We start from the raw sequence: 136,404 nt of genomic DNA on the forward strand, positions 1-136,404 counted from the left end.
CAGGATACAAAATTAATGCACAGAAATCTCTTGCATTCCTATACACTAATTATGAAAAATGTGCAAGTGAAATTAAGAAAACACTTGCATTTATGACTGCAACAAGAATAAAATATCTAGGAATAAACCTACCTAAGGAGACAAAAGACCTGTATGCAAAAAACTATAAGACACTGATGAAAGAAATTAAACATGATACAAATAGATGGAGAGATATACCATGTTCTTGGATTGGAAGAATCAACATTGTGAAAATGACTATACTACCCAAAGCAGTCTACAGATTCAATGCAATCCCTATCAAACTACCACTGGCATTTTTCACAGAACTAGAACAAAAAAAAAAATCTCACAATTTGCATGGAAACACAAAATACCCCGAATAGCCAAAGCAATCTTGAGAAAGAAAACTGGAACTGGAGGAATCAGGCTCCCTGACTTCAGACTATACTACAAAGCTACAGTAATCAAGAAGTATGGTACTGGCACAAAAACAGAAATATAGATCAGTGGAACAGGATAGAAAGCCCAGAGATAAACCCGCGCACATATGGTCACCTTATCTTTGATAAAGAAGGTAGGAATATACAGTGGAGAAAAGACAGCTTCTTCAGTAAGTGGTGCTGGGAAAACTGGACAGCTACACGTAAAAGAATGAAATTAGAACACTCCCTAACACCATACACAAAAATAAACTCAAAATGGATTAAAGACCTAAATGTAAGGCCAGACACTATTAAACTCTTAGAAGAAAACATAGGCAGAACACTCCATGACATAAATCACAGCAAGATCCTCTTTGACCCACCTCCTAGACAAATGGAAATAAAAACAAAAATAAACAAATGGGACCTAATGAAACTTAAAAGCTTCTGCACAGCAAAGGAAACCATAAACAAGACAAAAAGACAACCCTCAGAATGGGAGAAAATATTTACAAATGAAGCAACTGACAAAGGATTAATCTCCAAAATTTACAAGCAGCTCATGCAGCTCAATATCAAAAAAAAACAAACAACCCAATCCAAAGATGGGCAGAAGACCTAAATAGACACTTCTCCAAAGAAGATATACAGATTGCCAACAAACACATGAAAGAATGCTCAACATCATTAATCATTAGAGAAATGCAAATCAAAACTACAATGAGATATCATCTCACACTGGTCAGAAAGGCCATCATCAAAAAATCTAGAAACAATAACTGCTGGAGAGGGTGTGGAGAAAAGGGAACCCTCTTGCACTGTTGGTGGGAATATAAATTGATACAGCCACTATGGAGAACAGTATGGAGGTTCCTTAAAAAACTAAAAATAGAGCTACCATACGACCCAGGAATTCCACTACTGGGCATATACCCGGAGAGAACCAGAATTCAAAAAGAGTCATGTACCATAATGTTCATTGCAGCTCTATTTACAATAGCCAGGACATGGAAGCAACCTAAGTGTCCATCAACAGATGAATGGATAAAGAAGATATGGCACATATATACAATGGAATATTACTCAGCCATAAAAAGAAACGAAACTGAGTTATTTGTAGAGAGGTGGATAGACCTAGAGTCTGTCATACAGAGTGAAGTAAGTCAGTAAGAGAAAAACAAATACCGTATGCTAACACATATATATGGAATCTAAGAAAAAAAATGGTCATGAAGAACCTAGGGGGAAGACGGGAATAAAGACGCAGAACTACTAAAGAATGGACTTGAGAATATGGGGAGGGGGAAGGGTAAGCTGGGACAAAGTGAGAGAGTGGCACGGACATAAATACACTACCAAATGTAAAATAGATAGCTAGTGGGAAGCAGCCACATAGCACTGGGAGATCAGCTCGGTGCTTTGTGACCACCTAGAGGGGTAGGATAGGGAGGGTGGGAGGGAGGGAGACACAAGAGGGAAGAGATATGGGGATATATGTATATGTATAACTGATTCACTTTGTTCTAAAGCAGAAACTAACAAAAAAAATAAATAAAACCATAAATGCTCTTAAATATTACCAAAAGGACTTCCCTGGTGGCGCAGTGGTTAAGAATCCGCCTGCCAATGCAGGGAACACAGGTTCGAGCCCTGGTGCAGGAAAGATCCCACATGCTGTGGAGCAACTAAGCCCGTGCACCACAACTACTGAGCCTTCACCCTAGAGCTCTCGAGCTACAACTACTGAGCCTGTGTGCCACAACTACTGAAGCCCACATGCCTAGAGCCCGTGCTCCACAACAAAGAGTAGCCTCCACTTGCCGCAGCTAGAGAAAGCCCACGCGCAGCAACGAAGACCCAATGCAGCCAAATTAATTAATTAAAAATATATATTACCATAAGAAATCATCTTTTCTTTGAATTTTAGCATAGAATATACTTAAGGTTTCCCTACCTTTGGATAATGTTGGCCCCTTTATACTTACCATATAATTTTCCTTTTAAGTATTCTGCAATTAATGGCACAAGTCAAGTACAGTATACTTTTAATCAAGTATGGAAATATTTTCTGACATACTTCATTTCTATTTCTGTCATGCCCCTCTCCCTCATACTGCCCTCTCCACTTACAATATCAAAGAGAGTCATACAGAGTGAAGTAAGTCAGAAAGAGAAAAACAAATATTGTATATATTAATGCATATATTTGGAATCTAGAGAATTGGTATAGATGACCTTATTTGCAAAGCAGAAATAGAGACACAGAGGTAGAGAACAAATAACAAGGGGGAAAGGGATGGGGTGGGAGGAACTGGGAGATTGGGATTGACACATATGCAGTACTGATACTATGTATAAAGTAGACAATTGAGGGGAACATACTGTATAGCACAGGGAACTCTACTTAATGCACTGTGGTGTCCTAAATGGGAAGGAAATCCAAAAGGGAGGAGATATATGTATAATGTATGGCTGATTCATTTTGCTGTGCAGTAGAAGCTAACACAACATTGTAAAGCAACTATACTCCAATAAAAATTAATTTAAAAAACCCCAATATATGTTAAGTGCACACAACAGGTGACACTCAGCTCCTTATCAGCTCTTCTAGGAGGTGGAGAGGCTAAAATGAATATTGTGATGCTTTGCTACCTGGCAGAGGTTAATTTTGCATATCTATTGGTATATTATTTAATACCAGCAAGAAAAACTTTTTGTATATTATTCTGTAACATGTTTATAAAAAGACATCTTATTTTTAATTATTCAATTTTTAAAACCAATCTGTAATAACTGTCCTGAACTAGCTGTGTAAACCTCAAGGGTTTTAAAAATCAAAGTAAAGTGAATAGAGAGCATAAATTTATGGTGAAAAACATTAGAGAGCTAATGCATAAACAAGACCTAAATCAGGGCACTATCCTACATTACTGCAGTCATAATGAATAGCGACTCTATAAAATGAGAAACTGTCTGCATCATATGAATACTATTAATGACAGGGCTTTTAAAAATTATTAAAATGGCAAGAGCACAAACAGCTTCTACCAGTGGTGTTCCGACTGTAATATCAACATTAAATCAAAGTCTATGGACAGAAACGGCAAGAGATTTAGGAGATTTTAGGGAATAAATAAGGAAACACCACTGAACTTGGTACTCTACATTATAGACAGCTGCCACAGGCAAAAAAATAAATAAATAAAATGGCAATTAAGTTGACTGCAGCATTTTAATATTTTAAAGAAAAACATATTAAAAATACAGACTTTAAAAAAATTTTTACATTCTTGACAGATATAGCGTCACCTACCTTTCTAAAAATAGTAAGGGTGAACAATTGTAGAAAATGTATGTTAATTAGTGGTACAACACTATGTATTTAAAAACCCTGACACACTCGTACTATCTACTGCTTTGGAGTTAGATTATGGCCTAGAGTTAATGTCACGTTGGTTCCAAAATGGAATATGGGGTCCCAGGCCAGTATTGGTAAACTGCACCTATTGTGGCACAACTTGTCCAGCCATGAAAGCATAAATCACAAAGAAAAAATCAGTTTTGTAAAAACACTTTTCCCCCTTTTTATAATCTTCTTTATTTACTCCGGATAGTTAACATAACAGTGTTGAATAGTGAAGTAAGCAGATTTTACACTCACTATTACTGTATGGATAGAAAGAGACATATGCATTTTTGTTTTATATGAGTCATCTCAGATCACTGCGATATGGCACATGAAAACAGAGATTCAGAGGCACAACGTTAATAAATTCATTTAACATTGTCAAGCATTCAAAAGATAAATGCAATCATATAGCAAAAAAAAAATCAGTTTGAAACTTTGACCTCTCCCAAGGATATGAAGAATCTTTTCACGTGTCAGAAATCTCTATAGCAAAGATTCCTATAAGAGAGAAAAAAATTATGTAGATTAATATTTTCAACTCAATGATTTCATGATGAATAAAAAAATGTGTTCTAATATTACTTTGGTAAGACTTAGGATTTTTCCCTCAGCTTCTGTGTAAGAAAACAGATACAATGTATTTTTTCACTCAGTTTTCACAAGCTGTGATACATCCATATCATGGAATACTATGGATTCAACAATAAAAAAGAATGAACTATTGACACACACAACTTGGATGGATCTCCTGGGCACTGTGCTAAGTCTCAAAAACTTACATCCCATGTGTGATTCCATGTATACAACATTCTCAAAAGGATAGAATAATAGAGCTGGAGAAGAAATTAGTGTTTGCTCAGGAATAGGGAGGAGAACGAGAGGACTGTGACCATAAAAGGGTATCATGAAGGAATGAGTTCCTCGGGACTGATGGAACAATTCAGAACATTGACTGTGGTGATGTCATATGTGCTCTGTGTAAAAAAACTGCACACACACACAAGCACGTGTAAAAACTAGTGAAAACTGAATAAGGCCTATAGACTGGTTAATTATGCCAATGTCAGTTTCCTGGCTTGCCATTGGGGAAGCTGGGGGAAGGATATGTGGGACTATCTGTACTATTTTTGCAACTACCTGTGAGACTGCTGTAATGATTTCAAAATAATAAAAAGTAAACCAAAGCAAAACAAAACTGTGTTACAGTCACACAATGGAATATTACTCAGCAGTTAAAAGGAATATCCAATAATATCTGATACATACAACAAGCCGGATAAATCTCAAATATGTAGTGCTGAGTGAAAGTCAGCCACTACAGACTACATAACACATGATTCCATTTATACGACAACTTGAAAAGGCAACACTATAGGAACAAGAAACAGATCAGTGGTTCGGGGAAAGTAAATTAAGTACATTGACTGTTGTCTGGATAATAGGTGGCAGTCAAAGGATACCATTTAAAACTAGCAGCAAAAAGTTAAAAATTAAAAAAAGGGTACTTTAAGGGTACTATCAAATGTATTAATAGAAAGGTAACCATTATAATGAAACACAAAACTTCTTGAATATCAAAAGAAATGTTTACAAGCAAAGAAGAATAATCAAACAGAGTAAATATCACATAGTAAATGTGGTTATCATAACATAAGATGATATGACAGAGTTGAGGCCAAATTTAAGTTATATCAATAATATGAAGGAGCTTAACTCACCTGTTTTAAAAAAATTTCAAAATGATTCATAAAGCAAAACTCAAATCCATACTATATAAAAGTGAGATACTTAAAATGCAGTGATTCAAAAAAGTTAAAAATAAAGTGATGGACCAAGATCTACCAGGCAAATGGAGACAATAAGGAAACAGGAGTTGTAACTCTAATACCAGACAAAGTAGGCATCAAGTCCTTCCTCCTTCCAAAAAAATTAAACGCATCAGAAAATAACACTTCATAAAAGCCACATTCACAATAAAGATATGACAGTTCAGAATATCTATGCCACAAATAAAACAGCAAACCACCTATAGAAAACAAAATTTATAGGAGACATAAGAAATAAAAACATACTAATAATAGGTTTTAAAACACCATTCTTAGTAAAACAAGTGAACAAAAATTAAACGACATTATAAAAGAACTAAATAAAATTAAAAAGGCAAATCTTTTAGCTATATTACACTATACTCTGATAAGAAAGAATGTATCTTCTCAAGTGCACATGAACTGTTCACAAAAATTGATCATGCAGTAAAGTACAAAAAAACATCAGTAGTGTCCATAAAATAGAAATATTACAGACAATAGTCTCTGATCACAATGCAATAACACTCGGAATTAAAAATGAAACCAAAACAAACAAATAAAAAAGCTCTTCTCATCGAAAATTAAAAGATTTTCTATCAAATAGCTCTTGGGTAAAAGTGAAAATACAAACAGAAATTACAGAATTTATGAAAAATAATGATCACAAAAACACTATATCTCAGAATCTATGGGATATATTTAAAGCAGTGATCACAGAAAAATTCATAGCTCTGAATATCTACATCAATAAAAGTGAAAGAATGGTAATAAATGAATTAAATTTCTAACTCAAAACTCTAGGGAAAAAAACCCAACAAAGTAAATGAAAAAGCACAAGGAAGGAAATAATATAAATAAAAAAAGAAATTAATAAGAAAGAAAAACAGATTAAATCAATAAATCAAAATGCTGGTTCTTTGAAGCAATGAACAAAGTAAACAAACCATAGGCTAACGTAATCAACAAAAAAAGGAAGAAACATACATATACAAATAAGAAATGACAAAGGATATAACTATTGATACAGAAGAAATTTTAAAATTTATAAGATATTGCATTGGTTACTTCTGTGCAAATAAATTTGAAAACCTAGATAACTGAAAGCCTAGATAACTTTTAGGCAAATAGAGATAGAAAGCTTAAAAAGACCAATTTCCAAAGAAGCAATAGAGGACTTCCCTGGTGGTGCAGTGGTTAAGAATCCGCCTGTCAATGCAGGGGACACGGGTTTGAGCCCTGGTCCGGGAAGATCCCACATGCCGTGGAGCAACTAAGCCCGTGCACCACAACTACTGAACTTGTGCTCTAGAGCCCACAAGCCACAACTACTGAGCCTGTGTGCCACAACTAGTGAAGCCCACATACCTAGTACACATGCTCTGCAACAAGAGAAGCCACAGCAATGAGAAATCCGCGCACCGCAACAAAGTAGCCCTTTCTCACCACAGCTAGAGAAAGCCTGCGTGCAGCAATGAAGACCCAATGCAGCCAAAAATAAATTAATTACTAAATTAAAAAAAAAAGTCGTGTCAAGGCTTTAAAAAAAAAAGAAGCATAGAAAAAGTTATTAAGGAAGTACACCCCACAAAAAAAAAGAACCAAGGCTACATGGTTTGACATGTAAACTCACCCAAATCTTTAGAGATCAAATAATCCCCAACTATATAACTTGTTTCAAAGCACGGTAAACAAAAAATTTTCAAATTCTTTTTTTGAAACAAATATAACATTTATATCTAAAATTGATAAAAATAGCACAGAGAGAAAATTACAGACCAATATCACTTACGAATATTGATACACAGATCTCAAATAAATGAAATAGTAGTGAACACCAAGAAAATAATATACTATGACCAAGTAGGGGCTATGCCAGAAATTCAAAGATGGTTCAGTACTTGAAAATCTATTAATATAATTCACATATTAATAGTTCTAAAGAGAAAAACCATATCTTCATAGATGATAAAAAGGCCCTTGACAAAAACATCCTTTCCTAATAAAAAGTCTTGAAAAAATGGTAATGAGTAGTATTTCCTTAATATCATAAAACATATAAACCGCAATCCTAAAGCCAGTATCTTACTTAATGGGCAAACCCCACTGGCATTCCCACCACAGGTCAGAATTAAAACAAGAATGTCCACTTCAGTACGCGGGCCTCTCACTGTTGTGGCCTCTCCCGTTGCAGAGCACAGGCTCCGGACGCACAGGCTCAGCAGCCATGGCTCATGGGCCCAGCCGCTCTGTGGCATGTGGGATCTTCCCGGACCGGGGCATGAACCCGTGTCCCCTGCATCGGCAGGTGGACTCTCAACCACTGTGCCACCAGGGAAGCCCCAAGAATGTCCACTTTTGCTACAGCTATTTATCATTATTCTGATGATACTGGCAAATGCAGTCAACTAGAGAATACAATTCAAGAGATACATATAGGAAAAGAAGAAATAAAATTATCTCTTTTTGCAGATGACATGATAGTATATCTGGAAACCCCTAAAGATTCAACTACAAAACTTAATAAAAAAGTAAAAGAATTTAGCAAGATAATGTGATAGAAGAGAGAGAGAGAGGGAGGAACAAGTGCAAGAATGTGAGTGCATGAGACAGCATGTGTTGTCTCATAAACCCAGAAAAAGCAAATGCGGTAAAATTTTAATAATAGTGAGTATGGGTAAAGGGTTGCACAGATGTTCTTTGTATTATTTTATTTTTGTTAACTTCTTGTAACTTTGAAATTATTTCTAAATAAAAATGTTTTAACGAAATTGTGACATACAGGAATATATCTAAAATATTTTCCTCTGAAAAATTAGCCTATTATTTTCCTGAAGTATGTGTATTTTATGGTGCTGTAATAATTAGCCAATATTTTGTCAATGAAAGTATATGAAAAAACTGTATGATGCAGAAAAAAAAGAAAATCAGATTTTAAAAATATAATTTATGTAGACATTAGATAAAATAGACCTTTCTTTAACATTTATATAAAACTAATTATCAAAATACTTTATTTTTATGTCTACATATCTAATTATGTAATGATGTTTAAATAGCACTATTAATGGTAGACTGTTACGGAGTGTTCTTACCCTCTCAGATATTCAGTTTTTATTGCTATATGGTTCCCGAAGAACGGATCCTTAAACCACTTACTCTTCTAATGATCGATCCAGGCCTCGGTCAGGAGATCGGTGGTGAGAACGTTCTGGTGAGTGACATTTTGTATTTGGCTTTATTGTGGAACTCAAATGATAAGCACTACTTGAGTAATTCTGGCGGCGAAGTTCTTGCACAGCTCTTTCCCTAAAGCAAAACAGTGAGACTTTTACTAAACTTTATATCCAGCGACATTATTAACACTGTCGTAGAACTATAGTTCAAATCATGCTTTAAAATCTAAGCATCATGAAATAACCAAAATCTGTGGTTATCCAAGGAACAATGCTTTCCAGGCTGAACGTGGCATAGAGACACACTTACCTTTCAAAGCGCTCTGTCCCTAGTTGTCTCTTGGTAATGTCTAAATCAGCTTCTAACTGCGTTATGACGTTCCTGAACTGGGCCACGTCTCTACTCTGGATGGCCCTGTGTAAAAGAACGTGAGTGACAGTTAATTACAGGTAAAATATGGCTAGGACTCCTAGAGTACATGAAACCATGTTGGCAATGGTTTCTCAGCTGGATCCAAGCAAAATTGTCATTTTCATAGATGTATTAGTGCATCTAAAATATGCCAGCTTTAGATGTAGTAAATGTGCAAGGTAGCCTACTAAAAGCCTACGCTGTCCCAGCCCCATTCAATTAGTTAAACCTTTTCTGTCTCAGTTTCTCTATGTTTAGAGGGGTACTATTATCTATTATCTACCTATATTACTTATTTACTGCAGATCATTTTTACAAGTGTACTTTAAGGTATTAGGTGCATATTCCAGTGCATATAATACTGGAATTCACTAGCACCATGACGAATGTGTGCGTATATATGTACATTTAATTGACCAAATGCCTTACATATACTTGCAATGAAATTTCATGTATCTACTGTTAAAAACAAAATCTCTTCAATTTAACAGGATCTTCCTCAGGGCTAAACACTGCCTCAAAAACCCTGTGATAAGGCACACTACCATGAGGCAGATGACAGAGGTGAATGCTGCTTGCACAGAACATTCTATCCTATCTGTTGGCTTTCAGGACTGCATTACAGACTGCTGGAGTCTAAACTTTAGAGACTAAGAACACACAACTTTATCAAGCTTACTTGATACTACTCACCAGCCAGTCTAAAACAGAATGTACCCCTTAAGGTGGGAGTGTCGGCACATTTCACTGAGGCAATTTCCACCTACGGCTTGAGGAAATGATCCTGCAGAACTGGTTGAAGGTACCCCAAAAGCCCAGCTGCAGTGATTGAAAAGAATGACTCAATCACAGCTGCCAAAACCTAAAATCAGTTTCTGAAGGAAACGGGCCCTGGCTTTGCAGCCTTTGCTTAGTCGGGGCTCCTACAAGTAGCTGATTCCTGAGACCATGATTCCTCTCCTTCCCCACGTCCCCTGCTCGGATGGGAGGGCAGAGTTGAGGCTGGATGAAAAAGTGTTATAGATGGGACAGATAAGAACAGAGGCAAAGGGTCCCCATGAAGTTTTGTGAGAGGTGAGTTTAATAATAAAAGAATAAGTTTAATAATAAAATATTAGTTTAACATTTTAATAATAAAATATTCACTATGCTTAATAATAAAATATTCACTATGCAGGCAGGCATTTCCACCTAATCCTCCAGTCTTGTAAATAAGGTGCTAACGGCATTAGGGATTCTTAAAATAAAAAGTCAAAATCAGGGCTTCCCTGGTGGCGCAGTGGTTGAGAGTCCTCCTGCCGATGCAGGGGACACGGGTTCATGCCCCGGTCTGGGAAGATCCCACATGCCACGGAGCGGCTGGGCCCGTGAGCCATGACTGCTGAGACTGTGCGTCCGGAGGCTGTGCTCCGTAACGGGAGAGGCCACAACAGTGAGAGGCCCACGTACCACAAAAAAAAAAAAAAAAAAAAAAAAAGTCAAAATCAATGCTCTGGGGGAAGTCTTCAGCATTCTGTAAATGCAGTAGTTCTTCCAGGTAACCAGTATACACTTACAGGTACATAGGGAAATATTATGTGGCAAATGGAAAGATGGTAGCACTACCAGGTGGGTCCATAAATAGAAAAATTCTTCTGGTTTCAGAAGTGCTTAATTTCTTCTAATCTGGTTATTTCCTAAAGGCAATATGTTAGATCAATAGGTGTTCATTTATACCCAAACAATCAACAAAGATGGTTAAACTTAAATTTAGATAAATTTAGATAAACATATAATAGAAATAAGTACTAAATCTTAGACAAATCACAATATTTGGGGTCCTCAGTTTAATTAATAGCAAATTATGACACTAAATTGTCTAAACGCCAGCTTTAAAATTCTATTAATCTATAAAGTACCAAAACTTTAGAAATATGACTTTATGTTATCATATTGCTAACCAACTCACATTTTATTTTCTGCCAAACAAAGGTGTTCTTTAAGAAGCTGAATTTCAGATTCTTTTTCTTGAAGTGCTATCTGAGACTGATATTCTTTGTCTCGATTGGACACCAGCAAAGCTTCTAGATTCTGCATGGAGATTCTCTCATTTGTCATCTGACTCCTGAGGAGTTCTATTTCAGAATGAGCAGAATCCAACTCATTCTCCATCTGTACAATAACAGGAAGATACCTATACTTATTCCTATTCGTTCACTTAACTGATGTATTATCAGAGACTCATATAATGTCTGTATTATGTTATAAACTGACAACCACTTTTAATTTCTTGATTAGGAATCGTGTCCTCCTTCTTACCAGATACACACACGCACACACACTGAGTATCACTTTCCCCAACTCTCTGATAATATCAGAAAGTTCATTAAGTAAAGAGTTATTAATCTCAAACTTCAAACAATTTCCATTTCCAGCTTTGATATTTCTTATTTCTGCAAGACTGACATGGTAGTATCTGTAACTACTGCTTTGTCCTGAGTTGGGTGAATTATAAACACCTAATTTCCTGACGGAACATCATCACACTCCATAGTTAAGAAAGATAAGGAGTAATTGCACATTCCCTCTCTTGCATGATCCTGTGGAAAACTTCACTTTTTGAAGGTTATCTTGAGCCTAAAATACGTTCTATAAGCCAAATGCTTCTTCAAAAGGAGAAAAACCAGACATTATTTAGAAAAAAAGTATTCCTTATCTCATAATATATATTATAATAATTTACATATGCATTAAAAAAGTTAAATGTTGGGCTTCCCTGGTGGCGCAGTGGTTGAGAGTCCGCCTGCCGATGCAGGGGACGTGGGTTCATGCCCCGGTCCGGGAAGATCCCACATGACACGGAGCGGCTAGGCCCGTGAGCCATGGCAGCTGGGCCTGTGCATCCGGAGCCTGTGCTCTGCAACGGGAGAGGCCACAACAGTGAGAGGCCCGCGTTCCGTAAAAAAAAAAAAAAAAAAGTTAAATGTAAAAAGATAAAACCCTAAGAAAAAAAAGTTAAATAAAAATGAAATTATTAGGAAAGGGGCGGGCAGGTAGGGGAAGAACTTTTTAGACTAGATACAATTAAAAAATTATGTCTGACTGTAGAAAAAACAAACATATTTATACTCATTATAAAGAAACAAAATTTATGAGGAAAAAAACCAGATGAAAATAAACTCAGTAAATAGTTAATATCTTATTAATATAAGGAAGATGAACAAACTGCGGAGAAATATGAACTAATGATGTTAACAGAAAATGTACAAAATACAGCTAATGAGTAAACATATAGAATAACTTACCCTTACTAATAATCAAAGAAATAGAAATTAAAACAAGACGGTATTTCTAGTCCAGGATTTCTTAACTTTGACACTACTGATCTTTTGGGTTGGACATTTATTTGGTGTAGGGAGTTGCCTATGCATTACAGGATGTTTAGTGGCATCCCTGGCCTCTACTTACCAGAGATCCACAGCATCCCCCAACCCTGGTTGTAACAGTCAAAAATGTCTACAGACATTGCTAAGTGTTTCCTGGGGGGCAAAATCTCTTTCAGGTGAACCAATGTCGTACTTTATCAAACTGGCAAATTTCTTAGTTTTTGTGTTGATTCACATTAAAATGGGCAATGGCAATCTCATATACCTTGCTGGCAGGAATATAAAATAGAGCATCACATTTTTGGTAACAGCTTTATTGGAATATAACTCACATACCATACAACTTGCCCGTTTAAATTGTACAAGTCAATGGTTTTTAGTACATTAACAGAGTTGTATGATCATACCACAATCTCACAACCTATTGTGAGAACTTTTTCATCATCCCAAAATGAAACCCAGCACACATTAGCAGTCATTCCCCCACTCCTACCCCAGCACTAGCCCTAGACAATTCCTAATCTATTTTCTATCTCTATGATCTGCTTTATTTTAAACATTTCATATAAATGGAATCATACAATGTGTGTGTGGTCTTATGGGACTGCCTTCCTTCACTTAGTGTAATGTTTTCAAGAGTCATCCATGTTTTAGCAGGTATCAGTACTTCATTACTTCTATTGCCAAATAATATTCCCTTGCGTAGATGTAGGAATATTTGAGTTATGTACACTTTTTGGTTATTATAAATAATGCTGATAAGAACATTTGTGTATACGTTTTTACATGGACCTATGTTTTCATTCTTCTTTTATAAATAGGAGTGGGATTTCTGGACTTTATGGTAATCCTATTTTTTCACATTTTGAGGAACTGCCAAGATGTTTTCCAAAGAGGCCTATTTTACATTCCCACCAGCAATGTATGAGGGTTCCAAGTTTTCTACATCTTTGCCAACATTTGCTATTGTCTTTTGTAAATTATAGCCATCCTAGTGGTTATGAAATGGTATAGTTTTGTTTTGCGTCTCTCTGATTATTAATGATGTTGAGCATCTTTTCATGTGCTTTTTGCCCATTTATGTGTGTCTACAGAGAAATGTCTATTGAGATCCTTTCCCCATTTTTTGAGTTGGGTTATTACTAAGTTGCAAGAGTCCTTTATATACTCTGGATACAAATCTCTTATTAGATATATGATTTGCAAATGTTTTCCCCATTCTGTGCATTGTCTTTTTACTTTGTTGATATCATTTGCAGCACAAGTTTTTTATTTCGATGAAGTCCTTCTAATCTATTTTTTCTTCTGTTGTACTTTTGATGTGACTCTAAAAAAGCTTCACCTAACCCAAGGTCACACAGATTTATTCGTATGTTCTCTTCTTAAGAGTTTTATAATTTTAACTCTTACATATAGGCCTATAAAACATTTGAAGTTAATTTCTGTATATGGTATGTGATAGGAATCCAACTTCATTCTTCTCCATGTAGATGTTTAGTTGTCCCAGTAGCATTTGTTGAAAAGACTATTCTTCCCCCATTAAATTGTATTGATACCAATTTTTTGGAAATCATTTCACCACAAATGTAAGAGTTTATTTCTGGACTCTCAATTCTGTTCCACTGACTTATATATCTTTCCTTATGCTAGTACTACACTGTCTTGATTACTATAGACAGTTTTGACATTGGGAAGTGCTCTGACTTTGTTCTTCTTTTTCAAGATTGTTTTGGCTATTCTGGGTCACTTGCACTTCCATATTAATTTTATGTCATCTTGTCAGTTTCAATGAGGAAGCCAGCTGGCATTCTAATAGGCATTGTATTGAATTTGTAGACCAATTTGGGGTAGTACTGCCATTTTAACAGTGTTAAGTCTTCTGATCCATGGATGTGGGATGTCTTTCCTTTTATTTGGGTCTTTAATTTCTCTCTCTCTCTCTCTATCTCTATCTCTCTCTCTCTCTCTCCAAACTGGAAATAACAGATGTCCTTCAAAGGATGAATGATTAAACAAACTATGTTACAGGAATGAACCACTAATATATGCAACAACCTGGATGAATCTTCAGAGAATTATGCTGAGTGAAAAAAATCCAATCCCCAAAGTTTACATATCGTATGATTCTATCTATATAACATTCTTGAAGTGACAAAATTTACAAGTGGAGAACAGATTAGCTGTTTGTTTCCAGGGGTTAAGGAGAGGTTGTGGATAGGAGGGCGGTAGATAGTGCTAAAAAACGGCAACATGATGGGTCCTGTGATAGAAATGTTCCATATCTTGCCTGAAACAATGTCAAAAGCCTGGTTGAGATATTATACTATGGTTTTGCAAGATGTTATCAATGCGGGAGGCCAGGTAAAGGAGACACAACATTTCTTTGTATAGTTTCTTATAATTGCATGTGAATCTACAATTATCTCAAAATCAAAAGTTTAACTTAGAAAAATTATTTGACTGTCCCTTATATGCATAGTACAGCTGAAGAAACACAAAGATAAATAAGATAGTTCTTGTACTTGAAATACAGTTTATTATGGGGATAAACATAAATATATAAATAACTAAATTCTAAGGCAAAAAAATTTATGTCAGGAGTATTTAAAAATACTATGAGAATTAGCCTGATGACTTCACACCCATCTGGATAGTTATTAGCAAAAGAGAGAGAGAGGTTGGGGGAAGAATGGAGGGAGGGAGGGGGGTAGAGAGAGAGAGAAAGAAAGAAAGAAAGAAAGAAAGAAAGAGAGAAAGGCTGAAAAACAAGTGTTGGCAAGGATGTAGAGAAATTGGAACACTTGTGCACTGTCAGTGGGAATGTAAAATGGTACAGCTGCTTTGGAAAACAGTATGGAGATTCCTCAAAAAATTAAAAATAGAATTACCATATGATTACCATATGATCCAGAAATCCTAGTCTAATTTAATTTTTTACTTCGTTATTGTTCTCTATCTTTTTTTTTTTTTGCTGCCCCATGTGGCTTGAGGGATCTTGTTCACAAGCCCAGGGTAAGGCTGAAGCTCCTGTGGTGGGAGCTCCGAGTCTGAACCACTGGACTAACAGAGAACCTCAGACCCCAGGGAATATTCATCAGAGTGAGGTCTCACAGAGTTCCTCATCTCAGCACCAAGACCCAGCCTACAAATCCCAGCGTTGGGAGCCTCAGGCCAAATAACCAGTAAGACAGGAACACAATTCCACTCATTAAAAAAAAAAAAATCAGACAGCAAAAGATATGTCACAGATGAAGCAGCAAGGTAAAAACCTACAAGACCAAATAAATGAAGAGGAAATAGGCAATCTACCTGAAAAAGAATTCAGAGTAATGATAGTAAAGATGATCCAGAATCTCAGAAGTAGAATGGAGGCATGGATCGAGAAAATACAAGAAATGTTTAACAAAGATCTAGAAGAACTAAAGAACAAACAAACAGAGATGAACAATACAATAACTGAAATGAAAAATACACTAGAAGGAATCAATAACAGAATAACAGAGGCAGAAGAATGAATAAGTGAGCTGGATGACAAAATGGTAGAAATAACTGCAGAAGGAGCAGAATAAAGAAAAAACAATGAAAAGAATTGAGGACAGTCTCAGAGACCTCTGGGACAACACTAAACACACCAACATTTGAATTATAGGAGTCCCAGAAGAAGAAGACAAAAAGAAAGGGTCTGAGAAAATATTTGAAGAGATTATAGTCGAAAACTTCCCTAACATGGGAAAGGAAATAGTCACCAAAGTCCAGGAAGCACAGAGAGTCCCCTACAGGATAAACCCTAGGAAAAACACACCAAGACACATATTAATCAAACTAACAAAAATTAAATTCAAAGAAAAAATATTAAAAGCAGCAAGGGAAAAACAAAAAATAACATACAAAGGAATCCCCATAAGGTTATCAGCTGATTTTTCAGCAGAAATTCTGCAGGCCAGAAGGGAGTGGCAGGATATATTTAAAGTGATGAAAGAGAAAAACCTACAACCAAGATTACTCTACCCAGCAAGGATCTCATTCAGATTCGATGGAGAAGTCAAAAGCTTTTCAGACAAGCAAAAGCTAAGAGAATTCAGCACCACAAAACCAGCTTTAAAATGAATGCTAAAGAAACTTCTCCAGGCGGAAAACACAAGAGAAGAAAAAAACCCACAAAAAAACAATTAAGAAAATGTTAATAGGAACATACATATCGATGATAACCTTGAATGTAAATGGAATAAATGCCCCAACTAAAAGACACAGACTGGCTGAATGGATACAAAAACAAGACCCATATAGATGCTGTCTACAAGAGACCCACTTCAAACCTAGGGACACATACAGACTGAAAGTAAACACATGGAAAAAGATATTCCATGCAAATGGAAATCAAAAGAAAGCTGGAGTAGCAATACTCATATCAGATAAAGTAGATTTTAAAATAAAGACTGTTACAAGAGATAAGGAGGGGCACTACATAATGATCAAAGGATCAATCCAAGAAGAAGATATAACAATTATAAATGTTTATGCACCCAACATAGGAGCACCTCAATACATAAGGCAAATGCAAACAACCATGAAAGGAGAAATTGACAGTAACACAGTAATAGTAGGGGACATTAACACCCCACTTACACCAATGGACAGATCATCCAAAATGAAAATAAATAAGGAAACACAAGCTTTAAATAACACAATAGCCCAGATAGATCTCACTGATATTTATAGAACATTCCACCCCAAAGTGGCAGAATACACTTTCTTCTCAAGTGCACATGGAACATTCTCCAGGATAGATCACATCTTGGGTCACAAATCAAGCCTCAGAAAATTAAAGAAAACTGAAATTGTTATCAAGCATCTTTTTCTGACCACAACGCTATGAGATTGGAAATCAATTACAGAAAAAAATCTGTAAAAAGACACAAATACATGAGGCTAAACAGTGCGCTACTAAATAACCAAGAGATCACTGAAGAAATCGAAGAAGAAATAAAAAAATACATAGAAACAAATGACAATGAAAACATAACGACCCAAAACCTATGGGATGCAGAAAAGCAATTCTAAAAGGGAAGTTTATAGCAATTCAATCTCACCTCAAGAAACAAGAAAAATCTCAAATAAACAATCTAACCCTACACTTGAAACAACTAGAGAAAAAAGAACAAAGAAAACCCAAATCAGTGGTAGGAAAGAAATCATAAAGATCAGAGCAGAAATAAATGAAATAGAAACAAAAGCAAAGAACAATAAAACTAAAAGCTGGTTCTTTGAGAAGAAAAACAAAATTGATAAACCCTTAGCCAGACACATCAAGAAAAAAAGGGTGAGGACACAAACAGATAAAATTAGAAATGAAAGAGGAGAAATCACAACTGACACTGCAGAAGTACAAAGGATTATAAGAGACTATTACAAACAACTATATGCCAATAAAATGGACAGCCATGAAGAAATGGACAAATTCTTGGACAGGTACAATTTTCCAAGACTGAACCAGGAAGAATTAGAAAACAAAAACAGACCTATCACAAGTAGTGAAATTGAAACTGTGATTAAAAATCTTCCAACAAACAAAAGTCCAGGACCAGGGGGCTTCACAGGCAAATTCTATCAAACATTTAGAGAAGAGCTAAAACCCATCCTTCTCAAACTCTTCCAGAAAATTGCAGAAGGAGAAACACTCCCAAATTCATTCTATGAAGCCACCATCACCCTGATACCAAAACCAGAAAAAGATATCATAAAAAAAGAAAATTATAGACCAATATCACTGATGAACATAGATGCAAAAATCTTGAACAAAATACTAGCAAACAGAATCCAACAGCACATTAAAAGGATCATATACCATGATCAAGTGGGATTTATCCCAGGGATGCAAGGATTCTTCAATATACGCAAATCAATCAATGTGATATACCACAATAACAAATTAAGGAATAAAACCATATGATCATCTCAATAGATGCAGAAAAAGCTTTTGACAAAATTCAACACCCATTTATGATAAAAACTCTCCAGAAAATGGGCATAGAGGGAACCTAGCTCAACATAATAAAGGCCAGATATGACAAACCCACAGCAAGCATCATACTCAACGGTGAAAAACTGAAAGCATTTCCTCTAAGATCAGGAATGAGACAAGGATGTCCACTCTCACTACTCTTATTCAACATAGTTTTGGAAGTCCTAGCTACAGCAATCAGAGAAGAAAAAGAAATAAAAGGAATACAAATTGGAAAAAGAAGAAGTAAAACTGTCACTGTTTGCTGATGATATGAGACTATACATAGAAAATCCTAGAGATGCCACCAGAAAACTACTAGAAGTAATCAATGTATTTGGTAAGGTTGCAGGATACAAAATTAATGCACAGAAATCTCTGGCATTCCTATACACCAACAACGAAAAATCAGAAAGAGAAATTAAGGAAACACTCTCATTTACCATTGCAACAAAAAGAATAAAATACCTAGGAATAAACCTCCCTAAGGAGGTGAAAGACTTGTACTCAGAAAACTGTAAAACACCAATGAAAGGAATCAAAGATAACATAAACAGATGGAGAAATATACCATGTTCTTGGATTGGAAGAATCAATATTGTGAAAATGACTATACTACCCAAAGCAATCTACAGATTCAGTGCAATCCCTATCAAACTACCAATGGCATTCTTCACAGAATTAGAACAAAAAATTTTACAATTCATATGGAAACACAAAAGACCTTGAATAGCCAAAGCAATCTTGAGAAAGAAAAACGGAGTTGGAGGAATCAGGCTCCCCAACTTCAAACTATACCACAAAGCTACAGTAATCAAGACACTATGGTACTGGCACAAAAACAGAAATATAGATCAATGGTACGGGATAGAATGCCCAGAGATAAACCCACGCACATATGGTCACCTAATTTACGACAAAGGAGGCAAGAACATACAATGGAGAAAAGACAGCCTCTTCAATAAGTGGTGCTGGGAAAACTGGACAGCTACATGTAAAAGGATGAAATTAGAACACTCCCTAACACCATACACAAAAATAAACTCCAAATGGATTAAAGACCTAAATGTAAGACCAGACACTATAAAACTCTTAGAGGAAAACATAGGAAAAACATTCTTTGACATAAACCACAGCAAGATCTTTTTTATCCCACCTCCTAGAGTAACAGAAATAAAAACAAAAATAAACAAATGGGACTTAATTAAACTTAAAAGCTTTTGCACAGCAAAGGAAACCGTAAATAAGACAAAAAGACAACCCTCAGAATGGGAGAAAATACTTGCAAATGAAACAACAGACAAAGGATTAATCTCCAAAATATACAAATAGCTCATGCAGCTCAATAACAAAAAAACAAACAATCCAGTTAAAAAATGGGCAGAACAACTAAATAGACATTTCACCAAGGAAAACATACAGATGACCAAGAGGCACATGAAAAGATGCTCAACATCACTAATTATTAGAGAAATGCAAATCAAAACCACTATGAGGTATCTCCTCACATGGGTCAGGATGGCCATTATCAAGAAATCTAGAAACAATAAATGCTGGAAAGGGTGTGGTTAAAAGGGAACCCTCCTGCACTCTTGGTGGGAATGTAAACTGATACAACCACTATGGAGAACAATATGGAGGTTCCTTAAAAAACTAAAAGTAGAACTACCATATGACCCAGCAATCCCACTACCGGGCATATACCCTGAGAAAACCAGAATTCAAAAAGAGTCATGTACCACAATGTTCACTGCAGCTCTATTTACAATAGCCAGGACATGGAACCAGCCTAAGGGTCCATCAACAGATGAATGGATAAAGAAGATGTGACACATATATATAATGGAATATTACTCAGCCATAAAAAGAAATGAAAATGAGTTATTTGTAGTGAGATGGACGGACCTAGAGTCTGTCATACAGAGTGAAGTAAGTCAGAAAGAGAAAAACAAATACCATACGCTAACGCATATATATGGAATCTAAAAAAATAAAATAAAATGGTACTGATGAACCTAGTTTCAGGGAAGGAGAAAAGAGGCAGACATAGAGAATGGACTTGAGGACATGGGGTGGGAGGGCGAAGCTGGGGCAAAGTGAGAGTAGCATCGACATATATACACTACTGAATGTACAATAGTTGGCTGGTGGGAAGCAGCAGCATAGCACAGGGAGATCGGCTTGGTGATTTGCGATGACCTAGAGGGTTGGGATAGGGAGGATGGGAAGGAGGCTCAAGAGGGAGGGTATATGGGGACACGTGTCTGCATATGGCTGATTCGCTTTGCTGTGCAACAGAAACTCACACAGTGTTGTGAAGCAATTATACTGCAATAAAGATCTATTAAAAAAGAAAGAAATTCTGCAATATGCTACAACACAGATGAACCTTAAGGACATTATGCTAAGTGAAATAAGTCAGCCTCCCAAAGACAAATACATTATGATTCCACTTATGTGAGTTACTTAGAGTAGTCAAAATCATCAAGACAGAAAATATAATGGTGGTTGCCAGGGGCTGCAGGGAAGAGAGAATGGGGAGTTATTGTTTAATAGGTATAGAGTTTCAGATTTATAAGATGAAAGAAGTTATGGTCATGGACAGTGGTGATGGATGCAAAACAATGTGAAAACCTCTGAACTTTAAAATGGTTAAGATGGTAAAGGTTATATGTATTTTAACCTTTTAATAATTTTAATAAGAGAAAAAATATTTAAAGACTAGTAAGTAAGCAACAAAACCTGTAGTAAACATCCTTAAAAGATTAAAAAATAAATATAAATCATTATTGATTTTATATTTAGTTCTGCTAAGGGTAATAATTTTAAAGATTACTAATCCTTTTGGTTATGGTGTATTTGTGTATGTGTATCAACATATAACCAAAATGTGTTGATATTTCAATTATACTATGCAACTTGAATACATATCCCTTCAGGATTCAGGCTCCATCTATTTTTCCAGATGCATCTCAGCCACCTGGCCATTGCAAATGACTTACTACTCACTCAAGAGCTTACTTATAACTTCAGACCATTGCCTAAGTGGTTGTCCCCTCTGAATGGGATGCCTCATCACTTCTGAGTTCAGTAGTGTGCCCTTGTGAACTCCTCTCTGACACCCATAGGCCAAAAAGGAATTCCCTCTCTGAAAACTTGAGCATTCCTTACTAGTAAAATATTCACCCCAAATAATTTGTATGTCAATACCAGGAGGCCCTTGAGGGCAGGGGACTGTATCTTTTGAACATTATATTCACAGTGGCAAGCACAATGTCAGGCACATGGTAGACACAGTCAAGTGAATTACAGTTTAAAAGAACTCAGCCAAATAGTAAATTTTGCTTAAAAGGATATCATTAAAGTTATTATTTTGCTAGATAAACCTCAGCCTCATGGTTCTTTGCTGATTGATATGTCAATGTGTTTTATACTTCTTTTGGCTAAAAGTAAATGCAAATTACACACTCAAAGGAAGAGCTTCTGTTATGGTCTTGAGTTGTTTGGAACACAGCATAAATTAATTTCTTGGACTTTAAAAATAAAATCTAAAGTTGAAAGGCATGGCTTGATGTAATATTTTATTAAAAAATAGTTCATTTTTTGAAAATGGTGGTAATTTTATAGTAATATTAAAAGAACCATTTAAAAACATAATACATACCATTTCTATTTCTTGATCTTTAGCAACCAGCTGTCGATTAAGAAGTTCTTTGCCTGAGTCAAGTTTAATGCAAAGTTCCCTTGTGGAAGACAAGTCTGCAAGGGCAGACACTTTTTCAAACTGAACCTTCTGAAGCTCCTCTTCCATCTTTACAACAGACTTATGTAAAGTAGCAATCTGGGACTTGTAAGACCGTTCTGCATTTAAGTGCTGCAAGGACAAAATTATTATATATATGTATTTTTTTAACTTGAAAAAAACCTACAGCATGGAAAACAAAGTGGGTCAAATATTTTAACGATAATACTTTTAGATTATAAGGAACTTTAGATGATATAGGTGGCAATAGTATGCACAAAACATTCTGGGAAAGATAAATTTGGGCTTCAAATTTCTATATATAAAATCCAGGAGTAAAGTGGTCAACTGGTCGTTCTTTTTTTTTTTAAAATAAATTAATTAATTTATTTATTTTTGGCTGCGTTGGGTCTTTGTTGCTGCACACAGGCTTTCTCTAGTTGCGGCGAGAGGGGGCTACTCTTCATTGCAGTGCGCGGGCTTCTCACTGCAGTGGCTTCTCTTGTTGCAGAGCACGGGCTCTAGGCACACGGGCTTCAGTAGTTGCAGCACATCGGCTCAGTAGTTGTGGCACACGGGCTTAGTTGCTCCGCGGCATGTGGGATCTTCCAGGACCAGGGATTGAACCCGTGTCCCCTGTATTGGCAGGCAGATTCTTAACCACTATGCCACCAGAGACGTCCCTGGTCATTCTTTTCAATGTATTTAGAAAACAATTTAAAAGTCTCATCCCCAAAGTGAGTTGAGATATACACGTTTGGCCTGTAGTTCTGTCTATATTTGCCATAGTTCCAATTATTCTACAGTATAAATATTATTATTGTTAAAGACAAAACATTATCTACTGTTTCATTCACAATACCCATTTTCTAATTCTTGAATGGCATGCTGATATGGATCATAATATCATAAAATGAGAGCTGATAACTCTCTAGCACTTACTAATACCTCTGAGGGAAAAAGACTCCGGGCAAGTATAAATCAAGAACACGTCCACATTATGGAAAATAAGAGCATGTCTTTAAAACTGTAATATAAGAGTCAAGTTATATAAATGCTTTCAAATGTTCAAGATAATTCCACACACCGCCCCTTTTTTTTTCAGAAAAATGTCTTATGTAAGTGCACTGCCACCTACAGAGTATTTGCTATTATGTGAGACTAACAGAACTGAGAGACAAATAAAGAAATGTTTCTGCTTTTACAAGCATTTTTACAAGTACAATGCACAAAAAATTGCTCCTGGAATAAGTTATTTGGCCACAATTCACTCCTACTTTTCTGCCTCCCTTCCTTCCTCACTCACTCAATTTCTCACTCATTCTTCAAACAACTTTCTATCCATCCATCCACCCACCTGCCCATCCATTCCATACTTATTGAGTATATTCTATGTTCCAGTCAATGTGCCTTGATGCATATCCAATGATAAGCAAAATGGTCTCTGCTCTCATGAAGTTTCCAGACTATGGGGGAATCATGCATTCATAAAATAATCATACACATGAATATGTAAATATATATTAAGCAAATATTTCTAGAAAACTATAGAACACAGGAAAGTGACCTAGCCTGATGGGATCGGGGAAATCAGGAAAGTCTTCTCTAAGTAAATGACACTTGAACTGAGATCTGAAGAGTGAGTAGATATACAGTGTGTTGGGGGAGGGTGGCTTTTCAAATCAGAGGATGCTAAGTGCAAAGCAAGAGCAGAGAGAAGGCTAGTATGGCTAGAGCTCAGAGACTACAGGGAAGAGTGAGAGGAGGTGCAGTTGAAAAGGTATATAATTTACAAAATAGAGCCTAGTAAGCCATGTAAAATTTAGGTCTTTATTACCTTTATTACAATTGACAGATCTTACAGAGTAGGTTATGTGATCGGTTTTGTGTTTTGAGAAGAATGCTTTGGACGTTTCAGGTTCTAGTAAAATAGCTGATTAAGCTAAGAGGAAAATCTGGATAAAATAGAATAAAAAATTATTTTTGCAGTTCATAGTCGAACTTGCAGGTAAGAAAGAGAAATTCTCACATGCCGCAAACAGAGAAAACAAAACCAGAGCAAGGAGCAAATGAGCAGGTCTGAAGCTAAGAGTTGGGGGTTGGAAGACCCAGTAATGGCAAATGGCTTAACACACTCAAGTAAGACTAGGAGACAAGAATTTAGGACTAATGGAGAGTTGGAATTGAGATCTCCATATAATCTGGGACCCTTGAAAGGAGACTCCAGGAAAAAAAAATCCACTCAACCTCACAGAGAGACAACCAAAAGTTTATCTTGACCTAGTCTCTGGATAAGGAAAAAAAATGTCTTCTGTAAGAAACTGAAAACTTTGGTCTGGCTTCACCCAATTTTGGAGTCTGACTTTACCCTGCCATACGCAATTCTAAACTTTAACATAATGTTTGTTCCATGCCTATGATAACTCAGAGTCCTTTTGTAGAAGCAGATGCACCTCCCTGAAATTCATAGTGAAGCACAACAGGAAAGATGAACGTTTTCTGTCTGTGTTGTGGAGGTCTTGAGAGCTACTCTCTATCACAAAACGATCCTCTAGTCTCCATTCCTGGCAGATTTAGGACTTAAGAGTTCCCAGGAAATCCTTTCTCCCACATGTTCCACTTGTGTTTTTACAATAACTCCTGTTTTCTTGAACTAGCTGGAGTAGATCTCTTTTCCTTACACTTGAACAAGTTTTAATATATAAATGAATTTACTCTGACATGTGAACACATATTAAATGTCTTCAAAAATGTTTTCCTTTTAGAAAAAGTGAAAAATGTATCCTTAGGAAATCCCAAATTTCAGTAACATATATTCTGCTAAGTATATTTTACCAAAGTTCTGCAGAGAACTGGATTTTTAGAATTGGGTTGAGCATGTTTTATACCAAACTCTTGGCCCTGATCACTATTGCCCTTAATATCACCTAAAGTCAACCCTCCTGGATTTGATCACAAGGTTTTAGGATCAAGGATAGCAATATTGTCATATAACAATGACAAAAACAAACAACACTGATATTGAAACAAGCATACCAATTATTTATAAGGTTCTTTGAGCAAGAGTTATTTACAGTGATTAAAGGAGATGATTTTTAATATATTCATGACAAACAAAAGAAGCAACGATGAATAAAGAATTCTGTAAACATATGGGTAGATACAAATAAGGATTGACAAAGAATAAGAACAATAGTAATGATTTATTTTTAAGAATATAAAAACAAGGTGGAACTAAAATAGTACACAACAGTATCATAAAAGATTGGTGTATGTGTGTGTGTGTGAAACAGAAAATAAGAGAGAGGGCACAAGATCTAGTAAGCAGTAGTTTTATGCTCAGTATTCAAATTTTCTCAGGATCATATATTATTGTTTAGGAGGAAGGTTGGAGATACTAACAACAGACTTTGTTAAGTATGCATATTATAATTTTAACTACCAAAAGAAGAGATTGAGAACATATAACTTCCAAACCAATCAGCAGTGGGGTAGGAAGTGTGTAAAGAAAATAAACACATAAAAGACATATAAAAAAAGGATGTTCTTCAGAAATGAGGGTGAAATAAGTACTCTTTAAAACAAACAATACGTGAGAAAATTCAATGCCAATGTACTACAAGAAACGGTTTTTTTTCCCCCTCAGTTGAAAAGAACTTAGCTCTTACCACTTTATTTTATTTTACTTACTTTTTGTTAACTTTTTTTCTATTTGTTACTTTATTTAGAAGAAATGTTTAAAGGAACTTCTTCTAGCAAAAAGGAAATTATAGTAGATGAAAACTTGGATCTCCCCAAAGGAATGAAGAGCATGAGAAATAGTAAATATGTGGGTGAATAAAAAAGTCTTTCATATTTTAATTTCTTTAAAGATAACTATTTAAAGTTAAAATAATAATGTACTGTGGGGTTTACAATATATGTAGAATAAAAATGGAGGAACAGTAGGATAAAGAATGGGAGGGGGAAGTAAAGGGGTACTAAGAAGTAATCTATTATTTGAAGGTAGACTGTGACAATTAAAAGATACATGGTCTATACTCCAGAATAATCAGCAGAAAAAAATAATGATGTACAGCTCATAAGGCCATAATCGAGATAGAATGGAATACTAAAAAAAAATACTCAAAAGAAGGCAGAAAAAGAGTGAAAAGGAAACAAAAAATAAGTGGGACAAACAGAAAACAATAACATGGTAGATTTACACACAACTATATTAATAATTCCATTAAATATAAATGGCCCAAAGACAACTAAAAGACAGATGTAAAACAGGATAAAAAAGCAAGATCCAACCATACGCTGTCTAAAGGAATACTATTTTAAACATAAAGACATAGAAAGATTAAAAACAAAAGCATGGAAAAAGATATACCATACAAACAATAATTAAAAGAAGTCTGAAGTGGCTATATTAATACCTTACAAAGTATACTACAGAATGAGAAGCATTACAATGGATAAAGAGATGAATTCATTAAGAAGTAATATAACACAGATTCAAATACATGAAGTAACATGACAGAACTGAAAGAAAAAATACACAAATATGTTTGGAGATTTCAACACTCTTCTCTCAATAATTGGTAGAACAAGTAAACAGAAACTCAGTAATGATAGGAATTGAAAAACACTATTGATGAACTTGACCCAATAGACATTTATAGAACATTTTACCCAACAACAAAATAATATACGTTATATTCATGTGTACATGGAAAACCCAGAAAGATGACCATATGCTAGCCATACAGTCTCAATAAATGTAAAAGACTGAAAAATCAATAACTAGAAAGGTATTTTTCTTTAAATCTCCAAATACTGAAAATTAAACAATACCACAAAATAATTTAAGGGTAATCAGTAAATTATTTTGACATAAAATAAAATGAAAACATATCAACTGTGTAGAATAAGGTTCCATTTCTGGCACGGCAGTGTGAGCAGCTCCACAGAACCAGTGAAAACTATAAAAAAGCAACCTTAAATGGTCTTTAAATAGTCTCTGGAAATGGTCTTAAGAACATACAGTAAATGAAGAAATACTTTTAAGAAAACCAACTAAAACTGGGAGAAAACAGGAAAAGTCCGTGACATCTGAAGTATGACCCTCTCTCCCCACACCCAGCTCAGCACGATGGAAATTTCACTCCAGGTGGGTGCAGCTAAAAACAATGCTCCCTCTCCCCTCAGTATTCAGTCAAGAACTATAGTGTATTCCCAGGAGAGGGAGGCTATCAGCATTTCTCATGCCACTCCAAAAGCTACTTAGTTCAGAGGCCAAGTTTCTGGCAACACTGTCTGGGAGATGGGGGCTCCCTTCTTCTGACCAGCCTCTCCACATGGGATGGAGGTTCTATCTTGTTTGTGGCATACTGAGAACACTGGCTCTGATTCTCCTTGACACAGGTTATTCATAAGGAAGAGGTTCCATACCTGGAGAGGGACGCTGAGAAGGCCAGAGGCTACAGCCATATACCCACCATTCCCTCCAAGTGCCCAGATCCTAAAGTGGGCACGTCACTCAAAGAGAACTGCACCACTGTCCCCATACCAGCTTTAGAGCCAGGGCTCAGAGATTTTGCCCAGGGAGAGAGAGAGGCCTTAAAGCAGGAAGCTCCTAAATTCTTCCAAAGGAACTTTACTTCATTTACAACTGACTATAGGAAAATTCAAGTCTAAGGCACTCTCAAGAACAATGGAAGGTACAGCGAAAATACTTCGAGGCTATGTTGAAAAGAAATTTAAAAAAGAATGGTAAACTCCTTAAGAGATACAAGCTCCACCACAGGGCAGCTAGTTTACCAGTGAAAATTAGGGGAAGAGACTGCTAAGAAGAATGTTCTTGGGTTCAGAAAAAACTCAAACATTGACCTCAACAGCTATCCCTGTAAAACAACCCAAATTTAATTGAATCAGTCTATGAAGCAATTTGTGCTTGAGGGCACTGTTGAAAACAATAAAGCAAACAGCCAGAGATTAACTGGGCTTAACAGCTCAGTGTAGTAAAGGAAGAGAATCAAAAAAGGCCCTGCCAAAACCACTGTCATTGCAGGGTAACTGTGGATGCATTCAAGGCCGCACCTCTGAGGAGAAACATCAGAGGCTTCACCCTTCAACGGGAAAGGGGAGAAAGAGATTTCACCAAATAATCCAGCCAGTCTCTAATCATATAAACAAGCAGCCTTCCAGTTTCTGTTCCAACATGTAAACAGCTTAGAGATCATCACTCCCATGCTCACAATACGAAAAAAGCAGAAAATACGACAATAAACAACTCCTCTTTGATCTGTCAGAGAATTGAAGACATAAAATGAATCACTGCGCCCAAAATATAGAGGAAGGTAAATACAGAGAATTGCAGCTTACCAGGAGGAGAAACTGCCGTTGGAGCTAGCAACCGGTAGCGACACTTAAAGGGTAATTGACCACCTGCTAGAGACTGAGCATGAACTAGCTTGAGAGATACATCCTCCCGGGCTCCCAGCCTGAGGAGAACCCCACATTTTTATTAGTTTTACCTCCTGCAGCCCACTGGGTTTTCAGGATTAATATCCGAGAAAAATCCCCTCATGCTTCTAGCAGGGGGAGGGGAAAAGTAACCATTTTGAATAATCCCACAGAATTCTGTCCTTCTTGACAAAGGTTTGCCCTCAAAGGAGATGATTTTGTGACAGCGTAACCAACATGGTTGTACCAGAGCCTAACCAATGTGGAGGGATGGTAGTACCTAACGCAGAGCCTCTCAAGCCTTTCTACCTCATCTAAGGGAGAAAAAAACTGAGAAACACTGGTGAAGGTCACATCCCAGGGGCACATGCCCACTAAAAGACTAAGACCTAATCGTAGGATAAGAGAACACATCTCCTCCACCTACACGTCACTACCACATCAACAGGGCTCCTGTATAATAATAGGAGGTCACAGTTGAAAGAACTACAAGGTTCAGACTCTATTTAAGGAGTCTCTTAAGTGAACCCAAAGACAATAGAGGAGACAAAGAAGGACACCAGAAGGAATTTTAGCCTCTCTGACATGCACGGCTACAGTAAACAGTAATCATAGCCTAACTCATAGATAAACACAAAACTTCACAGTAAAGGCCTATTTACCTCAGTAACTTTTACCAAATGCTGCTTGTTGCAGCATTTTATTATAGAAAAAGTGAAGACAGTTAAATGTCCTTTAGTATGGGAATGAATTTTAAAAATAAAATATTTTATTCAATGACTATAGAAGCAACTGTTTAGATGTACACTCTATGTATTAAAATAGATACATTTCAAAATTATAATATTGAGCAAAAAAGGCAAATTGCAAATAGATACCTACAGTATATTATCACTTAAAAAAACTTAAAGCACACAAAACATTATACATCATTTGTGGGTGACAGATATGTAGAAAAAGTACAAACATATGACAAAGAGTTATACAACTGACATGAAAGTTCTACATACCAACCATTAGGGAGGGAGGAGAAGAAAGGATGAGGAGTTGTATCTGCAATGTTTCGTTTTTTTAAATAAAGAGAGACTTTATTTAAATAATAAATATATTCTTTATAAATATGGCAAAATGTTAGCACCCTTCAACTTTGGAGATGGGCATATGTGGGTCTTTTATATTACTTTTGGGGAGGGCACTGTTTTTGTATGCTTGAAATAGTTTCTAATTTTTAAAAATGCTAAAGATTATTCTAGTTGTAGAGTAGGTAAGAGATTAGAGAACCAGAGCGGAGAACAGTTAACAGACTGCAATTCACAGTATATTTAAATAACTTAAGTGTTTGTTTATACACTTAATTTACGGAAAGCCAAACAAAACTCTTTTAAATATGATACAGGATGTACTACAGGCATATTTTACCAAACTTACCTGCTCGACCTCTCTGTTGAGGGCATCTACCTTTTCTTTTAATCTGTTACCCTCTGCCTCAGCAGTGATAAGTTCTAATTTGAGGGTACTGTTATCTGCCTCTGCTTGACGGGACTTATTTTCCCAGTTTTCAGCATCTTCACTGGCTTTTCGGAGTTGGTCCATCATTTGCTGGTTCTCAGATTCCTAAAAAGCAAATCTTAGGTATTACTTTAGGAGAGTAAAATGTTAAACATGTGATGCAAATTAAACATTATTTGCCAGGCCACTGGGAATCTACTTGCCACGATGACCGACTGTACCACAATCTCAAGGACTCCTATCTCTACTCTCAGTTTAGAAAATTGGTCATCCTGTAATTAACAGAAGGGAATGGGAGCAGGATCTGCCCTGGCTGCTGAGTCACACTCACTCATCTAGTAAAGTTTTCACTCTTATCTTCAAGACCTCAATGAACATGTTCTTCTATTTGCTTTTGTTCAAACAAAATCCTCATTGCCTCCACATAGCTGCTTACTGACTACTTGCTGGTCTGGTTTCCGAGCTTCTGCCTCGACCTGACCTTTTGTATCTGTGTAATTCCCTTGTTCCTGAGTGCTCTTCTGGGTTGTACTACGGCTACAGAGCTTCTGCCTGCTTGCATATCTTAAGCGTCAGCTTCTGATAATTCTCTTGGTTTGGCATGTTTCCTATCTGGTTCCTGCCTTTCATTCATAACCCCAGCCTTAATTTCCTCGATCATGGACTGTTCTATAATTCACTTTTGCTCACTGTTCTAATAACTTGCCTGAAGTTGCTCAGAAGTAAAATATGGAACCTATGCCAATAAACACTACTCATAAATATACATTCATGTATATACTGGGCATACAGTATAGAACCACTGTTAGAACCTATCATGATCAAGTTCTATCATGATGGACTGACTAAAGTAGGATCCCATTTCTAAAGGAAAACAATCAGCTCCTCAAATAATATATTATACGGAGTAATAATTATGAAGCTACTTTAAAAAATATTATTTTAGTAGTATGGTATGGCCAACTCGTTCTAAAAAAATCATTCATAATTTTCGTAATTCATTAAAAAGGCACTAGATCTCTTCACCTCCTACCTGTTAATAAACAGTTCAGAAACACTGGAATAAGCAACATCTAATTGTATAAGGCAAATTACAATAAACAACATCGCATTGTATAAAGCTTTCAAATCAGATTTTTCTCATAAATATGATTAATCATGAGACTGGTTGAAATTCAGCTAATATTGCCACCTTGTGGTCTGGCTGTACCTTGACCAATATGAAGGATCTTTGCCAAGTCTGTTGATTAACAAGTTAACATACTAAACTACTGTATTGGCTTTTAAGATTCAGATATTCCAAATGTGCCAGTAGGAATCTGATGTGTGTTTTCTATTATTGTACTAAAAATAACAGTTGTGTACAGAGTATGTACTTGGGAGTTACATGATATAATATACATAAACTGAATTTTACCCACATTAATTTTTACCCTCTTTAACTTTCTGTAGCACTTATTGTGTGTGTCATTCTCTTAAAAGTGCCTTATAGCTTTATGTAGTTAGCTGTGGATGTACCATCTCCCCAGTAACCCCTCAGATTCCTCAAAGATAGGAACCATTTTTATGTTGAATTCAGTTTTCTAAGGTAGGAATCATTTTTATATTAAATTTGGCTTTGTGACTAGTTAATATATGGTTCCAAGTTTAAGCAGTGAAAAAGACTGCATTAAAACATCTCTCTGCCCTCTAACCACTTAGTGCCCTCCCTCCCAGCAGCCGGCAACCACAGTTTACCCTTTTCTGTACCTGCCCAAAGCAGCCAGAGCAGTGTGGGGTGCAAGATGGGCAACATTATAAAGAAAGTGCAACTGATCTTTGGTATTCTCCAGTTCTCTCTTTGCAGATCTCTTTCCCTCTTTCTGGTGCTTCCCCACCAGTTCCCTCTGGTTGACCACTGGGCTCTTTACATCCCTCCACCAGGGCAAAGGCAAAGCTGCTGCCTCAGCTGGAATCCTTTGCACTTCCTGTCTGAATTATGGATACAGCCTCTCCTAACTGCTCTTCCCCCTCTTTTGTTACCCTTCTGATTTATTCTTTTTCCAACATTTCCTGAACAATCTTTCTAAAAGGCAATTCTTCAAATAACTTCTGTGTATGTTGTAATGAAAGCTTCCTAAAAATACAGTTCAGACATATCCTTCTTACCTCTTTATTACCACCCACCTTCACATTCCACTCTAGCTACAGGAGCTACTTTTCCCCCCTCTACTTGTTGTCCCCACTGCCGGGGGTGCCATTCTGTTTCCTCGCAGTTTTTCAACTCTGTCACCTCAGTGCCCAGCATACTGCACACTGAATGGATGGGTGATGAATAAAGGACTCGACAATCCTTAATGGACCTCCCTACCAAAATGGACCCGTGATCCTTTCTCTCGGGGGGTGCCTGGATCCATCCAGCTATGTTGTGAAACGGAGTCTCAAAAAAGAACTCACATGAGGATGCTAAAAGCTGAGAGGAGTTTGATGTGTGATGTCTGAAAATACAATTCCAGAATCTAAAAGCCCCAATCCCTAATGGTGGAATTTCAGGTAATGCGATGGGCTAGGGAGAAAAAGTGTCTAACACTGACTGAAAGCTTACTACGCTAAACGTTGTTCAGATAGTCTTTTATTTATATTCTGCCCTATTCCAGAATAGACTTAGATGGCTCACTGTGCTAGGCGTATCTTACTCACTTGGGTGCTCTTCCCGATTACTGATGGCACACTGAGACTGAGGGAGGTTGAGTGGCCTACAGAAGTCCATGGCATTAGTGAGAGGAAGAGTCAGACCTACCTGACTCCAAAGCTTCTGTCCATTTATGACATTACATCGCTAGCACCTTCAACTCAAGAAGGGTAGGAAATCACCTGATTTGGCAACACGAGGCTGCTGCCTTACTGCCTGAAACCAAGGGTTGCAATTCAGGAGTCCTTAGACTCTCTCACCTCTCAAAGTCCTGTGGTCTTATGTACACCATAAATAAATGCTCAAGATATGTTTATGGACTGAAATTAAATGAAATGTTAAATACAATGAGGAAAACTGTTTGGGGGAGGAATTCTTATTAATGGTTTGATTGTTACGTAAGTAGGTAACACCACACCTATTACGGGAGTCAATCCAACACTATTTTATATAATAGTTTATCAAATGGACATACCTAACATCCTTGGTCTAGCTGTCTCTTTATTCCAGGGTTGTCACACATGTGTCCAAATTTATTGGGAATCATCTGATATCAGACATACCAGTCGACGTGTGTCTAGTCGACTGGTTACTAACAGAGAAATGGAGAAGAGAGCCATCTGCCCTCTGGTCCTGGGAAACAGGTGGCTCCACAACAGAGAGATCAATTCTGACCTGCTACACAGTCAGGTAGAGCCTCTTCTGTCAAAGGTTTGTAACTGTAAACTACCATTTCCACATATAAGTGAGCCCAACTTGATTCTGGCCCCTTGTTCTTCATCCAGTTAGAAGGATTCTGCTTATCTAAGATGGCTAAGTGGCAAATAAAAGGGGTGTATCCTTGAGTTACCCTTCTGGACATTGGTGACATTCTAAATATATAGTTAACACGTAATTGTCAACATCAAAATAGGTTATGCCTTAAAGAAATGCACTTGATTCAGCTGTCCCTATGAGTGCAATCAACCAACAGCTTTAGTGAAAATTCAAGTGTCTTGAGCCAAGGTGGAAATATATATATACGTACTTCGGACTTTAATATATTCTTCAGCTTATTAACCTCCAAATTAGTGTCTTGAACCTTCTGTTTAATGTCACTAAGCTCATTATGAGTATCATTCAGTTTTTTAGACAGTGCCTATAAGAAAAAGACAGTTAGATCTGACTACAGAAAATTAAAAATTGCTCTATGTCAAAACTACCATAAATTTTTAAATATTTACAGTAAATATAAATAAAAATTAATATACCTAATATATAAAGCTCATATAAAGACAGTGAGAAAACACAAGAGTCCAAACAGTAAATGGGCAAAGAACCCAAACACAATTCACAAAAAGGAAGCGTAAGTGGATAATACTTGAAAAAAGTTAAAATTTACTAGTAATCAAAGATATGGTAAGGAATGGGCGTTTCCATGTATTATTAGAGTAAATGTAAATTTGAGAAAAGCAAATCTGTGATCTGCTACCTGGTGATGACATGAGACATTTTTAAAAGCTCATAAAAACAAGAAAGACAAAAATGTTACTTTTTGTTAAAGGTGGGAGATGGATACTTGGGTATTCACGATACCCACGTCCACTTAGAAGGTTTTTTAATTTAAAAAAGAAACCTCATAAGCGTTTGATTCAATTTGAAACTAAATCTATAAAATTTAATGAAAAAGAATGTTTATTAAGGCATTATTTGCTATGTGACAATATTTATTCACATTAGGTGAATGATGCAGTACATAATAGTATCTACATAGTGGTAAAACCACACAGAATACTATGAATTCATGAGAAATGTTTGGAATAATTTTTAATAACAGAGAAAAATGTTAATGTATATTTGAAAAAAATCAGGATAAAACAACTCAATTTGTTTAAAATCGTGGTATTGAGGAAGAAATTTTTTTAAGGTTTCTGCTTTCCAAATCTTTTATGATATGGGTTTTTTTCTTTTTTTTAACATCTTTATTGGAGTACAATTGCTTTACATTGTGTTAGTTTCTGCTGTATAATGAAGTGAATCAGCTATACATATACATATATCCCCATATCCCCTCCCTTTTGCGTCTCCCTCCCACCCTCCCTATCCCACACTTCTCGGTGGTCACAAAGCTCCGAGCTGATCTCCCTGTGCTATGCGGCTGCTTCCCACTAGCTATCTATTTTACATTTGGTAGTGTATATATGTCAATGCTACTCTCTCACTTCGCCCCAGCTTACCCTTCCCCCTCCCTGTGTCCTCAAGTCCATTCTCTACGTCTGCGTCTTGATTCCTGTCCTGCCCCTAGGTTCATCAGAACCATTTTTTTTTAGATTCCATATATGTGTTAGCATACGGTATTTGTTTTTCTCTTTCTTACTTCATTCTGTATGACAGACTCTAGGTCCATCCACCTCACTACAAATAACTCAATTTTGTTTCTTTTTATGGCTGAGTAATATTCCATTGTATATATGTGCCACATCTTCTTTATCCATTCATCTGTCAATGGACACTTAGGTTGCTTCCATCTCCTGGCTATTGTAAATAGAGCTGCAGTGAACATTGTGGTACGTGACTCTTTTTGAATTCTGGTTTTTTCAGGGTATACGCTCAGTAGTGGGATTACTGGGTCATATGGGAGTTCTATTTTCAGTTTTTTAAGGAACGTCCATGCTGTTCTCCATAGTTGGCTGTATCAATTTGCATTCCCACCAACAGTGCAAGAGGGTTTCCTTTTCTCCACACCCTCTCCAGCATTTATTGTTTGTAGATTTTTTGATGATGGCCATTCTGACCAGTGTGAGGTGATACCTCATTGTAGTTCTGATTTGCATTTCTCTAATGATTAGTGATGTTGAGCATCCTTTCATGTGTTTGTTGGCAATATGATATGAGTTTTTAAACAACCTGCAGTCCACAGAGGGATCCATCTTCTACTCTTGGGCCCTCTGACCCAAACAAAGGAAAAAACTATTCTTGAACATTTGTATATTGTTATGATACTAATTTTCTTCTTCTGATTATAAAAGATGTTTATGAAGGTGTAACAAACAACTATGATGTTACAGTAAGCTAATAACTGTTAAAAAATATTTATCTAGTGATTATGTGAAACACTCTACATTCTTGCCAGGCATATTCTCATCTACTCTCCATTTTTACAGTTGATAAACTGAGAGAAGTTAAATGATAGGATCACACAGCCAGGCAGGGGACTTGAACTCATGTGGGTCTTAAACACTCCACTCTATTGTCTTCTCATGTAGAACAAAGCATGATATAAAGTGCTATGTGGTTTTATCCCAGCTACATTAAAAAGTTCATGTAAAAGATAGTATAAAAATTTTTTAAGTACATTGAAAATCAGTAAAAAATACATTAACAGTGGGTAACTCTGGGTGGTAAATATGAGAGTTTTAAATCTAATTTTCATAAATATAAGTTATATTTACCTTTAGCCTATTTGCTTTAGCTATAAATAGAGCACACAAAGTAGATCCTATAAATTCACATCTCTTGTTTTTATTGCTATTAACTTTTAAAAAATAAACTTTCTTTTAAAATAGTTTTAGACTTATAGAAGAGTTATTAAAATAGTATAGACAGTGCCCATATACCCTACACTTAGCTTCCTCTATTATTAACATCTTATATTAGTATGGTAAATTTGTCACAATTCATGAACCAATATTGATACATTATTGACTAAAGTCCATATTTTATTCAGATTTCTTCCATTTTTACATAATGGCCTTTTTCTGTTCCAGGATCCCATTATTCATTAATTTTTGAACAAAGTACTTTAACACCTCAGGCAACTTTTTAATAATTAATCAAGTTTTGCATCTTTATATCTGATTATGTAAATTAAAATATTTAACAGTTTAAAAAATACAGACTTTTATGATGCAAACTGAACACATTGAGAGTGATAGCAAAGCAAGGGAAATTATTTGGACCAAATATTTTAAAGGGGGAAGAAAGTTTCCAAGTAGAATTTTTTTTTTTCTTTTTCTTTTTTTTTTGTGGTACGCGGGCCTCTCACCATTGTGGCCTCTCCCGTTGTGGAGCACAGGCTCTGGACGCGCAGGCTCAGCGGCCATGGCTCACGGGCCCAGCCGCTCCGCGGCACGTGGGATCTTCCCGGACCAGGGCACGAACCTGTGTCCCCTGCATCGGCAGGCAGACTCTCAACCACTGCGCCACCAGGGAAGCCCCAAGTAGAATTTTTTAATGTTAAAATTAAAAGTGATATTGGTAATGAGAGCTCTGGATAAAGCTGAACTGTACTGGCTTAGAGAGGAAGTAATTAAAAGAGAAATTTTCCTAAAAAGAATCACAGTGCTAAAGAGGACCGAATAATGTATCATGGTCTGTATACTCATATTCAAACGGAGTAACAGTCCATCAGATAAATCTATGCTTTTCTTAAAAATTTCGGAAGGTTATCTTCATTTGTTGATTTATTCAAATATTTATCCTTCACTAAGGAAGTATTTCCTAAGGTTTAATGCAATTCTATTATACCCCCGTTCCCTCTTTTCTCTGATATTTAAACTATATGTCTGAAAATTTCACTTAGAAATTATGTGGCATATTCTGTGTAATAAAGGTAAAAAATGGCTAGTTCCAAAGCCTGAGCTTTTCTACAAAATGAAATGAGGGCTATGTCTCAGAAGAAATACCTATTTTTCTTGGAGAAAAAGACAGTAGGAACAAGTATACCTGGTTTTCTTGTTTAGCTTTAGAAAACTGTTCTTGGAGATTGTCATTCTCATGAGCCAAGATATCCCTTTCCCTGGCAATTTGAGACAGCTCATCATTTGTTTCATCCAATTGCCGACGCATTCTGGAAATGTCTTGTTCACACATAATTAGGGCTTCAGTAGACTGTCTATTCCACAAATCAAATAGTACATAAGAAGAGACATTTTATCAGAACAGAATAACAAATTTTCACAAGACAGAAGATAGACAGTTAGCATGAAAACATTTGAAGAAGTTTTAAATACATTTAAATGTGTAGGAAGAAACACTGCAGAGATAGTGCACTGAAGTTCCTCTGTGTTGCCAACATTTCACTATAAACAAGGATGCCAAATATACACAGTAGTCAATGATTTGTTAAGCATTTCAAAACTTCTGACATTCAAGTATAAGAAAGCCTTCATCCTACCTCTAGCTGCTATGGCTTAGTCTCCTCTGCAGGCTCCTCTTCTCCTGCCCTCTTAAAAATCAATGGTTCTCAGAGCTTAACCCTTAGCCTCCTGATTCTTCTCACGCTACCCCTTCTCTCAGACAATTCCTATACATATCCGTGGCTCCCAACCCTGTCTACACCCAGATGACTCTGAAATGATCACCCCAGCCTCAGCCTCTCCCTCACACTCTAGACCCTTATATTTAACTGCTAACTAGACATACTTATAAGGACATCTCAAAAGCTCTTCAAAGAAAAATCTTTTCTCACGTAGGTTCATCATGTCCAGTATTCATCCCCAGACAGGAACCTGGCATTTTCCTAGATTTTCTCCTTTACAAACACCACACTCCTGTCCTCCAAACTCCCAACCCCAATTTATCATCACCTCTGCAGCCTAGCTCATCTTTCCGGCATAAAAATCTCAAAATTCTTTAATGATTTCTCATTGCCCACAGACTCATTTGTCTGTAACACAGGCCTCTGCCTGCCTACCTAGCCTCTTCTCCTTCATTTCTCCCCTTACACTTTGGGTTCCAACACACTCACCTACTTGTCATTCAAGAGGCTCTTGAACATGATCTATGGTTCTTTGTGGCTTTGTTATTCTTTCTACCTTGAATGCCTTCTCTTTCCTTTCCTTGGCAAACAGCGTATCCTCCCTTTACTTCCCTAAACAGACTTAGGCCTCCTTTCAACATTAGAGAGTTATCACCTTACATATAACATTAAGCTCCTTGTTTCTTACTATCTTCGTACAATACCTAACATAGTACTTTGCCCCCAATAAGTGCTCACATTTTTGTTGAATAAGTGACTTACTTACCTTGATGCCTGTTCCATCTCAGCGATGATATTCTTCATGCCTGAAATGGTCTTTTCCTTGAAAAGTAATATAAGTATTAAATAAAAAATTATCTTAAACTGTTATTTCTGTTAAAACTGAATAAACTAAAAGAATTTCCCCTCCCTTTTGGATTTCCATTTGGTTTTAAACATTTATATTCTATTTTTCTTTGCTACACTTTAAAACTAAAGCCTAATATATCAGTGTGAGTACATGTACTGGATAAAAACAATAGATTATGCTCATTTAAGCAAAGACTATACTTAGGTATATTGATATGATATCATTATATCAAATACTGTTAAAAGACGTTTTGTGCAGTTATCCAGCAACACAAGAACCCCTTAAGCACCCTGTTTTTGGAAGAAAACCAATGGTTTGGCATTGTAGTGTTCTATACTGGGAATAGGACTGATTTACTTCCTTACTTCTTCATGCTATAAAACCCAGGAAAGTGAATCATGTAAAACTGAATTTAGTTATTAAGAATAATAACTTCGACCAAGTATAATATATATATGTCATCAACATCATCTTCAAAAAGCTGTTCCAATGGAATTACTTATAAAAGTATATGATTAATTTTAGGTGTGAGTTAACAAGGAGGTAAGCATTAGGCCTAGAGCAAAGGTATAAAAAAATAAATTGCTATTCTTCCTTTTCAAGGGTATGGTGAGGAAGTAGAATTAATGGAGTCAATCAAGACTGAAATGAGGGGGAATATCTTAAGGTCATCAATACCATTCCCACACCTCCTCCTTTAAAAACTCGCTGATCCTGAACTAGTTACAGATACTTTACATAGGTTCTTAGCACTAACATTAGTCCTAAAAAAGGAAAATTATTCTTTCACTAAATACCTAGATTTCACTTTGCCCTTTAAATTTTCAAATCCTTAGTAACCAAGTAGCAAGATGAAAAACTAAATCTGTATTTCCCAACTAGTGCTGTTTTTTTCATCAGAGAGACAGGTGTGTGAGTGTGTGTGTGTGTGTGTGTGTGTGTGTGTGATCTTCCTTTATTCACGTGCTCCTCTCTAGGGTATTTTTATCTCTGGTTCCCCATTCTGCTTTCTGGTAGAATGGTACAGATTCCACATCTGGCAGTAATGGGTATTGAAGTATGGTTAAAATATCCATTAGCAAAACTGTTAAACCCCTTTAAGAAGCACAAGCCAATGGAAGAAAAACTCAAAGAGACAATACCACTTAAAATGGAATATTTACACATGTTTTGAAATATAACTTAATACACTTCTAAATAAATTCTGAAAAGCTCATTGAACTTCTAGTGTTTCTGACAGAAGTTCTTTGGTTAAAATTTAAACATGGCTTATAAGCCTAAAAAGGATTTTCCTTTATCAATAGAAATTCATCTTGAAAGACTCTCTAAGAACACTGTAAAGTATCCAGGGCAACAAAATTACTGTATAGAATCCAATAATATATCCTCTTAGCCTATTTTTCTCTTAATATGACCCAAATAGTAATATTTCTTAAATTGTTGAAATTTATGCCATCATTATCAATTTGATATTCCTTGTACAATCTCAATACATCTGTCCAACCAGTGACATAGATTCAAGTTAATTGTTAAAAATTCAACCTGGACAGGATGGTCATAAATCTACGTAGAAAAAAAGAAACAAACTAAAATTTTACACAAATAATTCTGGCTTTTATGATTCAAAAATCTGTGAACTGGCTATTGAATTTTCTAACTTTAATTGGTAGCAAGTAGTAGAACATCTTTTAAAACTATGATTACCAGTAAAAATTCACCTTATTCACTATAATATAGACTTTTCCATAGTAATTTATTTCTGTAATCTCCAGATTAAACTATAAAACTACTGCTTTTCACTGAAAGGCATTATAAATTCAGCTCTGAAATATCACTCTAGAGAACATTTCCTCTTTTGAATGTCTAACACTGCTTTAAAAAGTTATTTTCCTTTCATAGGATGGATGCATTTACATTCATAATCCTATACAAAACTCTTAACTTTGAAATAGACTTGCAACTCAATATTCTTTGTGAAGGAAAAGATAATATTGGTACAGTTAGTAGAATGGAAGAAATGTGAAATACAAGATATAACAGAGGGAACAGATATTCAGAAAGAATTGAGTAATTTGTTTCTAAATATTAATGTTTCTAAGGAAAATCATGTTTAACTATTCAAAAAGTGGTTTGAATATAATGAGAAGCAAAATCCCACCCCCCAAAATACCATAAAATTTCAAAAATATTAAAAGGTATTAACTATAATGAGTCAGACTTTTCAACAAGTTAAAAGCCAATTTACTGCCTCATGTATTGTGATAACTTCAATTGTGCTCATGATTCCCAAATCTATTAACTTCAATTTTCTCTCCAAACCTTAAAATCCAAGAGCCTATGAATATTTCACTACATGTCCCAAAGGCATGTCAATAATCTTCCTCTCTAAGCTTGTTCTGTGTCCTGTGTTTCCTACTTCACACATAGGAACTATTCATTTGGTTCCAAAGTCAGAAAGCACATCTTGTCAGTCTTACTTCCTAGAGTTGTCTATTTCTCTCATGGATACTGCCACTCTCCTAATACAGTTCTTGTCATTTTACTCCTAACTAGTGTCCTTGTCACTACTCTCATTTCCCTACAATCCACCTTTTATGTAGATTAACAAGGGCTAGGATAATGTTTTAATGATCCAATTGTAACATTTCATTTTCATTATTTCAATGTTCCTCTATATCCATGATGATGGGAACTAAACTCAACATCACGTGTAGTTCTGATTTGTTGCTTATCTATCCCACCTCATCTTTTACCACCGCCCCCCCTCATCCCCCCATACTCACCTCTTTGCACTCTATTCTCTGGACATATTAAACTGTCAAGAAATCTCATGAAATTCTCTTATGAGAGCCATTGGGCTTTCATATAATCTGCTCTACTTGTTTGGATCACCCTTTCTCTAAAAAGTGCTCTACCTGTCTGGATCACTCTTTCTCTCACGGTCCCCTTTCTCTAAATCTTTTCTTGGCTAATTCCTAGTCATCTTTCAGGGCAGTGTAGGCACCATCACTGCGTGGAAGGCTTCCTAGATCTTCTCCCTCCCCTAATCCAACCCCCAGGCTGAATCAGGTATGTTTCTGACAAACTTCACTCATACATTGTGCATACGTCATTATGGTACTTAGCACATTCTATCATAACAGCCTCTTTCTTTATCTTTCTCTGAATTATACCATAGGCCTTTGGAAGGTATGCCCACTCAACCTCAGTTTCTAACATAATTCCTGGTACATGTCAATAAATGTTTGTTGAATGGATGGATGGCTGGATAAATGAATGAATTAGTTCCCTTAGAGAGGGGAAAGACCTTATGCCAGAGATGCTGCCTTTGCTTAAGACATTTGTCGAAAACAGTTTAGGAATTGCCTTCAGAATCAGTTTATGAGCTAGAAAAGGGGGTCAATATATCCCTGCCTTTTTGAGAACACCTTTTTTTTGTTGTTGTTGTTGTTTGAACAATAGAAGTGTTCAAATGAAGCTTATCATCTAACTTTATTCACCAGTTCCATGTGATCCACTCTCAAGGCTAAGGATGATATAACAACATGCCCCAGTTCTGAATACAATTACAAAGGTGGTTTTAATGAAATACACATATTGCCTCCCAAGGTGGCTACCTGAAAACATAAGTTCTGGTGTGCTTTTAAAAAGAAATCAGTCTCACTGCTTTTTTTTTTATTATGCTTTACATTTTGATATTTCAATTAGTTATTGTTAGTGAATGTTGATCATAAAGTGATGAAAGAAAAATCTATTTCAAAATATTAGCTAGTGAATTTGAACACATATTTCCTAAGACTATCTTGAAATATTTCAAAATCAGATTTTAAAGTTTTAGCTCTCTAGGAAAAAATTGAGAAAATCCTATTATTTTATTCAGATTCAAGTTCAAACATTTCTTTTAAACCACGGTTGTCAGAACATACTTTCATTGCCAAACTCTCTCCAAGGGATGCAATATTCTCAGATTTTTTATCCAAACATGCTTGCAGGCATTCCTTTTCTTTAGCCAGATCATTGAGGGTTGCACCGAGAATGCTGACTTCTTCTCGCTGGGCAATACTTTGTCTTGTAAAATTATCTAAATTTGTAATCATAAAGGCATTGTTTTAATCAAGATAAATTTTTTTTCCAGTTCAAGCAGAGTGAAATACTTTTCAAAGAAAATTCTCCTATATTATATTCAATGACTAAATATAAAGTACTGTATCCCAAGTAAATAATGGCTTTTGTTGTTAGTGATTAAAAATGAAGGTTAATCATGAAATTCTAAATGATATAAATGTAAAAGCACAATTAATACATTTGACTTAGAACAGCAAAGGATATATGTGCAAGCTCGAAAAATGGTACAGATGAACCGGTTTGCAAGGAAGAAATAGAGACACAGATGTAAAGAACAAACATATGGACACCAACGAGGGAAAGAGGTGTGGGGAGAGGTGGTGGGATGAATTGGGAGATTGGGATTGACATATATACACTAATATGTATAAAATAGGTAACTAATAAGAATCTGCTGTATAAAAAAATAAATAAAATAAATTCAAAAAAGAACATAACGGAAAAGAATATGATAAAGAATGTATATATATATGTGTATAACTGAATCACTTTGCTGTATAGCAGAAATTAACACAACATTGGAAATCAACTATACTTCAATGAAGTATATTTTTTAAAAAAAGAACAGCAAAGGAAAGTTCTTTATAACAAGTCCTCAAAGTAGAATGTGTGGTGGGGTAGGGGAGGGTGTGTGGATGAAGCATGTGGACTATCAATTTTCCCCCCTCTAATTTCACCTCCCTCTAGCTTAGCATCACTGTTGGATGTAAGCTGGTAACTAACAGATCTTAATAAAATATCCAGTTAAGTCATCTTCAGAGTCAAATATCTTCTAGTATTTTGGTTTTTCTAAAGTAGTGCTATAAAAGTTCCTAGAAAAAAAATCATCCCAGGAAGTCTGATTTGATTTGTGAGAACGCTGGCAAGCCAATGTCACTGCTGAAGGACTGAAAGATGGTGTAGAATAGTGGTTTCTAAATTGTGGTTTCTCAACCAGCACCATTGGCAGCACCTGGGAACTTGTGAGAAATACAAATTCTTAGGTCCCATCCTAGACCTACTGATTGGAAATTCTGAGTGGGCAGACCAATTTATGTTTTAACAAGCACCCCTCCCAAGTCATTCTAATGCACAGTAAAGTTTGAGAACCACTAGAGGGAATTGGTGAGGATACAAAAGCCCTGGCCGTATCCTACTTCGAGGAGCCCAGCTCAGTGAGGTTTAGCTCTCCAGGTAAAGACTGAAGTTTGAGAACCACTGGTCTAGAGCTCTACCAAGGAAGCTCTGTGTGACTAGACCTCTAAGTAAATGCCCGCCAAGGGCCACCCAGTGCAGCACTAAGAGACATAATCCCATATGCCAAGAGGGTGATTTATATAATATGTCACATCCCTTTTCCAGGCAAACCACATGTTTTGGGTGTTCTGTTATCTGAGTTCATTCCCATTGGCATAAAATAAACTCTAAAACAACTAGTATATCCTAGCTTAAAAAAATCCTCAACCCCACATCCCACTTAAGCTACCACCCCATTTTTCGACTACTCTTAATAGCCAAACTTCTTAAGACTTCTATTCTCTCCTGTCTCTACCTCCTCACTTCCCAATCATTCGTCAACCTACTCCATCTTCCACATCTAACACTGTAATTCAAACTTTTTTGGGGGGTCAGTGCTACCAAAACCTCCAATGTGCCAATCCAATCAATGTTTTTTCATCCTCATCTTATTTTGCTTCTTGAAATTATCTGACACTTGATCATATCCTCCTTTTTAAAACATGTTGCTCTCTTGCTTCTCAAAATGACACTCACTTCTGGGTTTTCTTCCTATGTCTTTGGCTTCTTCTTACTCAGTCCTGGATCCTCTTCTCCTCATTCTCTATATTTCCCCTAGGTGATTTCATGGTTTTAAAATATCATTTATATGCTTATGTGTCCCAAATGTATATCTATAGCTTAGATTTCTCGTCTGAGATACAAACTTATCTATTTACCTGCTTACCCTACCTTTTTACTTGAACTTAAAATATCCAGAAATGAGTTCTTCAATCTTCCCCTTTTATATTTTCTTTTAATACTTCCTGTCTCAATAAAAAGCACCTCCACCCACCTAATTGCTTATGTCAGATATTTTTGAACTGCATAATAGTAAATCTTAAAAATATTTATTGTTTTAAAATGGGCTCTTTTATAGTCTTGACCAAAATTTTACTTGAAAGTTATAACCATATTTTCATAAAGATCACTGGTAAGAAACAATAATAGGAGACTTTATAAACATAATCTTTATAAACTCAAGTGATACCATAGATATAGCCAAATATATGTACACTTTCCATCAAAAATAGTAATATATGTAATGTATTTCATTACAACAGCTATGGGCATGACATATAATACAAAAACTTATAAATTCAAAATTGATCATCATAAATTTACAAAGTATTGCTGCTTTGTTTAGCTATTTCTTCATTGAAAAATATGAAGCCATGTCTAAGTATTTATGGTCCTAAATTTAAGTAAAAATTATTATTATCAAAGAAAAATATATTTTCCCATGATTTCTGACTAAAAAACTTTAATTTAAGGGCATATTTCTAAGTTTATCTATGTTATAACTGAAGAGAAGAAAACTTTTTTTAAACCAGACTTTAAAAAAAAAGTAACATCAGGGAGAAAAAAAACAACTCACCAATTTTTTCATCCAAGCACATAATTTTCTCCTGAGTAAGCTGTAGCTCATATTTTTTCTTAGCAAGGTGTCGTTGAGTATCAGAAAGATCTTTTTCTGTGTTTTCATATAAAAGTCTGTAAACATTTTAATAATAAAACTAATTCTGAAATTTTGTTTTATAAACTTTTTAAATCTATAAACTTTTAAGAATATTAATGTACATTTTTTTCTTCTTTGTATTTTCATTATTAAAACACATTATAGGAGGTTTGAAATATAAAGGATAAAAAGGGATCCTCAATCTACCACTCCAACATAAGCAACTATTAGCAATTTGGTGTTCATTAGTTTGTATTTTTTTGGCTACACATATTTTAAAGTTACCATATTCTAAATTCAAAACTGAATCCTGATTTTTTTCCACCTACAGTTAATCTTTAATATTTTTTAATCTTATTATTCAGCCCTCCAAATTATCATTTTCTGGCTGAAAAACCTTATATGAACAGTAACCATTTACTTAAGTACTCCCCTAATATTAGACATTTAGGTTCATTTCAGGTTTTCACTATTATAAATAAATCTGTAATGAACAGCATTTCATTGAGTCCACAAACATTTATTATGTGTCTAGTATGTACCAGGCACTAGGTGTTGAGGAAGCTATGGTGAACTAGGTGGGCAGTGGCCCTGGTCTCATGGAGTTCACAGTCAATAAACAAATATTAATAAGTAAACAGACTATAATTTCTGGAAATATGGAAGCTAGATAATCTGAAAGTCCTCTCACCACAAAACACTTACACATACTAAATATGATGTAAGAAGCATCCTTTTAAATGTATAGCAAAACTTAGAAGGATTTGTAAGGGAAGTCCCCTGGAGCCAAATCAGAGCAATAAGACAATGAACTGATGTTATGTTAGATACAGTTGGGGTTTGCCTGTCTCTGTGGCCTAGAGTCTTGCCTTTTAACTCAGAAACAGAAGATGAGGCCACAGAGATGGCTGCAACACAAGTATTAGAACTAAGGTCCGGGAATTCCCTGGTGATCCAGTGATTAGGACTCTGTGTTCTCACTGCTGAGGGCCCAGGTTTGATCCCTGGTTGGGGAATTAAGATCCCACAAGCCATGTGGTATGGCCAAAAAAGAAAAAAAAAAAAAAAAAGAATTAAGATCCTCTACCATAAGGCCACTAAGGGCTACACTATTACTGGAGAGGACTAGAAGAAATCAGCTTGCCAAACATTGCTAGGGCCAGGGTAATAAAAATAACTAAAAGTCTTCATTGGGAATTCTCAACCTCAAGATAAGAAATCAAAATAAAATCTGGTTCCAGAATGGTCATATAATCTAGAACACTCAGTGGAAATAAAAGTTCTCTGGAGGGACATGCCCTCAACTCAGGCACAAACTAAACCTCAGACAAAGGTTTGTTGAAAATGAGCTCACAATTCAATCTTAAAAACACATTAAGAAACAACCCAAACTTAGTGGGAGTCAAAATACACACAAACTAAATTAAATCCCAAAGAACTTCAGATTATAGCATTATTAAATAGCAATTTAAAAATAGTTTTAAATACTAAGACATAACATAAGTAATAGAATACACAATGAAAAGAAAAAAGAACCAGCAGATTTTTAAAAGAACCAAAGAGAACTTCAGGAAATTAAACTGAAGTCACTGAAATAAAACTTTTAAAAGGACAACATCAAATGACAAGTTTAAGAACAAAATAGACACAGCTAAAGAGACAATTAGTAAGATAGAAAGAAAAAAAAAAAAGCCAGATCAGAGGAAATTACCTATAATAGAGCACAGAAAAAAAGATAGAAAAAATACAAAAGAAAGTTTAAGAGACATAAAGAATAGAATGAGAAGGTCCAATATTCACCTAATAAAATTCCACAAGAGAATAAACATAATATTCAAAGAAACAATGGCTCATATAATACATGAAATCTTAAACTAAAGAAACATCAATGAAAAACATAAACAGTAACTTTGAGGGAATGTAAATCATGGGTAGAGCCAAAAAAAAAGCTGTATCTATTAAGACAATTATAAACGGAGGAGGGTAAAAGCATTTAAAAGGACACAAGATTTCTACATTTAAACTGATAAAATGTGACACCAGTAGGCTGTGTGTATAATGTAATACCTAGAGCAACCAACGAAAACATCTACATAGAGATACTCAAAAGTATTAAAGATAGATCCAAATGAAATACTTAAAAATTTTCAAGTAACCCACAGAAAGGTGGGAAAAAGAAAACAGAGATAAGAAAAACAAAGGGAAGAAACAAACAAAAAAACAAATAAAACAGGAGACTTGAGCCCTAACATATAATAATTACATTAAATACATAAGGTCTACCTTATTTGTGTTAGCTAAACACTAGAAACAATCAAAATGTCCCTCAATAGATGAATGGTTAAACTGTGGTACATCCATACCATGGAATACAATGATAAAAATACATAAAACTATACATACACATTGAACTAGTGACAATTTCTGCTTCTGATATTATACTATAGTTATATAAAATGTAACAGCTGGGAGAAACTGGGTGAAGGAATCTCTCTGTATTTCTGCAACTTCCTTTCACCCTAAATTATTTTAAATTTAAGAAGTAAAACAAATTCTCAAATCCAACCTGCACAACTAAAATAAATAAATAAAAATCTCACTGTGGGGGGACTTCCCTGGTGGCACAGTGGTTGAGAGTCCACCTGCCGATGCAGGGGACACGGGTTCGTGCCCCGATCCGGGAAGATCCCACATGCCGCAGAGTGGCTGGGCCTGTGAGCCATGGCCGCTGAGCCTGCACGTCCAGAGCCTGTGCTCTGCAACGGGAGAGGCCACAACAGTGAGAAGCCCACACACCGCAAAACAAACAAACAAACAAACAAACAAAATCTCAGGGTGGGAATTAGGAATCACTATTTTTTTTTAAAGTTCCTTATTTGATTTCAATATGCAGCCAAGGTTGTTAAGGAGTGCCTCCTACTGCTGCTTCACCCAGGGGAGCAAAAGATGAAAAACTGACAAAGCAGATGTTATGTAAGACAAAATGTTATTGCAATTTTATGGTGTCTCTCCCATCTTAGGACTCTTCCATCCCCCATAGTGTGAACTCAATGAGGCTGTTCCCCCCAAAGGACTGTATGACATAATAACTTATATCTCGATGGAAAAATGTGCTCACAGACCAAAATGACAAGACATTTGAAAAAACAAGTCATTTCAAAAGAAACAAAATATACTGATTACAGAATCCAGCAATACCAGATATATTAGAAGAAACAGATCAAAAAATTTTAATTAGACTAATAAACATATTAAAAGAAAGATATCAGCAATATGAAAAAAGAACCAAGGGGAAAAACAGATGTGACAAGTATGAGAAATGTAGTAGATGAAATTAAAAGAAAAAAAAAAAAACAGATGGTGTAAATAGCAGAATGAATATAGCTGATCAATGAGTTAGCAAACTGAAAGACCAAATTGAGGATATTTCTCAGAATGAAGTATAAAAGGACAAATAAATTGAAAACATGAGGGCTCCCCTGGTGGTGCAGTGGTTGAGAGTCCACCCGCTGATGCAGGGGACACAGGTTCGTGCCCTGGTCCGGGAAGATCCCACATGCCACTGAGCGGCTGGACCCGTGAGCCATGGCCGCTGAGCCTGCACGTCCGGAGCCTATGCTCCGCAATGGGAGAGGCCACAACAGTGAGAGGTCCGTGTACCGCAAAAAAAAAAAAAAAAAAAATTGAAAACATGAGATGAAAAGTTAGAAGACTTACCAAACCTGACTTTTAAGACTTACTATAGAAACCATAATAGAGAGCCCAGAAATAGGCTCACATTTATTCAGTCAATTAATTTTCAACAAAAATCAATATAATGGGGAAAAGAAACAATTGGTATTGGAACAACTGAATTGCCATGTGGGGAAAAAAATGAATCTTGACCCCTACATCACACCACATACAAAAGACATAATATAAAAGCTAAAGCTATCAATATAATGCTTTTGAGAGAAATCACAAACATACACATAAGAAGTTTTAACCAATTTTAGTAAATCAAATCCAAGGATATAGAAAAACTATAATACATCATGTCGAAGTGGAGTTAACTCAGGAATGCAAGGTTGGTTTACAATCTAAAATTATTTAATGTTATTCACCATATTAACACCCTAAAAAAAAGAGAAAAAAGCCATATGACCACATTAATAGATGCAAAATAGACATCTGACAAAATTCAATATCCACTCTTCATATGAACTCTCAGCAAATTAGGAATAGAACTTTTTCAATCTGATAATAGGCACCTACAAAGAGCCTACAGCAAACATCACAATGGTGAACGGTTGAATGCTTTCCCACTAAGATTAAAACAAGGATGACTGTTCTCATCCTTCTATTCAACATTATACTAGAGGTTCTAGCCAGAGAAATAAGGCAAGAAAAAGAAACAGGCATTCAGATTGGGAAAGAAGAAGCAAAACTCTCTATTCACAGACAACATGATAATCTATGTAGAAAATCCTACTGAATCTACCAAAAAAAACTATCTTAACAAGTGAGTTTTAGCAAGATTGCAAAATACAAGAGCAGTACACAAAAATCAATTTTGTTTCTTACACAGGTATACCTCATTTCATTGCATTTCGCTTTACTGCACTTTGCAGATATTGCATTTTTTTTTTTTTTTACAAATTGAAGGTTTGTGGCAACCCTGCATCATACAAATCTATTAACACCATTTTTCTAACAGCGTTTGCTCACTTCATGTCTCTGTGTCACATCTTGGTAATTTTCAAAATATTTCAAACCCTCCACCAGCAAAAAGATTGACTTGCTAAAGGCTCAAATGATAGTTAGCATTTTTTAGCAATAAAGTATTTTTATTTTATTTATTTATTTATTTATTTATTTATTTATGGCTGCGTTGGGTCTTCATTGCTGTGTGCGGGCTTTCTCTAGTTGCGGTGAGTGGGGGCTACTCTTTGTTGCAATGCACGGGCTTCTCATTGCAGTGGCTTCTCTTGTTGCGGAGCACGGGCTCTAGGCACACAGGCTTCAGTAGTTGCAGCACGCGGGCTCAGTAGTTGTGGCTCACGGGCTCTAGAATGCAGGCTCAGTAGTTGTGGTACATGGGCTTAGGTGCTCCACAGCATGTGGGATCTTCCCGGACCAGGGCTTGAACCCATGTCCCCTGCATTGGTAGGCAGATTCTTAATCACTGTGCCACCAGGGAAGTCCAATAAAGTCTTTTTAAATTGAGGTGTGTACATTTTTTTTAAACATAATGGTACTGCACACTTAAGAGACTACAGTATAGTGTAAACGTAACTTTTATATGTACTAAGAAGCCAAACAATTTATGTGATTTGCTTTATTGTGATATTTGCTTTATTGCAGTGGTCTGAAACAGAACATGCAATATTTCCAAGGTCTGCTTGTACTAGCAAAAAAACAAGGAAACTGAAACAAAAAAACTAGGAAACTGAAATTTAAAAAGCATTTATAATAGCATAAAGAATGTGAAATACTTAGGTATAAATATGACAAAGGGTGTACAAGATTTGTACAATGAAAATATATAAAACACTGCTGAGAGAAATTTTAAAAGATCTAAATAAATGGAGAGAGAGTTTCTGTTTATGGATCAAAAGGCTCAATATTGTTCATAGTTAATTTTCCAAAACTGATCTGTAGATTCCACATAATTCTAAGCAAAATCCCAATAATAATTTGTGTATGTTGACAAGATGATCCTAAAATTTATATGAAAATGTGAAGGGTCTAGGACAGCCAAAACAACTTGGAAAACGAACTAAGTTGAAGGACTTAACAGTACTTGATTTCAAGACTAATTATGCAGCTTCAATTATCAAGACAGAATGATACTAGCATAAAGATGGAAAAATAGATCGATGGAATAGAGTCCCGAAACAGACTCACATATGTGGTCAACCAATTTTTTCACTAAGATGCCAAGGCAATTCAGTGGATGAATGGATAATCTTAACAAATAACTAATGGATACCCATATACAAAAAACAAAGAAAAACACTACCTCTACTTTTTATCTCATACTTTACACAAAAATTAATTCAAAAAGGATTACAGACCTTACATTTATGTAAGAGGTAGAACTATAAAACTGCTAGAAGCAAACACAGCAAAAATTTTTAGTGACCTTAGGTTTGGCAAAGATTTCTTAAATAGAACACAAAAAGCATGATATAAATGAAAAATAATTTCAATTGTGCTTCATCAAAATTTAAAGTCTTTGCTCATCAAAAGACACTGATAACAAAATAAAAAGGCAAGCTCTATACTGGGGCAAGATATTTGCAAAACATGTATCTGACAAAAAATTTGTATCTAGACCCTATAAAGGACTTTTATAAGTTAATGATAAAGAGATAAACAAACCAATAAAAAATGGGCAAATACTTGAACAGATATTTCACTAAAGAAGATATATGAATGGCAAATAAGTAAATGAACAGATAATCAATACCACTGATCATTAGGGAAAAGCAAATTAAAACTACACTCAGATACTACACACCCACTAGTATAACTAAAGTAAAAAGACAGATGATATCAAATGTTGATCAGGATATAACGCAACTGGCACTCTCATGCACGGCTGGTGGGAATATAAAATGGTAAAACAATTTTGGAAAACAGTTTGGCTGCCCTGGAAGCTACCAGGGGAACCACCACTGTGTCCTTGGGTTATAGGATCTGGGCAGCAAGGATTTACAGTGGTACTTATCTGGCTTTTGGTGGAGAGCTGCCCTTGACAACGGAGACCAACATTCTGTGCACTATACTTGACTGTTACAAGATCTTACCTGATAACCCTCATTCAGTATACATCTGGGAAAAAAAGCACCAATGCATAGTAAATCAACAGTAATAAAATATTTTAAAATATAGTTAAATTCTACTGTAGTCCAAGAAGAATCCCTTCAAATGCCCTGACGGATTATTTTCTTAGCTTTCTTCTTGTAAAACACTTTTAAAATGCATGCTAATCATACTGCTCAATATCAAAAAAATAAACAACACAATCAAAAAATGGGAAGAAGATCTAAATAGACACTTCTCCAAAGACATACAGATGGCCAACAGGAACATTAAAAGATGCTCAACGTCGCTAATTATTAAAGAAATGCAAATCAAAACTACAATGAGGTATCACCTCACACCAGTCAGAATGGCCATCATCAAAATGTCTACAAATAATTAATGCTGGAGAGGGTGTGGAGAAAGAGGAACCCTCCTACACTGTTGGTGGGAATGTAAATTGGCGCAGCCACTATCGAAAACAGTACAGAGGTTCCTCAAAAAACTAAAAATAGAGCTACAGTATGATACTGAAATCCTACTCCTGGACATACATCTGGAGAAAACTGTACTGTGAAAAGATACATGTACCCCAATGATCACTGGCACACTCTTTACAATAGCCAAGACATGGAAGCAACCTAATTGTCCATTGACAGATGAATGGATAAAGAAGATGTGGTACATATATACAATGGAATATTACTCAGCCATAAAAAAGAATGAAATGCGATTTGCAGCAACATAGATGGACCTAGAGATCAGCATATTAAGTGAAGTAAGCCAGACAAAGACAAATATATGATGTCGCTTGTATGTGGAATCTAAAAAAAATGATCAAATGAACTTATTTACAAAACAGAAAGAGATTCACAGACATAGAAAACAAACTTATGGTTACCAAAGGGGAAAGAGGGGTGGGAGAAAGGATAAATTAGGAGGTTGGGATTAACATATACACACTACTATGTATAAAATAGATAACCAACAAGGACATACTGTATAGCACAGGGTATTATACTCAATATTTTGTAATAACCTATAAGGGAAAAGAATCTGAAAAGGAATATATATATGTATATAACTGATTCACTGTGTTGTACACCTGAAACTAACACAATACTGTAAATCAACTCCATTAAAAAATTCTTTAAAAATGGATGCTAATATATGAGCCATAAATATATTGCAATAATAAGTATATCAATGCATATGATAATGAAGGAGTCCAGAAAAGACAAGCGGAGAATGTGGCAAAACCTTCCGGTGTACACTATGGCCGTCCTTATCCTGTTAAACTGCACTGCAGCCACATATCTTCCCAAATAGACATAAGACCCCTGCACAACACAAGAATATACCTAATAAGAAAAAGGAAAAATGGAAAACTACATTCATAATCCGAAGTTCTCAGATCAGACCTTTAAATCACTGACCAATAAACCCACACCGAAAACAGACATTCAAGAAATAGAAACTTTAGAAATAAAGCTGGTAGCTTCTTTTGCAGACTCTTCTAACTCCAATATGAGAAAACAGGCACTCAGAAAACTTGTTCAAGATATGTTTAGGAGCTGCTTTTACCAAAGCCCAAAGGGGCTTTGGTTAAGCTATCTAACATGGTTTTTATCAAATGCCTATTTTGGGGCTTAAAACCAACCCTCTGTGCAGCCTTAGTAGGAGGTGTTAAAAATCAGGGTTCTGCCATGGAGTGCGATTCCCCTGATTTCTCTGTATGGTCTTATTCTCAAAACAAATTACCATTTGGTTCTCAAGTTGCACTCTCCATTAGAACTCAGATGTATACACTTTTGTCCATTTCTAAGGGAGACACTCATTCAGAGACACTCAAAATAATGCTTTTACACATAGTTGGTTATAATCAAGTAGACTCTCCAGAGAAACTCAAACCAGTGAAATAGAAAACTCTACAGATGACAGCACTGATAAACCAAGCTGTAATGTATGGTGATAGTTTTTTTATAGTTTCCACTCAGCATTTTAACAAATAATATTACAAGCAACAGTTTGATTAGCAGAGGCTGAAATTCATGCTTTGTTACCTCAGAATGATTCTAAGACTTAAAATTCAAGATGAGAAATCTGCACTTATGATAAACCTCACTGCACAGAATGCTTCCTTCACAAAATGACAGAATCAGAACCAAATCATAGATTTTTAAAGCAATTTTGGAAAATGTGTTATCAGGGGATTTGTCTGGCCAGAAATCAGATAGTGAGGATTCTCAGTATGACATTAATATGGGATCTGACATACAGTTGTCATCTCCAGCTCAGAGTCCTAGAATAGATTTTGGTTGTTTCCAAATTTGGGAAATTATGGCTAAAGCTGCTATAAACACCGCATGTAGGTTTTTGTGTGGGCATACATTTTCAACTCCTTTGGATAAATACCAACAAGCATGATTGCTGGATTATATGATAAGAGTATATTTAGTTTTGTATGAAACTGCCAAACAGCCTTACAGAGTGACTGCACCATTTTGAATTCCCACCAGCAATGAATAAGAACTGTTGACCCACATCCTCACCAGCATTTGTTGTGTTTCCGATTTTGGCCATTCTAATAGATATGTACTGGTATCTCATCGTTGTTTTTAATTTGCATTTCCAGATGACATATGATGTGGCACATCTTTTTATATGCTTATTTTCCATCTGCATAACTTCTTTGGTGAGATGTCTGTAAAAGTCTTTGGCCCATTTTTTAAGTGGGTTATTTCTTATTGTTGAGTTTTTAAAAAGTTCTTTGTATATTTTGGAAAACCTATCTATCTATCTATCTATCATCTATTATTAAGGTACAGTTGATGTACAATATTATATAAGTTTCATGTGTGTAACACAGTGATTCACAATTTTTAAAGGTTTATGCCATTTATAGTCTGATTTATTTCACTTAGCATAATACCCTCCACGTCCACCCATGTTGTTACAAAGGGCAAAATGGCAAAATTTCATATATTGTATATTCATATTCATGAATATATATATGTATATATTCCCATACATATATATACACACAGACATATATATACCACATCTTCTTTATCTATTCACCTGTTGATGGACACAGGTTTTCTCCGTATCTTGGCAACTGTAAATAATGATTCTAGGAACACTGGGCTGCATGTATCTTTTTTTTTTTTGATTTATAGTCATTCTTTTTATTTTTTTAATTCTATTTATTTATTTATTTATTTATTTATGGCTGTGTTGGGCCCTCATTGCTGCACGTGGTCTTTCTTTAGTTGCAATGAGTGGGGGCTACTCTTTGTTGCAGTGTGAGGACTTCTCACTGTGGTGGCTTCTCTTGTTGCGGAGCACAGGCTCTAGGTGCGTGGGCTTCAGTATTTGGGTTACGCGGGCTCTAGAGCACAGGCTCAGTAGATGTGGCACACGGGCTTTGTTGCTCCACGGCATGTGGGATCTTCCCAGACCAGGGCTCGAACCTGTGTTCCCTGCATTGGCAGGCGGATTCTTAACCACTGCACCACCAGGGAAGCCCCTGCATGTATCTTTTCAAATTACTATTTTCATTTTCTTCAGATAAATACCCAGGAGTGGAATTGCTGGGTCATATGGTAGTTCCATTTTTTGAGAAACCTCTATACTGTTTTCCATAGTGGCTGCATCAATTTCCATTTCCAGTGCATGAGGGTTCCCTTTTCTCCACATCCTCCCCAACATTTGTTATTTGTGGTCTTTTGGATGATGACCATTCTGACAGGTATGAGCTGATATCTCATTGTGGTTTTAATTTGCATTTCCCTGATGATTAGTGATGTTGAGCATCTTTTCATGTGCCTGTTAGCCATCTGTATGTCTTCTTTGGAAAAATGTCTATTCAATTCTTCTGACCATTTTTAAATTGAGTTGTCTTTTTAAAATTGAGTTGTGGATAGCAGTTTTTATCAGAGGTGTCTTTTTTTTTTTTTTTTTTCTTTTGCGGTACACAGGCCTCTCACTGTTGTGGCCTCTCCCGTTGCAGAGCACAGGCTCCAGATGCCCAGGCTCAGTGGCCATGGCTCACGGGCCCAGCCGCTCCGCAGCACATGGGATCTTCCCAGACCGGGGCACGAACCCGTGTCCCCTGCATCAGCAGGCGGACTCTCAACCACTGTGCCACCAGGGAAGCCCCAGAGGAGTCTTTTGCAAATACTTTCTTCCAGTCTCTGGCTTGTCTTCTCACCTACTTGACATTGTGTTGTGTGGAGAAGTCGTCTTTAATTTTAATGAAGTACAGTTTATCAATTATTTATTTCTTGGATTGTGCTTAGGGCTGTATCTAAAAAGTAATCACCATACCCAAGGTCATCTACGTTTTCTTCTATGTTATCTTCTAGAGGTTTCATAGTTTTGCATTTTACATTTAGGCCTATGATTCATTTTGCGTTAATATGAAAGGTGTAATGACTCTGTCTAGATTCTTTGTTTCTTTGTGTATGGGTGGGGTTTTGTTTGTTTCCAGGTTTTTTGTTGTTGTTGTTGTTCTGTTTTGGTTTTTTTGCACATGGATGTCCAGTTTTTCCAGTACCATTTGTTGAAAAGACTGTCTTTGCTTTATTGTATTGCCTTTGCCTTTATCAAAGATCACTTGACTATATTTATCTGGATCTATTTCTGGGCTCTCTATTCTGTTGCATTGGTTTGTCTGTTCTTTTGCCAATACCACACTGTCTTGATTACTGTAGCCTTATAGTAAGTCCTAAGTCAGGTAGTGTCAGTACTCCAACTGTGTTTCTTCAGTATCTTTTAATTCTTTACCTCTCCATATAAACTGTAGAATCCATTTGTTAATATACACAAAATAATTTGCTGCAATTTTGATCAGAATTGCACTGAATCTGTAGACCAAGCTGGGAAGAGCTGACATCTTGACAATATTGAGTTTTACTTTCCATGAATATGGAATATCTCTTCAGTTATTTAGTTCTTCTTTGATTTCATTCACCAGTTTTGTAGTTTTCCTCATATAAATTTTACGCAAAGTTTACTAGATTTAACTTAAGTATTTCTTTTGGAGGGGGTGCTCATATAAATGTGCTTTTAATTTCAAATTCCACTTCTTCACTGCTAATAAATAGGGAAGCAACTGACTTTGTATATTAACCTTGTATCCTGCAACCTTGTTATAAATGTTTATTAGTTCCAGATTTTTTTGTTGATTCTTTTGGATTTTCTAGGATATCATGTCATCTAGATTAGATTTTAATATTGAAATATCTTTAGCTTCAAATATCCAAATTCAAACCAAACCAGTTTTGGAATCACTGGACATGGAGAACCAAACTAACTTTTTAGTAACAGATAACTCTATCGATCATTCAACTCCATGGGATATTCTAACTTCTTGGGCCTAGAGATGTTTGATGTACAAATGCAGACATAGAGACCTTTTTTCAAAATGATATGCTTCTAGGAAATATTCTGACAACACTCCAGCTTTTTAGAAGTGTTGATTTATCTGACAGCGAAATCCAAACAGAAGAACTTCTACTACTAAAATATACCTGTTCAGAAAGAAAAGTTCGTGTAAGCAGTATAGAAACACAGAAAATAAGTATTGGTTTTGAAACCTGGAGATTTTTTTTTTTTTCACTAGCAGTGAAACATAAACAGCAACAGATACATTTCTTTCTGGCTGGTTCAACCTGAACACTATGGAACCTCAGTTTAGAGTTATAGAAACCTAAGCATGCGCTGAACTGTGCTCAGGACTTAACTTCTAACGAGTGGAGTTCACATGTGGGATAAACTTAAAATTTTTCTCATGAACTGACAAAATGGAAAACAGAGACAATGGTATTTTAACTATGCATAGGTTCATTATAATTCTTTGCCTTTTGTACACATATATATGAAATCTATGATAAATGTGAGTGCGTTATAAAGACATTGACCTATTAAAATAAATGGACAGCTGACTTCTCAGCAGAAATAATTTAAGTCAGAAGACAGTAGGATATCATCAAAGTGTTAAAATAAAAATAATTCCCAAACTGTAGAATTCTCTACCTAGCAAAAATATCCTTCAGTACAGTAAGGTTGCAATAGAGGTAGTGAGAAACACTCAGCTTTTGGATACATTTTGAAGACAAAATCAACTGGATTGTAAATGGGTATATGAAAGAGAAATCATGGATCACTTCAAGGTTTCCGTATGAATGGAGTTTCCATTGACTGAGATGAGAAGACTGAAAGAGCGGGTTTGGGTTTGTGTGTGTCAGAGGGGGAAGGGTGGAGAAACTCAAGTTTGGAAATGTTAATTTTGAGAGGCCTATTAGACATCCTAGTGAAGATGACAAGAAGGTGGTTGGACACTCAAGTTTACAGTTCAACAGAGAAGTCCAGGCTACAGATATACATTTGAGAGTCAAGAGTAAATACATGAGAGTGAATGAGATCACCTAGGGATGAGTATAGATATAAAAAAGAAGCAGTCTAAGGACTGAACTCAGGGACACTTCCAACATTTGGAGGTAAGGAGATGAGGAAGAACTATCAGGAAAGACTGAATAGGACAACCCAAGAGATAAAAAGAAAATCAAATGAGCATGGTTATCTCAGAAGCCAAATGAACAAGTGTTTAAAGGAGCAGAGAAAGAGAACGTAAGTGATCAACTTTGTCAAATGTTGCCGATAGGTCAAATAAAATGAAGACTGATAACTGACCACTGGATTGAACAACATGAAAGTAAATATTACCTTGAAAAGAAGTTTTGATAGGATGGTGAGGGAGAAAGGCAGATTATAGTAGGTTCAAGAGAAAACAAGAAGTGAGACATTGGAGCCAGAAGTTCAGGCAACTCTTTCAGTGAAATTCCTGTAAATGAGACACAAGATTTAGTACAAATATAGGACATCTGAATAACATGATTACAAATCTGATTACAAAGTGACAAATACAAAAACAATGCACCAACTCTTTCAGAATTTATAATTTCTCAAGTATACACAGATCACTACCAAAAACTGACCATAAAATAGAGAACAACAAATTTCAGAAATTTTAAATCTAACAGTATGTTAACAAAACAATGTAATTAAGCAAGAAATCAATCACAAAGGGAAAATTCATTATGTTTTTTGGATATTTAAAATCACACTTATAAATAACCAATGGATCAAATAAAAAGTCATAATGGAAATTAGAAAATATTTTATAAAGAAAGAACTACATACCAAAACTTATAGCTTACATTAAAAGAAGTATTTTGAGAATATATGGCCTTAAATGTTTATATGAGAAAAAAGACTTAAAAGTAATAAATGTAAGCATCCACCTTAAGAAATTAAAAAATAGAAAATAAATTTAAAGAAAATAGAAGAAAGGAAATAATAAAGAACAGAAGTTAATGAACTAATAAGACAAACAATAGGGAAATTGGTCCTTTGAAAAGACTAATAACAGACTAGAAAAAGAGCAAATCACTACTGATTCTGTGGACAGTAAAATGTTGATAGAATATTGTATACAACATTATTCTAAAAATGTTTTAAAATTTAGGGAAAATGGACAAATGGCACAAAAATATATATTTTGAAAGGCATATGAAGAAATTTCTGATTGTCCCTTTTTCCATTAAACAAATAAAATAAAAGCTTCCCTCAAAGAAAAATTGAGACCTAATTGGCTTCACTGGGAAGTAATAAATTATTCCAGATAATGAAAGAAGACAAAATGAATTGGAAAGATTATTATAAAGTTTATATTACCTTGATACCAAAATCTGATTTAAAAAACCCCCAAGACTGGCAAATTATTAGCCAATCTCATTTATAAAAATAGAGTTGAAAAATATTTTAAACAAAGCATTAGTTAACTGAGACCAGAAATTTATAAAAAGTATAATATACCCTGACCAATTTGACAAAGCACATCCATTCCTGAAAAAACACTCTCAGTAATCCACAAATAGAAGGAAACCTCTTCATTATGATAGAAAACATCTGGGAAAAACATGAAGCTAACATCATACCAACTATTGAGAGTCTGAATGCTTCCCCTAAGATGTGGAACAAGACAAGGATGTCCACTCCACTGATTCCATTCAACAAATCACTGGATGTTCTAGCCAGTGCAATAAGGCAAGAAAAATAAAGGGAAAAAAAGCATGCAGCTTGAACAAGTAAAAAGGTCTTTATTTGCAGATGATCTAATTATCTATGTAGAAAATTGAATGGAATCTATAAAAAGGCTACTAGAACTAAAAGGTATATTTAGCACGGTTGTAGAATACTGGATAAATAAAAATAAATTGTAGGACTTTTGGTTTTAGCCCTGACATGTAAAGAGCTTAGGAGCCATCATTCCCATTGTTATGGGGGAAATAAAGATGAAAAAGCTGAGAATCAAAGACTTTTCATGGACATATCAGAGTAGTGAGTTGCAAGACAAATCGCCAGCCCAAAAACTGAAAAGTATGGCAAATTAGGAGACTTACAACTGAGATCTGCTTATCTAAAGCAGAAGTCACTAGAATTATAATTGGTTAAGAACATTTAAACAATAAACACTTCATCAAAGATATACAGATGGCAAATAGCAATATGAAAAGATGTTCTACATTACTTGTCATTAGAGAATTGCAAATTAAAACAATGAGATATCACTACACACTTATAATGGCTAAAATACAAAAGTCTGACAATACCAAATGCTGACAAGGATGTGGAACAACAGAAAGTCTCCTTCACTGCTGATGGGAATGCAAAATTTTACAGTCACTTTGGAAGAGAATTTGGCAGTTTCTTACAAAGCTAAATAAGTTTTTCTATATATGATTCAGCAATTGTGTTCCTAGGTATTTCCTGAACTGATCTGAAAACTTCTGTCCACACAAAAACCTGCACATGAAAGTTTATAGCAGCTTTATTCACAACTGCCAAAAACTGGAAGCAACCAAGACGACCTTCAATAGGCGCATGGATAAACACAATGTGGTACATACATATGATTGAATATTATTCAATGGGAAGAAATGAGGTATCAAGGTATGAAAAGACATGGATGAACCTTAAATGCACATTACTAAGTGAAAGAAGCCAGTCTGAAAAGGCTATGTGCTGTATGATTTCAATTATATGACATTCTGGATAAGGCAAACATTACCTCAGCCAGGCGACCAAAGTCAAAATCAACAGTAATGAATCGTATCAATAAGATGTACTCATGACACCCTGGGTATCTGTGTATACTAAAATGGCACTTTAATTCTGTGATCTTTCTCTCAAAAACATTACCCAACCTAATCATGAGAAAACCATCAGACAAACCCCAACTGAGAGATATTCTACAAAATACCTGATCAGTACTCCTCAAAACTGTCAAGGTCATCAAAAACAAGGAAAGTCTGAGACTGCCAAGAGAAGCCTAAGGAGACATGACAACTAAATATAATGTGGTATCCTGGATGGGATCCTGGAACAGAAAAAGGACATTAGGGAAAAACTAAGGAAATCTGAATAAATTACAGACTTTAGTTAATTATAGTGTATCAATGTTGAGTCATTAATTTTAACAAATGTACCATACTAATGCAAGATGTTATTAAGAGAGGAAATTGGGTGTGAGGTACATAGGAACTTTTCACTATCTTCACAATTTTTCTGTAAATCTAAAACTGTGATATAATACAAAGTTTATTTTTAAAAAACAATCGTATTGATATTTTCATATACAAGCAATAAACAATCAGACAGTGAAATTCTAAAATTCCACTTACAACAGCATCAAAAAATGGAAAATACTTAGGGATAAATCTTACAAAAGAAATGAGAGATCTATATGTATAAAACATTGCAGAGGGAAATTAAAGACCTAAATAAAGAAATGGAAAGTGTTCATGAGTGGGAGTTTTTCCCAAATTCCAATCAAATCCCCAAGCAGGCTTTTGTGTTTACACTATGAAGCTAATTCTAAAATTAAAATAAAATGCAAAGGAACCAGAATAGCCAAAACAACTTTGAGAAAGAACAAAGTTGGAGGACTAACATTACCTAATTTGAGGATTAAAAAAAAAAAAAGGAATCAGGAATGTTGTATTGGCATCAAGATATATATAGATCCACCAAACAAAATAGATAATCAAGAAACAGACCTAAACACATATGGACAATTGACTTACTACAAAGGTACAAAACAATTCAGTGTAGACAAGTAAGGAAAGTTTTTCAACAAATGGTGCTGGAACAATTGGATATCCATATGCAAAAAAACTGAACTTTGAGCTACACCTTGTACTATATACAAAAATTAACTTGCATAGATTTAAATTTAAGAACTGAAACTATAAAACTGCTAGAAGAAAACACAGGAGAAAAATCTCATCTTAGGCTTGACAACCATTTCTTTAAAAGAACACAAAAGCTGGATATAAATTTTTAAAAATCAATAAGTTTTGCTTAATCAAAAATCAAAAACATTTCCTCTTTAAAAGACACTTAAGAAAATAAAAAGGCAGGCCATAGACTGGGAAAAAAAATATTTGCCAAACATATATGTACCTAACAAAGGACTTTTATCTAGAATATAGAGAGGATGTTTATGACTTAATACTATAAAAAACTCAATAAAAGTGTGCAAAAGTTCTGAACAGACACTGAAGAAGATATATGTATGGCACATAAGGACATGAACGGATGCTCAAAATTACTAGTTATTAGAGAAGGCAAATCAAAACCATAATACGTACCTATTAGGATGGCTAAAACTATAAAGATACTGCATACCAAGTGCTGGTGAGGATATGTAACAACTAGCACTCACACACTGCTGCTGCAAATGTAAAATAAAATAATACAACCACTCTGGAAAACAGTTTAATGGTTTCTTCAAAAGTTAAACATATATCCATCATATGACTCAGTCTTAGGTATTTACCCAAGAGAAATAAAAGCATATGTCCATACAAAGACCCATATAAGAATACTCATAACAGTTTTATTTGTTATAGCCCTAAACTGGAAGCAACTGAAATATTTATGTGGTATATTCATACAATGGAATACTACTCAGTAATAAAAAGGAATAAACTATTGATTATACGTGACAACATGGATAAATCTCAGAATAATGATGCTGAGTGAAAGTAGCCCAACAAAAGAATATATACTGTATGATTTCACTTATATAACATTTTAGAAAATCCAAACAAATCTCTATGACAGAAGCCAAATCAGTGGTTGCCTGGGGAGGGCAGGGTAGGGGAGAGGTTAGAGGAGTATGAGAAGACTTTGTGGAGTGATAGATAGGGCCACTATCTTGAGGGTGGTGATGGTTTTACAGGTACACACACATGTCAAAACTTACCACACTGAATACTTCAAATATGTGTAGTTTACTGTACATATATCAATTAAACTTGAATAATACTGTTAAAATAACTGTATACAAAAAAACCTCTAACTTATTGTACATTTATCTGTTAGAATATTTTAATAAACCACGATAATGCTTTCAAAGAATTTCTAATGACATGTGTAAATGTTTATGGTATACAATTAAGTGAAATTGGCCAAATATATAACTTAATATAGGATGATATCAATTACATAGAAAGCTTTTATATACACAGGTAGATCTATTTCTGGTTAGAAAAATGATTTATATTAATAATAGTTTTCCCTGGGTTATGGAATCATGGGTGATTTAAATTTCCTGTATGCTTTTCTCTATTTTCCAAAGTTTTCTTTGTTGTCCTTCTTATTTTACTACTATTTTTATTTTACCTGAGCTTGCAATATCCTTTTAAGCAGGAAAGTAAAAAATAAATGAAGGCAAAAAATTTAAGTGACTCTCTGTCCTGACAAGTGATTCCAATATATGCACCACAGACCCGTGAAAGACCAAAGAGGGGATCCTGGGAATTCACATATGAACCAAATATTATCTGTAGGTTTAATAATATACTTCATACTCATATGAACTATTATATTTCATATGTTCATAGATGCACTGAAATTCAACCTTACTGAATCTGTAGAATGTCTATTTCTCACATCAATAGATACTACAAGTAAAGCACTAACATGGAGGTCTTCAAACACTTATTCCCCTACATCATTACCTGTAGGTTGCTTCAATTGGAATATCTTCTGCTACCTTTCTGCAATATGTAGAAGTGCTAAGCACAGTACGTGGCATTCAATTAATAGAAGTTCTATTACATATTCCTATTTCTCTGCTATGGCTTTTATTACATGCTAAACTACCCCTTTCCTAAGCTACTATCAAACCGGTGCTTTGTGCTTTCTTATATCGTTCAGACCCCAGAACATAACTAAAGTTACAAGGTAAATTAAACAGTGAGGGCTTCCCTTGTGGTGCAGTGGTTAGGAATCCACCTGCCAATACAGGGAACATGGGTTCGAGCCCTGGTCTGGGAAGATCCCACATGCCGCAGAGCAACTAAGCCTGTGCCCCACAACTACTGAGTCCGCGCGCCACTACTGAAGCCCGCATGCCCTAGAGCCCATGCTCCACAACAAGAGAAGCCACCACAATGAGAAGCCCACGCACCGCAACGAAGAGTAGCTACCGCTCGCTGCAACTAGAGAAAGCCTGCGTTCAGCAACAAAGACCCAATGCAGCCAAAAATAAATAAATAAAATAAAAAATAAATTAAGCAGTGAAATACCAAAGTCAAATATGCTCTTTACACAGAAGGGCTGTGTAAAAGCTATTTCAGTTAAACATTGAGGCTTTCTGCAAATATAAGATTAAGATTACTAGTTAAGTGTGGCATTCCCAGTCTGTGACTGACCTTCAGGAAATCATTTAATGTCTGCTAAGGTGTCTATGACTGCTTCATAATAATCCTCTCAGAAAATAAAGTCAACAAATAACTTAATTATCACTATAAAATACACTACAAAAAGCAGAGCTATTATTTATAGTTAAACTATTAGTTGTTTAATGGTAATTGAGTTTACCTCAAAGAATTATTCTCTACTTTTTGTCTGCCAAGTTCACTTTCGGTATCCATTGCCTTTCTTGCTAGTGATTTCATTTCTTTTTCCACAGTGGTTATGGTTTCCTTCATCAAAGTCATATTTGACATCTGTTCCATACGTTCATCATCGAGCTATACAAGCAGAATGACAAAGTTACTGCCATCACTAAAAACGTTTCAGTAATCTTCCTAAAGAGACATCCTCTCTTTGTACAAACCGATATATAAGATTCACACAATGAGATGATCAGATTAGACTTAAACGTTGCAGGAGGCTGTACGGACAAGGCGACCGTGGAGCAGGAACTCAGACAAGCCACTGCACAGCTTTTCCATAAAGCCTATCACAGTATACGCATGTATATTTTCAGTCTGGTTCAGCTGGACTATAGCACACACAGCTTATTTGCAAAAGGATTTCTTATTTGTTGCTCAGCATTAACAAATTACATATATAAAGTGGGATTATGAAAAATAATGTTTTTCTCCTGTCTACTGCTTTTTCTAAAACTCATTATAACAACATAAAACAGATGAATTCAGAAATATAATCAATTAAATTTGGTTAACAGAAAGTTGAATTCCCTTAATTCTGTTTATAGTAAAAACATTTCAAATATATATTCATAGCAACTCAAATCCTTGATTAGTAAAAAGGTGATGCTTCACAATTAAATTCAGTTTAAATACATTTCATTAATTGCCATTTCATTATAATTTTCTCTACCCTAGCTACTCTTTAGGTAGAATAAGCCAGTTTTTCTATCCCTGGCAATGTTATCGTTAATGAAATAGGGAGATGAAAAAGTTGCTAAAATCCCTTAGAATGCATCCCTAATGGTTTATTTAAAAGAACACACTTTGCAACCTAACACAAAAAAAGACTTCACTCACATTTTTTAGAAGGAAATAAATAATGAAAAAGTGACTATTTATACCATACATACTACCATAAATATATTAGGATTACAAACACTATCATAAAAAACCAACTTCTCAGGGCTTCCCTGGTGGCGCAGTGGTTGAGAGTCCGCCTGCCGATGCAGGGGACATGGGTTCGTGCCCCAGTCTGGGAAGATCCCACATGCCACGGAGCAGCTGGGCCTGTGAGCCATGGCCACTGAGCCTGCGTGTCCGGAGCCTTGCTCCGCAACGGAAAAGGCCACAACAGTGAGAGGCCCGTGTACCACAAAAAAACAAAAACAAAAACAAAAAACAAAAAACCAACTTCTCTGAACACAGAAAAGGGGGAAAGGGGGGAACCGCTGAGAGTTTATAGCCGAAAGTGCAAAAGTGATTTTTCTTTACATTATGAACTGTACACTCCAGCTCCTCTATCCTTTGTTCCAAGTGAGCCTTCTCATTAAATGCTGTCTCTTGGGCAATCTGTTTAAAAAACAAAACAGAGCGCTTTCAATGTCACTGCATGGTGTCTCACAAATGCTCGTATAGATAAAATTCTTTCAAACCTTCAGCCTTTCCCTTAGACTATCTCGTTCTGTGGTCATTCTTCGTAAATCAGTGAAGGCCACATCTCTCTCAGTCTCCACCCGCCGGAGGATGGCATGTGCTGTTGTTGATTTAGGAGATTTACAGCTTTTCAACATTTCTCGTCGAAGTCGGGCAATTTCTTCCTGTGCCTATTATTTAAATACACAGATAGACTTTTATTTAACGAGCTTTAGAACAGAAATAAATACAGCTATCTTATATCCAGCCAGTTAAAATGCAAACCTATATTAATATGCATGCGGCAGGATAATGGTATAATTCTTTAATGAATTTACACATATAAATGAAAATGATTCCCCCATATGTAAATGAATGTCTACAAATAGAAGCTTGGTTTACAATGTCTTTGCCAAAAATTAAAAAACAAATTAATTTGGAAGCAGTCAATGAAAGAGACAGTGTTTTACTAAGAAATATATATGGTACTACATCTATTTTTTTTTTTAGACTTTTTTTTTTAACATCTTTATTTGGAGGATAATTGCTTTACAATGTTGTGTCAGTTTCTGCTGTATAACAAAGTGAAACAGCTATATGTATACATATATCCCCATATCCCCTCCCTCTTGCGTCTCCCTCCCACCCTCCCTATCCCACCCTTCTAGGTGGTCACAAAGCACTGAACTGATCTCCCTGTGCTATGCAGCTGCTTCCCACTAGCTATCTATTTTACATTTTAGTGTATATATGTCCATGCCACTCTCACTTTGTCCCAGCTTACCCTTCTGCCTCCCCATGTCCTCAAGTCCATTTTCTACATCTGCATCTTTATTCCTGTCCTGTCCCAAGGTTCTTCAGAACAATTTTTTTTTTTAGATTCCATATATATGTGTTAGCATACGGTATTTCTTTTTCTCTTTCTGACTTACTTCACTCTGTATGACAGACTCTAGGTCCATCCACCTCACTACAAATAACTCAATTTCATTTCTTTCTATGGCTGAGTAACATTCCATTGTATATATGTGCCACATCTTCTTTATCCATTCACCTGTCAGTGGACACTTAGGTTGCTTCCATGTCCTGGCTATCATAAATAGTGTTGCAATGAACCATGTCTCTTGAATTATGGTTTTCTCAGTAGTGGGATTGCTGGGTCATATGGCAGTTCTACTTTTAGATTTTTAAGGAACCTCCATACTGTTCTCCATAGTGGCTGTATCAATTTACATTCCCACCAACAGTGCAAGAGGGTTCCCTTTCCTCCACACCCTCTCCAGCATTTATTGTTTGTAGATTTTTTGATGATGGCCATTCTGACCGGTGTGAGGTGATACCTCATTGTAGTTTTGATTTGCATTTCTCTAATGATTAGTGATGTTGAGCATCCTTTCATGTGTTTGTTGGCCATCTGTATATCTTCTTTGGAGAAATGTCTACTTAGGTCTTTTGCCAATTTTTGGATTGGGTTGTTTTGTTTTTTTTTTTGATATTGATCTGCATGAGCTGCTTGTATATTTTGGAGATTAATCCTCTGTCAGTTGCTTCATTGGCAAATATTCTCTCCCATTCTGAGAGTTGTCTTTTTGTCTTGCTTATGGTTTCCTTTGCTGTGCAAAACCTTCATTAGGTGCCATTTGTTTACTTTTATGTTATTTCCATTTCTCTAGGATGTGGGTCAAAAAGGATCTTGCTGTGATTTATGTCATAGAGTGTTCTGCTTATGTTTTCCTCTAAGAGTTTTATAATGTCTGGCCTTACATTTAGGCCTTTAATCCATTTTGAGTTTATTTTTGTGCATGGTTTTAGGAACTGTTCTAATATCATTCTTGTACACGTAGCTGTCCAGTTTTCCCAGCACCACTTATTGAAGAGGCTGTCTTTTCTCTGCTGTATAGTCTTGTCTCCTTTATCAAAGATAAGGTGACCATATGTGCATGGGTTTATCTCTGGGCTTTCTATCCTGTTCCATTGATCTATATTTCTGTTTTTGTGCCAGTACCATACTGTCTTGATTACTTTAGCTTTGTAGTATAGTCTGAAGTCAGAAGCCTGATTCCTCCAGCTCCGTTTTTCTTTCTCAAGATTGCTTTAGCTGTTGTCTTTTGTGTTTCCATACAAATTGTGAAATTTTTTGTTCTAGTTCTGTGAAAAATGCCACTGGTAGTTTAATAGGGATTGCATTGAATCTGTAGATTGCTTTGGGTAGTATAGTCATTTTCACAATGCTGATTCTTCCAATCCAAGAACATAGTATATCTCTCCATCTATTTGTATCATCTTTAATTTCTTTCATCAGTGTCTTATAGTTTTCTGCATACAGGTCTTTTGTCTCCATAGGTAGGTTTATTCCTAGGTGTTTTATCTTTTTGTTGCAATGGTAAATGGGAGTGTTTCCTTAACTTCTCTTTCAGATTTTTCATCATTAGTGTATAGGAATGCAAGAGATTTCTGTGCATTAATTTTGTATCGTGCTACTTTACCAAATTCACTGATTAGCTCTAGTAGTTTTCTGGTAGCATCTTTAGGATTCTCTACGTATAGTATCATGTCATCTGCAAACAGTGACAGTTTTATCTCTTCTTTTCTGATTTGGATTCCTTTTATTTCTTTTTCTTCTCTGATTGCCGAGGCTGAAACTTCCAAAACTATGTTGAAAGACAGTGGCGAGGGTGGGCAACCTTGTCTCGTTCCTGATCTTAGAGGAAATGCTTTCAGTTTTTCACCACTGAGAATGATGTTGGCTGTGGGTTTACTCCATCCATTTTGTGATAAATTTGAATTCAGCACAACTCAGGTAGAATACTGGTTTAAAAAATATCATAGCGTTCCAGTCTTTCTCTCCAAAATGTATATGCCATTTCCATGTCCTGGGTACTTTTACCCTGACAGAAGGGCCCATCAATCCTTACTGACAACCCAACAAACTCTTTACACACGTGTTCAACAACCATCCTCGGGTTCCAAATCTATTCTATATCTACAGATGATTTCATATCCTACTTTTTGAATCCTACTTTTGTTTCACATCCTACTTTTTTTTGAATATCATCCTCTCCACTGGCTCTTTCTCTACTTCTTCAACCATGCACACAACTCCCATATCTTGAAAAACTGTCACTAAATCCTGCTGCCCCATTTACCATCAAATGTCTCTTTTTCCTTTGACACGCTTTTTTTCTTTTTTAGTGCCATGGATTGTACATCTTGCCTGTTCCTTACCTCCCACTCTCTCTCCCCAGTCTAACCTGGCTCCCACACCCACCACTCTGCAGAATTTCACGTCATGACCTCACCAAATCTAATGGCCTCTTCTCAGTTCCTGTTCTTGATATTTCGGCAACACTTGCCATTGCCTTCAGCACTCTCCTTGAGATTCCTTCCTTCCTTCCTTGGGCGTATAACACTGTTCTGCCTTAGTTTCCTGTCTTCTTTATCTCTTTCAAAGGTTCCTCTACCAATTGAATAAAACTTCCCATGATTCCATCTTGACTTCTCTGTTACTCTATTTATAGCTTTCTCATTCAGAAACTTCATCCATTCTGAAGGCTCAAAACAGATGACTTCTCAATCTACATACTCAGCTCTTGCCTCCCTCCCCACTCCAGTCCCACATTTCTTACTGCCTGATGGCAGTTACTACCTGATGTACCACCATCATCTTACTCTATCTCTCTGAAACCAAACACATCTTTTCTCTCAAACCATTGATGACTTTCCTGTTTCTTTTTCTATTACCACAATTCTTCAGTCATTCAAAACAGAACTTCAGTGATCTCCATTTGTCCCTCCTTTGTGCTAAAATCAAATCTTGTTAAGTCTTCCTTTTCAGTGTCTTTTGCATCTGTCCCTATCTTTATTTCCACTGATCGCACCCTAGATTAGTCCCATAATGCTTCATGCATGGACTACTATTAACAGCCTTCTAAAGAGTCCATGACAGACTCTAGGTCTATCCACCTCATTACAAATAGCTCAATTTCGTTTCTTTTTTTATGGCTGAGTAATATTCCATTGTATATATGTGCCACATCTTCTTTATCCTAGAGTCTGTCATACAGAGTGAAGTAAGTCAGAAAGAAAAAGACAAATACCGTATGCTAACACATATATATGGAATTTAAGAAAAAAACATGTCATGAAGAACTTAGGGGTAAGACAGGAATAAAGACGCAGACCTACTGGAGAACGGACTTGAGGATGTGGGGAGGGGGAAGGGTGAGCTGTGACAGGGCGAGAGAGAGTCATGGACATATATACACTAACAAACGTAAGGTAGATAGCTAGTGGGAAGCAGCCGCATGGCACAGGGATATTGGCTCGGTGCTTTGTGACAGCCTGGAGGGGTGGGATAGGGAGGAAGACACAAGAGGGAAGACATATGGGAACATATGTATATGTATAACTCATTCACTTTGTTATAAAGCAGAAACTAACACACCATTGTAAAGCAATTATACCCCAATAAAGATGTTTAAAAAAAAAAAAAAAAAGAAGAGTCCATGGGGACTTCCCTGGTGGTGCAGTGGTTAAGAATCCACCTGCCAATGCAGGCGACACGGGTTTGAGCCCTGGTCTGGGAAGATCCCACATGCCACAGAGCAACTAAGCCCGTGGACCACAACTACTGAGCCTGCATGCCACACGTACTGAAGCCCACGTGCCTAGAGCCCATGCTCAGCAACAAGAGAAGCCACAGCAATGAGAAGCCCACACACTGCAATGAAGAGTAGCTCCCGCTCACCGCAACTAGAGAAAGCCCGCGCTCAGCAACAAAGACCCAATGCAGCCAAAACTATAAACAAATAAATTAATTAATTAAAAAAAAAGAGTCCATGGTTTCCCCCTCCTCCAAATCTCCTGAAGGAGAAATTGTTATGTAAGATGATAACATAGAAAGATTACATAAGAGATAATAAAGAACTGTTACCAGATTAAAATTGTAAAAATGTAGATTTCATCATATTTCTTCCACTTTAAAAAAAAAAAACAGACTGTCCATTGCTTATAAGAAAGCAAAGTATAAACCTCCTATAGGGCCCTCTGAACAGCTCCTACCATGTAATCTAGAAATTGGCAAACTATATATAGTTCACAGGCCAAATCCAGCCTGCCTATTTTTGTAACTCTGTAAGCTGAAAATGTTTTTTATATTTTTAAATGGTTAAAAAAAAATCAAAACAAGATGAATATTTCACAACAGGTAAAAAGAATATGAAACTCAAATTTCAGTGTTCATAAATAAATTATACTGGAATACAGCCAAACTCATTCATTTGTATATTATCTATAGCTGCTTTCACACTACAACAATAGAGTTGAATAGCTGTGTCAGAAGTCACATGGCCTGCAAAGCCCAAGCTATTTCTTATCTGGGCCTTTACAGAAAATGTTTTCAGACTCCTGCTCTAGTCTAGTCTACCTCTCAAGCCCTTACTCCACTGACATATACTTTTATTCTAGTCATAAACTGATCCATTTATGTACTGACTTTCCCACCTTTATCCTTTGTTTCATACCATTCCTTTAGTCTGGAATGTTCTTTCTTACCCCTTTCAAGATAAAAGAAACCCCATTCATCCTTAAGGACTCAAACTCCACATCGTCTAGCAAAGATCTTGATAACCATAACTAAAAGTACTCACCTCTTTTATTTCTTACAGTATCTTCTAGACTACTTATGCTAAAGTAACAAAAAGTAAATACAAGATAATATATTTTATCTCCCCAACTAGATTGCAAACATATAAAACAGTGCCTGGTTTATTTTTTCTATCTTTTAGAGTAGCAAGTCCAGAATCCTGCGCTTAGTAGCTGTAATTCTTAATAAAATTTGACATTTTAAAAATAAATTATATTGGTGATGTATGGGGTTTATTTGTTGAGTCAAGAAGCCATTTGATTAATAAGGGTTATATAATCTTAAGCTAAAAACAGAGAAAAACTACAAACTGATTTTACTCTCTATATTAAATTATATGGCAATTCCTAAAGTGATTGACAGTACATCAAAGTGATGTGTTTGTATCTTTTAACCCCCAAGTCCAAATTTTTTACCTTGAACTCACCACACCCTATCATTTAACACTTTCCCCATTTCTTATTCCAAAAATCAGACTATTCCGATGCATGCATATGAGCTTTTTCGGATACGGGGATAACGTGTGTGTGTGTGTGTGTGTGTGTGTGTGTGTGTGTGTACACATACACAAATACATTACATTTCATTAAGAATATCATAAGAACAAAGGCAATTCCCAAATGTTAGATTAATTTGATTGACAGATTTAAGCATTCTCATAGAACTTAAAGAATTACCTATCTGTAGAATTGTTAGTATTTATGAATTTTGTTTACCTATAAATAAGTTTACCTGCTCATACAGAAAAAAGGTCTTGTCTCTCTCAGATGTGAGAACCTTGACATTACCCTGAATTTCTGCCAAATGACGCTCATATTTTTCCAGCATGCATTTGAGCTCTTCACGGTCTCTTGTTGTCTTCAAAAGCTCTACATCACACTTTGTACCCTACAATTATTACATAAGAAATCTGAATAAACAACAAGGTCCTTCTGTAGAGCACAGGGAACTATATTCAATATCCTGTGATAAACCAAAATGGAAAAGAATATGAAAAAGAATACATATGTATAACTGAGTCACTTTGCTATACAGCAGAAATTAAACAGAACATTGTAAATCAACTATACTTCAATAAAATTTTTTTAAAAAGAAATCTGAAATTATTCTTTGACATGTGTTACTGATAGAAAGGTGCTACTGATGGCAGCACACGATCTCTAGTTAAGCAAACGTGACGATATAATGGAATGATGAAAAAAGTTTAAAAATCGCCTCTCTTTTAAACAACTTCATCCCAAATTGCTCCACACTTGTATGATTACCCCCAACCACTACTAATGCTGGGGATAAAGGCCAATTTCAATGGTCCACTGTGCTATCAAAGAGAGCTCTGTCTCCCATCCTCGTTGGTATACCAATTCATGCCAAATTAAAAGGAATTATTTCCAGATTAGATAAATCAAAGAATAAAAGTCATTGAGCAACAAACTCTAAAGTATTTATAAGTTTCCAAAACCTACCCGGGAAGATGGAGATGGGCGTCTTGGGCTTTTAGATCTACTTCTGATCATCTTTCTCAAATTTTGAGCTTCTCTCTTGTAGTATTCTCTGTCTGCTTCTAAAGTTTTGACAAAGGAATCAAGTCTGGAAGGAGATTTATTTTGTGCTTTTTCAGTCTCTAAAATTATCTTGCCAAGGAGGAAAAAATTAGGCCATTATTTCAAGCTAAACTATAGCATCATTTTCTAAATGAAAGTTGAAAGCAAACAGGATCCTTAAAAATAATAAATTTGGTATTTTGAAAATAATTCAAGAAATAATAATTCATCAATACTTTTTAAAAAGCAGTTAGATACCTTTCTTTTCCAGCATTTCTGAATGTAGTGTATTTCTATTTCACTGAAAATGTCCCTACATTTACTCAGTAACTTTGAAGAAAAAATAGTAAAGAAATTTCAAAGAGGCCAGAATTGTTTCTTGTATCAGATCTAGTAACAAATCCTAAAAATGGAATTAATTTGCTTAGAGAAACTTGTATGCTACTATTAAAGCACCTGTTCATAGCATTCAAGTTTTGTTCAATAATCGTTCAATGAATGAATAAATTAAATGAATGCTGGATATTCTATACTTGTATATACTTTCAAGTGCATTTCCATTCACTTTAATATATTTAGAAACATTTGTTTTACAACATTTATTTTACCAATACTTTATTGGGAAAAAAGTACAGATATTTTAGAGAGGATGTTTCAAATATTTTAAATGATAACACTAAAATGTCTAATCAGAGCAATTTTCATTTCACATTGTTAAAGAGAACATATTACTCAGAACTAAGTAACAACATTTGACTTTAAAATATTTATTATTAAGAGGAATAAATGTGTACACAAATACATCTTACATTTTGAGAATTAAATTACTCACAGCCATCATTTTAATCAAGTAACAGCTAAGAGCATTAATAAAACCAACCAAAAGTTCTCTCCAGCTCTAGGAAAGAAAGGAGTAATGATGAAATAGAGCAAGGATAGCATCGCTCTTACGGATGGGAGTACCCCTGGGCATCAACCAGAGAGTGCTGATTTTAGAAAACAAACATTTTTTACTGTTCACAAAATGCATGAGAGCCAAAACATATGTACAATTTTTGCTGTCCTACTAACAGAACAAAAATGATTCCTTAATATATATTTATGAAAAATGTACTTACAGATCTGAGTCTTTTTATTGTATCTTCCAATACTATTATATTATTTTGCTGGCAAATGAGTTCAATCTGAAAAACAAGCCAGAAAAAATTGTTATTTAGGTGTAAAATGTTTAAACTGATTTCATTGGAAAGAGAGCATCAAAAACAGGAGCTGCTTAAAAATAAAAACATGCAGACAGTGAATACTTTATGAAAGAAAAGATAATCCACTCTTATGTTTACCTACTTTTGATGGTAAAAGAACCTAGAATGAAATGAAGCAGTTCCTTTAAATTGTCTAATGTGTTGTATACAATATTAATTGATTTTATTTTGTCAAATTGCTCCTCATAAACTGGAACAAACTGTTAATACTAATTATAATTTTGAAGATGATAATGCGGAAGAGTCAAAAGAATGACTAGAGTAAGTTTTCCCAAGTCACCATAGTCAGAAGTGATTGCTCTTTCCTCTGAATTCTTTTAATAGTTTAGTTCAATCCAACCCACAAAATACTTATTGTACCAGTTTTATAACATTGTCTTAAACGTCTTACAGTATAGCCACCTGCAATCATATATCTAGTCTATGACTAGATTGTACGTTCCTGGAGGATAGTGACTATGTTTTTATGTAAAGCTGTAAATCTCTTTGTTAAAAGTTGGCATATTAGTTTAATGGATTTCTCAATCTGTAAACCTCCCCCTTGTTATTCTAATCACAAATGTCTCCTGTTATATTTTAAATTTGAATTTTCTGCAATTATTCCTTCTCATTTGTTCTTTAGACCAAAGTTCTAAGATTTCTCTGGCAGTTATATTTTAGTTTATGATATACTAAGGGGTGTTATGGTATAGAATATAACTTACATACAGTTTGGATAAGGTTATATATAGTTTTGGATAATTTTGATAATTTTTCAATGCTTTAATGTGTACTACTATGTAGACAGTAAAAAAAATGGATCTATACTGAATTATGTGCAAAGATGTCCATATATATTAAGTATAAAAACTCACACTGCCAAAAATTTTATCTAGTATGACACATTCTTGTAAAAAATAAATTTATACACACATATCCTAGATACAGATGGAACACAACCAATAAGTAAATTGCACAAGATAGATTATGTCTAGGTATAGCAAGGCGTGATTAACAGTACATATTATTTTCTTCATTATACTCTTCTATTAAAAAAATATGTATTACTTTTATAAAGATAAAAACATTAATGCTTATTCCACTTTGAAAAACAAACTTATAACTGGCTCAAATGAAAAGATGCCAGCCCAGTGCTTTCATTTATTTGACAACTGTTTAATGAGGGTCTACTATGTGTCTGACATTGTGTTATTTGCTGGCTATAGCAGTGAATAAAACAGACAGAAACCTCTACCCTCATGGAGCTTACATTCTTGTTGAAAAGAGAAAAATAAAAGATAATAGGTAAAGTATATATCAGATAGTCATTGTGTCATTCAAAAATATATAATGAGTACTCACATCTGTTCTATACTTAAGATTTTTAAAAAGGGAATAAAATAGACAAAGATCCTTGCCTTTGGACAGCTTACATTCCAGCTGGATAGACAACAAAAAATAAACCCAACGAATAAATTACATACTATATTAGAAAAAAAGAGCAATATCCTTAAGAATATTGGGAGTGTTTATGAAGGAATAGGCTGGAATTTTAAAGGGGGTGATCAGGGAAGTCCTCACTGCGGGAGTCAACCATGTAAAAATTCGGGAGAATATTCCAGGCAGAACATTCAGCTATAGCAAAAGGCAAAAGATTGTCTGCTAAATTCCAAGGAATAGTAAGGAGGTCATTGGGGCTGCAGCAGAGGGAAGGAGGAGGAAAGTAGTAGGAAAGTGCTAGAGAAAAATGAATCAGGGAGAGAGAGAGGGAATAAGCATGTGTGGTTGGGGGTGTAGGTCAGAAACTGATACAGGCTTTACGCCTTGTCTTCCTCATAGCAGGTTCTGAAGCATTTTTGACCGAATCACATACAAAGTAGTAGTAATGACAAGAGCTACCAGAGATCCAGTCCAATAATGGCACCATGTTAATTAAAAATATAAACTGTATGAAGAAATAGTAATGGTAAAATTGCAACTCTGTTTCTTCATATTTCACAAACTTGTGTTCAGTAATCTGGGAAACACTGCATTAAGTCATGAATGATAACAACTCAAGAAGAAAAGATCAAAGAAGGCTTACGGTTGTGGGAGCTTTAAAATATGTCCCAAAATTCTGATACTCTTTCCTTCAAAAGATGGAGCTTAATTTCTCTGCCCCTTAAGTGTGGTCTATACTTAGTGACTCACTTCTAAAGAACAGGATATGGTGGAAGTGACGGTATGTAACTCTTGAGACTGGATCATAACAGGCACTGTAAATTCTTCCTTGTTGTCTCTTTTGGATCACAGGCTCCAATGGGAAGCCAGATGCCATAAAGAATATATCAAGAGACTTCCCTGGTGGCGCAGTGGTTAAGAATCCGCCTGCCAATGCAGGGGACACAGGTTTGAGCCCTGGTCTGGGAAGATCCCACATGCCGCAGAGCAACTAAGCCCATGCACCACAACTACTGAGCCTGCGTTCTACAGCCTGCAAGCCACAACTACTGAGCCCATGTGCCACAACTACTGAAGCCTGTGCACTACAACTACTGAGCCTGCACTCTAGAGCCTGAGAACCACAACTACTGAGCCCGCGTGCCACAACTACTGAAGCCCGCGTGCCACAACTACTGAAGCCCGCGTGCCTAGAGCCCGTGCTCCACAAGAGAAACCACCTCAATGAGAAGCCCACGCACCGCAATGAAGAGTAGCCCCCGCTCACCGCAACTAGAGAAAGCCCACGCGCAGCAACAAAGACCCAATGCAAACAAAAGTAAATAAATAAATAAATAAACTTATATTTTTAAAAAAAGAGTATATCAAACAACCTAGGGAGAGGTTCACATGTCAAGGAACTAAGCTTCCTGTCAAAAGCCAAGAGCCATCTGAATAAGTCATCTTAACAGCAAATCCTCCAGTACCAATCAAGCCATGACTGCAGCCTGGCCATCACCTCGATTACAATTTCCTGAGAAACCATGAACTAGAACTACTTAGTTAAGGTGCACTTAAAACTGTGAGATATAAATGTTTGTTGTTTGAAGTCATTAAGATTTAGGGGTAACTTGTTACATAGTGATAGATAATACAATAGCAAATCCTCAAAACATTTTCATGGAATGAATGATGGAAGAAGTTACTCAGTGAACTTTAAAAATATGACTAAAAGTAAACTCTTCTGAGTAAATAAATTTAATACTATCTCAATTCTAGACAAACAGCAGTTTTAGCCTCAGACTCTACCTCCACATATCTAAAGAATAATCTCAAATAGTACAGGGACCCAAACATTCTCAGCTCTCAAATTAGAAATTCTCTTGTTTCAAGTCTCATCTCACAAATCAGACAAGGAATCTCTCCCCAGTGACTGGATGCCTAAACTGTACACCCAATGACTTCATGATGATAACACGCACTGGTATTCACATTCCCAGCACCTTTCATGCATCTTTCTAATCCCCATTCTACCTGGAACATCCCCTTACTGAGGTTGGTGTTTTCATTTCAGGGCATTTTACCAACACAAAGGACCTATTTCCATTTTGTCCTCTCTTTATTAACTTTCCAATGTTTTCCCTGCATCAGCAATGTTATCTCTACCCTAAGACTACAGTCTACCTCTTCTACAAATAGCTTTCCAATTCTCGAATACACCAAACATTCCACATCATATATATATGGATATCTATTTCCTAGAAACACTCTTTTCTGAGCTAGGCAGAATTTCCGTCTATGAATTTAATATTTTCAGTTTTAGGTAAATCCTAACTCTTTTATTTTAGATGTTCTGCATTCCTGAAATTCTTCCTTTTGATAGCAGAGGATTCACCCTCAAAGAGTACTCACTCTTTCTCTAGAACACAGACCCTAACAACCCTTTAAAATTGATGACTTCTAAACCAGGCATTCTCTTTATGAGAATTTGGCCAACTAGGCTTCCCACAGTCTGGGAAGGAGTGCTGTTAATTTTAAATTTGAAGAAGAAAACAAGAAAGACATAATAAAACATCAATCCAGTGTTTTTTGACAATTTTTATAATTAAGACTGAACTCAATTTACCATTAAATTGTGAATGAATGATAACTATTATTAAAAAAGAAATACAAACAAAAAAGTTTGTTGAGAATGTTTAAAATAGTTACATTACTTTTAAATATCCTTCAAATACTTTGGTAGCAACTATTACAAGATAAATAATTTGCAAGTTAAAAACAAATCATTCTTATCTACTCTCTCAAATAGTTCTCCTAAGGACCTCCTCCCGGCAACATTGTTCAAGAAGATTGTGTCCTTATATTAAAGTAATAAACTTCATGTATTTAAATATTCCATTATTCAGACTTTTCACTAATACAGACTTATCCTTTACACACTCTAAATAAGTGAGGCTACTGTATGTAAACAAATACCATCCTAGTGTTCATTAACTAGGCTCTTAGATTTCAAATTACTGTAACAAATAATGTCTTCAATAACACTTATGTTTATAGCCTGATCATTTATTTAAGTGCTTTATCATATGCTACCAAGAGTACCATATGCTTTATTATATTATTATAATAAATAATAATATAATTATTTATTATATTATATAATAATATATGCTTTATTATATATGCTACCAAGAGTATATTAAAAGGATGTGTATGAAATAACATGTAATAACAATTAGCTTTGGGAAACTACCATCTTACAGACACAATTTACTAATTTGGTGATTAATAAAATCAAGATGAATAAGCACGTTATCACTTAAAAATTCAACAGGTTGTTTTCTGGCTTTCAGATATACCATGTGTCTTGCCTGTAAGCCATTAGACAACAATGAGAAATCAAACTGTCTTCATTTTATAGTAGTGTCTAAATTCCTAGTTTCTAAAGGTCATGGTAGGGTACTAAAACTTAATCAAGAAATAAAATGTTTATCAAAATATCATAAAGCTATAGTTATTAAAATAATATGGTAGTGGCATAGAAGATGGCAAATGAATCAATGAAACCAAATCGTCCAGAAACATATCCATGCACATATAAGAATTCAGTACTTGTTAAAATGGTGCTTTAAATCAGTGACTGAAGAAAGGACTATTTAACCATACCTCACACTAGAACAAAAAGAAATTCCAGAAGGATTAAAACTTTAAATATACATATTAAGAATTCTTTAAAGAAAACTGTAGAAAATATTCTTGTAGCTCTTGAGGTGAGAAGGCCTTCCTAAACAAGGTTCAAAACTAGGTGGAGAGGGCTTCCCTGGTGGCGCAGTGGTTCAGAGTCCGCCTGCCGATGCAGGGGACACAGGTTCGTGCCCCGGTCCAGGAAGATCCCACATGCTGCGGAGCGGCTGGGCCCGTGAGCCACGGCCGCTGAGCCTGCACATCCGGAGCCTGTGTTCCGCAATGGGAGAGGCCACAACAGTGAGAGGCCCGCATACCCCGCCCCCCCCAAAAAAAAAAAAACCTTAGGTGGAGATAGAGGGTTTTTAGGGCAGTGAAATTACTCTGTTTGATACTATAATGGTAGATACATGCCATTTTACATTTGTTCAAATCCATAGCATGTACAACACCAAGAGTGAACCCTAATGTAAACTATGGACTCTGGGTGATCACGATATGTCAATTCTTTTTTTTAATAAATTTATTTATCTATTTTTTTATTTATTTTTGGCTGCGTTGGGTCTTCGTTGCTGTGTGCAGGCTTTCTCTAGTTGTGGCGAGCGGGGGCTACTCGTTGTGGTGAGCGGGCTTCTCATTGCAGTGGCTTCTCTTGTTGTGGAGCATGGGCTCTAGGCACACAGGCTTCAGTAGTTGTGGCACATGGGCTCAGTAGTTGTGGCTTGCAGGCTCTAGAGTGGAGGCTCAGTAGTTGTGATGCATGGGCTTAGTTGCTCCACAGCATGTGGGATCTTCCCAGACCAGGGCTCGAACCCATGTCCCCTGCATTGGCAGGCAGATTCTTAACCACTGTGCCACCAGGGAAGTCCCAATATGTCAATTCTTTATCATAAAATGTAACAAATGTGCCACTTTGGTGGGGGATTGCAGATAATGGGGGAGACTAGGCATGTGTGGGGGCAGGGAGTATATGGGAAATCTCTGTTACCTTCTGCTTCACGTTGTTATGAACCTAAAACTGCTCTAAAATAATAAAGTCTATTCAAATATATATTTTTAAATTTTTATTTTTTTTTTTATTTTTGCTGCATTGGGTCTTTGTTGTTACGCGTGTGGGCTTCCTCTAGTTGCGGTGAGCAGGGGCTATTCTTCATTGCGGTGTGCAGGTTTCTCAGTGCAGTGGCTTCTCTTGTTGCGGAGCACGGGCTCTAGGCCCGAGGGCTTCAGTAGTTGTGGCACACGGGCTCAGTAGTGTGGCTCCTGGGCTCTAGAGCGCAGGCTCAGTAGTTGTGGCACACAGGCTTAGTTGCTCTGCAGCATATGGGATCTTCCCGGACCAGGGATCAAACCTGTGTCCCCTGCATTGGCAGGTGGATTTTTAACCACTGCGCCACCAGGGAAGTCTCATTCAAATGTTTTAAAAGGGGGTGGGACCTCAGAAAAATAAAAGATCAAAACTCAGAATTCAGTAAAGATTGACAAATTTGACTACATAGAAATTTAAAAGCTTTGGTTAAAAAAAACTCACCTTTTTTTAAAGTGTGAAATAAATTGTGTATGTGTGAAAACAGAAAAGAAGAATGGAAATATATATATATACTTGTTGGTAGATACCTCTGCAGAGGAAAAAAGGATTAGGGAGAAAGAGAAATGTTCTATATACAGAACATTCCCATTGCTTTGAGTTTTTACTATGACTACATATTACTTAGGAAAATTTTTGAGTAAAAATTTTTAAAAGAAATAAAATGTGAGACACAAAACAATTTAATCCTTAGAATAGACATTTAATTACAATGTCAAATCTAAAAAACTTTCAAATGATGTAATTGAGAATGCCACTTTTTCCACTGCATTAATAACTATATGATGTTTAAAGTAGAATTAAAATCCTGATCAGTAGTTGGATGTTACCTAGACTTGTGGTGATCATTTCACAATACATACAAATATTGAATCATTATGTTGTATACCTGAAACTAATATAATGTTATATGTCAATTATACCTCAGTTAAAAAAAAAACCTGATCAGTGATCAATCTAATACCTTTGCTTCTTCAAGTTCCTTGTTGGCAGTATCCACCACAAACTTTTTCTCTTTTTCTAGTTGCTCTGCTAGTTGGTCAATTTTAATCAATTCTTGAGAAAGATGCTCATTGTGGCTGGTTAAATCCTCTACTTGACTGCTTACCACCTCCTTACCATCCAAGAGTTTCCTAACACATTCTTCCAAGCCATGATTTGTCTGTTTGAGATCTTCAATCTGTTATAAGTAGAAAGAAAATAATCAAATTAAACTATTTCCTTAGCTTCCCTCTGAGGAGAACAACTAGGTGACTGGATTCAGGAAGGGAGGTTTGCTTCCCTGGCAAAGAGACTTAACTATATATCTTTTTTTACTTTCTGAATTTTGTACCATGTGACTGTATTACCTATCTGAAAAAAATATACTAAGTGAAAATTTAAAGGTTTACAGCTATAATTCTCAAAACAATTTACAGCTTAATAACAAAAAAAAACCACTTAGTGTTGATATTTAACAAAACTATTAGAAAAATTGCCAAATATTTATATCTGCAGAAAAGAAACTAGTCTTGAAATTATTTAATTTTAATAATTAATATCATCAATTAGGCATTCTTTAGAATTAAGTTTCTAACTACTGTCATCAAAATATGTTAACTCTTTAGAAAAGTCCTTTTGAACATATCAGTAGCTTACTTGACTAAGCTAAATACCAAATCAATCAAGTATTTGCTGACTTATGTGGAGGACCACAGCTTTCTTTCCCAGCCCACTATCAAACCATCAATGGATGAAGAAAAGGGCCTTTTCTATCACAAAGGTATCCAAATGCCTTTAAAGGAAAAAAGATATGTTACACCCATTGAATAATGATAATATGTCAAGAACTATGTTAAATTCAACGGATACAAAGATAGGTTAGCTATCTGCCTCAGAGAATGTATTGTTTACTTGTGGAAATACATATACAGCATGTTAAGTGCCGTAAGAGAAATATCTGAGATAAAGGGGTGGCACAAAGTCCTTTTCCACAGGATTTGTCTCTCACTGTATATTTAACAAATATTTATTGAGCACCTACTATATTCAAGGCACTGTGTGTGCAAGATGTGAAAAGACAGAAGAAAAAAACAGTCTTGGTCTTTAAAGAGCATCTAAAATTGCTAAGTCTCTTATGTAACATTATTCTTAGTTCTAACGTTATTTTTGCTGTAACCTTGCCCTTTTCAAATAACTAGAGAGAGCTCTTTCCAAACCATCAAAATCAACAAAGTTTTCTTTAAAAATATAAACTTTATTATTTGTCACTATATAAGGAAATATCCTAAAGGTCATGAATTATATATAACTATACCACAATGACATTTATTATACTCAAGAAGCACAATAAAGGCCATTATTTTAATCCAATTCTCACTTTGGTATTTTGTAAGGCACACTAACTTGTGAGATTTACAGGAAAAGAGTTTAAATTGTCAAAACCAGGAGACAAAAAAAACTTGAAGAATTAAAAAAGCAAAAAGGCAAACCGTAAATGCACTTATTTCTGTAGTTGAGCCTTTTATCACAACCAGGCTGAATTTCAGCAATACCTCTTACTCTCTTTTTTGGCATTCTCCCAACTACAGCTAAAAATTCTTTGAAAATGCAAATTTGAAGTAATTCCTGTAGCCTTATGGTGCTTCATTACACTGAGAATAAGATGAACAAATACCATTTGTGGTCCCAGGCCTACTGCCCCGTCCAAGCCCTCTCCACCATCTCCAATATACACCTAAGCTCTAGACATGCTGTAAGAAACTTGCTAAACTCATTTTAAAACCTCTGTTAGGGAATTTATTGAAAATGTTATATACTATATCACAGAACCCTCTCTATAAGAATCCTCAGGGGCTTCCCTGGCGGCGCAGTGGTTGAGAATCCGCCTGCCGATGCAGGGGGCACGGGTTCGTGCCCCGGTCTGGGAGGATCCCACATGCCACGGAGCGGCTAGGCCCGTGAGCCATGGTCACTGAGCCTGCGCGCCCGGAGCCTGTGCTCCGCAGCAGGAGAGGCCACAACAGTGAGAGGTCCGCGTACCGCAAAAAAAAAAAAAGAATCCTCAGGAAAACTTCGCTCAGGTCTCAATTTCAGGAAAACATGTGCTTCTTTTGCATACCTGGTTTGTTTTTATTCTTTGGACCATGAATTACTTTACAATTTCCTTGTTGTTTTGCCTCTAGTAATTTTAAAGAAATCTGCAGCTCACCTCTAGCAACTAGTACAGAAACCATGCAATGATTTCCTGTTTGCTCTTCTTATCCATGCTTTCACTGTTTCTTTACTTCCCCGCACTCTTATTACCTCTTTTCATTACTAGCATTTTTTTTAACTATAGGGATAAACAAACTTCAATTTATCTATCTTTTTGTCTTTGTTCATGGCTTCAACAGTGCCACGTCTCTGAGCAACAAGAACATGCTAAAAATGTTTCCTGACCTCCCACCAGGAAAGGTTACATGCTTTTCCTCTCTGGGCTCCCATACAGCTTCTTATATATTTTTATCTTAGTATTTTATAAGATGTGTTATAATCATTTGTTTCCCTGTCCCTTCCACTAAGTTCTAAGCGACTTTAAAGGGATCATGTCTCTAATTTCTGAATCAACATACCTCTCATTTCTGTATCATTTATTATATATCTAGCACATGATGCTCAATTATTAAATGAATAAAACAAATACATTATAAATAAATAAATGAACACTTCCCTCACCTTGACATCAAGCCCCACTTTTACTTAATTCCAAGACACAAGTACTTTAGAAGAGGAGGTTACAAAGGATGTGGGCTTTGGACTGAGGCAGACAGGTTTAAATCCTGCTGCAGTTCCTCACCAGTCACTTAACCTCGGACAATTTACCATATTTTCTTGATCCTAAGAGATGCATCTGACTTCAGAAAAAAATAAATGGAAGCTTCTTGAGTTTCATCTGTTAAATGGAGAGAATACCTACAATTTTCAGGGTGTAGTTAGAGAGATATAAAAGTTCAAGTAAAATTTTTGGCAGATAATAGGTACTCAAAAAGTAGCTTTTGGGCTTCCCTGGTGGCACAGTGGTTGAGAGTCCGCCTGCCGATGCAGGGGACGCGGGTTCGTGCCCCAGTCCTGGAAGATCCCACATGCAGCAGAGCGGCTGGACCCGTGGGCCATGGCCACTGAGCCTGCACGTCCGGAGCCTTGCTCCACAATGGGAGAGGCCACAACAGTGAGAGGCCCACGTACCGCAAAAAAAAAAAAAAAAAAAAAAAAAAAAAGTAGCTTTTATTAAAAAAAATCTTTTGCAAAAAAACCCCACAAACTTTTTATTTTGAAATAACTAAAGGTTCACAGGAAGTTGAAAACGTAGTCCAGAGGTTCATGTGCCTTTAACCTGGTTTCCCCAAACAGTTACATCTTAAATAATTACAGTAAAATATCAAACCCAGAGATCTGACATTGGTACAACGTGTGCCTATTGTTCTATACCATTTTATCACGTGTAAATTGCTGCAACTACCACCTCAATAAGACACAGAACTACTCCATCACCACAAAGATCACCCTCCCGTTACTCCTGTATAGTCACAGCCTTCCCTCCCCATCCTTAACTCTTAGCAACCACTGATCTCTATAATAATTTTGCCATTTTGAGAATGTTACATAAATAGAATCATGTGATAGAGATCACAGTATGCTATCTGTTGACGGTGGCTTTTTCACTCAGCACAGTGCCCCTGACATCTAAGTTGTTATGTGGATCAACAGTTCATTCCTTCTTATTGCTGAATAATATTTCATGGTATGGATTACCACGGTTTGTTTAATAAGTCACCAATTAAGGGAAGTTTTAGATGCTTCCAGTCTGGGACTATAACAAATAAAGTTGCTATGAACAACTGTATAACTGTATACAGGTTTTTGAGTGGACATAGTTTTCATTTCTCTGGAATAAATTCCCAAGAGTGCAATTGCTGGGCTGTATGGTAAATGTATGTTTAGTTTTTTAAGAACTAAACTATTTTCCAGAGTAGCTGTACCATTCCCCATTCCCACCAGGAATGTATCAGTGATCCAGTTTCTCCTCATCCTTGCCAGCATTTGGTATCATGACTATTTTTTATTTTAACTGTTCTTAACAGTGCGCATTGTTATCTCATCATGGTCTTAATTTGTATTTCCCTGATGTTTAGAAAAAATGAACATCTTTTTATTTGTCAACAATACATCCTCCCGTGAAATACGTCTTTATATCCTTTCTTCATTTTCTAACTGGATTGTTTGCTTTTTACTGTTGAGTTGTGAGAGTTCTCCACATGTTCTAGATACGATTCCTTTGACAGAAACAGGGGTTGTAGCTTATCTTTTCATCCTATTAACAGGGTCTTTCACAAAGCAAAAGACTTAAATCTTGATGAAATTCAAATTATCAATTTTTTCTTTTATGAATCACACTTTTGCTGTCATGTCTAAGAACTCTTCAGCAAGCCCAAGGTCCTGAAGATTTGTTCCTATGTTACCTTTTCAGACTTTCATAGTTTTATGTTTTACATTTAAATCTATGATCTATTCTGAGTTAATTTTTGTATAAGGTGTGAGGTTTAGGTCTAGGCTCATTTTTGTTCCTAAAAGATATCAAATTGCTCCAGCACATTTTGTTGAAAAGACTACCTTTCTTCATCAGATTGCATTTGCACCTCTGTCAAAAATCATTTGGCTGTATTCGTGTAAGGCTATTTCTGGATTCTCTATTCTGTATCACTGATCTATGTCTGTCCCTCTAGCAATACCATACAGTCATGATTACTGTAGCTATATATTAAGTTTTTAAATCAAAGAGAATGACTCTTTCCACTTTGGTCTTTTTCAAAAGTGTTCTTTGCTGGGATTTTGATGGGAATTGTATTAAACTTGGATATAGATTTGGAGAGAATTGATATCTTACTATGTTGAGGCTACCAATCCCTGAATATTTGTTTATATCTTCTTAGATTTCTCTTATTAGCATTTTGTAGTTTTCAGAATGCGAGTACATACTTATTTTGTTAGATTTACATCTAAGGATTCCATTTTCTATTTGAGTGATTGTAAATGGTATGTAATTTTTAATTTAGATTTCCACAGGTTAATTGATAATATACAAAAATACAGGGCTTCCCTGGTGGTGCAGTGGTTAAGAATCTGCCTGCCAGTGCAGGGGACACGGGTTTGAGCCCTGATCCGGGAAGATCCCACAGGCCGCGGAGCAACTAAGCCCGTGCGCCACAACTACTGAGCCTGCGCTCCAGAGCCCGTGAGCCACAACTCCTGAAGCCCAGGCACCTAGAGCCCGTGCTCTGCAACAAGAGAATCCACTGCAATGAGAAGCCCGTGCACTGCAACGAAGAATAGCCCCCGCTCACCGCAACTAGAGAAAGCCTGCACACAGCAACAAAGACCCAACGCAGCCAAAAAATAAATACATTTAAAAAAAAATACAGTATGTTTGTGTTGTATTCTGACCTTTTGAACTCACTTATTAGTTTGAGTTTTTACACTGTAGACGTTATGAGATTTTCCAGGAAGAAGATCATGTCATCTATAAACAGGGATAGTTTTATTTCTTCATTTGGGTCTGAATGCCTTTTAACCTAGCTATATCATTGTATTTGAAGTGAATTTCTTATAGACAGCATAATGCTAGGTCATGGTTTTTTAATCCACTCTGCCAATTTCTAGCTTCTAATTGGTGTATTTATATTACATATATTTAATGTACTTACTTTTATGTTAAGATTCAAGTGTGACTTTTCTGTTGTTTTCTCTGTTTTGTTTTTTTTTTAATTTTTCTTTCTGTGTTGTTTTACCCACTTTCCTCTGGGTTGCTTGAACATTTTTTAGAATTCCAGTTTGAGGTATCCATAGCAATTCTGAGTATAACTCTTTTTACAGATTTTTAGTGGTTGCTCTAGGTGTTTCATTATATGTTCATAAGTTATCACAGCCTACATTTTACCAGTTCAAGTGAAGTGCAGAGACCTTACCTCCCTTTACGTCTCTCTACCCTCCTTTATTAATAATTCTTAAATATTTCCTCTACATGCACTGAGAACTACATTCGACAAACATAATTTAGAAAAGTAGAAAAGGAAATTCGATCACGTTTACCCATATTTTTGCTCTGTATGTTGTTCTCCTTCCTTCCTATTCTTCCAAGACTACTCCTTTTATCACTTCCTTCCTTGTTAGAGAAATTCCTTTAGATATTCTTTTAGGGTAGGTTTGCTGGCAACAAATTCTCAGTTTTCTTCATCTGAGAATATCTTAATTTTCCCTTCATTTCTTACTTTTCCCTTCATACTTTTCTAAATACAGAATATGCACTGGGTTGACAGTTCTTTTCTTCCAACACTTGAAAAATGTTGTGCCACTTCCTTCTGATCTCATTTCCAGACCTGCTGCCATTTGAATAGGTGCTCCCCTATAAATAATGAATTGTTTCTCTTGTTTCTTTCAGGAATTTTTTGTCTTTAGTTTTCAGTTTGAATATGAAGTGTCTCAGTGTAGATTTCTTTGGGAGACTCCTGGTAGCTTTTCACTCACCTTCTTTCATCTGTTTATGTCTTTTGCCAAATTTGGGGACTATTTAGCCATTATTTCTTTGAATATTTTTTCAGCCCCACCTTCTCTTCCCTCTCTTTCTGGGACTGCAACGATCCAAATGTAGATCTTTTGTTATATTCCCACCTGTCCCTGAGCCTCTGTTCACATTTTTTCAATCTATTTTCTCTCTATTGTTCAGATCAGGTAACTTCTTTACTTCTATCTTCATGTTCACTGATTCATTCTTTTCTCCTCCTCTTCATGTTTTTGTTTGAGAACACCAAGTTTTTAATTTCAGTTACTGTATTTTTTTAAACTTTTTTATTGTGGTAAAACAGAACGTCATAAAATGTACCACTCTAACCATTTTTAAATGCAAAATTCAATGGCATTAAGTTCATTCACAACATTGCGCAACCATCCCATATCCATTTCCAGAACTTTCTCATCATCGCAAACTGAAACTCTGTACCCATTAAATAATTATCTATGAATTTTCCTACCTCATATAAGTGGAATCATACAATATTTGTCCTTCTGTGCCTGGCTTATTTCAATTAGCACACTGTTTTCAGGGCCCTTCCATCTTGTAGTCTCCTTTCAGAATTAAGGTTGAATCATGTTCCATTGTTTGTACGTACCCCATTTTGTTTATCCATTCATCTATCGATGGAATCTGCGTTGTTTCCACCTCTTGGCTATCATAAATAATGCTGTTATGAACACTGGTGTACAAGTATCTGTTTGAGTCCCTGCTTGTAATCTTTGGGGGATATTCCTAGGAGTGGAATAGCTGGATCACATGGTAATTCTATACTTAACTTTTTGAGGAATTGCCAAACTTTTTTGTACTATGCTTAAACCATTTTACATTAGCAACGCACAAGAGTTCCAGATTCTCCACATCCTCACCAACACTTGTTATTTTCTGCTTTTTGATAATAGTGGTCCTGACTGGTGTGAAGTGATATCTCATTGTGGTTTGGATTTGCATTTCCTTAATGACTGGTGATGTTGAGCATCTTTTCATGTTTATTGGCCATCTGTATATCTTCTCTGGAGAAACATCTATTCAAGTTTTTTGCCCATTTTTGAATTGTGTTGTTTTGGGGTTTTTTGTTGTTGAGTTATAGAACTTCTTTATATATTCTGGATATTAATCCCTTATCAGATACATAATTTGGAAGTATTTTCTCCCATGTATTTTTTTAATAGACCTTACTTTTTTTTAGAGCAGTTTTAGGTTTACAGAAAAATTGACCAGTAAGTACAGACAGAGAGTTCCCACATATCCCTTCTCCCCCCTCCAACTCACCCCAGTTTCCCCTTATTTACATCTTGTTTTAGTGTGGTACATTGGTCACAATTGATGAGCCAACATTATACATTATTATTAACTAAAATCCAGAGTTTAATTAGGGTTCACTCTTAGGGCTGTTGATTCTGTGGGTTTTTACAAATGTACAGTGACATGTATCCATCATTACTGTATACAGGATAGTTTCACTGCCCTAAAAATCCCCTGTGCTCCATTCACCCCTTCCTCCCTCCAACTCCCTGGCAACCAGTGATCTTCTAATGTCTCTATGTTTTGTCTTTCCCAGAAGGTCATATAGTTGGAATCACAGAGTATGTAACCTTTTCAGATTGGCTTTTTTCACCTCACAATATCCTTTCAAGGTTCCTTCATGTCTTTTTATGGCTTGATAGCTCATGTCTTTTTATCAGTGAATAATATTCTATTATATACCACAGTTTGTTTATTCTATTCACCTACTGAAGAACAGCTTGTTTGCTACCAAAATTCCACTTGCCTCTACTTTATATCTTTTATTTCGAACAGCCTGTTTGCTACCAAAATTCCACTTGGCTGTACTTTATATCTTTTATTTCTTTGATAAGATTTTCTGTTTGTTTCAAGCATGCTCAAAATTACCTGTTGAAGCATTTCTATGATGGCTAATTTAAAATCCTTGTCAGATAATTGTCATATTTGATTCGTCTCTGTGTTGGCACCTCGTGATTGTCTTTCCTCATAGAGGTTGAGATCTTCCTGATTTTTGGGATGAGGAGTGTTTTTTTCTTTTTTTTTATTAAGACCTCATAGTCTAAGACACCGACTCTTATCTTTCAGTAGGCTTCCTGTGACACTGCTCCAGCAAGAAAAGGGGGACACTGCCTTGTTACTGTTGGATGGGAGTAAAAGCCCAATTTCTCCACTAGGCCTCCTTTGACACCTGGGAAGAGTGGGGCTCCTTGTTACGGCTAGGCAGGGATGGGAATTCGGGCTCCCCACCAGGCCTCTGTTGATATCACCAGAGCTGGAAGAATGGAGGCTCCTTATTACCGCTCCCATGTATCCTCCACTGCCACTGTGGGTGGGTGGACTTGTTATTGTTGGAGGGTGGTAAAGGTTCTGACTCTACATTAGGTCTCTTCTGATATCATCCCAGCAAAGAGGAAATGGGGCACCTCTTACTACCAGGTGGCAGTGGACTTTTGGCTCCCCATGTGGTCTCTGGTGACAATACGGGGTTGGGGACTTCCTTACTTCCTGAATGACACAAAAGTCTTGGTTCCCCACTCAGCCTTCTTCTTTGATACCACCCTGGTGGGATGGGGGCCTGGTGGGGTGGGGTGGGGGGATGAGGGAAGGATGGGGTTCTTTGTTATATAGCATGAGAAGGGTGGATGTCTGGGCTCTTAGCCTTTGCTGGCAGGAATGGAGCTAGTATTTTTCCGTGGTGTCTGCTTAAAGTGGGCAGTTCTTGTCTAAGAGTAATCTGACTTGCTAGATTGCCCAATTCCTAGTCCTTCAGCTAGAAAGGAATGGCTTTTCTGAGACCTTTATAAATCTGCACCCATGATTTCTGGTTGCCAGTTTTTCCAGTACTCTGCCTGGGATATATGGAACAAAAAGAAAAACCAGGAACTCCCTAACATGTCCTACATTCATTGTGTGCTGAGGTCTCTAGCCAGTCTTCCTTCTTCCCACCTTTCAGAGTGTTCTTATGCTTGTTTTATACATAATATTCAGGGTTTTTAGCTGTACTTAGTGGGAAGAGTAAGGAAAAGTAAGTCTATTCCATTTTCCTAGAAGAGGAAGTTTCTTTTAATAGCCTTTATTAATAGCTATACCACAGGTCAGACACCAGGAGAACAGAAACAATAATGAACTTGGGAGCTCAGAGAACTGGATTCAAATTCTAGCTAATGTGGGAGTTCAGAGAAATCCTAGCTCTGTCACTCATTAGTCAAATATCATAATTCTTTAGCCTCTTGGAACTTGGGCTTCCACATTGGTAAAATGGAAATAACATCACAGTTTCACAAAGTTGGGATGATTAAGTAAGATTATGTACTTGAAAGCATCTGATACAATACCTGGGATATAGTTTTCACTCACTAACTCTGAATCTATGTGTTTCAAAATGGTTAAGATAAAAATGGAATGATTTTAGACCCATAAAATTTAAATGAGCACTGAATTGGTATTTATTCTCTATCTTATTTTAATATAGGCCCCCATCCCAAATTAATTTAGGGAAATATGCAGAGAACTTAAATGTAACCTGTAACTTCAGTGAAGAAATGAATTTGTCTTGATTTCTCACTTCTTGTTCTAGCTGGAGAATATTCTGGTGTTTTTCAGCTTCAGAAACTGGAGCCCCTAGATCAAAATCATGTTCTTTGGTGGTAACCTAGTGGAAGGAATGGGAATAATATAGAGACAGTCAGGTTTAAAACAGCTTTGTGATTTCCCACAACAATCATAATTTTTAATATTAACAACATTCAATTAAAAAATTGTTTTTAACCTGTTCCACCAGCTAAAAGGACTTCATCAACATTTACTTTCTTAAAACTTTATATTATAAAACTTCTTCTGTGTGTTTTCCAAATATGAAACTATAGTATTGAACATGCTTTTCAAAAAAGACATATTCCACTCTATCTAAGGGAATATGGGTCAGCAGCAAATTAAGTGGTCTACTTCCAGGGCTATGATGTTCACTAGCTACCTGTTTATTGTTATTTTTGTATATTAACAAAAAGGTGTGCTACCCATATCACAAAGGGCTAATTTCCCTAATATATAAATAATTCCTATAATTAAAAAAAGGATAAGAAATACCTTAATATAAAAATTGGCCAAGAATATGGATATTTCACAGAAATGGCTTTTAAATAGATTTAAAGATATTCAATCTCACCATTTAGAGGAATACAAATTAAAACAACACTGGGATACCATTTTTTAACCATCACATTGGCAAAATCATAAAGTTGGATATATAAATTAGCATTCTGTGGCAGTGTAAATTGACACAGTATTTATGGAGAACAACTGGGTAAAATCTAGCAACATTACAAATGCACATAGCTTCTTTACAAATAATTCCATTTCTCAGAATTTTTCTACATACATATTTGCACATTTGCAAAATAACAGTGTTAAAAGATTTCTCACTTTAGCATACTACACATACTACTCTTCACTGTGCTTTTTTTACTTGACTATGTATCTTAGAAACTGTATAATTTAAGGAAATAATTTTTCTTTCTCTGAATCAAGGCTACCATTATGTTAAGAGGGAATTTGCTACAAGCAAAGCAACACAGATGCTATGCTCCAAAATCTAGTACTTGGGAAATTACAGGCTCAGGATTCCCCAGTCACTGACCTTGTGTTAACGCCCTGTACAACCCAGCCCTTAGCAGTCTGACAAGTTTATTTCCCTTTTTCCCTTTCCCTAAACAAGACACAAATCTGCTTCTTCTGTTCTCCAGTCCAGCAGTTCCTGCCTCTCCTGGAACTTCAGCATTAGATCTCACAAAGCATTTCTAACTATGAATCGTTTTAGGCCTTTATGGGTTAGGCTGAAATCCTAACTACCATTTCTTACATAGTTTCTGTTGAAAAATGTGTTCCTAGTTATAAACATGTGACTAAGTATAACTGAATCAAATGACTCCTCACTATAGCAGTACTTTTCAAATTTTAGTAAACATACGAGTCATTTGAGAATCTTGTTAAAATGAGATTACTCACAGTAGGTCTGAAATACTGCAATTCTAAAAAGCTGCTCAGCAATCCCTATTTGGCTAGCACACAGACTACACCTTGAATAACAAGGACCTAAAATCTAAACCTGCCTAGCATACAGAGTTCTTCATAATTTGGTCCCTTCCTACTTCTTCAAATTTACCTCCTACTTGACACCTCCAAGAACCCCTCTATTAAAGACAAACTATTCTACACCTTCTTTATACATACATTCAGAAACATATTATCTTTTGTTCATGAGCTTTGCCCTCACTCTTTTCTCCACTGAAGTAAAGACACTTCTAAGGCTCAGCTTGAATTCCATATTCTCTAGGAGGTTTTCTCTGTCTTCTCCATTGAACGGTGATCACCTCTTCACTGAGACATCCAAATATCTTGGTAATAGAACAATTTATGTAGCTATTTACTTTTTCTGGATATGTCTTCCTCACACAGTTATTAGAATCTTAACAAATAATATCCTAGAGCTCTCTGTATTCCATCAATCTGCACAGTTCTTTGGCTAACAGGAAGGTGTCAATACAAATTTGTAGAGGTTGATAATGAAGCAGTGTACTAAAGCAGATAAAATGGAACCTTCCCTCTTCTTTTTGGTAAAATGAACAGTCAAGTTTACTATCAGTCTAGTCTAGAAATCAGAAGTATAAAGAGACCAAGAGTCTACCTGACAATTGTGAGCCATCATATTAGAGCTGCGACTTTCCCTACACTAACTTTGGAGGCAATAAAAAGGGAGAGAAATCAGTGTATCTGAAATGCCCATGCCTGGCATGCCAGTTTCTCCACCTCAGGCTACCTGAATATCTTCCACCTTCCAGTGATCTCTAGATGGAGCTTTGAACGGAACTTGTGTTCCTGTACAGATCTCAGAGAACGCAAGTAAAAGTACTTTGTAAGCAGCAAATTGTCATCATAAACACCCAAGCTAGAATCACAATCATTCTCAACGGGGAAGCAGCAGAGCATAGTGGTTAAGAGCATGTTCTTTAGCCTCAGACTGCTTCCGTTCATAATGCCTGTTCTGCCGCTTCTTAGCTGCATGACCACAGGCAAGTTACTTCTCTGGCCATGGTTTCCTCATCTCTAAAATAGAGATGAAAACAGTACTTGCCTCATAGAGCTGTTGTGAGGATTAAATGAGTTATTATATGTAAAGCACTTAGAACAGTACCTGGCAATAAATAATAGCTGCTATATATATATTATTATTATTTACAATTACTATTATTACTAATTCCTCTCACTGACTCAACTTATTTAATTGGCTGTCATGTCCTACTGATCTTTTCACTAAAATCTCTCTCAAACACATTTCTTCCAACACTACTATCACTGTTTCAGCTCATACTATCAGATTGTAACATTTATTCACTTACCAAACAAATTTATAAACAGTTAGGATAAGGATGAACCAATATTAGATTGGGGAGCTAGAAAGATAGAAAACAAATAAAAACTTAACAATTTCAAGGGGCTTCCCTGGTGGCACAGTGGTTAAGAATCCACCTGCCAATGCAGGAGACACAGGTTCGAGCCCTGGTCCAGGAAGATCCCACATGCTGCAGAGCAACTAAGTCCGTGCGCCACAACTACTGAGCCTGCATTCTAGAGCTCGCGAGCCACAACTACTGAGCCCGTATGCCACAACTACTGAAGCCTGCGCACGTAGAGCCCGTGTTCCCAACAAGAGAAGCCACCACAACAAGAAGCCTGCGCACCGCAACGAAGAGTAGCCCCCACTCACCGCAACCAGAGAAAAGCCCGCATGCAGCAACAAAGACCCAATGCAGCCAATATAAAATAAATAAAATTAAATAAAATTAAAACAAAAAACTTACAATTTCAAGCTCAATGAATCTAGGGAAGTCCAAAACAAATCAGAAATTACAGTACAGTATGATTCGTGCCACATACATGTATGCTAAGGGAATACAGGACTACAAAAAAGTATTTCTGACTTCTACTTCCCCCCAAAGACTTAGCATATATTTTCCATGTTCCCTCCAAACTATGAACATATCCCTACGGGAGCACTTAACACATTATATTGTTTATTGGATGTCCAAAGCCATCACAACTTAACATGTTAAAACAGACCTCTTGGGCTTCCCTGGTGGCGCAGTGGTTGAGAGTCCACCTGCCGATGCAGGGGACACGGGTTCGTGCCCCGGTCCGGGAGGATCCCACATGCTGTGGAGCGGCTAGGCCCGTGAGCCACGGCCGCTGAGCCTACGCGTCCGGAGCCTGTGCTCCGCAATGGGAGAGGCCACAACAGTGAGAGGCCCGTGTACCGCAAAAAAAAAAAAACAGACCTCAATTCCCCCACCTGCACTTCTACTCTCAACCCTGCCTCCACCATGTTCCTTCCCAGTCTTTCCCATGTCACATGGCACTGTCATTTGTGCAGTTTTCAAAGTCAAAAACCAAGGTGTTGTCTTTGTTTCCTCTTTTCCTGAACCTCATCAAATCCATCAACAAGCCCTTTGGATCTACCTCCAAAATATATCCCCAATCCATCATCCACTTCTGTACACTTTTATTATCACCTACTTGGTTCAAGTCACCATCATCTCCCACATGGATTACTGCAATTGTCTCCTAACTGGTCTTTTTGCTTCTACTGCTGCTCCCTGCAACCTGTTTTCCAAACTGAAATCAAAACAATCATTTTAAAATAATGCGATCCTGTTCAAAACACTCCAATGGCTTCCCACTGAAATCAGAATAAAAGTCAAACTTTTTTTTTTACTTTAATCTCTAGCCTACAAAGGTAGCTCATATATTTTTTTTCTTTTTTCCTTTAACATCTTTATTGGAGTATAATTGCTTTACAGCGTTGTGTCAGTTTCTGCTGTATAACAAAGTGAATCAGCTATATGCATACGTATATCCTCATATCCCCTCCCTTTTGCTTCTCCCTCCCACCCTCCTTATCCCACCCCTCTAGGTGATCACAAAACACCAAGCTGATCTCCCTGTGCTATGCAGCTGCTTCCCAGTAGCTATCTATTTTTCATTTGGTAGTGTATATATGTCCATGCCACTCACTTCATCTCAGCTTACCCTTCCCCATCCCCGCATCCTCAAGTCCATTCTCTATGTCTGCGTAGTTATTCCTGTCCTGCCCCTAGGTTCATCAAAACCATTTTTTTTTTTTAGGTTCCATGCATATGTGTTAGCATACGGTATTTGTTTTTCTCTTTCTGACTTACTTCACTCTGTATGACAGTCTCTAGGTCCATCCACTTTACTACAAATAAGTCAATTTTGTTTCTTTTTATGACTGAGTAATGTTCCACTGTATATATGTGCCACATCTTCTTTATCCATTCCTCTGTCGATGGACACTTGGGTTGCTTCCATGTCCTGGCTATTGTAAGTAGTACTGTAATGAATGTTGTGGTACATGACTCTTTTGAATTATGGTTTTCTCAGGGTATATACCCAGTAGTGGGATTGCTGGGTCATATGGTAGTTCTATTTTTAGTTTTTCAAGGAACCTCCATACTGTTCTCCATAGTGGCTGTATCAATTTACATTCCCACCAACACTGCAAGACGGTGGTTCCCTTTTCTCCACACCCTCTCCAGCATTTATTTTTTGTAGATTTCTTGATGATGGCCATTCTGACCAGTGTGAGGCGATACATCACTGTAGTTTTGATTTGCATTTCTCTAATGATTAGTGATGTTGAGCATCTTTTCATGTGTTTGTTGGCAATCTGTATTTCTTCTTTGGAGAAATGTCTATTTAGGTCTTCTGCCCATTTCTGGACTGGGTTGTTTGTTTTTTTGATATTGCGCTGCTTGTATATTTTGGAGATTAATCCTTTGTCAGCTGCTTCATTTGCAAATATTTTCTCCCATTCTGAGGGCTGTCTTTTCATCTTGTTTTTGTTTTCCTTTGCTGTGCAAAAGCTTTTAGGCTTCATTAGATCCCATTTGTTTATTTTTGTTTTTATTTCCATTTCTCTAGGAGGTGGGTCAAAAAGCATCTTGGGGCTTCCCTGGTGGCGCAGTGGTTGAGAGTCCACCTGCCGATGCAGGGGACACAGGTTCGTGCCCCGGTCCGGGAAGATCCCACATGCTGCGGAGCGGCTGGGCCCGTGAGCCATGGCCGCTGAGCCTGCGCGTCCGGAGCCTGTGCTTCGCAACGGGAGAGGCCACAGCAGTGAGAGGTCCGTGTACCGCAAAAAAAAAAAAAAAGCATCTTGGAGGCAGCTGCCAAAGATGGCGGAGGGGCAGGTCCTGGTTCTCGATGGCCAAGGCCATCTCCTGGGCTGCCTGGTGGCCATGATGGCCAAGCAGGTGCTTCTGGGTCAAAAGGTGGTGGTTATGCGCTGTGAGGGCATCAACATTTCTGGCAATTTCTATAGAAACAAGTTGAAGTACCTGGCATTCCTCTGCAAGCGGATGAACACCAACCCCTCCCACAGCCCCCTACAACTTCTGAGCCCCCAGCCGCATCTTCTGGCAGACAGTGCAAGGCATGCTGTCCCATAAGACCAATCAAGGCCAGGCCGCTCTAAACTGCCTCAAGGCGTTTGATGGGATCCTGCCACCCTATGACAAGAAAAAGAGGATGGTAGTTCCTACCGCCCTCAAGGTTGTGCATCTGAAGCCTATGTGGAAGTTTGCCTACCTAGGGTCCCTGGCTCATCAGGTTGGCTGGAAGTACCAGGCAGTAACAGGCACCCTTGAGGAGAAGAGAAAGGAGAAGGCCAAGATCCACTACTGGAAAAAGAAGCAGCCCACAAGGCTATGGAAGCAGGCCGAAAAGAACATAGAGAAGAAAATTGACAAATTCACAGAGGTCCTCAAAACCCATGGATTCTTAGTCTGAGCCCAATAAAATTGACTGTTTATTCTTAATTTAAAAAAAAAAAAAAGAAGAAAAAGAATCTTGCTGTGATTTATGTCAGAGTGTTCTGCCTATGTTTTCCTCTAAGAGTTTTATAGTGTCCGGCCTTACATTTAGGTCTTTAATCCATTTTGAGTTTATTTTTGTGTATGGTGTTAGGAAGTGTTCTAATTTCATTCTTTTACATGTAGCTGTCCAGTTTTCCCAGCACCACTTATTGAAGAGGCAGTCTTTCCTCCAGTGTATACTCTTGCCTCCTTTATCAAAGATGAGGTGACCATATGTGCATGGGTTTATCTCTGGGCTTTCTATCCTGTTCAATTGATCTCTATTTCTGTTTTTGTGCCAGAACCATACTGTCTTGATTACTGTAGCTTTGTAGTATAGTCTGAAGTCTGGGAGCCTGACTCCTCCAGCTCTGTTTTTCTTTCTCAAGATTGCTCTGGCTATTTGGGGTCTTTTGTGTTTCCATACAAATTGTGAAATTTTTTTGTTCTAATTCTGTGAAAAATGACTTTGGTAGTTTGACATGGATTGCATTGAATCTGCAGATTGTTTTGGGTAGTATAGTCTTTTTCACAATGTTGATTCTTCCAATCCAAGAACACGGTATAACTCTCCATCTGTTGGTATCATCTTTAATTTCTCTCATCAGTGTCTTACAGTTTTCTGCATACAGGTCTTTTGTCTCCGTAGGTAGGTTTATTCCTAGGTATTTTATCTTTTTGTTGCAATGGTAAATGGGAGTGTTTCCTTAATTTCTTTTTCAGATTTTTCATCATTAGTTTATAGGAATGCAAGAGATTTCTGAGCATTAATTTTGTATCCTGCTACTCTACCAAATTCATTGATTAGCTCTAGTAGTTTTCTGGTAGCACCTTTTTGATTCTCTATTTATAGTATGTCTTCTGCAAACAGTGACAGTTTTACTTCTTCCTTTCCAATTTGGATTCCGTTTACTTCTTTTTCTTCTTTGATTGCTGTGGCTAAAACTTCCAAAACTATGTTGAATAACAGTGGTGAGAGTGGGCAACCTTGTCTTGTTCCTGATCTTAAAGGAAATGCTTTCAGTTTTTCACCATTGAGAATGATGTTGACTGTGAGTTTGTCATATATGGCCTTATTATATGTTTAGATAGGTTCCCTCTATGCCTACTTTCTGCAGAGTTTTTATCATAAATGGGTGTTGAATTTTGTCAAAAGCTTTTTCTGCATCTATTGAGATTATCGTATGGTTTTTATCCTTCAGTTTGTTAATATGGTGTATCACGTTGAATGATTTGCATATATTGAAGAACCCTTGCATTCCTGGGATAAACCCCACTTGATCATGGTGTATGAACCTTTTAATGTGCTGTTGGATTCTGTTTGCTAGTATTTTGTTGTGAACTTTTGCATCTATGTTCATCAGTGATATTGGCCTGTAATTTTCTTTTTTTATGACATCTTTGTCTGGTTTTGATATCAGGGTGATGGTGGTCTTGTAGAATGAGTTTGGGAGTGTTCCTCCCTCTGCTATATTTTGGAACAGTTTGAGAAGGATAGGTGTTAGCTCTTCTCTAAATGTTTGATAGAATTCACCTGTAAAGCCATCTGGCCCTGGACTTTTGTTTGTTGGAAGATTTTTAATCACAGTTGCAATTTCATTACTTGTGATTGGTCTGTTCATATTTTCTATTTCTTCCTGGTTCAGTCTTAAAAGGCTATACCTTGCTAAGAATTTGTCCATTTCTTCCAGGTTGTCCATTTTACTGGCATAGAGTTGCTTGTAGTAGTCTCTTAGGATGCTCTGTATTTCTTCAGTGTCTGTTGTAACTTCTCCTTTTTCATTTCTAATTTTATTGATTTGAGTCCTCTCCCTCTTTTTCTTGATGAGTCTGGCTAATGTTTTATCAATTTTGTTTATCTTCTGAAAGAACCAGCTTTTAGTTTTACTGATCTTTGCTATTGTTTCCTTCATTTCTTATTCATTTATTTCTGATCTGATCTTTATGATTTCTTTCCTTCTGCTAACTTTGGGGTTTTTTTTGTTCTTCTTTCTCTAATTGCTCTAGGTGTAAGGTTAGGTTGTTTATTTGAGATGTTTCTTGTCTCTTGAGGTAGGATTGTATTGCTATAAACTTCCCTCTTAGAACTGCTTTTGCTGCCTCCCATAGGTTTTGGGTTGTTGTGTTTTCACTGTCATTTGTTTCTAGGTATTTTTTTGATTTCCTCTTTGGTTTCTGCAGTGATCTCCTGGTTATTTAGTAGTGCATTGTTTAGCCTCCATGTGTTTGTATTTCTTACAGTTTTTTTTCCTGTAATTGATATGTAGTCTGATAGCGTTGTGGTCAGAAGAGATACTTGATACGATTTCAATTTTCTTAAAAAAAAGTCAAACTTTTTAAGGTCCTACATGATTTGGCCCCTGCCTTCACTTCCCTAAATAGACCTACTACTCTCTTCTTTGTTCACCCCCCAGCTTTACTGATTTTCTTTCTGTTCCTCTACTGTGCCAATCTCATTCCACTCTGAGGCCTCCTCCCTTGCTTTCCCTCCGTCAGGAACATTCTCACCCCCAAGCCCTTGACATGAATGGCTCCTTCTTACCCTTGGCAATTTGGCTGAACTATCAGAGCGTCCTCCCCAACCTCTTACCTAAAGTAGCCTCTCTCCTACTCACTTGCCCATTAGGTTATCACACTTAACATTATTTGAAATTATATCACTTATTTCTTCATTTGTTTATTGTTTGTCACTCCCCACCAAATGTAAGCTCCAAGTGACCTAGGCTCTTGTCCAGTCACTGTTATATCCCTAATGCCTAGAAGAGTGCCCAGCACAAAGTTGGTACTCAATAAAACATTTCCCAAATAATGAATTTTGATGATTCAAACAAGGTAGTTTCAATGGTAGGAGGACGAACAAATGAATGAGTAGTAAAGAAAAAGAAATAGAAAGTGTAGATTTCTTTTACAAAGCATGATTGTGAGAAGAAAGATAGAACAAACTTTGGGAAAAGACCAGGGTTGTTGAAGGGCCAACAGAAGAGGAGAAAAACTTGCTTCTTAATTTCCTCTATATCAAGGACCCCTTTCAGAATTAAGCAAAAGCCCTAGGTCGTTACCCCAGGAAAATGCAAACACATACAAAACTTTAAAAACAATTCCAGGGGGTTCAAGAACTCCCCAAATTTCTTGTACTCCAGGTTAAGAATTCTTACCAGTATAAACACAATGACGATTCCTAAGACATGGGTTAATGTTAACTAAAGGAGAAAGGCCAATAAGCTAGTAAGAGAAAACCCAGGTAAAGGGTGTGCACTGTCCTTTGAGACAAGACAGAAAAAAGCAAGGTCAGGTAATGATTTAGATATGAAGGGTAGAAATCTGAAGAAGTTCCTGCCTGGCAGAACTTTAATTTTTCAGTGAAACAGGAGTTGAGATCACATGCTTAAAAGTATCATCAGTGCTGAGCAAAATATAATATGTGCTCAACAAACGTCTACTGAATATTTTGATAGAATAATTGAAAATACTGGAGTATCTTGTATAGGATTTTGAAATCTGGTTCCACAAAAGGTCAACTTGTTTTCCTTTTAGAAAACTGTCTCCAAAAGTTTAGACTGAAAGACACTTTGAAGTAGGAGGGAATAGCTTCACTAAGAGAAGGATGTAGAAAACCACATAAAACTTTATGAATAATTTTGAGGTGGGTTCTGTATTTATAAAAAATAAGTGAATATATGTTTTGGAAATTCACTTCAAACAAAACAGTAAGGTCACTTGTTTAACCTTTCTTAAAAATAATCTCTCCAGTCACTCCATCCAAACCCAAGCTCCTCAGTTCTCTTCAATCCAGACTGTACTGTGAAGAAATAACTTGCCCTTTTTAAGAAGCATAGAACAATGGCCTTAGGAGAAGAATCATTTATCAGTTCCTCTTGGAAACATAAGAAGGGGGTCAAAGAGTTGTTGTCAAGAGGCTTTTCAGAACCAAAGGAATTTAATACAGACTGACATAAATAGCATAACTAAGACAAACAGAACTACCTTACTAACCAGCACACTTCAAGAGATTATCATGGCGTATGTGTACAAGAAAATTCACAGCAGTGTTCCTCATATTCACCAAAAGACATAGAAACCCTAGTGTCCACCAACAGTAGGTAAATTGTGGTATACTCTTACAATGGAACAACAAACAACAAACTAACTACAAGCAATAAAAAGGATCAATCGTAAAAACAATGTTGAGTAACATTGTTACAAGAGCAAACTTTGCAAAATACAAAGGAAAACTTAGTACAATCCCATCTACCTAAAGTTCAAAAACAAGCCAAACTAGGAAGTGCATGGTCACATACAAAGATGGTGAAACTACAAGGAAAAGCAAGGAAGCGGCTATCATAGAAGTCATGAAAGGGAACAAGGAGGAGCATGTGATGGGAAAAGGGAATGAATAACAACACCTGCTCTAACTGCCTCTGTATGTGGAGTACTTTAAAAGCAAATGATCGTAGGGCTTCCCTGGTGGCGCAGTGGTTGAGAGTCCGCCTGCTGATACAGGGGACACGGGTTCGTGCCCCAGTCCGAGAAGATCCCACATGCCGCGGAGCGGCTGGGCCCGTGAGCCATGGCTGCTGGGCCTGCACGTCCGGAGCCTGTGCTCCGCAACGGGAGAGGCCACAGCAGTGAGAGGCCCGCGTACGGCAAAAAAAAAAAAACAACAAAAACAAGTAATCCTAAAACAAATGGAAAAAGAAGCACCTGAAGAAGACAGAGAGGCCCGAGAACGTCTACATCTGTTGGGCCATAAGCAGTGATTTTTTTCAGAAGGTAAACAAGATTTATTTTGGAAGCTGCCATTAAATAATGCTAAACTGTATACTGTTTAAAATAAATATATCATTAATGTATCTTCCTAGTTACTACCCACTAATTAAGACTAAATGGCTTAGCTCATTCATCAATTAACATACAAACAAAAATCAGTTTTATCCTGGAGGCAGATCTGAGTAATGTAACCCTTTCCTTTCATAGTTATAACTAAACTATTTTCTTCTAGTTGCAACCCGATTATTCTTCTATTTATTTCCTTACAGGTTAAGAAAAAACAAAAAAAAGTGTGCTTGAAATTTTGAAAACCACTAGAGGAAATTTAAAACAACGAATATCGTGAGATATAATGGCCTTAAATGGAAAAAGGAAAACAGAGACCCTGTGTCATCTATGTAACGTTTCCTGAAATCGCTATCCTTGACTTTATTTAAAGAAAAAAAAAAGTATATTCCTATGCGTGTTTGGGTATCAGCTCCCTGATCGCCGCAGTTATTCAATTTAAACCTCAAGTACTTTTTCCAAGGAAAGCCAGCGTACCCTGCCTTTCTGGTGTATAATTTCTACTGTAATTATATGAGATTTTCATGCAATTGACTACGTAATCTCGGCCCTTCACCTCGCCAAGTCTATAAAGTGGCTTAGAAGTGAGAGGCTGGGAGTCAGGAAGAGCCAGGTTGAACTCCCAAATCTCTGGCTTCCAAATTCCTCAGCTCAACTCCAGAGCGTTTCTAAACAGAACAATCCCCGCAACGACCAAGCGGAGAGCCGCGGTAGGCAGCGAGGCGGTCACCATAGGAACTGGGCTCAACCCTAAGCTCCCGAGAAAGGACAACAGGGGCAAAGTTTGCTCCTGGCGGGCTTCCCTGGACCGCAACTCCGCCGGCTACCGCCCCTAACAGCGGCTCCAGCAGCCAGTACCCACCTCACGGGTCGCCCTCAGCCCCGAACACCCACCACACCCGCCCCCTGCAGCTGCCCTCTCAGAGGCCTTCTGGCCCAGGAAATGCTTTTTACCCCAACACGGCGCATCCCCGCGCTTCTACCTGCTGCTGCGGATCCCTCCCCGGGCTTCTCGGCCTGCCGTCCTCCCCGGAGCTCATCCTGGCGACTGCCAGGACTCCGCCTCCATCAGGGATCCAGGTCCCTCGAGGTCTCCATCCTCCGCCCCTTTCCTCTCCCTTCCCATTCCAAATCGACCTGGCCCCGCCCCAGGGGTCGGAGGGAGGCGGGACCCGGCAGGAAGGAGGCGGGGGCGGTTAGCGCCGGCCTCAGCCGCCGTCGGCCCCGCCCTCACGCTCTGTACCTGAGGGGACTCGTCCTCCGCCTCCCCGGCGCCTTGGCTCCGCTTCCGTCCAGCGCGCCCCAAGTCCCTGTGCGCACGCGTACCTGGCTCGACCCTCCCTCTCGCGGGGACTACAAGCCGCGCGTGCACATCCACGCACGTAGCGACGCGTACGTCTTCCTGTCCGCCTTACAGGACGCTTGAGGATAAGGCCTCTTCCTGGTTCATGCGCGCCGCGCAGGCGCACGCCCACGCAGCGTCTAGACTACCCCTCCGAGAGTCCCGTCTCCTAGTAACCAGCCGCTATCCCTTTTTCCAAGACTTTTTCCTTACTCCCTGGGGGCGGTGGCCGCACCTGAGTGGAATGCGCATGCGCGGGTTCCATTCCCTCCGGCTGCCTTCAGTTAGCTCTGGGACACCTGCTGCTTTGCTGCCGCTTTTTTGTGCTATTTTCCCCAGGGATCGGGTACCATTCTGGACCCACGTTCAGTGAATTCGTTACTCCGCAGAGTTGCTCTTGGGCGCTGGGAGGGTGGTGCGCTCTCGGTCCGCAGTTAGGGGCGTGTTTGCGGGGAGACTCCCGGGTCGGGTGCTGCTGCTTGCAGCCTCGGGGGAGAGACCGTCCTGTTGCGGTAAGCGCCCGCAGCTGGGGAGCCTGCGGACCCCGAGCCCCGTCCGCCAGGCACCATCCAGTCTGGGTTGAATCTGGGAATGACAGAACTAGTGATGACAGCGCAGATTCCTGACCGGTATGCCTTCTCCACAAGGCAGGCCTTCTCCAAGTCCCCTTTGAAGAAAAACTGATCATGGTTAACAAAAAAAAGAAATATCACTTGATATTTAATATTGTACAGATTCTGCTCCTGTTTAATACCGTTTAAATTTGTCCTCTCAAATAGGAGCCTTCAGTCTGGGAACACTCATTTAAGTTAACCAGGTGTAATATTATTTTTTGCCATCCAACTATGTTAATATTGACCACATTATCTAAAACTGAAGAAATGAACTTTTTAGGGAAAGAGAATGAGAATTGCATTATTCTGCCAAATTCTTGGAGCTCAGCTGGAAAAGAAATATTGTCCTTTAAACATTTCTTAATGTTTAACATGTTCCACTTTTCTTAAGTAACCCAAGGGCTTCTGAACTCTAATGGTGGCTTTATCTCCCTGTCTTTTCCTACAGATGAAATAAACTAGGTTTTCATAGCTGTTCTCTGATGATCTTGGTATAGTATTCGCCTGTGTCTTTCAAAAGTAATCTCACATTTCAAGAGACTAACACTTCCTGTTTTTGCCAGGTGAGTACTCATTTTTTCCCCACAATGTATTTTGACAGGCATAAATAAATTTTATGTTAGAACGAATTTCACAGAAGTGCATTTAAATATGTGCCATATGTTTTTCCAATCTCTGCTCTGATTTTTTTTTTTTTTTTTGCGCTACGCGGGCCTCTCACTGCTGTGGCCTCTCCCATTGTGGAGCACAGGCTCCGGACGCGCAGGCTCAGCGGCCATGGCTCACGGGCCCAGCCGCTCCGCGGCATGTGGGATCCACCGGGACCGGGGCATAAACCCGTGTCCCCTGCATCGGCAGGAGGACTCTCAACCACTGCGCCACCAGGGAAGCCCTGCTCTGATTTTTTTATGCCAGTACATTTTATTTGTTATTTGTGCCAGTACATTTTCTCATATTTTCAGATATTATATACATTGTAAGTATAGCTAGATACTAAAAAATTAAATCGTGTCCCTGTTATTTTAGATAAAGAAGTCAGAGGTCCCAAGAGATACATTTCCTGTGAAATATAATTATACCTAACTGATAAAATAAGTTACAAAGAAGCATGAGCTCTCAAAGACCATCCTGAAAAGTTATTTTAGGGAAAACAAAGTATAATCTCATTTCCTCTTAAAATACTAAGATTATTTTGAATAAAATGTTCTCATGATCTAGCATTATTGAAAAGAAATGGGGAAAAATGTACAAACCTCAAAACTCTAAGATGGAGTTGAAGACTTGTGGGGAGAAGGGGATTGTTAATATAGGAGGTAGGAAAGTACTTCCTTTAGGGAAAAAATTAGAAGAGTTTAAGCATTGATGTACACCACGTAGATGTTACTAAAGAGTCTTTGGAAAGAATGTAGGGAAGGGCTTCCCTGGCCCCGGTCTGGGAGGATCCCGCATGCCGCGGAGCGGCTGGGCCCGTGAGCCATGGCCGCTGAGCCTGCGCGTCCGGAGCCTGTGCTCCGCAACGGGAGAGGCCACAATAGTGAGAGGCCCGCGTACCAAAAAAAAAAAAAAAAAGAATGTAGGGAAAAGATCATTTTAAAGCTAGACCAGGGCGTGAAGAGTTTCCTTTCTTTTACTATCAAGGACTGTTGACTTCCTTCCTCAGCCCAAGAAAGTGAAAAATTTCCTCCCTCTGTGGAAACCCAAAGAGTGCTGAGTGCCCCCTCCTGCCCCACCTAATCCTTTTATAGCACCTGAGCTCTCTCCCTTGTAATAGATACTCCTGTGCAAGTCTGAGATCGGGTTTCTCCATTTCACAAACTTCGCTTCAAAAACCTCTATTTCACCTTTTTTCTTCCTCGGTACCTCCCTGGTCCCCTTAAAAAAAAATTATACACGTTAAGCTGCTTTTTGCTGTTCTGCAGCTAACTGATGCTCTGTTCATTTTTTTTTAATAGGATAGTTTGTATTGATATATTTTCAAGTTCACTGTTCTTTCCTTTGGCAGTGTTACTCCCATCCATGATATTTTTCATGTCCGATTTGTATTTTTCATCTCTGGATTCCAGTTTGATTTTTTTTAAATGTCTTTCATTTCTCACTTCATCATGCCCATGCTTTGGGAAATATGGAATATATTTAAAATAGCTGTTGTATACTAATTCTATCATCTGTCTCATTCTTGGCATTGTTTCTATTAACTGATTTTTTTCCTCCTGGTTATGCGTCACATTCTTCTGCTTGTTTTCATGCCTGGTGAGTTTTTATTGGCTGCCAGGTGTTGCAGATTTGACATTGTTGGGTGCTGGAGGTTTCGGTTTTGGTTTTTCTTTAAATATATTTAGGCTTTTTTCTGAGATGCAACAAGTTTACTTGGAAACAGTTTGATCCTTTAGAGCTGCCCTGTTGAAAATAGTAACCACTAGCTACATGTGGCTATTTGAATTTGTATTCATAAAATTAAATAAAATTTAAAGTTTACTTCCTCATTTGTATTCTGTATATTTCAAATTCCAACATCCAGCTTGCATCGATCGTTCAGTATTAGAATTCTCGCCTGCCAACATCCACACGTGGCTGGTGGCTACTATATTAGACAATCCATACAGGATATTTCCATCATTGCAAAAAGTCCTGTTGGACAGACCTGCTTTAGAAGCTTGCTTTTAAGCTTTGTTAGGTCCAAAATAGTCTTTATTTAGGGCTAATTTGACCCCATTACTGAGGCAATACCTTTCTGAGGACTCTATTCAATGACCAGGGTATTAGGAGTTCTTTCTACTCTGACTGGTGAGAACTCTATTCTTGGCTCTGTGTAGGCTCTAAGAACTATTCTGCCTTCTCCTTTTTGGTGTTTTTTTCCCCAGGGCTCAATAGTTTTTTTACGCACATACACTGATCAGTATTCAGCCAAAGAATTGTGGGGAATCTTCTGCAGATCTCTGGAGCTCACTCTCTCACTGCACCTCTCCCCTCTCTCCACAAATTCTAGCCATCTTGGCCTCTGCAAACTCTGAAGTCTGTCTTCACAGTTCACTGAAGTGGCCAGACTCAATTTGGATTCCCCTTCCTTGTGATGAAGCCTAAAATTTCCAGGCCCTAAGCACTCATAAGACTTAACCTTATCTCCTTTCTCTTAGGGATCACTCTCCTGTACTACCTGTTGTCCAGTATCTAAAAACCATTGCTTCATGTGTTTTGTCTGTTTTTAAGATGTTTAAGGCATGAGGATAAATCTGGTCCATGTTTCTCTATCCTGGACAGAAGCAGAAGTCAGCTATCTCCACTAATCATCCCCATCAGAAGTGGTTTGCAATTCAGAAATTGCTTCAGCCTGAGGGAACTGTCAGTGCCTGGGCCCTGAAGCAGAAGAGGTCCCTGAAGCATGTCCTGGAGGAACAGTGATGAGGTCATGGGGCGGGGGGCAGAGTGGAGAGGAGAAGAGCTTGGGATGACAGAATGTTACTGGTGTATCTGTTTCCTATTGCTGCTGTAACAGTTTGGCACAAATGTGGTAGCTTTAAGCAACACCAATTTATTATCTTACAGTCCTGGAGGTTAGAATCCAAAACGGATCTCACTGGGCTAATACTGAGATGTCAGCAGGGCTGCATTCCTTCTGGAAGTTCTAGGGGAGCATCTGTTTTCTTGCCTTTCCAGCTGCTTTGCTTATTAGCGTGTGGTCCCCTTCTATCTTCAAAGCCAGCGATGGCCAGTCATCACTCTAACAGTGACAGTCCTGTCTCTCCCTCACTTTTTCTTCTTTTTTCTTTTTTTTGCTGCACTGAGTGGCTTCTGAGATCTTAATTCCCCAGCCAGGGATCGAACCCAGGCCCTTGGCAGTGAGAGTGCCAAGTCCTAACCACTGGACCGCCAGGGAGTTCCCCTCTCCCTCACTTGTAAAGACCCTTGTGATTATATTTGTAGCCACCAATTAGCCCAGGGTTATCTCCCCACCTCAAGGTAGGTTGATTGGCAACCTTAATGCCCTCTTGCCATGTAACAGAACATTCGCAGGTTGTGGGGATTAGGATGTGGACTTCTTTGGGAACCATTCTTCTGCCTACCACAGCTGGAGACTTGTTAGGTAGAGAATTTGGCTTTACTCTGTGATGGGAAGTAACTAGAGCGTGTTGAGCAGAGGATGGATGTGATCTGGCTTACGTTTTAAAAGGCTCATTCCAGATACAGTTAGAAGAACAAACAGTGGGGAGGCATAGGCAAGGGTAGAAACAGAAACAGGATTCACTGAAGGATTGGATGTGGAATGTGAGGTAGGAATTAAAAATTACTCCATCAGCAATGCACAAGGTTTCCTGCATTCTACTAAATATTCAGTGCTACCCACCTATCTGCCATTCTGATGGTAGCAAACTTGCATTTCTCTGATTTCTAATAAGTTTGAGCATCGCTTTATGCACACGTTATCTTCTGGGGATTCTCCAATCGGTGAATTATGTCTCTGTATCCTTTGCCCATTTTTCTAATGGGTTTCCTTTTTCCTTGTTAATTCATAGTTGTTCTTTTTATATTTTAGCTATAAATCCCTTGTCAGCTTGGACAGCACATCTTCCAGTCCTTTCTCTGTCTTCTGAACTTTGTTTACAATTTCTTTTTTTATTTTTTAATTTAATTTTATTTATTTTTTTATACAGCAGGTTCTTATTAGTCATCAGTTTCATACACATCAGTGTCTACATGTCAATCCCAATCGCTCAATTCATCACACCACCACTGCCACCGCCCCGCTGCTTTCCCCCTTGGTGTCCATATGTTTGTTCTCTACATCTCTGTCTCAATTTCTGCCCTGCAAACCAGTTCACCTGTACCATATTTCTAGGTTCCACATATATGCGTTAATATACGATATTTGTTTTTCTCTTTCTGACTTACTTCACTCTGTAGGACAGTCTCTAGATCCATCCACGTCTCAACAAATGACCCAATTTCGTTCCTTTTTATAGCTGAGTAATATTCCATTGTATATATGTACCACATCTTCTTTATCCATTCATCTGTTGATGGGCATCTAGGTTGCTTCCATGACCTGCCTATTGTAAATAGTGCTGCAATGAACACTGGGGTGCATGTGTCTTTTTGAATTATGGTTTTCTCTGGGTATATGCCCAGTAGTGGGATTGCTGGATCATATGGTAATTCTATTTTTAGTTTTTTAAGGAACCTCCATACTGTTCTCCATAGTGGCTGTATCGATTTACATTCCCACCAACAGCGCAAGAGTGTTCCCTTTTCTCCACACCCTCTACAGCATTTGTTGTTTGTAGATTTCCTGATGATGGCCATTCTGACTGGTGTGAGGTGATACCTCATTGTAGTTTTGATTTGCATTTCTCTAATAAGTAGTGATGTTGAGCACCTTTTCATGTGCTTCTTGGCCATCTGTATGTCTTTTTGGAGACATGTCTATTGAGGTCTTGTGCCCATTTTTGGATAGGTTCTTTGTTTTTTTAATATTGAGCTGCATGAGCTGTTTATATATTTTGGAGATTAATCCTTTGTCCGTTGATTCATTTGCAAATATTTTCTCTCATTCTGAGGGTTGTCTTTTCATCTTATTTATGTTTTCCTTTGCTGTGCAAAAGCTTTGAAGTTTCATTAGGTCCCATTTATTTATTTTTTGTTTTTATTTCCATTACTCTAGGAGGTGGATCAAAAAAGATCTTGCTGTGATGTCAAAGAGTGTTCTTCCTATGTTTTCCTCTAAGAGTTTTATAGTGTCTGGTCTTACATTTAGGTCTCTAATCCATTTTGAGTTTATTTTTGTGTATGGTGTTATGGAGTGTTCTAATTTCATTCTTGTACATGTAGCTGTCCAGTTTTCCCAGCACCACTTATTTAAGAGACTGTCTTTTCTCCATTGTATATCCTTGCCTCCTTTGTCATAGATTAGTTGACCATAGGAGCGTGGGTTTATCTCTGGGCTTTCTATCCTGTTCCATTGATCTATATTTCTGTTTTTGTGCCAGTACCATATTGTCTTGATTACTGTAGCTTTGTAGTATAGTCTGAAGTCAGGGAGTTTGATTCCTCCAGCTCAGTTTTTTTCCGTCAAGACTGATTTGGCTATTCAGGGTCTTTTGTGTCTCCATACAAATTTTAAGATTTTTTTGTTCTAGTTCCATAAAAAATGCCACTGGTAATTTGATAAGGATTGCATTGAATCTATAGATTGCTTTGGGTAGTATAGTCATTTTCACAATATTGATTCTTCCAATCCAAGAACATGGTATATCTCTCCATCTGTTGGTATCATCTTTAATTTCTTTCATCAGTGTCTTATAGTTTTCTGCATACAGGTCTTTTGTCTCACAAGGTAGGTTTATTCCTAGGTATTTTATTCTTTTTGTTGCAGTGGTAAATGGGAGTGTTTCCTTAATTTCTCTTTCAGATTTTTCATCATTCGTGTATAGGAATGCAAGAGATTTCTGTGCATCAATTTTGTATCCTGCAACTTTACCTAATTCATTGATTAGCTCTAGTAACATCTTTAGGATTCTCTACGTATAGTATCATGTCATCTGCAAACAGTGACAGTTTACTTCTTCTTTTCCAATTTGTATTCCTCTCATTTCTTTTTCTTCTCTGATTGCTGTGGCTAGGACGTCCAAAACTATGTTGAATCGTAGTGAGAGTGGACATCCTTTTCTTGTTTCTGATCTTAGAGGAAATGCTTTCAGTTTTTCACTATTGAGAATGATGTTTGCTCTGGGTTTGTCATATACGGCCTTTATTATGTTGAGGTAGGTTCCCGCTATGCCCACTTTCTGGAGAGTTTTTATCAAAAATGGTGTTGAATTTTGTCAAAAGCTTTTTCTGCATCTATTGAGATGAGCATATGGTCTTTATCCTTCAATTAGTTAATATGGTGTATCACACTGGTTGATTTGCATATATTGAAGAATCCTTGCATCCCTGGGATAAACTCCACTTGATCATGGTGTATGATCCTTTTAATGTACTGTTGGATTCTGTTTGCTAGTATTTTGTTGAGGATTTTTGCATCTATGTTCATCAGTGATATTGGTCTTTACTTTTCTTTTTTTGTAGTATCTTTGTCTGGTTTTGGTATCAGGGTGATGGTGGCCTCATGGAATGAGTTGGGAATGTTCCTTCCTCTGCAATTTTTCGAAGAGTTTGAGAAGGATAGGTGTTAGCTCTTCTCTAAATGTTTGATAGAATTCACCTATGAAGCCATCTGGTCCTGGACTTTTGTTTGTTGGAAGATTTTTTTTTTTTTTTTTTTTTTGCGGTATGCGGGCCTCTCACTGTTGCGGCCTCTCCCGTTGCGGAGCACAGGTTCCGGACGCGCAGGTTCAGCGGCCAAGGCTCAAGGGCCCAGCTGCTCCGCGGCATGTGGGATATTCCTGGACCAGGGCACGAACCTGTGTGCCCTGCATCGGTAGGCAGATTCTCAACCACTGAGCCACCAGGGAAGGCCCTGTGGCATATCTTAAAATCTGGTAAGGCAAGTCTCTGTGCTTTTTGTGTGTGTATGTCCAAATTTATTTAGCTCTTTATAGATCTTTATTCTTCCATATGCATACAAGATTTCCTTTGAATGGCAACTGAAATACTAGGTCAAAGAGGCCCCCAATAGACTTCTTCTCCCTTCCTGTCCTCAAAATCCCAGACAAGTTAAGGTGAGACTCATAGGGCCAAATCTAACCTATTGCATTTCATTCCTTCTCAGTCCCTCTGTTAGAGTGACGTTTAATGTGCTAGTGGGTAATTATATACAATACCATTATTTTACCCTCTGTCAATTTCAAATGTGGTATGTTTTATACTTTTGTTAGTATTTTCTTTTTAATTTTTTTTTTAATTTGGTTGCACCACGTCTTAGTTGTGGCAGGCGGGCTCCTTAGTTGTGTCACATGGGCTCCTTAGTTGTGGCGTGTGAACTGTTAGTTGCAGCAAGCACGTGGGATCTAGTTCCCTGACCAGGGATTGAACCCGGGCCCCCTGCATTGGGAGTGCGGAGTCTTAACCACTGCACCACCAGGGAAGTCCCTTTAATTTTTTTTTAACTTTGTATTTTGAAAAAGTTTTAAACATATAGAAGTTTAGCAAAAATAATATACTGAAGAATTTTTTATCCTTTCCCACCTAGAGTCATTAACATTTTGCATATGTTACTTTCTCTCTGTATCTATCTCTCGCTAGATAATTTGAAAGCAAGTTGTAGATATGATCCTTTACCCCTATGTCAGCATGTTATCTCCCGAGACCAAGGACATTCACTAATATAACCACAATACAATTATCCCAATCAGGGGATTTAACAGTGATGCCACATTATTATCTAATAAACCATCCATATTCAAATTGTCCAATTGTCCAAGAAATGGCCTTTGTAGTACATTTCCTCCACGTTCCAGCCCACCCCACCTCCCAATTCAGGATCATTGACTACATTTGGAAATCATGTCTCTTTAGTGTCCTTTAATCTGGAGCAGTTCCTCAACTTCTCTTTGTCTTTCATACATTGACATTTTTGAGTACAGGTTATTTATTTTATATAATGTCTCTCAATTTGGGTTTATCTGATTGTTTCCTCATGATTAGATTCAACTTATGCTTTTTTTTTTTTTTTTTTTTTTGCGGTACGCGGGCCTCTCACTGTTGTGGCCTCTCCCATTGCAGAGCACAGGCTCCGGATGCGCAGGCTCAGCAGCCATGGCTCACGGGCCCAGCCGCTCCACGGCATGTGGGATCTTCCCGGACCCGGGCACGAACCCGTGTCCCCTGCATCGGCAGGCGGACTCTCAACCACTGTGCCACCAGGGAAGCCCCAACTTATACATTTTTGAGAGGAGTGTTTCCTTTTTAAATAATCAAAGAGGAGGAACCAAATAACAGAATAAACTCACTTTTACTCATTTGAAGGTAGTATTGGATATTCACTTGATGAGAAAAAAATTCATCTTCAATTTCCAAATCTAAGAAACAGGTATTTGTTATACTAACAACATTTGATTAACTACTATGTTTAGGATACTACTGTAGACCCTGGACTCTGTTCTGTTACAGATTAAACACTGATATTCAATCACGAATATGGATAAACAAGGTTTCAAGATGATATCTTTAGAAATCTTCTGTCAGTAAATGATTAGGGCTTGATGGGGATGGAATTGTAAACTCATAAAAGATAACTCCAGTACCTAAATATTAAAGAAATACATTCTAAAAGGTGAGTAAGTGCTTTCATTCACAGCTGTGGAGTGGGTTCCAGATCTCAAGTTGCTGCTAGAGCTTCTTCAGTAGATCACTGTTCTGTAACAAGCTCTGGTCCCTTCTGCCATCCTGGTCAACTCTGCTTACCAAATTCCTGACCATCTTTCAAAGCCCAACCCTGACGTAGGCCCCCTCCTTTCACAACCTTTCCAAGCCCCTCCCTCCATGCTGCATGCTCATCTCTCTAAGCAGATTGGGCATTGGTAATAAAAGGTACTGTTTCTTTATTGGACATCTTTTTTTTTTCTTTAATTTTTTGTATTGTGGTAAAATACATGTAACATAAAATGTAGCATCTTAGACATTCTTAGGTGTATAGTTCAATGTATTAAATATATTCATAATTTTGTGCTGTCATCACCACAATTTATCTCCAGGACCCTTTTCATCTTGTAAAATTGAAAGTCTATATCCCTTAAACAACACCTCCCCATGGCAACCATCATTCTACTTTCTGTATCTATGATTTTGACTTCTAGCTACCTCATGTAAGTAGAGTCATACAGTATTTGTCTTTATGAGTTATTTCACTTAGCATAATGTGTTCAAGGTTCATCACGTTGTAGCATATTGCAGAATTTCCTCCTTTTTAATGCTGAATATTTCATCATATTTGTATACAACATTTTGCTTACCTATGATCCATCGTTGGACACTTGAGTTGCTTCCACATTTTAGCTATTGTGAATAATAGCTTATGTTATTTGTACATGGGTGTACAAATATGTCTTCAAGACCCAGAAGTTGGTTTGCTGGATCGTATGGTAATTCTATTTTTAATTATTTGAGGAACTGCCACACTGTTTTCCACAGCAGCTGTACCATTGAACATTCCCACCAATAGTGCATAAAGGTTTGAATTTCGGGCTTCCCTGGTGGCGCAGTGGTTAAGAATCCGCCTGCCAATACAGGGGACACAGGTTCGACCCCTGGTCTGGGAAGATCCCACGTGCCGCAGAGCAACTAAGCCCATGCACCACAGCTCCTGAGCCTGTGCTCTAGAACCCACAAGCCACAACTACTGAAGGCTGCGTGCCTAGAGCCTGTGCTCTGCAACAAGAGAAGCCACCACAATGAGAAGCCCGTGCACCACAACGAAGAGTAGCCCCCACTCGCTGCAACTAGAGAAAGCCTGTGCGCAGCAATGAAGACCCAATGCAGCCAAAAATAATTAATTTTTTTAAAAAAAGGTTTGAATTTCTCCACATTGTCAACAACACTTGTTATTTTCTGTTTTTTTTTTTTTAAATAGTAGCTATCCTAATGGTTGTGAGGCTGTATCTAATTGGTAGCTGTGATCCGAATTTCCCTAAATATTAGTGATGGTGAGCATTTTTTCATGTAATTGTTGGCCATTCATATATCTTCTCTGGAGAAATGGCTATTCAAGTCCTTTGCCAAATTTTGAATTGGATTATTTTGTTGTTGTTGCGTTTCAGTTCTCTGTATATTCTGGGTATTAGTCCCTTATCATATATATGGTTTGCAAATATTTTCTCCTTCTGTGGGTTGCCTTTATAGTCTCGTGTCTATTAATGCACAAAATTTATATATTCTCATAAGTTCCAACTTGTCTGTTTTTTCTTTTGTTGCCTCTGCCTTTGGTGGTGTATTCAAATCATTGCAAATCCATCAGGAAGCTTTTGCCTTATGTTTTCTTTTAAGAGTTAGAGCTTTAGGTCTTACATTTAGGTCTTTGATCCATCTTGCGTTAGTTTTTGTATATGGTATTAGGTAAGGGTCCAACTTCATTCTTCTGCGTGTGGATATCCAGTTTTCCCAGCACATTTTGTTGAAAAGGCTGCCCTTTCCCCCACTGAATGGTCTGAGCAGTCATAGGTCTATTCAGATTTTCGTTTCTTATTGACTTAGTCTTGGTAGGTTTTGCATTTCTAGGAATTTGTCCATTCAGCTAGGATATCCAATTTGTTGGCATACAATTGTTCATAGCACTCTCTTATAATACTTTTTATTTCTGTAGAATCAGTAGTAATGTCCCCTTTCATTTCTGACTTAGTAATTTGAGTTTTCTCAGTCCATCGAGGTAGTTTGTCAATTTTGTTGCTCTTTTCAAAAAGTACTTTTGGTTTAATTGATTATCCTCTATTGCTTTTCTGTTCTCTACTCCATTTATCTCTGCTCTAGTCTTTATTGTTTCCTTCCTTCTGCTAGTAATGGGTTTAGTTTCTTCTTCTTTTTCTAGTTCATTAAGCTGTAAAGTTTGCTGATTTAAGATCTTTCTTGTTTTTTTAATGCAAGTATTTATAACTATAAATTCCCCCCTTAGTACTGATTTTGCTTCATCCTGTAAGTTTGATATGTTGTGTTTTTGTTTATCTTCATCTCTAAGTATTTTTTAAAATTTCCCTTGTGATTTCTTTGATCCATTGGTTGTTTAAGAGTATACTGTTTAATTTCCACAAATATGTGAATTTTCCTGTTTTACTTCTGTTGTTGATTTCTGACTTCATCCCATTGTGGTCAGAGAAGATGCTTTGTATGATATCCATACTTTGTATGATATCCATCTTTTTAAATCTACTGAGACTTAATTTGTGGCCTAACATATGGTCTATCCTGGAAAATGTCCCCTTGAGAAGAATATGTATCCTGTTGTTGGGTGGAGTGTTCTGCATGTGTTTGTTAGCTCTAGTCAGTTTATTGTGTTGTTTAAATCCTCTATTCCCTTACTTGTGTCCTGTCTGGTTGTTCTCTCCATTATCGACAGTTCAGTTTTGAAATCTCCAACTATTATTGTAGAATTGTCTATTTCTCCCTTCATTTCTGTCAGTTTTTCCTTCATTATTTTGATAGTGTATTATTACGTGTGTAAATGGTTACAGTTGTTTGGGCAGCTTTTTTTTTTTCCAGAACACCTAGCAGAGTGTTTGGCCTTCAGTAATTATTTCTTTAATCCATTAATAATAAATTAAAAGTTTTTGATAATAAGAATGATAGGCAGAACTAAGTAGAGAAGTTCTATTATTTTCTGCAAGGTGATGAAAGGTAACATCTAGTAAATTCCTTTTAATAAAAAGACTTTCGGAGAATCTGTAGAACCTGCAAACCCTTCCACAAAGAAAATGTAAACACTGAGAGGTGGAAGGCGATCTTACTTTATATTTTTGGCATCATCACCATGAAATTTCATTAAAACAAACATTGCCATGAAGTTAGTTGAAATTCCCGCTGTATTCACTTGTAACAATTTTTTCCCCAAGCAGTCAAGTTGAAGAAACGTCTCCACTACTTAAAGAGGGACCTGCAAACTATTTTTATTCAGCTGTCCCAATGGGATTTTCTCTTAGTAAATCTGCTACTCAGGTATCTGCTATGCATATGGATTCAAAAGTGGATGATCACTTAATGCAAGGGACTGAGAAAAGCAAATTGGAACCAGTGACTCAGTTATTTCAAAACACCAAGAAAATAAGATTAGAAGACACAAACCAAGAAAACTTTACAAGGAGCAAAGATATTGGCACAGGATCTCTTTCGGAGAAAGCCTTGGGTTCAGTGGTATATGTTAAAGAAAGTGATGGAATAGAAATTATAGATGTGGAATGAAGTTATTTGTGTATGTTACCAAAGAAACCAAAAATTGCTTTTGACTAAGAGGGCCTGTTGAATGAGAACTTAACCTTATTATGAAAACCTAACAAAATGAAGGAAGACGATTGCTTATTTTTCACTATTTATGAATCACTGTAGATTGCACTTTTTGATGATACATATTCAAAAAAGTTGCTTTAGAGAGAAGAAACTTCCCAAAATTCAAAGAAGATTTCTCTGGTATTACATTCTGTCCTTGTCAAAAAATCAGAGTTTTTGTGTAACAGTATTTAAATGGCACCAAAACATTTTAATTATAATGTATTTCTCTAACAAGTGATCAAAGACCCAAAACACAGTGCCCAAACAATTTGACATCAGTATTTCACATGATTTCTGGTGTACTGATTTTGTATGTTGAAATTCCAGTTAGGGATTTTGCTTTAGAATACTTTATCTTCTTGCATTTTTTCATGTCTGTTCTGTTAAAGATCACCGGCAGCTAAACTCAAAGACCAGTAAATTACGTACCTTGAGAAGCATTTCACATTTCAAATCATCCTTTTAAGACTTTTTTTCACCCATGTGGAATTCATTTCAGAGTTCACAAAATAGTTTTTTCTAAGTGTAATAATTTATCTTGCAGATGTTACCATTTTATACCACCAATATTTAATATAATAAAGCAGCCTAGTTGTTAAAAAAGATTCTTGTTTTGTATGTATCAGTTTGCCATTCTTATTAAAACATCTAGTAGTTTGAAACAGCAGTATTGTCCCAAGTAATGTAAGCTGAAGTTAAAAACCATTTGTGTCTGGACAAACAGTGACCTATAAATATTTCTATTATGTATGGTTTGAATATTTTCCTGTACTTTAATATTTACTTGTGATCTCTAATGCTCAATTGAGTAACTTCCTTAATATTCATAAAGGAAAAAGGCATATTCAAAGAGGAAAAGGCATCTTCTTTTAGGAGAAGAAATATTTTGTAAATCAGAAAAAAACCAAACAGATGTCACGTATTTGTAGAGTTAAAAAAAAAAAACATTGAATGGGATGTAAGCCACTAAGATAATGCTCTTTATCATTTATAGAATATAATTTTTTGGGAGAGAAAAAATACACAAATCATTCATTTGTTCGCCTAGCCTGGCACTGTGCTTGGTGCTCAGGATACAGTGGTGAATAAATTACCACTACCTTCATAGTGCTTACTGTCTGTCTACCAGGGAAGGTAGAACATCAGACAGTAATTATATGATACAAATTGTGATGTGCCATGAAGAAAAAGTTAAATTTCAGAGAGACAGAAGAGGAGACCTAACACATACACTTGATTTTTTTTTTTTTTTTTTATGGTACGTGGGCCTCTCACTGTTGTGGCCTCTCCCGTTGCGGGGCGCAGGCTCCGGACGCGCAGGCTCAGCGGCCATGGCTCACGGGCCCAGCCATGGCATGTGGGATCTTTCCGGACCGGGGCACGAACCCGTGTCCCCTGCATCGGCAGGCAAACTCTCAACCACTGCACCACCAGGGAAGCCCTACACTTGATTTTTAATTGTGGGAACTAGGAAGGCTTCTCTGAGGACGTGACATGTATAGCTTTTGCAGGGACATGGTTGTCCAAGTGAGGTGATGGTGATGGTCGAGGTATATCGAGAAGGGGACAGAGTCCAGGTGAAGTTTGGCAGGGCAGACTGATGGTCTTAAAGTGGGAAATGAGGAAAATGAAAGGATTTCTAGTAAAAAAACAAAAACAAAAAAGCTAGATGCATGGAGGTTCCCTGGGGGAAAGAGCTTGGGAGCATGGGTTTTGGGCATACCTGTTTCTAAGGCAGACAGTCCTATGTATGGAATGAAAAAATACAAATTGTGAAGTTGTATACAGAATGGCATCTAAAGCTATGGGAACAAAAGAGGTTGCTTATGGTGGATGTATAGTGTGAGATAAAGCAACTACAACACTTAGGGGCTGGGCAGCGCAGGGGGAGCTGGCTAAGGGGACTGAAGAGTTGGCAGAGTTGGTGGAAAACCAAGACAGGATAATGTCAAGATTGCCCACAAAAGTCTTTAAGGTGGAGGCAGTCAACTGAAATGGTAGATGAGGACTTGAAAGGTCCACTGGATCTAGCAACATGAATGGCACTAGTGACCTTAGCAAAACCACTTTTTTCTTTAATAGAGACTTGGCTCAAATATTTACAGACTGGTTTTCCACCTCCATGAATGTCCAACAGGACATTTGATAGTGTGTTGGACGCTGAATTTGGGATGTCCTTCATTGTATGTGATGCCCCAGGCATTGCAGGATGTCAAATGTTCTAGCACAATCCAGTTATTGAGATGATAACAAATGCAAGCATTAATTACTCTGATTGAGAACTGTTGCTGCTAAGACATCAGAGAATTGGAATCCCAAAATCCAAACGAAGCCATAGTTTTAGCAGCACACCTGGGAATGGAAATCCACAAATACTTCCTGGAAGGGGTAGAATGGAATAAGTTTAATCAGAACAACAGCCTCACTTAGGTGTTTATTTGTTTTATGGAAGAATTCTACGAGCAGAATCCTAAAGTGAACATTTTTCAGAGTTCTGCCATTGTTTCTGATAAGAAACTTTCCATATAAAAATAATATAGTTCAGGAGAAATAAGGATGTTAGGAGACCTTAGATTCAACATACCTATAAGACCTATAACGCATGCATTGGTATTGCATCTAATGGTGTTGTCATTGATGCCAGTAATAATAGTTATCATTTACTGAGCTGTTGTGTAACTGGCTTAGTTGAGATTCCCTAGAAGCTGCTTGAGACAAGGACCCAGATGCACATGATTTTTGAGAGTGTGCTCTTTAAGGTAAGCCTGTAAGGGAGTCAGGGAAGCAGGAGGAATCAACGAAGAATGAGCACTCAGATAAATTCGTGGCCTGACTCACAGGGTGCTCTGGAGGGATCATACTGCGACGTTGTCCCACTGTCCCACTTTGAGGCAAGGGGTGGGACTATTGCAGCGCTAGGCCAGTCAGGCATCGGTTGCCACCTCCAAGCCAAAGTGGGGAGGCTGGTGGGCAGGGATGCAGGGTGAATCACTCTGGTGTGCCTGTGCCTGCAAGCTCCTTCATTCACACCAGCTGGAGAATGGATGCTGAATTAAGGGTAAAGGGGACCTGGGTGGGGTGCTCACAGTCTTTATTACAATGCCAGACACCTAACATATATTATTTTCCTTTTATTTTGAAACAATCTCAAATTGTTTCAAAGTTGTTTCAAAGTTGCAAGCATGGTACAAAGGCCTTTCCCTCTCCTCCCAACCATTTGAGAGTAAGTAGCTGACCTAATTCTCCATCATCCCTGAATAGTTTTTTAATGATTTAAAGAATTTTATTATTTTTAAAATAAATTTTTAAAATTGATATATAATTGACATATGCCATTATATTAGTTCCAGGTGCGCAACATGATTTCGTATAGATTGCAAAGTGATCACTGTAAGAAGTTAACATCTATCAACACATAGTTATTTTTTTTTCCCTGTGATGAGAACTTTTAAGATATATTCACTTAGCAACTTTCGAGTACACAGTACGGTATTTTTATAGTCACCATGCTGTACATTTACATCTCCAGGACTTACTTATCTTATAACTGGAAGTTTGTGCATTTTGATCATCTTCACCCATTTTGCTCACCCTGCAAAAAGCACTTTTGATGGAACAACAGAACAGAATCCATGTTGGAGTAGGTTAAAAAACAAATGGGAAGTGAGGAAGTGGATACTGGATATGTAGCAACTCCACAAAGAAGCTCAACTCTGAAGGGGAGTAGACAGCATGAGAGATGGAAGATGAGATGGAGGTCGTGTTTGAGTGTCAGCAGAAGGATCCAGTGGAGAAGCTGAAGAAGTAGGAGAGGGGTTAAGATAACCACAGGGTGGAAGTCTAGGAGCAGGGAGGATGGATCCATTCTTGAAAAAACACTTCGGTAGGAAATTAGGGGGGGAAAAATTGTACCACCTCAGATTCCAGAGAAATGGAATTTAGAAAGATGTACTATAAGCAAGGGGCAAGAGAATTGCGTGGCTCTTTTTAATGATAACTTGGAAAACTCCTGGGACTAACTGCACAGAATCCATTCCCACCTGCATAATCCAAGAAAGACTAATTAGAGTAACTTCAAGAGGGTAATAGTAAATAAATAAGGAGCCACTGTGTCTTTATTGTAGCTTTATATGGAGCCCTGGTCATTGTATCGGCATCACCAAATTGTGAACACTGGATGCTTCTTACTCCAAGATGCAAGTCTTGATGGTTTCTATTCTAAGCCAAAGGAGAGCTTGATTTCTGTGGAAGCCTGAAACAGATGACCACAAATTATTTGGGCTCCTCTCATCAAGAGGTGGGGTCCATTTCTCCACCCCTTGACTCCGGGCTGCCTTTGCTGGTGCTTTGGTCAACAGAATGTGGCCAAAGTGCTCCTTCCAAGGCTAGCCCTGAACGGAGGTGCCCCATCAGCCAGCCAGCACCGGCCGCCAAAGGCGTGAATAAGGCCGTCCTGGACGTCCCCGCTCACCCAACCTGTGCTGAATGAAGAAAGCCACGTGAGCAAGCCTTGACCCTATAAATGTTAGAATAAATCGTTGTGTTAAGCCACTGGCGTTTGAGGCAGTTTGTTACGCAGCTAGAGTTACCTGGAACTTTGCCTGACGGGGGAATTTCCCATCTGGCTAAGCCACAAGGATTTTCTTGCCAGCTGCATCGAGGGACACCCCAAGTGGTAACGTTCATTGCCCTCAGTGTGTTTGTTCTCCGACCCACTCTTTCCTACCTGTTACCGTCTCTGTACTGGGAATACCAGCGTTTATTCCTTTAAATGCCATTTATCTTTTAAAACCGATTTTAGTTTCGTCCCCTTCTAAGTGGAGTTGCCTGCCCTTTAGACTATGAGACGTGCAAAGCCCCGCGCAATGCCTAGATGTTCAGTAAAGAACATCCGACCCGACTGCTCTGGGTACGAGGCGGGCTCCCATCCAGACTGACTCAACCCCGCTCCTACCTGTTCCCCGCTAACGCTCTGGGCTGTCACGCGGGGAACCTCCATCTGCCCTGGGGCTCTAGGACTTTCGATATTATTGATACTATTATTCGAACGTGGGCAGGGTCCCTGCCTCTCCTCTGACTCGGCGCCAGCTCGGCGGGTCGTAAAGACCTTCCGGAACCCCCCGGCCCCGCCCCCACGCAGCGCTTCCGGTTCCCCGCCCCCCGCGGGCCGGGGCGATGGGCGGGGCGGCTGCGTGCGCAGCAGGACGGGACTCCGGGTCGCACGCGTCCTTCCCCCACGGGCCCGCGCGCTGCTTGGCCGTGACCGGAAGCCTCAGGTGCGTGAAACCGGAGGCGTGGCAAGGCGGGGCGGGGCAGGGCAGGCAGCGTGGGCCCCCGAGGAGAGGCAGCTGGCGGGGACGTGAGACCCTGGGGCGGTGCGCACGGCTGGCGCTGCAGGCCCTGAAGTGTCGGGTCAGAGCTTGGGAAGACGTAGCTCCACGGTTAGGAACGGATTATCCGCAACACGGGAGGGTCAAAAATTTAGACATGTTGGGTGCCAGCCCTGTGCGCGCCCACCGAGAACCAAAAAGGCGAAATCAAACAGGCACACGGCTGTCCTGAGACTGGTTAAGTTCTGTACTAAGACAGGTGGCAAGATGGCAAGATAAAACTGGGGAGGATTTTTTGAAGGAGCTGGGCCTGCCTAGGAGAGTAGGTGGGATCTTGTTATTTTTTGCTTTCTGTTCGATGATGGAGAAGCAGGTTTGGTAAATTCAAAGTGGTGGTCCCTCCCAGAACATGGAAATATGATTGTCCTCTGATTAAAAAACGATAAAAAATTAATAATTAAAAGGTAAGAGTAGAGATATGCAAAGTTAAAGAGACAAAATTTTATCAGGCTTTCAGAACTTGACAGTATCCTGACAACTAAAAAAAGACTACATCACGCAGCTGGCGGTCTAATCAGTTTTTGAAGCATGGAGTAAAAGAGAAGTCCCCCTGACCGGATGAATCCAGGCCTCCTCTGGGAGAGACAGGGTGTCCTGGCGTTAACAGTGGGATCTCTCCAGAGCCCAGGAGCTGAGAGGCGCTTTCCTCAAGGCTCATTCCACCAGACATTGAAGTCGTATAACTCCATCCTTTTGTCCGGATTCAGTATTCACCAAGCAAACTTATGATGAGAGAGTAGTTGGACAGGCCGATCTGAATATCCGGTTGATAGCCTATAGTTCTCTTTGTAAATTAATAAATTGGCATTCAGGTTTTCTCAGACATCCCTGGGTTCCCACTTTTTCTCACTCTTTGTGTGATTCTTTCTTGTCCTACAAGGCTCAGTAGGAAATGTTACATCCTCACAGGGTCCTATTTGTTTGTGTGTTCAAGTGCCTAGAACAGTTTCTGGCACATAGTAGGCGCTCAGCCTAACTCCCTCGACTTTCAGTCTGCTTTTCTTTTTTTTTTAAATTGGAGTATAGTTGCTTTACAATGTTGTGTTAGTCTGTGCTGTACAGAAAAGTGAATCAGCTATACGTATACATACATCCCCTCTTTTTTGGATTTCCTTCCCATTTAGGTCACCACAGAGCATTGAGTAGAGTTCCCTGTGCTATACAGTTGGTTCTCATTAGTTATCTGTTTTATACATAGTAGTGTATATATGTCAGTCCCAATCTATCCCACCCCCCTCTTTCCCCCTTGGTGTCCATACGTTTGTTCTCTACATCTCTGTTGCTATTTCTGCTTTGCACATAAGGTCATCTGTACCATTTTTCTAGATTCCACATATATACGTTAATATACGATATTTGTTTTTCTGACTTAGTCTGCTTTTTTGGTCACTTTTTTGATGAAGCCTAGCCTGACAACCCTATGTGAAATTGCAGCCTGGGGACTTCCCTGGCAGTTCAGTGGTTAAGGCTTGGTGCTTCCACTGCAGGGGGCATGGGTTCGATCCCTTGTAGGGGAACAAAGATCCCGCATGCCTCGTGGCCAAAATAAATGAATGAATAAATAAATACATAATAAATTAAATTAAATAGCAGCCCAGTTCCTCTCACTTACACGTTTCCTATGTTCCCTTTCCTTTTTCATATGGTCCTCGTCACCTTCCTTGATTTGGTTCACTGATGAATCCCAAGTGCCAAGAACAATGCCTGTTGCGTAGTAGATGCAAGATCTCTTGAATTAATATCTTTACTGTGTTTCACTCACACCGTATCCACAATGCCTGGATGAATACAGATATTTTGAGCACTATTAATACATTAGTTGGATCAATTCTGGAGCCCTTAGTTACCATCTCTTCAGCTCTGTGCCATTGGCTGCTGGTAGCCAAAGACTCTTAAGTTCAATGCAGTCAAAACAGACCAGTTATCTTCATCCCGTATCTCCTCTTCCTATGAAATCTGTCCTAGGAAATGTCACCTCTTTCCACCCATTTCCCAGGCCAGAAGTCAGGGTATGCATAAAATTAATAAAAGAGCTAACATCCTGTGTACTTTCTATGTGCCAGGCACTCTTATAAGCACTTTACATGTATTAGGTCATTTAATCCTGATATGAGTCCTATCGTTACCCACATATTACAGATAAGGGATCTGCGGCACAGAAAAGTCAACTAATCTGCCTTAGCTGGGAAGAGACAGAGTTGGGATTTGAATGCTGGCTTGTAATCATACCATAAAGGACCCTTGACTTCTTTCTCTCACCCTCACTGAACCAATTACCAGATATCAAGATTCTCCCTGCTTAAATCTCTAGGCGATGTCTCTGAAGTGTAAATCTGTAAAACTCTTCAGCACCTCCTCATCATCCTTAGGGTGAAGTTCAAGTATTTAACATGGATTTTTTTTTTATTTAGGCCCGAGGCTTGTGGGATCTTAGTTCCCGGACCAGGGATCAAACCCGTGCCCCCTGCAGTGAAAGCACAGAGTCCTAACCACTGGACCACCAGGGAAGTCCCTGACTGGATTTTAAGTCTCTTCATAATCTGATCTCTACTTCTAACTCCATATCTCTTGCAGCTCCCCATTCCTGCACTCTTAAATACCAGCCAATTGAATTAAATTCTTCGAATTCTTTGAATGGGTCTTCTTCTCCTCCAAGCTACTGTCCTTTGTTGGAATACTTTTCCTTACCCCTTCTATGTCTCAACTTCAATGTCACTTCCAATGATGAGAGGGTTAAATGGCCTTCTGATGTACTTACCCTGTCATAGCACTTATGACACCGTATTTTTTTGTGTGTGTGTGGTACGTGGGCCTCTCACTGTTGTGGCCTCTCCCGTTGCAGAGCACTGGCTCCGGACGCACAGGCTCAGCAGCCATGGCTCATGGGCCCAGCCGCTCCGTGGCATGTGGGATCTTCCCGGACCGGGGCACGAACCCATGTCCCCTGCATCGGCAGGCGGACTCCCAACCACTGCGCCACCAGGGAAGCCCTGACACTGTATTTTAATTATCACCTTCCTTGCTTTTTAGTGTCTCCCACTAGATAGTGAGTTCCTTGAAGGCAAGGACCAGTCTGTGACCTTAATGTCCTCATGTCCATCCCTTCTCAGTGTCTGCTACCCTCGTTCAGGCCCTCATTATCTCTAACTGGGACAACTGCATGGGTCGGTTAAACCGTCTCCCTGCCCCTAGTCTATCTGTTTTTAATCCATGCTCAACACTGCCAGCAGAAGCAGTTTTGTATAATGGCTGACTTAACACTTTCCTACTTAAAACACCTCACTAGATCCAGCTGCTTTTAGAAAAAAGGCCAAATGCTTTAGAATTACATGAATTTGTCTCCTCCCCTTCTTTATTCTACCTCGTGCCTAGTAGGTACTCCATAAACATTTGTTCAGTGAAGGAGGGACTGATATCAAATTTGGTCAAACAGAACCAGGAACAAAGAGTTTAACCAAAGAAACGGCATCTGGCTGCAGAGGCTTCCTAGGACAGCACAGCCAAAGGTTTCAGTGGAGCTGGAAGACTGGCAGTGGAACTCCTTTGAGGAGGGAGTCCCCAAGACATGCCTTACTGTTGGAGGACTCTCTGTCTTTGCATTTGCCTGGAACATGCTACTCCCATCAACGTGGTAAAAACCATCAGATTTCGAGACTCAGTTCAAGTATCCCTTCCTCTGTTACACCTCTCCTGACCTTTCTAGATAGAAAGAGTGTAAATTGGTTCAGCTTTTCTGTAGCATAACTTATCAAGATATATCAAGAGTGATGAAAATACGAAGACTTGTTACCCTAGGAATTGTGCACCTAGGATGTAACTACAAAAGAATGGGGCCTAGTTCTGGGCTTTAATAACCCAGTCCTTCCCAGGTCTTTAACCTAAAGGAAAATTATGACCATTCTAAGAAACGAAATCGGAATAGAATGGTTTCTTTACAACCATAACTAGTCAAAATACTTCATTATTACAGCTAGTATTTTCAGCCTTTTCATCAGCACTGCTAACACAAATAATGTGTAAAGTGCCAAAACATAATAAAATTGTTCCTAGCCTTTCTGTTTAACCTTGCTACTCTGACCACCTCTCCCCTGACTTCAGGGGGTCCATCCTAATTTAATATTGATCTAAATAAAACAGGCTGCCAGTAAACATGTATCTCAAAATTAAATAGGAATTATTTTTAAAGTACTACAAGGACATAATTAAAGCTTTCCAGACAGATGTTCATGAGTACATTGTTGATAACAGAAAAACTAGAGACAGTATAAACTTACAAACTAAGAGATTGGTTGAGTAAACGGTGGTGTATCTTGACAATGGAATGTAACACAACATTAAAACTGATGTAAAAATAGGTTTAACATTGAATGAAATAAGAGTATCGTTCCACTTTTGGTGGGGAAAAGTGTGTGTGTGTATTTTACACATGTACATAAAAAAATGGGTACACACTAAAGTGTTAATTGGGATTATCTCCGGGTGGTCATGTTATGGTTTCTTTTATTTTGCTCTTTTTGCTTGTCTGTATTTTCTCATTTTTCTCAAATAATGTGTATTACCTGTGAATTCAAAATAATTTGTCTTTGAGATATATTACATAATGTATTTTCAGCTTTATTATTGGAAAAATCTGTGCCCTTATTCCATTTCAACTAAAACAATTTGAGGTTTGTATCATTTATTTCCTTTGAGTACTCTGTTGTACAATTTTTGCTAAAGACTAATGATAAGGCTAAAAGGCAAGAAAAGCAACCAGACGGGATACTTAAATAAGTTTGGATTAAATAACCAAGAACTGATAGCTACAAACTAGAATTTAATTTTCTTTTTCTCCATCATTAATTTGTTTGTCTTCCATTTTAAAAGCATGCTGATCCCATTTTCAATGAAGAATTGCTTCCAGTTGCTTTGTAACCTCAAGGTCCCAGCAGCTGGTTTTAAAGACACAGTTAAAAGTGGGCTCATTTTACAGTCAGTTTCCAATGATGTTTACCAAAACCTGGCTGTAGAAGACTGGATCCATGACCATATGAATCTAGAAGCCAAGCCGGTTCTTTTCTTTTGGAGGAATTCTCCCTCTGTTGTAATTGGTCGGCATCAGAACCCTTGGCAGGAATGTAACCTGAATCTGATGAGAGAAGAAGGTATAAAACTAGCTCGGAGGAGAAGTGGAGGAGGAACAGTCTACCATGATATGGGTAACATCAACTTGACTTTTTTTACAACCAAAAAAAAGTACAATAGGATGGAAAATCTAAAATTAGTTGTTAAAGCTCTGAAGGCTGTCCAGCCGCAGCTGGATGTGCGGGCTACCGAAAGGTTTGACCTTTTACTTGATGGACAGTTTAAAATCTCAGGAACAGCTTCCAAGATTGGCCAGACCGCTGCTTATCACCACTGCACTTTGCTATGCAGTACCGATGGGACCTTCTTGTCATCTTTGTTGAAGAGCCCTTATCAAGGGGTCAGGAGTACTGCCACTGCGAGCACACCTGCCTTAGTAAAAAATCTTATGGAAAAAGATCCCACCCTGACCTGCGAAGTAGTGATAAATGCTATTGCCACAGAGTATGCTACATCTCATCAAATCGATAATCACATTCACCTAATAAACCCAACAGACGAGACGCTGTTTCCTGGAATAAACAGCATAGCCAAAGAACTACAGACCTGGGAGTGGATATATGGCAAAACTCCAAAGTTCAGTGTAAACACTTCCTTCAATGTGTTATATGAACATTCACACTTGGAAATTAAAGTATTCATAGACATAAAGAATGGAAAAATTGAAATCTGTAATATTGAAGCACCTGACCATTGGCTGCCGCTGGAAATACGTGACAAGTTAAATTCAGGTTTTATTGGTAGTAAATTTTGCCCAATTGAAACGACTATGCTTACAAGTATATTACATAGAACATGTCCAGAAGATGATGAACTACACAGTAAATGGAATATGCTCTGTGAAAAAATTAAGGGAATAATGTGATTCCAAGTAAATTTCTTAATATTGACAGTTTCAATGACAGAATTAAAAATGTTTACAGTACATTGTCTGTCTCTTAAAATAAAAAAGATCTAGTCTCCTTCAGTAACTTCTCCCTATTTGAAATTGTCTATCACCTATCCTAGTCCATATTTTCCATTGATGTCTAAGATTCTCTCTCTCTTTATTGATTTTAATACCTGGCTGCATTTGTATTTCACCTCCTTCCTCTGTTACCATCTTGGGGTTGTATACCATGTGGGACACTCTGACCTCAGAGTTCGTTCTCTTTCTTACCTCTAGGGAATATAACCCCAGCTTCTTGCCACCTCTGATACCTTAACGCTAAAATTCTCCCGTTTCATTGTTTCCTTATCCTTCCGTCCTCTCCCATTAAATCAAGCTTATTGCACTTTTCTAAGCCAATAACTTTTCCTCAGTCTCTTGCTTCAATTCCATTTCTTACCAGCATTCTCATTTGTTTCTCTTGACCTATCATAGCCACCCTTTTTTTTTTTCCAACAATTGATTTCCACTCTTATACCCAGATGGCAGGCAATGCTAGAAGAAAATTCACATAGTTTTCAACTTGTATTTCTTTGTTGGTACCAGATTCGACTCACCCGTTGACTCCCCCTCATTCTTCAGAGGCCTTATTCGTAAATGTTCCCACTCTTCCTAAGCTCAGAATTCCATTACTCTTAATCTGGTCACAAACCTTGATTTATAATTTGAGAGTGGAGGCTTTCAGAAATGAGCTCCTTCAGCGCCCCCGTGTTCTCTACTTCAACTTTTCTTATTTCATTCAATCTCAAAGAATTGGCTCGAGAATTGGCTGGTGGCTTCTTCCTCTCCAGCCTGTCTGTGCTTTGTATTGTACTATCAGTTATTTATCTCCTTTATCTTGCCTAAGTCTCTCTCGACTTTTACTGGATCTTTAGCCTTAGTGAATAGACACGCTCATGTCTCCCCTTTCCCGAAGACTCCTGCTCAAGGCTTTACTCTGGTTACCTCCATCACTTCATTGTCAGACTTCTTCAAAGGGTACCACCACTGCCAACCATTTCCTGTCTCTACAGTTCACTCACATACTCCTCTTATTTCTACAGTAGTTCCTGCATGTTTATGGAGTGCCTACTCTGTGCCAGGTACTTGGCTAGTTGTTGGATGTTCATGGTGAGTGAAAGCGACATGCTCACTGAGCTTAAGAACTGACAGTTTAGAGCAGTGGTTTCAAACTTTTTAAAAACTGGAGTAAAAGATGTATTTTATATTGGCACCAGCACACACATAATGTTGCCTATACCTAACAAGTTTCACAATACGATGCTTATCCTTTACTACTTACTTATATTTTATATTCAATTTTCTTTTAAAAATTGACTTTATGACCCATTGATAGGTCAAGACTTGAGTTTTTTAAAACTAGGGAAAGAAATCAGTAAATGCTTACAAAATGAGAAAAGTCCAGGCAGTTAGACAATACGGGCTCCCTAGCTAGAGCGATCAGGGACCTGACATTGAAGCTGAGCCCTGAGGAATGAGAAGTGGAGCAGGGAGGAGAGTAATCCGGATTCACAGGGTTATCTATTGCTACATAACAAACCACTCCAAAACTTGGTAGCTTAAAACAACAACAGTCATTTATTTAGTCCAAGATCAAGGTGACAGCAGGTTTGGTTTCTTCTTTTTTTTTTTACATCTTTATTGGAGTATAATTGCTTTACAATGGTGTGTTAGTTTCTGCTTTATAACAAAGTGAATCAGTTATACACGTACATATGTTCCCATATCTCTTCCCTCTTGCGTCTCCCTCCCTCCCACCCTCCTCATCCCACCCCTCCAGGCGGTCACAAAGCACCGAGCTGATCTCCCTGTGCTATGTGGCTGCTTCCCACTAGCTATCTACCTTACGTTTGGTAGTGTATATATGTCCATGCCACTCTCTCACTTTGTCACAGCTTACCCTTCCCTCTCACCATATCCTCAAGTCCATTCTCAAGTAGGTTTGTGTCTTTACTCCTGTCTTACCCCTAGGTTCTTGCAGCTCTATTTACAATAGCCCGGAGATGGAAACAACCTAAGTGTCCATCATCAGATGAATGGATAAAGAAGATGTGGTACATATATACAATGGAATATTACTCAGCCATAAAAGAAACGAAATTGAGCTATTTGTAATGAGGTGGATAGACCTAGAGTCTGTCATACAGAGTGAAGTAAGTCAGAAAGAGAAAGATAAATACCGTATGCTAACACATATATATGGAATTTAAGAAAAAAAAAGTCGTCTTTTTTTTAAAAATTATTTTTTAATTTGGCCACACCTGGCAGCTTGTGGGATCCTAGCTCCCTGACCAGGAATTGAACCCGGGCCCCAACAGTGAAAGCACCAAGTCCTAACCACTGGACCGATAGGGAATTCCCAGGTTTGATTTCTTCTGAGGCCTGTCTCCTTGGCTTACAGGTGGCACCTTCTTGCTATGCCCTCACATAGTCTTTCCTCTGTGTGCGTACCTGTGTCCAGATGTCCATTTCTTATAAGGACACCAGTCATATTGCATTAGGGCCACCCTAAAGACATCATTTTAACTTATTTCTTTGAAGACCTTATTTCCAAATATGGTTACATTCTGAGGTACCAGGGGCTGGGATTTCAACGTGTGAATTTCTTGGGGGGTAGGGGGGGCTGCGGTTTGCACAATTCAACCCCTAACAGGGGTTTCAGGACTCAGAGACCTTCAGACATCTTCGCCTGAAACAACGTAACCCAGTGTTTGGCTATCACATTAATTTCAGTCCTCTTAGGAGATCTTCTCCTTTCATGTATCTCAGTGGATCCAGATCCCATCCTTGTTTCTGAGGGGTTGTGGGGAGCGGAGGTGGACACACAGGGTTTTGCTGCAGCTGGTTATCTCAAAATGGGAGCAGGGTAAGGGAAGGGGATTTTTCAAGTTGCCTCTGGGACAAACACAGGTGCCAGGCTAAATGTTCTTCATTTGAGGCAGGTTTCATGGGCAGGCCCCATTGTTCTTTTGCAATATTAAATACCAAGTAAACACAATTTTGAAGGGGTTGTTCATGGGCCCGTTTTTAAGCACTACATGTGTCACAACAACTGAAAATTATTTTCTAAGAAAGGTATAAAAATCCTGACATGATGTGCTTGGTGCACTAAAGCAGCCATGATTTTCTGATACCCTTTGTTTCTCGAGAGAGGATGACATCAGGTGAAGGCTGTTAAGGGCTTCAGGTTCTAAAAGGGAAATCTGACGAGCATTCCTGGAACACATGGATTAAAGGCATGTTTTGCAGGTCGATTCTGCAGAACTTTCTGCATGTCTGCATATGAGGATGAAGGGGAGGGAGGAATCAAGAATGACGCCTAGATTTCTTACTTAAGCAACTGGATGGATGGGGGTACACGGGAGCAGTGGGGGAGTGTGTATCAAGTTCAGTTGGGGCCTGTTACGTTTGAAATGCTTGTGTGTTTCTGAGATGCCAGGTGAAATGCCAAATAGGCAGCTGAATATGTGAGATTAGAATTCCAAGGAGAAGTCTTAGCTTAATAGGAGTTGACAGCATATAGATAGTATCGTATATCATGAAAGTGGATAATTGTGGACTTGTGTAATTTAAAGTTTAAAGTGTTTTAGCATCTAAAGTTTAAAGTGTTTAGCATCCAAGTCTAAAGTGTTAAGCATCTAAAGTTTAAAGTGTTTAAAGTGTTTAGCATCCAAGTCCCCTACGTTTGGGGAATCCTCCAACTTACAAATCTTGGTGGGAGGTGGAGCCCACCTTTTGGAGGAGCTATCAAGAGGATGTGACCGCCAGTTGTCCTTCAAACTGGACCCAGGCAATCAGAGGCTCCTAACCTCCTCCCCTGTCCTTCGCATGTATGTTCTGCCCACTGTTCCTGTACCAGGAGGCCACCAGGTCTGGCTTCACTCAAGCTTTCGCCTGTTGCCATGCAAAGCAGGCTGCCACCATAAGGGCATTAGAGAAGCTGAGTACCATTTATGGATACCCTTGTCCAATAGACAGTGACTGGGCAGTCACATTTTAAAGGTCATGATATGCAAGTGTAGAACAAAGAATGTTGCCCACCATCCAGCTCTACAAGGATCAAGTCATTAGCCACTGCAGTCGCTGACTGACGGTGCACCCTGAAAGGAATTCAGGATGAAAAACAGGATGAGAACATACATGCTTTGGAAAAACGGGCCCCTTAGATAGATATATCTCAGGAAGATTTTTAGAGAACCCAGATTCTTGCATCTTTGCATACATAGAAAAAGCACTAACATCATTAACTAATATATCTGTTCCTCATGACCAGCACTAACCTTTTACTGAGATGTATACTTCACTGCACGGTTTCCCCAGCCAAAATCACATATATACTGGCTTCTTCCCCTGTGCCTTGGGGAGCAGTCCCCTCTGGGCTACCAAGAGGCTGTTTCCCAGGCTATAGTCCTCACTAAGTTTTCCGAATAAAACTGAAACTAACAACTCTTATGTTGTGCCTTTTTCTTTCAGTCAACATAAGATTGGGTGAAGGAACATGACACTGAAGGAGGTTCTGTCTCTCCTACAAGCTACAACCAGCAGAGTCGGTAGAAAGGAAGAATGAAACTTTAAAGCAGCAGATTGAATTACTAACAGGTAAAAACCACCTTGGCCAGATGGACTAAAGTACTATCCCAGGCTTTAAGACATTTGAGTGATCAACCAGTAGGGCCTGCTGCCCCACAGGCCAGATGGGAGACCCTTGCTTAGACACACAATACCCACAGTAAGGTATGGAAATTGCAGGAGACAGCCATTTCCCTCTCACTGTGGATCTACGTGCTATGCTGCCGAGAACACCAAGCCCCATCACACCTGGGAGGGGAGTTTGCAATGGGATTTGTAAAGGGACATCCCACCAAGATGGGTGAGTTACTTTGCATCCCTGTATGAAGAGGAATGACTCATTCTCCACTGGGATGCTGATGTCCTGCTGCAAACCAGACCCATCCAGGTACTACACCTGGAACAGAACAAACACCTTTGAAAAAGGGGAGAAGGTGGGAGTCCTGGTCTGGCAGAACCTTCCCCGTCCATCTCCTCACACCTGATAGTGCTTCCTCCCCCAGCCAACATGGAAGGTACACACAACTAGGTCAAGTTCCTAAAGCTGCAGCCACATTAACATCTAATTATCAGGCCACAAGTGTAATTCTTTTTTATTTATTTATTAATTTTTTTTTCCACAATGTTAATTCTTTTTTTTTTTTTTTTTTTGTGGTACACGGGCCTCCCAATGCCGTGGCCTTACTACCTAGTACCTAGTTTAGGAGAACTCCAATATTTAAAAGGTAGGGTGGAGGAGAAGCAAAGTGTGTTACATGGAAGTTGAGATTCAAGAAGGGAGTGGCCAGGGACTTTCTTGGTGGCACAGTGGTTACGAATCCGCCTGCCAATGCAGGGGACATGGGTTCGAGCCCTGGTCCGGGAAGATTCCACATGCTGTGGAGCACCTAAGTGTGCGCCACAACTACTGAGCCTGTGCTCTAGAGCCCACGAGCCACAACTACTGAAGCCCGTGCGCCTAGAGCCCATGCTCCACAACAAGAGAAGCCACCGCAATGAGAAGCCCGCTCGCCACAACGAAGAGTAGCCCCCACTCGCCGTAACTAAAGAAAGCCCATGGGCAGCAATGAAGACCCAATGCAGCCAAAAATAAATAAAATGAAATATAAATAAATTTTAAAATGCTGTGAATTCAGAACACAATGATAAAAAAAAATTACAAAAAAAAAAAAAAAGGGAGTGGCCAGCTAGGTCTAATACTCCTGAAACAAGTAACACGAGGGTTAAAAAGTGTCCATTAGATATGGTGGTATGGAGGTCACTGCTGACCTTGATAAGAACAATTTCAGTGGAGTGGCTGGGTAGCCGGATAGAAGTGAATTGAAGTGTGAATAGGTGGTGAGGAAAGGGGAAAAAACTGTATAGAGAACTCCAAGAAATTTGTTCATGAAGAACAAAGAAACAGGGTGTATCTGGATGGGAATGTATGTACCGCAGGAACAACCCAGTAGAGAGAGATTGCTC

General features: G+C 37.6%; 4 protein-coding genes and 1 non-coding gene across 18 annotated transcripts; 3 read left to right on the top strand and 2 right to left on the bottom strand.

Moving 5' to 3' along the window:
- Window positions 1-3,725: 3,725 nt before the first annotated feature.
- TSGA10 (testis specific 10) lies at window positions 3,726-105,384 on the bottom strand. 10 transcript variants are annotated; one of them, XM_032653138.1, is made up of 20 exons: window positions 105,311-105,384; window positions 92,832-92,960; window positions 82,682-82,897; window positions 75,408-75,473; window positions 74,212-74,379; window positions 73,481-73,636; window positions 67,125-67,295; window positions 66,964-67,041; window positions 65,636-65,787; window positions 45,812-45,927; window positions 42,981-43,135; window positions 38,971-39,026; window positions 37,670-37,838; window positions 33,993-34,103; window positions 30,214-30,399; window positions 22,258-22,467; window positions 11,176-11,378; window positions 9,126-9,230; window positions 8,799-8,948; window positions 3,726-4,332 (listed from the first exon to the last, which is right to left on the bottom strand). In XM_032653138.1, exons 5-20 carry the CDS (start codon window positions 74,260-74,262, stop codon window positions 4,308-4,310), a joined length of 2,094 nt encoding a protein of 697 aa, XP_032509029.1. In that variant the 5' UTR covers window positions 74,263-74,379; window positions 75,408-75,473; window positions 82,682-82,897; window positions 92,832-92,960; window positions 105,311-105,384; the 3' UTR covers window positions 3,726-4,307. The 10 variants fall into 10 exon arrangements, 9 of the variants coding, with proteins under 9 accessions (XP_032509029.1, XP_032509024.1, XP_032509023.1 ...); XM_032653133.1 differs by lacking the exon at window positions 105,311-105,384 and adding an exon at window positions 105,051-105,227 and having other exon boundaries at window positions 92,874-92,960; XM_032653132.1 differs by lacking the exon at window positions 105,311-105,384 and adding an exon at window positions 105,051-105,227.
- LOC116764478 (60S ribosomal protein L13a-like) lies at window positions 98,557-99,172 on the top strand. Its single transcript, XM_032653142.1, is given in 2 exon segments — window positions 98,557-98,760; window positions 98,762-99,172. Coding segments are annotated over 2 exon segments (612 nt in total). The 3' UTR covers window positions 99,170-99,172.
- Window positions 105,385-109,824: 4,440 nt separating the features above from the next.
- On the bottom strand, window positions 109,825-109,897 carry TRNAE-CUC. Its single transcript has one exon. It is a non-coding gene; the product is annotated as a tRNA-Glu (tRNA).
- A 6,088-nt stretch (window positions 109,898-115,985) lies between these two features.
- C13H2orf15 (chromosome 13 C2orf15 homolog) lies at window positions 115,986-119,512 on the top strand. The gene is made up of 2 exons (XM_032652271.1): window positions 115,986-116,039; window positions 118,453-119,512. Exons 1-2 carry the CDS (start codon window positions 115,986-115,988, stop codon window positions 118,840-118,842), a joined length of 444 nt encoding a protein of 147 aa, XP_032508162.1. The 3' UTR covers window positions 118,843-119,512.
- Window positions 119,513-124,104: 4,592 nt separating this feature from the next.
- LIPT1 (lipoyltransferase 1) lies at window positions 124,105-130,379 on the top strand. Of its 5 annotated transcripts, none has more exons than XM_032653072.1 (3): window positions 124,110-124,205; window positions 126,731-128,986; window positions 129,186-130,379. In XM_032653072.1, exon 3 carries the CDS (start codon window positions 129,187-129,189, stop codon window positions 130,306-130,308), a length of 1,122 nt encoding a protein of 373 aa, XP_032508963.1. In that variant the 5' UTR covers window positions 124,110-124,205; window positions 126,731-128,986; window position 129,186; the 3' UTR covers window positions 130,309-130,379. The 5 variants fall into 5 exon arrangements, with proteins under 5 accessions (XP_032508960.1, XP_032508963.1, XP_032508962.1 ...); XM_032653071.1 differs by having other exon boundaries at window positions 126,731-127,950; XM_032653073.1 differs by having other exon boundaries at window positions 124,155-124,205; window positions 128,932-128,986.
- Window positions 130,380-136,404: the final 6,025 nt, after the last annotated feature.

Source organism: Phocoena sinus, chromosome 13, assembly GCF_008692025.1.
Source record: "Phocoena sinus isolate mPhoSin1 chromosome 13, mPhoSin1.pri, whole genome shotgun sequence".
NCBI classification, from domain to species: Eukaryota; Metazoa; Chordata; class Mammalia; order Artiodactyla; family Phocoenidae; genus Phocoena; species Phocoena sinus.

Coding starts and splice junctions, on each gene's coding strand:
- TSGA10 (XM_032653132.1), bottom strand. CDS start 105,107: ATGAGCTCCGGGGAGGACGGCAGGCCGAGAAGCCCGGGGAGGGATCCG. Junction 74,380..75,407: donor CAATAAAAAGACTCAGATCT/GTAAGTACATTT, acceptor CTCCTTGGCAAG/ATAATTTTAGAGACTGAAAA. Junction 65,788..66,963: donor TGGAGTGTACAGTTCATAAT/GTAAAGAAAAAT, acceptor CTGCTTGTATAG/CTCGATGATGAACGTATGGA.
- C13H2orf15 (XM_032652271.1), top strand. CDS start 115,986: ATGGGTGTACAAATATGTCTTCAAGACCCAGAAGTTGGTTTGCTGGAT. Junction 116,040..118,452: donor TTGGTTTGCTGGATCGTATG/GTAATTCTATTT, acceptor CCATGAAGTTAG/TTGAAATTCCCGCTGTATTC.
- LIPT1 (XM_032653069.1), top strand. CDS start 124,105: ATGGGCGGGGCGGCTGCGTGCGCAGCAGGACGGGACTCCGGGTCGCAC. Junction 124,206..129,185: donor GCCGTGACCGGAAGCCTCAG/GTGCGTGAAACC, acceptor CCATTTTAAAAG/CATGCTGATCCCATTTTCAA.